Source organism: Musca vetustissima, unplaced genomic scaffold, assembly GCF_032173495.1.
Source record: "Musca vetustissima isolate MV318-11 ecotype Yass unplaced genomic scaffold, APGP_CSIRO_Mvet_v1 utg865, whole genome shotgun sequence".
Lineage (NCBI taxonomy): Eukaryota > Metazoa > Arthropoda > Insecta > Diptera > Muscidae > Musca > Musca vetustissima.
The window spans coordinates 24007-168185 of record NW_026877629.1 but is presented as its reverse complement, the minus strand read 5'-3'; the positions used below and the strand labels follow the sequence as shown (position 1 = coordinate 168185).

The 144179-nt window shown below is 33.4% G+C and overlaps 9 protein-coding genes across 9 annotated transcripts; 3 read left to right on the top strand and 6 right to left on the bottom strand.

Moving 5' to 3' along the window:
- Positions 1–17579: 17579 nt before the first annotated feature.
- LOC133322285 (titin-like) lies at positions 17580–24896 on the bottom strand. The gene is made up of 3 exons (XM_061531297.1): positions 24885–24896; positions 17976–19466; positions 17580–17909 (listed from the first exon to the last, which is right to left on the bottom strand). Exons 1-3 carry the CDS (start codon positions 24894–24896, stop codon positions 17580–17582), a joined length of 1833 nt encoding a protein of 610 aa, XP_061387281.1.
- Positions 24897–33616: 8720 nt separating this feature from the next.
- Positions 33617–47760, bottom strand: LOC133322288 (uncharacterized). The gene is made up of 6 exons (XM_061531300.1): positions 47605–47760; positions 47429–47534; positions 35828–36123; positions 35226–35762; positions 33915–34127; positions 33617–33841 (listed from the first exon to the last, which is right to left on the bottom strand). Exons 1-6 carry the CDS (start codon positions 47758–47760, stop codon positions 33617–33619), a joined length of 1533 nt encoding a protein of 510 aa, XP_061387284.1.
- An 11486-nt stretch (positions 47761–59246) lies between these two features.
- Positions 59247–62479, bottom strand: LOC133322284 (SWI/SNF-related matrix-associated actin-dependent regulator of chromatin subfamily A containing DEAD/H box 1 homolog). Its single transcript, XM_061531296.1, has 6 exons — positions 62297–62479; positions 61272–62206; positions 60935–61202; positions 60705–60851; positions 60020–60319; positions 59247–59950 (listed from the first exon to the last, which is right to left on the bottom strand). The coding sequence occupies exons 1-6, from the start codon at positions 62477–62479 to the stop codon at positions 59324–59326; spliced, it is 2460 nt and encodes an 819-aa protein (XP_061387280.1). The 3' UTR covers positions 59247–59323.
- A 60-nt stretch (positions 62480–62539) lies between these two features.
- Positions 62540–74965, top strand: LOC133322283 (3-ketoacyl-CoA thiolase, mitochondrial). Its single transcript, XM_061531295.1, has 6 exons — positions 62540–62599; positions 67038–67232; positions 73767–74339; positions 74408–74608; positions 74664–74818; positions 74881–74965. The coding sequence occupies exons 1-6, from the start codon at positions 62540–62542 to the stop codon at positions 74960–74962; spliced, it is 1266 nt and encodes a 421-aa protein (XP_061387279.1). The 3' UTR covers positions 74963–74965.
- An 18985-nt stretch (positions 74966–93950) lies between these two features.
- LOC133322291 (translocon-associated protein subunit gamma) lies at positions 93951–94620 on the bottom strand. The gene is made up of 2 exons (XM_061531302.1): positions 94449–94620; positions 93951–94387 (listed from the first exon to the last, which is right to left on the bottom strand). The coding sequence occupies exons 1-2, from the start codon at positions 94600–94602 to the stop codon at positions 93963–93965; spliced, it is 579 nt and encodes a 192-aa protein (XP_061387286.1). The 5' UTR covers positions 94603–94620; the 3' UTR covers positions 93951–93962.
- A 6595-nt stretch (positions 94621–101215) lies between these two features.
- On the top strand, positions 101216–102126 carry LOC133322292 (enoyl-CoA delta isomerase 1, mitochondrial). The gene is made up of 3 exons (XM_061531303.1): positions 101216–101398; positions 101462–101608; positions 101662–102126. The coding sequence occupies exons 1-3, from the start codon at positions 101228–101230 to the stop codon at positions 102124–102126; spliced, it is 783 nt and encodes a 260-aa protein (XP_061387287.1). The 5' UTR covers positions 101216–101227.
- A 92-nt stretch (positions 102127–102218) lies between these two features.
- Positions 102219–108343, bottom strand: LOC133322282 (dynein regulatory complex subunit 3). The gene is made up of 6 exons (XM_061531294.1): positions 108127–108343; positions 107780–108063; positions 106067–106245; positions 105300–105876; positions 104693–105027; positions 102219–102342 (listed from the first exon to the last, which is right to left on the bottom strand). Exons 1-6 carry the CDS (start codon positions 108341–108343, stop codon positions 102219–102221), a joined length of 1716 nt encoding a protein of 571 aa, XP_061387278.1.
- Positions 108344–125013: 16670 nt separating this feature from the next.
- Positions 125014–136037, top strand: LOC133322281 (uncharacterized). Its single transcript, XM_061531292.1, has 7 exons — positions 125014–125182; positions 125246–125413; positions 126009–126175; positions 127368–127539; positions 127594–128864; positions 132904–133134; positions 135906–136037. Exons 1-7 carry the CDS (start codon positions 125027–125029, stop codon positions 136033–136035), a joined length of 2295 nt encoding a protein of 764 aa, XP_061387276.1. The 5' UTR covers positions 125014–125026; the 3' UTR covers positions 136036–136037.
- A 516-nt stretch (positions 136038–136553) lies between these two features.
- Positions 136554–137056, bottom strand: LOC133322293 (cuticle protein 7). Its single transcript, XM_061531305.1, has 2 exons — positions 136985–137056; positions 136554–136901 (listed from the first exon to the last, which is right to left on the bottom strand). The coding sequence occupies exons 1-2, from the start codon at positions 136994–136996 to the stop codon at positions 136560–136562; spliced, it is 354 nt and encodes a 117-aa protein (XP_061387289.1). The 5' UTR covers positions 136997–137056; the 3' UTR covers positions 136554–136559.
- Positions 137057–144179: the final 7123 nt, after the last annotated feature.

Here is a 144179-nt window from a genome sequence, read left to right as displayed (position 1 = left end):
GCTATTTGCGATAAGATGAGAAGTAGGAACAAGGTCCTCAAGTCGCTTGCCGGCAGCTCTTGGCGTGCTGACCTCTTACAAAGCAATAGGTCGGTCGGTGGTAAGCTATGCGGCGCCAGTGTGGTATGCGAATGTAAGCGATACGCAGTGGAAGAACATACAAACCTGCCAGAATGCCGCCCTGAGAACTGCGACAGGGTGCCTCCTTATGACGCCAGTGGACCATTTACATGAGGAGGCAATGGTCTTACCCGTACATCGGCACAACAGGATGTTGTCGATGCAGTACCTGCTTGGGTGTTATCGCAGGAATCATCCATGCCATAATCTTATGGATAGAATTCCCCCACCCAGGCACGTAAGGAGAGACCTACATGATCTAGAGAGAGAGGTCCAACGGTATAAAAGAGAACCCCTAGATCGTGAGGCTTATCGAGCAGGAATTACCAACATTCATACGGAAGCAGTGACCCTGGCAATGGACCAATACCACCTATAGCAGCAGAAGAACGTGAGCTGGCTAGACAAACGAGAGTGGTTTTAGCCCAACTAAGATCAGGATGGTGCAGCCGCCTCAATTCGTATTGGGCCCGAATTGACAGCACGGTTCCAAACACATGCTGCATCTCTTTAACTGCCCTGCTAAACCCACTCATCTGTCCCCGGAATCTCTTTGGACGCAGCCGTTACAGGTTGCAACCTTCCTGAACCTGGAAACAGAGGAATCAGAACCGGATTAATTTAATACAACAAACATGTAGATAGTTGCTACAACAACATGTGCTTTGAAAAGGACTGTTTTTTGATTGAAGAAAATTCTTAAACCTTGACTGAGAAATAATAAAGTTTCATTATCTAATTTGTACGTTTCTTGACATTTTCGTTCGTTCTCCAATATACCTACATCTAGAATTATATCTTTAATGTCCTTCAAAATATGCAAAAGTTTCAAAATCTGTTTTTTTTTTTAACCGAAATGGAAATACTGACCTGGATTTACAGTTCGAATTGTTATTGGCGGTTTAGGCACACTTATAATGTATATAACATTCCTCAGAATGTAACACATTTTTGGAAGTGACTGATCTATTTAATTAGTTCTAAATAATTCTTTTAGAAGCCATTATTATAATAATGGCTATATTAGGGTCGGACCTAAATTCATGCGTATACGTACGATTTTATTCACCTCAAAAATTCAATAAATGTTACCCGAAAACGCATTCCAGTAATTGAAAAAATTGTGTTTCTATAAATCTAAACATTTTTTCGATCAATAAAAAAATGTATTCATTCATTTTCGCCGTTTTCAATTGACACAGATGTAGAAAAAGTCCTTACGTATTTGGGTATAGCAAAGACATAGAAACCGTAAAGACTCGTCAAAATGCATTTTGGCAAAATAGTTTATAAAAAATATCCAGGGGGAATCAGGTATAACAGAGGCATGTTAATAATAAAAACGCCAATACGCGATAATGTTTTTATAAAATGTAAATAAAATCAGAGATCTGCACTCAAAATATATTTTTTTATTTAATAATCTTAAGATATAGCATTAAAAACGTTTAATATTGTTCTTTCTTTTGTTATGATATCGTAACAACAGAGGAAAAGCCATCTGTTGGAAATTGCCCTATCATTATACTTTTGTGTCTTCGATTCGAATAGACAGAAAAATCATGAATTATGCTCCTAAATTTTCCAAAAATTCACACAGCAGAATCACTGAACAAAATAAAAAAAAAATTATACATATTCATGGCATAATTATAGGCTTCCATTTTTTTCATAAATTTGCCTTTGACAGTATTCAGCTTTCAAAATTTAAATGAAAATATCTTCCTTCGAAATGTACGCATATAATGTGTTGAGTGGCAAGAATAGCGAAACCATTTATATATTTATAAATATTTTGAAGTTCCCTGTTGTAACAACCATGTTTAAATCTTGAGTGCAATATTCAGCTTTAGAAAATCAGCCCAATCGCCAAAATGTGGGAGAAATTCTATTCCCACGGAAAGCATTTCTCTCGAGAGAAAAATCCTTCAATCGTGGAAAATATAGGAGTAAAATTTTTGGAATATGGCATCTCTTTTTAATCAACTTTGGGTATTTTTCATACTTTGTGTACCCTTACTTTGTTTGCGCAAATTTAATGGTCGTACCCATGGCACAATGAATAGGTAGTCCATTTAGCGCAGCTGAGATCTTGATTAACTGTCAAAGTGGGTAATTTCTACTTGAATTCGATGTGCAGTGTTGCCAACCATTTGAAATATTATATGGAAAATTTTGACAGATAATCGAGACAAAAACAAAGGTTTTTGTTGGTATACATCACCTTATTATTGCATCATGGTCGTACCTAAATTCATGCGTATTCGTACGATTTTATTCACCTCAAAAGTTAAATACATGTATTGCAATGAATGTTACCCAAATACGCATTGCGTATAAAAATATAAAGTTGAAAATTTTCAACATTGACAATGCGCATTTTCGATTTTTTGTTTTTCTATATTTGTAAACATTTTTTGGTTAATTGAGAAAATGTTTTCATCCATTTTCGCCGTTTTCAACTGGCACAGATGCAAATAAAGTCTTTGCGTATTTGGGTAATACGGACGTCTATCAAACCCTAAAAAGGTGAGAAGGTAAGTATTTTTGTACGGATCGCAATAAATTAGATACGACCCTAACAACATTACCTAAAATCCGACGGGGCGTACAAAAATATTCCACTTTCCCACTATGGCAAAATGTTGTGTATATGTCGAATCCATATCTTCAAATAATACAAACCGCAAAACAAAATTGCAGATTTATTAAATTAATCCACTTATTTTTAGTTTCCATTCGAAATTTCAAATTTCCAGAATGTTTTGTTTTTGTTTTCAACAAAAGAAAAAATGAAAAATACGTTCTGTCAAAGTTGAAATTGTTCAACTTGAAATTTTGTACGTTCAACGTATTTCGGTAACATTCATAAAAAACACGTGTTCTACTTTTGTGGTGAAAAACGAACGAGCTAGTTGAATTTTAGGTAAGCCTGTAAAGTGTTAGTGTTGTACGAAATAATTAAAAAGAAATAAAGAATTGAGACCAAAAAAGAATATTATTATACTTAGAGCATATTTAGAGGATGTTGCTACTTCAAGGGAGCAAAAATCGTGAATGTCTGTTGTGCTTTGCATAATACATGCATACATTACAATGTTGAGAAAAATGTTATAACAACACCAGAAGAAGAAACGTCCCCATGTACCCCAACTCCTAACCAATATCTTGAGGCCGCCCAAAACCAGAGAGAGGAAATTGGACACGATTTGCATAACTTATACCAGAACACAACCCACAACTCGGGCCCGACAAACGTTGTCTTGCCTAGCAATATAGTTGATGTATAATATTCGTCATTTTAGGTTGGTTTTTATACCCACCACAGATCGCGTGTACGTGATATACTTCTCAATTATTTTTTTTTATTCTCACAAAAGAAAGTTTGAATACATTGTCAATCCAATTAAAAAAAAATAAAATATTTTGAAAATTTTCAATAATTGACAAATAAAGGCTTATAGGATTGATTCGCTACCAATTCTAGCCCAAAATATCTCAAAAAGCAACTACGACGTGGTGCAATCAAAATAGCTTGATACAAAATTCGTGGAAATGCAAATATGCTTCATAATAATTTTTCTTTGAAAAATTTCCGCGGTTTTTAAACATTTCAAGATCAGATAAATTCGTTCATCCGTTCCCGAGTTTTAGCGAGACTAACGAACAACAATTCATTATATTGGGATCGCATTCTTATATTGGGATCGGTCTTGTAGTTTATCGGAATGAATTCATTTATTATATTTCATGAAGTATACAGTAATTACAACTAATATGATACATTGTGGTAAATAATATTAACAGGGTAATTTATACTTAAAACTATTGTACAACATCTTCATTTTTATAAAAAGAAAGTAAATGTAAAACAAAAACGTCGTATTTTTTTGTTTTCATTTTTAATTCACTTTATTTTAAATTTTATAAAAACAAAATTATCAATTTACTTAAATATACACATGCACAAATATATATATATATATATATATATTAAAATAAAAATATATGATATACATGGTTTTAGTTTTAATAAGAAGTTAATATTATTATATTATTATTTACATTTCTTATAACATTGAATAAAATATACAATACATATGAATATATAAACATATTATTTAAAGATGTACCTTCCTACTTTTAGAAAAAAAAATTCTAATATTTTGTCAATATTTACATCGGTCTGAAGTGTTTAAAGTTCTCATTTCGAAAAAGATCAAAATCCGTATGAGGTCATTTTATGAAGCAGAAATGATCCACAGAAAACGCAAATAAATCCGCGATATTTTCAAAAAAAATTTGCCAAATTTTGTGTTTTTGGAAGGCCAGTTCCCGCCATTCTAGTAGATGGATTTTCACGAAAAAGATGTTATATCATCCGGAACGTAAAAAACCTTATTGATTGCGGGTACCAATATCATTCAGTTGACATATCTAAAGATATGCCCCGAAAAATAGAATTTTTGAAATTTGATCGCACAAAATTTTCAACATCTGATGAGTATTACTCTGAAGCTGTGCATACTACATACACAAAATACATATCAAATTACGTAGATTCGCGACTACAATAATCTTATAATCGATATTTAGAAGTTCCTGTTTGCGTATTAAAGCTAGAAGTAAAATTAGAAAAAACATTCAAAATCGAGCTTCAAAATGTCAGCATCATTTAAAGGTAGATGCAGTTAAAATTTTGAAAAATTATATATAAGGGGCGTAGTCCCCATTTTGTTGGCTTCTAGTTTTACTTTGAAACGAAGACCGTGAAATGAGTGGCTTAGTTACAAATCGATAGAGAACATAAAAAACTGGTTCGCCTCAACCTGTTTTTACACATTTTATTACATTAAACAGCTTCCACCAAAATAAAGTTTGGAGCTCAATATAATGAACAGTTTGCAACGACAGACCAATTAACCCAAAACTAATCACTTTTTTCATATACTTAAGTAATTCCCGAGTTATAAAGGGGTGAACCTCCGCTTCAGCTATGTTAAAAAATTGGCAATATTGCCCATATATATTTGGAAAAAGATTATTATTACATTCAATTATTGCTTCAAGAGCATTTGATGGTTTTATATCTTTTCTCTTCCACATAGTGATCCACAATTCAATTTCGGCTAAGATCTCACGTTTAGAATTTTTTAAGTCCTTTTCATAAAATTAAATAATTTCTTCAAAATCATTAGGAGTATTGTTGACTATTTCAGCAGGTATAGTATAAAAAAACGATTTCAGCAAAGTTTCACTATCCAAAAATCTATTACTTAAATTGGAAATTAATTCATCTAAATAAGAAATAAAAGTTGCTGCTCAATAATACTCCTCTGGATCTGAGTAAGATATATTGATCCTATTTCTTTGCGACCCTACTCTTCTTGGAAGAGTGATTTCGACTCCAAATTTCTCTGTGATAAGTTTTGCATCTACGAATATTCAGTGGAATTCTTCATCACAGTTGGACCTAATACCATGCAAATTTTCAATTACTACGTTTATGTGTTCATCAGCGCAGACGATGTCCAAGTTTATAGTTTGAAGAAACAGGGACAAATGGATTGTTAAGTCAAGCAATCGGAAACTCATCAAAACACCCAACAAAAAATTAAACATGCATATCCTACTATGGTAATTCAATGCATCACTACAACCTATAAATATAAAAAATATGTGCATAAAAATCAAGATATCAATATAACATTGAATGGTGAGCATTCATAAATAAATTTTACCTTCTTCCCCAATTTCTTCAAGAGCTTCCACAATTTCTTCGATGGCTTCGTTAAAAATCTGCACCGAGTCGTGACGTTCACAATAGGATGGTAGACTTTTTGATGATTTTCCATGCTTTTCAAATATTTTATTTAAAGCCGTTTATCTTTTTGGTGACCTTCGAAAATTTTATAATTGATTGCACTCATTTGTTGCTGCCTGACATATTAGATGCCCCGTCATAGCTTTGACCTCTCAGAAAATTAGGATCTAAATCCAGTTGTGTCATCTTATTGAGGATAGTGTTAGATATATCTACTCCTTTCAAACCCTCAATTTCAATGTAACACATAAATCACTACTTTACCTTATGACTTTCTTTATCATAAAATCTTAAACTTATTAATAATTGTTCTTTTCCACATATGTCCGTTGTTTCGTCTGCAATTATCGAATAGTACACAGCTTCTTTCACTTCCGTTACTATGCTACTTTGTATATATGATCCAATTATATCAATTAGTTCATTTTGTGTTTGAGGGCTTATATAAGTAGCATTTTTGGCGTATTTTCTAAACTTTTTTTAAGTTTATCGTCACCATTAGCACGATATCTTAAAAGAGCTCTTAAATTTCCTTCGCCTAGACCTTTGTTGTCTAAAGACAGTGTACCGGAATCATTAGCTCCCCTCATTTCAAGCTCCTCTTTTCCACATAAAAGAATAGTTTCTATAACTACTCTTAATTTGTATATTTGGTCCTTCATATCATCCGATGCTTGCTTGTCTAAAACGTTGGATATTTTTTTAGAAGCATCATTCATTGTAGATATACAACTTTGAGCCTTTATTGTTGCCTCTTTATGATTCATTCAATTGCATCCTTCCACTTTACAAACGGAAGAGATATTAATAGTTTTGGAGCTTCGTGGTTTCCTTTGCCACAAGTTTCTTTGTTAAAAAACAAAATGCACACCTTGCAGAAGGCTACTTTGCATACATCTGAATATGACAACCATGTGTATCTTTGCATCCAATTAATTTGAAATGTTCTTCTCTTTCCATTATTGCTTATTTGTGGCACAAATTTATAATTGCAATTTAAAGTCCATGTATTAACGATGTTGAGGTTCCACCGATTATGTCATCGATAAGCCTATTAATCGGTACCTCAACTATTACATATCGTCATCAAAGAAGAACGAACCCTAAGGAAGAAGAAGCTAAAATACTTTGCCGCAAACACAATAAAGAATTGTTGTTTAAATAAAGAAAACATAATTCAGACCGCCAGCGTCTAAATATTTAAATAAGTGTTTTATTTTTACAAACCACCACCAGTTCCTAATTAGCAACACGTAAGTATCGCCTGTATACTTCTTGTGTTGTCTAATATTAATATTTATTGTTGTTCGTCTTTGTGCAACAAATACTTTCGGCTCTAAAGCTACTCTGTAGATTTAGAACCCCTACAAGTCCATAGGCCTGTATCGGAACTTGTACATGGTTCTTCGAGCCTTTATAAAAATAATCGGCTGATTTGCCAAAAGAAATCTCAATACAATTCACTTTTTATTGTGAAATTGGCGGCTTTTATTTTGTTCTTGTAGTCACATACAACAATTCGATAAAGCCACAGAGCATATGTATGTGTGTATATTTGTGTAACAAAAAAATCACTCTCACTTTGCTGCATCAGTTTTTGTTATATTTGTTTTGTTAGATTTGTTTGCCACATTTGCTTTGTTACATTTGTTTTGTTTATGATTTACAACAAACACAAAATAACATTTTTCATATGTTTCGTTGTTGTGTATGATCGATCTGTCACCAGTCATTGGTTGTTATACGGACTATCGATCAGCTGGTGTGGCCATAAGTTAGTAAAAAGATTTATAACGTAACAAAGTATAGTACACACTTTGAATACCATTATAAAAATAATATAATAAATAAAATAACCAAAAAATAATAAAATTAAAAGAAATCTCAATACAATTCACTTTTTATTGTGAAATTGGCGGCTTTTATTTTGTTCTTGTAGTCACATACAACAATTCGATAAAGCCACAGAGCATATTTTTGTGTGTATATTTGTGTAACACAGTGAAATCCACACAAACATTATCATCATTTATTAATAAAAACTAAGGGTGAGGCTGGCAGAATTGTAGATCGTTACCCATTATCAGATCAAAACTTTTCCTTGGCATGGGAAGCTTTGAAGATTCGATATGAACATTTAAGAGTTTTAGTGGACAACCAGTTAAATATTCTTTTTAACCTTTCGACAGCAAATGCAGAAAATAGTGAAGAAATCAAAAGAATACAATCAACAGTTATCGACTGTCTAGCTATTTTAAAAGCTCATAATGTAAAAGTAGACCAATGGGGTCCAATTTTAATTTATTTGTGTTCAACTAAACTTTCGGTTGAGACATTAACATTATGGGAACAATCGCTCGAATCCCATCCAGAGCTCCCAAAATGGTCAAAAATGGAATAATTTTTAAGAAAAAGACATCACGTTCTACAGCGAATTGATGCCATTAGGCCACAACCTTTATTTACTGTGCATCAAAATGCACAAACGACACACACAAATGGATGTTATGTGTGTTAAAAACCATATTCTCAAGAATTGTCCGAAATTTAACAATATGGCAGTGAATCAGAGAATTGAATTTGCTCGTGAAAATATGTTGTGTAATAATTGTTTGAAGAGTGGACATAATTAAAGAGAATGTTTCAGTGAGCTTATATCTTTATACTGTACAAAAAAAAAACATCACACTAAGCTCCATATTGAAAATACATACATTACCTACAAGTACAGACTCAGCAAGAATTGGTTTACAAAGTCCTCCGTCAGGAGCAAATATACAAACAATGTCGCGTGTCATGACAGATGACATGCCAAGTACATCCAATGCTGCAGTCCAAATGTCGAGTGTAGAGTCAAATCTATCAATGTGTGACGATGATGTGTTGTTACCAACGGCACTTGTAAAAATCAAGTGTAATGAAAAAACTTTCACAGCGAGAGCTTTATTAGATACAGGATCTAAAAGATCATTTATAACCAGCAAAATGGTAAACCGACTAGGTATGACAACAAGTAAAACAAATGTCAACGTTAGTGGACTTAGTGGGTCAGTAGTTGCACACACTAATAAAACGTGCAAAATCACTTTGTGTGGAAATTCAAATAAGATGATAAATGTAAATGCTTTAGTAATACAAAGCCTAACAAGTAAAAATCCCACTGAATCTATTCCAATATATGACCGAAATGATCCTGGATTCCTAAAATCAAATGATGTTGATATATTAATCGATGGTGATTTATTACCATCCATCATACTAAACGGGACTAGAAAAAATGTTTTTGGGAGCATGATAGCTCAAAATTCCATCTTTGGCTGGTATATTTATGGTCCTGTAATAACAAATAATAGATATATGGGAAATTACAAAAATCTTTTAAATTCCTTGAAGCTGAGGTTTGCAAGGTTATAACTCGCGAAATATGAACATATTGCATATAATTTAAATTCATTTCTATAAAATGAAGTGTTCTTGTCAAAATCTTAAAATATTGGTAATAAATAATAAGTTTGGTGGAAGCTGTGATGGTGGTAATGTAAAAAAATGGGTGAAAATGTGTCGAAGCCAACGAGTTTTTTGTGTTCCTTCCTGATTTGTGGATAAACTACACAACGCACGCACATGTGATCCGTGACTAAGTTGCAGAATACCCCATGGACAATATGGTTCTAATATATGATTTTTCGATATAATCAATGGATCCACCCAAAATGGATGCTAACATTTTGAAGCCGGATTTTCGGTGTTTTTTGAATTTTTCTTATAATTGGATGCGTATCCAGATAATGGACTAAACTAATTATAGGATTGTAGAACTCGTGATTTTGCTTCGTTTAGTGTATATCTCGTGAATGTGCTCACCGTAGCTTCGTTGCAATTGGGTCCCAAAGACGAAAATTTGGTGCGTAAATTTTTATAAAAAAAATATTTTTTGAGTCTAAAATTAAGAAAGTCCATTCAAATTCCGTGGAACCCCGCGTGATTTTAGTTTTTTTTTTTTAGCATTTTTCTTCGAATTGGGTCCCAAAGACGAAAATTTTATGCGTAAATTTTTATAAAAAAATATTTTTTGAGTCTAAAATTAAGAAAGTCCATTCAAATTCCGTGGAACCCCGCGTGATTTTAGTTTTTTTTTTAGCATTTTTCTTCGAATTGGTTTCACATACATTCATTCTTGTGTTATCATACTCGCGATTTTGTGTGAAAATAGGTCAAAATTTTATCGATACGCGAATAATATGCGTATTTTATCCAAAATCGATTGTGGTGGCACATCCGCGGTTCTTAACCGATCCTTTTAAAATAGGTGTCCTTTTGTGTATTTTCATAGGAGATTACTGAAATCGGATGCGCATAAAAATCGTAAGCACGTTACGTGATTTTTAGCCATTTTTAGGGATTTTGCATAGTAAAGTGCATCGAGGTGCACACTTCGGCCGCTAAACGAAACCTCGAAAAATTCATAATTATTGGAAGAGATTGATTCGGTTTATCCGAAAAACGCATGCGCATCAACTGATTTCAACGAATACGCGAATTGCATCCTTTTTAATGTTGATCATTTTCATATACTGTAACTGCAATATATTTGGTCGTTTTTAAAGTCAAAACTGTTAACAATAGAATCTACCGATATTTAACAATCATTTAAAAGAATTTGCAGAAGAAAGCGTGGTATAGTTTAGAATATTAAGGAAAAACGTACCATACTAAAAAAATCGAAAATTCAAAAAACCTTTTTATTTTAATTCAAAAAATAATTTTTTTTATTTTCCGATATCTTCATGCTTCTATTTGTTTTTCGCGACCATTATACCGTATTTCAATGTGATTTGACAAGTATGCAAAGAAAACAAATGTGTTTATCCATTTGTGAAGAAATTCGCGAATTACAACAAATATGAATTCATTTAATTTATATTTGAAATACAAGAGTTAAAATCGGTATAAATTTTGTGCGCAGCATCCGAATTAGTGAACGCGAACTGATTTCGAATCAGCATATTTTTCTTAACCTATGTACTAAAAATCATGAATGTGCTCAAAAAAAAAAATTTTTTCAAAATGTTTTTAATGGAATTTTAAAAGAATTTTGTAATTTCCCATATAGACAAGAAGACAGTATTAAAAAAAACAGAAAACATTAAAGTGCCACACCATCAATAATATAATAAATTGAATGAGCAAATGTGAGATGTGAAATACAAGTCCTTTCGGAATTGGTACTTGGAAACATGTTTGTAATCTTAAAATGTTGTATTTGGCGATTGCACAAGTATGTGTAATGGATATATTGTAAGAATTGAAAGAAATGTTGATGAAATTTATTGAGAAAAAACATTGTGTCGCAGACACATTTACTGGTGGTGATGTAATCGCAAATCAACCGCTTGGAAGAGCTTGTTGTGCGCTTTGAAGTCAAAAGTCACTTGAGTTGACAACAATATGATAAAAGATAATCATTTGAAAATGTTTGATGAAATTGGATTTCTTAATTTCACTAAAAAGAAGTTTTCCACTTGAGGTGGAAGATTATAGTAAAAAATATGTATAAACACTGGAGGTGGCTAAAGAGATGATCAAGTTTAATAACATAGATTCCTTGAAGAATGAAATTTGTTTAAAAGATGAAATTCACTTGAGGTGATAAGAAATATGTAAAAAGTCCTCTAGAGGTGGCTACGAAGCTGATCATAATTTTTATAACTGATCCCTTCAATATAATTAGTTTTTAATTTCTACTAGAGGTGGTCGTTTGTCACTAGAGGCGACTAAAGGAAAAAAACAATAAAAGAGAAATAATTTATATAAATATAAAGTAACTTTACTAATGCCATATTGAGTATGGTGTGCATTTTCTTCTTTAAAGTATTCTTTGCAGAGAGTTGAGTGATTTATTGTTTGAAATTGAGAGAATGGTAATTATATATTTGTTGCACTATACTACTATACTATATTGTTGCACCCGTGCAAGGGGCCCGGCATGTTGAGGATCCACCGATTATGTCATCGATAAGCCTATTAATCGGTACCTCAACTATTACATATCGTCATCAAAGAAGAACGAACCGTAAGGAAGAAGAAGCTAAAATACTTTGCCGCAAACACAAAAAAGAATTGTTGTTTAAATAAAGAAAACATAATTCAGACCTCCAGCGTCTAAATATTTAAATAATTGTTTTATTTTTACAAACCACCACCAGTTCCTAATTAGCAACACGTAAGTATCGCCTGTATACTTGTTGTGTTGTTTAATATTCATATTTATTGTTGTTCGTCTTTGTGCAACAAATACTTTCGGCTCTAAAACTACTCTGTTGATTTAGAACCCCTACAAGTCCATACGCTTGTATCGGAACTTGTACAAACGTACAAATTTCGTTTTAAGTCATTATCAATGTTTTTGTTTACATACTGACCTATGTCGAAAATGTTAGAATGTCAGAATCATTTTCGTTTTTGTCAGTGTAACCAATATTCAAAACATTACTGGAAGATGTAGAGTTCCAACACATGTTTACTTGAATAGACCGTTTTGTGTTTTTTATGAAATGTATACATACAAAATTCTACAAAAAAATGTTACAACATTTTGGTATACAGTGCCTGAAAATTATAGAAACAAACTTAACATTTAAATAATAAGAATATTTTTTATGTCAAAAAATTATTTTTTATCACTAAAACCGCCGCAGAAAACAATTCTGTTAAAGAAATTAGAAATTGAAGTAAATAATACATGGAATTATAAAATCCTAATGCTAATTATAAAAATCCATCTTTCAATTCCGCCAAAAAAGACATTCAAAATACCATGTTAAGCTTATTTCAATTATTTGTTCAACCACTGTAGGTATAATCCGTTTAAAAAATATAAAAAAACATGATACCCTACAAATTGTTTCTGAATAGAAATTTAATCTAGGATCATAATTAAAATTTTTTATATTTTCCGAAATTTAACTAAATAAAAAGTACAATGCTGATATGTTGAATATTAGGAAAACTTCACTTTATTGAATTTGGTAATTTTGTCCTACATAACGCTAATTGGCAACATTGTTTTCTATTTAAGAAGAGAAGAATCACAGAATTGTGGCATTAAAAACCTTTACTAGTACTCGTTGCCAGTATTGCCGTTTTGGCACTTCAGAACCCTTACGCATGAAAAAAACAAATATATTTTCAATTTGGTCTAATTAATCGTCATTTGGTCCGTTTTAATACTAATGAAAAGGTAGATTTTGGTCGATTTTTAGGGTCATTTTGTTTGCGCTGATAATTTTTTTGGAACGGCAACACGGATCATATTCTCATGGGAGGGAGAGAGAATTTTTAAAGCAAGTGAAAGGTGAATTTAACACATAATCGGAGAACGAGGTGAATATACCCTGCAGCTAAAATAAAAACTAGTCACGATTTGAAACAGTCATACTACTAGTTCACTGTAGCTAAAATGAAAACTAGTTAAGTATTGAAATAGTCCAGGCATGCTCGGCCATATACGCTACCGTAACTGAGGGCCAATGGGTAAACACATTTTCTCTTTCTTTCTCTTTACGTCAGTCGTTTTTAATGGTGAATACTCAGTTACGCTCGCACACACTTGCTCTCAATTTAATTTTGCCCAACACTGAAATAGTCATACTACTAGTTGCAATGAGACAGTTTAGTTGCTCGTGTTAGTCAAAGTGAAATAGAGACTGACTACACTGCTCTCTCATAAGTAAATTACTCTCTTTTGTCTTACAAAGAGCTGCAGTGAGCGATGCTCTCCCACTCATTGTCATTTTCCCGTTAATTTGTGCTTCGATTACAGGGTTGACAAATTATGTTTTTCGGCAAATCTTAATGTTTGGTCAGGCTTGCAATATAAAATATCATGCGAAAATGGTATATTGACGTATTTTGGCAACCCTTTTTTTAAATGAATCAAAGCTGTACTGTTTGTAGATCATTCAGTCTGTGGTTTTGTGTAAAGTGGATGTGCTGTGCTTTCTCTGTGAAAAAAAAACTATTCAACTCGGAAAGTAAAATGATTAAAAGAAATAAAAGAAATAAACAACGTGAAGTATACATTAATATATTAAGAAATAGTTCTAATGTAGATACAAAAAACATAAATATAAACTAAATATATAAATAACTTTCTTTAAGGAAATATAAAAATTTCTATAAAGCTTTAATTGGTAATTAGAATATTTTAACGTAAAATTTTAATAATTGAACAATTTATTAAAAATTTTCCAGACTCCATCGAAACTCTACCATCCCTAGGGGAAAAAGGTGCGGAATAGCTACTACGCCAGGCAATGCAATTATGCAAAAAAAAAAAAAAACAATTTAGAAATAATTATTAAAACAAAAAGATCGATCTAGCGTCAGCGGAAAATATTGATGTAAATTAAATTGTAGTATTAATTTTTACGTGAATTATTTTTTATTTTACTTTACCAACTTACTTTAAATGTGGATATGGATTTTTATTTTAATTTAATTTTAAACGTGAATATAAATTTATGTTACTTTTTAAAAAATAAAATAACTAAAAAACGATAAAATTAACCCGTATTTAACTATACATAACCAACTAGTGTGAAACTGGTACAGTAGATATCGGATATAAGAAACTCAAAAAAGCCGGAGATTTCTTTCTTATATACGTTTTTTTTCTTATATGGAATTATAGGATATGCGATTATTTCTTATATATCCGATATCTACTATATTGATGGATTATTATACAACTAGGAAGGATATGAGTAGCATAAAACTACTATACTATGAAGCATACTAGAGTATGCACTAGTTCACATAAAACTAGTCCAAACACAGTAGTTTACAGTACTACATAACAACTAGTATGTAATTAACTAGTATAGGATCTAGTACTTTAATTGTATAAAAATGAACTGGATATGCGTATATGAAACCCTATGTTAAAATCGACAGTTCGTTATATGGAAAAAGGAGAGATATGTTACTAGTTTTAAGAAAAAGCAACTAGTATATTTCTAACTACATACTAGTTATTTTGGTGTTTTTTTGTGGTTTTGCATTTGTGTTTTTCAACGGTTTTTTGGTTGCTTAAGTGGTATGCGGGACTGCGATATTTGCGAAATCGTTGAAAAAAAGAACAACAGCAAAGAAGAATATTTATTTTACAAATATGCAACGGATAATTGGTTGTAAAAAATTTATTTTACAAATATGCAACGGATAGTTCATTGTAAAATAGTAACATAGAACAAAGGAATCATGTTCAAATAAATATACCTACCGCAGGTTTTTTTGTAAAATAATTGTCAAGTGAGGTTTTTAGTGTTCTTTTCATGGTTTTATTTTTGCACCAGATACTGTTGTCAAAAAAGCACTCGCGTTGTTCCTGGGGGGGGACCGGGCTGGCTACGTCGGTGACCCCTCTGTGCTTTACTGTTTTCCGAGCCACACCAAACAGCATCCATCCGACCCAAATATGTTAAATTTCGGTTCGTCCGAGAAAATAACTTTTTCCCAGAACTCATTTGTCTTGTTTTTATAATCATTTGCAAAATCGACACGCTTCTTTCTGTTTGTTTTGTTAACAAGTGGTTTTTGCGGGCAGTGCGAGCATTGAATCCACACTTCTTGATGCACCTACGTACCGTGTCTGCTGGTAAATGGATCTTTTTTAATAATATATTCAATTTTTCGTTATTCTCTGATGTTGAGCTTCCTGGGACGGCCTGATCGCCGTTTATTTTTAATTATATTTTCTTTTTTGTATCGATTAACCACTTTTTGGACTGCTGATTTGGTTCTGTTTATCATTTAACCTATTTCGGAATAGGATTTTCCTATTTGATGGTTATTAATTATTATTTTCTCTCTCTTCAATAGTCAGTTCTTTTCTAGGCATTTTAAAAAATACTTGCTTTCACTTGTTGCACTAAGCAAATGCTTATGAAAATGTGGAAAGTATCGTTATTGTTTTAAAAGAGAATTTGACAAAACTCTAAATAGTTGCCACCAATTTACTAAACGATTTTATCTCATACATTATGTGTAATATCAGCTCTGACCAGGAGTACAATGACTTATGCTGCGCAAAAATTTGGAGTTGACACGATCTCGATTTTTTTATGGTTTGTTGGAACAAATAAATGAAATATTTCTTTCCATTGTTGCAGTATAGGAGCGAATACATAAAATAAAAATAATTATTTTAAATTTTGTAAATTATTTTTTTAGTAATTACTGAATATTTTTTATTTGTATGGGGTATCATGACTTTTGCTGCTCACTGTATGTTATTTTCATCATTAATCGTTTCTTCATCTTCTATAATTTCATTTCCGGAAGTATTTTGGATTGGTTTAAGACTAGAAAAACGTGTTGTTCATTTCTCCTGTATACAACTCTATCACTATTCCTTACACAGAAAGATCTTGATTCTTCATAATTTTGAACAATTTGACCACTCGTCCATAATGCATCTGGAGATTTTTTAAATAATACATTGTCGCCAGGAAGTTTTATTGTCTAGGATTGTTTCGAATTGTTGTGTACTGAAACCAGTTAACCGTAGGGTCAATTAACCGAAAAATACTGTATATATAATGACATCTCTTGAATGCTGTAATAAGTTGTTAGGGTGTATTTTCATTTGTTTTGTTATAAAACCATTGGAATAATTATCAAAATTGTAATATATTTTTTATACATGGTCCAAATATCAGGTCATCCAGAAGGCGAATTTCGGGAAATACACAACTCTGTATCTACATTTTCTGCCAAAACTTGTTGTTGTGGCAAAAAAAAAAATTTAACAATTTTGCAGCCTTACCTAAAATTCAACTAGCACGTTCGACGTTTTTCACCACAAAAGTAGAACACATGTATATATATGAATGTAACCGAAATACGTCGACGTACGAATTTTCAAAGTTGAAAAAGTTCAACTATTACAGAACGTTGTTTTGTTTTTTCTTTTGTTGAAAAAAAAACAAAACATAAAGAAATATAATTGTTTACAATAAGAATATAAAATATTTGTACACTTTTTATAATTTTTTAATTTTTTCGCAATTTTGTTTAGTACGCTTATAGAAATGGATTCGACGTATTTGGGTAATACGGCCGTACAAAACATTTTACCATAGTGGGAAGTTGAATATTTTTGTACGCTTCATTGAATTTTAGGTAACGTTGTTGGACTTTTTGAACTCGCACAAGGTCTATATAATAGGAGACCAACTGATATCTAAATTTTTTGTCAAAATATATTGAATTAAAAAAATAACCATATTTAGCTTTTACAAAAAATATTTATCAAATGTGGTGGTATTTTCAAATTGTTGTTTTATAAAAACGACAAACAAAACGCCAAAATACTACTGAATACACTTTCTTACCTCCTTAGAATTGAATCTGCAATTTTCTCATATCAAATAATATAAAATATTTATGTCTGTGTACATATGTATGTATATACATATCAAAATAATCGTCGTTTTTTATTGGCAATTCTCTTTCAAAAATTGTTAAATTGAATTAAACTATAATAATATGGTTTTAAAGTAAACTTATTGTCTAAACTATTCATAAACTAAACGCATCATTTCTTTGTGTGTGTGAGTGGGTGCGTGTTCACTCATTTCTTGTTTGGGGTCAATGAGAAGCCCAAGGGCTGTTGAAACGGCACGTGGTGGTATTGGAGGAAATGGAATGGTAAGGCGATTTGTTGAATGCGAGTCACCATTTGCAGTGAATTTGTCGAAGCTTCTGTTTGCATATCCGAGGCTGGCGATTGATTGGCCGTCTGTTGGACGTCTTCAACGTTTATGCGGAATTTGGGATTTGTCTTGGGCGGTATGGAGACTTCGATGTTTTGACTTTCTTGAGTGGTTGGCTCCTGAGGGTGTTGCTGACTTTGAATTTGTTGTTGGTACTGATTCTGTTGTTGGTATTGATGTTGTTGTTGCTGTTGGAATTGGGTTTGTTGTTGTTGCTGATATTGATTCTGTTGCTGATGCTGCTGTTGACGTACAAGTTCTGATCGAATTGCCTGAGCCTGCCTTGTTTGTTGTTGTGTTTCCTGTGACTCTTCCGCTTGCAATTTACTTAATCTCGGCTTATGGTTGGAGGGGAAAACGGACAAATCATGCGAATGTTGGTTAAACGATTCAATTTCTTGGCTATGCTGTTCCAGGCCTTTGTGTTCATGGTCTATGAAGTCGTCGTCGTTGTTCTTCGTGTGATCAGTGAGTTTGGATCGCTCAAATTTATAGGGCTCCTTTGAGTGTATGTAAACTGGCACTTTTTTCTCGACCTCTACTCGATATGGAGCCGGCACGTATTTTTCCACTTCGTAAGGTACTGGTTTTTCCACATGTATAGGCACTTTTACTTCAACTGGATAAGGAACGGGTTTGACAACAGCATATGGCTTCGGCACTGCTACAAGCTTGTTAACGATTTTCTCAACGGGATAGGGTTTGGGAACGTGAACAATTTTCTCCACCACCTTTTCCACAGGAACGTGCACAATCTTTTCGACGGGATAGGGAACCTTCTTTTCCACGACCTTCTCTACCGGCACATGAACGATTTTCTCTACGATCCTCTCCACGGGATATGGTTTTGGTATGTGGATTATTTTTTCCACAATCTTTTCGACCGGCACGTGAACAATTTTTTCGAAAATTTTTTCCACAGGGTATGGTACCTTTTTCTCTACAATTTTCTCCACGGCGTACGGTTTTGGAACATGAACCAACTTTTCCACCGGTACTTTCACTATTTTCTCTACAGGATACGGTTTTGGAACATGTACCACCTTCTCGACTAATTTTTCTACGGGTACGTGGACAATTTTTTCCACTGGATACGGTTCCGGTATTTTCTTGATAATCTCTTTGATGTGATTGTGATGATGGTGGTGGTGATGATGTTTAACCTTAATTTTCTTGTGCTTCTCGTGTTTCTCCTCCTCGGAATGGAAGTGTTGGGTCTCTTGGGTTATTGGATCGGAAAACTGTTGTTCTGCCTGAATTTCAAGTTGTTCGGTAGCCTCCGGGGTCTGGCTATCAACTTGTGGCACAGATTGGGGTTCTTCGTCCTTTTCGATGATATGCTCATGTGTTTCTTCATATGTATGGAAGACCTTGACATCATCTTGTTGGATATTTTGTTGAGCTGGCTGGGAGTTGCGAATAGGCTTTTTATGCCTTGGCTGGACCTTCAGCAGGATGTGTTTCTTGCGACGGTTGACTGGCTTTAGTATGGCAGTAAGTCCATGTTTGTGAGAGCCCCTCTTGCCCCGTTCTATATTGCTATTGGGATCGGGATGGACTTTAAATTCTACCTTACCCGATTCCTGAGCATGTAGATCGGCACTGGTTGTTTCTGATTGTTGTTCTTCGTAGTTGTGCTGATGGATGGTGTATTGATTTTCTTCCACATCATCTGTTCTTCGGGTTCTAGCAAACGCAATGCTTCCGGATAACAGTAAAACCAGCAGTACCGGAATACCTAATTGCTGCAAATATTTACAATTATGGAAATGATAGTCAGTTAGGTAACCAGTTAACTAAGTATTATAGTCGAACTGGCCGACCTTGTAATACTCTAAAGAACAATTTGTGTTACTTTAACCTTAAGGTTCTGACCCCGAACCCCTAAACTTTGTAAAATCTCAAGCAATTCGGATGGAAGGGCGATTAGAAAGAAGACAAAAACAAGCTGTTAGTCCATTTCATCCAAAATACGAACGGGTAACATAGCTAACACGTTGGAATAAGACAAGGTCAACGGAGAATAAGTCCGGCCTAAGACACTTGTGTTTAAGAATGAATGTAGTGTAGTGCACAGCATGCAGTTGCACTATTATGTTAAGATTCAAAGTAGGCTAGTACATACATAATATTGATGTTAGGTTTAAGCTATTTACCCTGATATGTAATTTAAGTTTTGATTAAATAAAATGGCCTAGCCATAAAAGGGAAAGCCGTCGAGTTTGTTACTGCCGCATTAAATTTTTGTTAACCAAATAATACGTTTATATTTTGTTTCAGCTGCTGTCATTTTTTGAAAACTGTTTTGAATTTAAACCTGCATCTACAAGCTACAGGACAGTTGAAGACAATTGATGCATTAATTGTCAAAAATTAAAAATTGAATTTATGGCGATAAATTCTTTATCAAACGAGCATTCGCCAAAGAATGTTCGCACACACATAACAAACGAGTGAGAGCACACAACAACGTTCGTTTCGTTTGGTGGTTGAAATTCTTTCTGACATTCTCTCACGAATGAAAACAAACATTCCCGAATTCTCGAGAATGCTCAAAACGGCAACAACAATAACAACAAACGTTCGTGAAAGAAAACAACCACCGATCAGTCTCGTTTCAGCTGTTGATGACGGTGGTTGTGTTATCGCTTGTTTTCATAATTTTGATCGTAGCAATGTATTATTGCAGATGAAGTTTTGTTGCCGACCGCTGTTCCACACACATTCTTTCATTGTTTGTGTGTGTTTTTATATTTTTGTTTGTTGTTGTTTTTAACAGTGCTCGCGAGAATTCGCGAACATTTGTTTTTTGAGTTTTTCAAAAGAATATTCTTCAGCAAAGAATGCTCGCGAAAGAATGAATCGACGACGCTTGCAGCGAAATTTTATCGTACAATGCGAAAATTCGCGAGAGAATGCAAATGCTTGTGTATTCATTGTAACTTTATCATTCGCGATAAATTGAAAACATTCGAATTCTCGCCCTTGAGCATTCGTGAGAAAGAGTGTATTTTAATCATTCTTCGCACCCTGGTATTAAGTTTCTTGTATATATGTATGTTCGTCCTATTAAATGTAAATGGTGCACTAAAGGCCCTATAAATCTTTCGATTTGCGCGAAATTTTGAGTCTAGAATGACGTGTGCCAACTTTCGAGAAAATCGGGTCAGATTTTTATATAGCTCCCACATATATTTTCGTCCGATATAAGGTAAATGGGACTACAAAGTTCCTACATGTATTTCGATTTACACGAAATTTGGCATGGGGTACTCAATTAGGTCCAGAATGATTTGTGCTAGGTTTCGTGAAAATCTGTTCAGATTTACATATAGCTTCTATATATACTTTCGTCCGATTTTAAATACATGGTGTACTGAAGACCCAAAGCTAGGCCGATTGACACAACGTACTAAAACTAATATAACTTAATATCTAGCAAGTTTCCTTGAAATTGGTACAGATTTAGATATAGTAAAGCTTCCATATATAATTTCGACCTATATTTGTTGAATGTACACCCAATTATCAATGTATGCCAAATAGCGTGTGTAAAGTTGGCATATGTTGGGATAGATGTTAGTCGGTTTACTTACAGATAAAGATCGCATATTTAACTTCGTTCAATTTCATGTCAATGTTCGTTCGAAAAGGCGACCTCTGTAGAATATACCCAAAGTGGTGAAGGGTTACTGGTTTTATGTTTAATCCATTTCAGTAAAATTTTCCATTATTTGAAATTGTGTTTTGCAATATTATTTGAAAATGTCAAAAATTGCCCATATTTAGTGTTAATGAAAAATTCAAGAAAGTCTTTAGACAATTGGCAAAAATTTAAATGTATGGATAAAATTGGTTTGTATCTTTGCTATTGCTACACAAAAAATTGTTTGTAGTGCAATTCTGTATTTTTTTTTTTCAATGTTACCGACAAATATCAGTAAAATTAAAACACATATTTTTTATATATAAAAAAAAATATATTTGTGATAACTGTCGGTACGACTACTTTATTTTTTCGTTAATTAGGCAAATGAAAAATTGCAGTTATCGACAATCGCCGGCAATTCTGTCGTTAAATAGTTACAGAATAGCACTACAGGTAACATTTTTGAGTTTTGTTTTTTTTTTTTGAAAAGTTAAAAAAACGATACCTTTTCAATTCCATGTATTTGGCATTGGCATTTATTTCAAATTTCAATAAGAATTTATCCTCTTCATGAGAAAAATGCATATAAACATGTGTCGATTTAAACATATTTAATTCTCACCAGATTTTTTTCAGTGTTTTTTTTTTTTTTAATCGAGTCAGCGACAGTCGTTTGCCGTGTGTTTCTTATAGAGTCTAAACGCAACCATAGAGTCTAGAGTCAGCGACAGTCGTTTGCCGTGTGTTTCTTATTGGCAACGGGAAATCGCGACGGCTGACGTTCGCGTCTAGCGGCATGACGCTAGAATAGATTTTATTCATTTTTGCTCAGCGTCATACTCAAAATTTCTCTCTTGCTCTCAATTGAGTTGCCATATTTTAGGTAAAAATCAACAGTGCCTCCAAATTTCAATGAGAATTTATATCAAAACATATGGCAGTGCTGTTAAAAAACAAATATTTTCAAGGATTGTGGACGTTTTTTAACGAATTAATAATAAAATGGAAGAAAAATAATTTTTCAATAATTTTATCCAAGTTCCTTGACATTATTGTTTATTAAATAATAAATTGGTTTTGGTTTGCACAACGTAAAATTTTCTGTCAGAAAATGAAAACAAATAATTGACATTTTGTGCCGCTAACGCCAACTCTTTCGTTTGGTTTTCACGCCGGCGAAAAAGTATGACACTGACTCGTGACTCTCTGGTTGTGTTTAGACTCATAGGCAACGGGAAATCGCGACGGCTGACGTTCGCGACTAGCGGCTTGACGCTGGAATAGATTTAGAGTCTAAACGCAACCATAGAGTCTACAGTCAGCGACAGTCGTTTGCCGTGTGTTTCTTATAGGCAACGGGAAATCGCGGCGGCTGACGTTCGCGTCTAGCGGCATGACGCTAGAATAGATTTTAGAGTCTAAACGCAACCATAGAGTCTAGAGTCAGCGACAGTCGTTTGCCGTGTGTTTCTTATAGGCAACGGGAAATCGCGACGGCTGACGTTCGCGTCTAGCGGCATGACGCTAGAATAGATTTTATTAATTTTTGCTCAGCGTCATACTCAAAATTTCTCTCTTGCTCTCAATTGAGTTGCCATATTTTAGGTAAAAATCAACAGTGCTACCAAATTTCAATGAGAATTTATATCAAAACATATGGCAGTACTGTTAAAAAAACAAATATTTTCAAAGATTGTGGATGTTTTTTAATGAATTATTAATAAAATGGAAGAAAAATATTTTTTTCAATAATTTTATCCAAATTTGTTGACATTATTGTTTATTAAATAATAAATTGATTTTGGTTTGCGCAACGTAAAATTTTCTGTCAGAAAATCTAAACAAATAATTGACATTTTGTGCCGCTAACGCCAACTCTTCCGTTTGGTTTTCACGCCGGCGAAAACGTATGACGCTGACTCGTGACTCTCTGGTTGCGTTTAGAGTCTAAACGCAACCATAGAGTCTAGAGTCAGCGACAGCCCTTTGCCGTGTGTTTCTTATATGCAACGGGAAATCGCGACGGCTGACGTTCTCGTCTAGCGGCTTGACGCTAGAATAGATTTTATTCATTTTTGCTCAGCGTCATACTCAAATGTTCTCTCTTGCTCTCAGTTGAGTTGCCATATTTTAGGTAAAAATGAACAGTGCTACCAAATTTCAATGAGAATCTATATCAAAACATATGGCAGTGCTGTTAAAAAAACAAATATTTTCAAAGATTGTGGACGTTTTTTGAACGAATTAATAATAAAATGGAAGAAAAATAATTTTTTCAATAATTTTATCCAAGTTCCTTGACATTATTGTCTATTAAACAATAAATTGAATTTTGTTTGCACAACGTAAAATTTTCTGTCAGAAAATAAAAACATATAATTGACATTTTGTGCCGCTAACGCCAACTCTTTCGTTTGGTTTTCACGCCGGCGAAAAAGTATGACGCTGACTCGTGACTCTCTGGTTGCGTTTAGACTCTTAGACTCTTATTCATTTTTGCTCAGCGTCATACTCAAAATTTCTCTCTTGCTCTCAATTGAGTTGCCATATTTTAGGTAAAAATCAACAGTGCTACCAAATTTCAATGAGAATTTATATCAAAACATATGGCAGTACTGTTAAAAAAACAAATATTTTCAAAGATTGTGGATGTTTTTTAATGAATTATTAATAAAATGGAAGAAAAATAATTTTTTCAATAATTTTATCCAAATTTCTTGACATTATTGTTTATTAAATAATAAATTGATTTATTAGGCCATTTTCCCCAAAAAACGACTTTAAAAATTGTTGAGTTTTTTGTTTTGAGTCACTTGACCACGCATTTTTTGAGTATTTCGTCGTCTATATCTTCATTAGTCTATGGCAGTGATGCACACGGTGAGAGGATGGCAATTTGTAAATGTATGTGTGAGACTAGCACACAAATTTAAAGCGCGCCACACACGTCAAACATGTGCTTATGTCAAAAATTTCGACTTTGTTTACGTTTTCATAATGGGAGTCAATTCACAATAATGTATTTTGACAGTAAACTTGAGTGGCGCAGATATCCAGCTGGTCTCCCTGGGTGACCTTATTTATAGGCCATGATTAGATCCATGATGATATAATAAGGTGATGTATCAAAATATTCCTTATAATATTTCACATGGTTGGCAATATTGCACGTCGGATTCAAGTAGAAATTACACACTTTGACAGTCTTTAACAATTGGATGGTTTTAATTTGACGGCCACAGAATGAATTCACAACAAACTGCGATTATCCATTCTAATCGTTGTGTAGCTTTCAGCAATAATTTAAACAGAACGCTTTCAGACAAGTGAAAATTGAAAACCAGGCGTTACGTTTAACCTTTCAAAAACTTGAACTATATACATGTAGTGCCCATGGTTTTCAATATAAAATTCGATTTAATATATATAATAAATATGCACTAATTTGATTTTGTCACGGCGACTAGACACACATATGCTTAACACATTCAATTTGCAATTTTAAACAGCTCACCAGTTGTGTCATGGTATCCTTGTTTCGATTTAGATACTATAATGACGTTCTAAAACTGAATCTGTATTCCGCGTAAAGTAATCCTTTATTGTGCCTTCCAAATACACTAAATTTTAAAGGTGTTTAGTTTAGACTGACGTTGTGCATGAAACCGACTCCATATTTATAACTATTGCATTTTTTTGCGGTTTCCTCCTTTTCGCTTCACATGTTTTTTAACTCTCATTTTTTAACGCTTCCACGCATCGAGAGGTACCGTTTTGCGCCGATCCAAGCAAATAGGAGTATGTTGTGGCATAAATGTAGAACAATTAATTTTTCCTCAATTTCGTTTTTTTTTTCTTTGAATTTCATTCATATTAAGGCATTGCTACCGCTGCCCTGACGTTGCAGCCCAGACATATTTGTTGCTTTAATTAATTACTGCAACTATTGCTTTTCTTTCAGTTGAGATCAAGAGCAAGGTAAGCCAATTCGTTTGGAGTTTGTATTGCTTGGGTGCAAGCCGATAATAACATCGCGTGCCGTAGCATGTAGCAAACACAAGAAGCCCCCACTCGTCCCTCATAAATTTTTGTATGAATGTATTAAAGCAGATGCAATAAAGTATTGTAATTATGAAAATATCCATAAAAATGCTAACAAATTTAATATAAAACTAAAAAGTTGCATAATATCGAACTAGTGATTGCGAGGCAGTAGTTTATTTATTTATACAAGGCCGGACAAATTAAGGGGAAAATAAAAATAAAAACACAACTCTGTAGTATTGTTTCAGATATTGTTACAGATACTGAATGGCAACGTGCATATCTTCTTCTATATATATATATATATATATATTTGGATGTATGTCCGGGTTTATTTTTCGGTTATTATGTATTTAGTTATGGATTTTGAATCTAAAATAAGAAATAAGCAACTAAATATCATGGTACCATAATACGAGGTAGGACAGCTTGAGGTGAAAAAAACACTATAGTTCCGTTTCAGAACCTAAAAGAATCTACTCATTTTACATGTTTTGCAACTTTTTACTGAATCAAATTTAAGAGAGCACAAAACAAAATGGCGTTCTCTTTGAAAACATTTTACTCGAGAAATTTGGCCGAGTAAAAATGGTAAACAGGAATGCCTTCTTCTGATTGGCTGTTATGTTGATTTTGAAGTATTGCCATCTAATTTTGGCATATTTACTAGATTTGTGTTCCCGAACTTTTCAAATTATTTTGTACTCTGAGAGCAATTTTGAAATTTTTCATTTTTACTAGATTTACTATTAAAAAAGTACTGGAACAGGCCATATGTAGGTAGTGGCTTCTTCTTTCAAACTTTTTTAACATACATATATGTTCCGTTCCAGAACCTAAAATAATCTACTAATTTTACAAGTTTTGCAACTTTTTACTCGAAAACCGTTCCCCAACCAACAAAACTAGCAAACCTTTGAACCAAATTTAAGAGAACACAAAACAAAATGGCGTTCTCTTTGTAAACTTTTTACTCGAGAAATTTGAACGAGTAAAAATGGTAAACAGGAATAACAACTTCTGATTGGCTGTTATGTTGATTTTGAAGTATTGCCATCTAATTTTGACATATTTACTAGGTTTGCGTTCCGAAATTTTCAAATTATTTTGTACTCTGAGAGCGATTTTGAAATGTTTCCCTTTTACTAGCTTTACTATTAAAAAAGTACTGGAGCAGACCAATAACTATAAAACGAGAAAATTATAAAAGTTTATTGTTTGTTCCCAAAATCCAGTAGTCATGAAATATTTGTTTCATCCATTAACAAGAATTAACTTCCAGACGAACGCTTTAAAAATCATTTTCATTTCAATTAAATTTGAATATATTTCAAATTAATTTTTACACAAATATATATTTTGAACAACACTGCCGTTTTCAACAAATCGATTTTTTAGGTCTGTTTTTTTTTCGTGTCGAGCTTAATGATCGAAGTTTTGAAATGAAAAGGAAAGCCAGAAGAAGAACCTACGCACCCACCATTATGCGACGCTTTTCGCCGTTGGTTAAGCGGCTGATCATGCATATTTGGATATGTGCATATAAAGCCATGGCTTTACAAAGTCGTATGTTGATAACTTATATTTATGATGCAGTTGATGCGAAATTGCAGCTGCAAATTAAATTCAAATTTGTCAAAGTTCGACATTTGTCTTCACTCTAGAAACAGTCAGTTTCAAAGCAGTTTTTTGTTGTAGCGATGGATAATTAATCCATACATCTACAATTGCTTCCACAGTAAACACATGCTTTTGTGCAACCTTTCGGAAGTATGTTGATGGCTCAACACAACATATCGCCGTGCTCCACCTTTTTTATATTCGACCAACATCAATGAGTTTTGGTACATAGACATGGAAAAAGTTCCCGACTTTGAATCTCTTAGCGATCAAAATGTTGCTATATTTAATTTGCATGTGTATAATAAATTGTCTGAATCGGCATCTCTATCTGACATATGATGGGAAAATTCAATACCAAACTATGCCCATCCCGGCAACTTATGCTTGAATGAATCTGCTGCTTCCTCTACAACACCGATGAATTTATTTGGCACTAGTGTTCGTATCCACCAATTTAGCGGCATCAGATGTGTTTGAGTCGATGAAATTAAATTAGCACAACACGTACAACAGCTCTAATCGGCACATACATATGTAGTGGCATTTGCTGGTGTGTGTTGTTAGATTTTTTTTTCGTTTTTGTTCCGTTCGCAATTAATTCATTAATGCGTTTAGTTTCCTGATGATCGAATCAGTACGATTTTTAGTTGATGGTAGTTTTGCGTTTACATTGGTCTAGTTTGTTTTATGAATGTGCTATATATTTTCATCAATTGCATTTGTCTGATTAGCCTAACAATTGCATTTACTCGATTTAGTGGTATTATTATTAAGGAAGTCCCAGCTAAATTAGATCAATAATATCTAAAATTTCCTTCATATTAAGTAGTCTGGTTATTATATTGTAGCGATAGAAAAATTGAAATGCTTTCGAATTTATATTTTTAAAGTTTGGTCCGAATGGCAATGTGCATATCTTTTTCTTCTATATATATATATGGAACTTTCGTTCCATAAGCCGAGCTTAAAAAAGATTTCCAGGCGCGTCGGCCTTTTGCGCAGTTTTTTTTTTTTTGAAAGACCCATCTTATTCGTGGACTTCCCCTTCTGAACCATTAAAATTGCCTTTGAAAAAAAAGTTTGTCATCCCCAGTGCGGTTGCGCTCTCAAATTTCCTCCATTCGGATTATCTACGTCTAACAGCAGTATTCCAGACTCTTTAGTTCGTCTCAAGGTGATGTATTCTTTGAAAAAAGGCATTCGGATACCCAAATTTTTAAGTGCCGAATACTGCTGTATGTACCCTATGAGTTGTCAAAGATTACTCACCATATTTTTTTACGTAGAAATGTGGAGATATGTCTATTAATGCCGCGACAGATCATCTGAATTAATTACTAAGACTTATTGTTGAATATTTAGAAATGTATTTGTTTTAATATAATAAACAAATTCCCGTAATATTGATCCTAAAATATTATTTTTTCCAACATATATCCGTGTAAATATATTCAATATAAATATGGCAATTTATACGAATTGTAATGGAATTAAAACATTTCTATTGCAAAACTATTTTTTTTAAGAAAAACATGAAATAGTGAGCTAATATGTGCCGCGAGTTCACCCATAAGAACTATAAAAAATGGGTAGAGGCGTTGGGTTAGTTGCTCACACTCGGAAAACCCAACCTACTATGAAAAAGCAAAGAAAAAGAAAACCAAACCCACCTAATGTTCAAAGACCACAGACCAAAGACACATTTTACGAGCGCCTAGAAACAGCATATGACCGTTGCCCTGGCCATGACATTAAAATTCTGCTAGGAGTTTTTAATGCAAAAATCGGAATAGAAAATATCTTTGGGGCCACCGTCGGAAAATTCAGCCTCTATGAAGAAACATCAGACAACGGCATGAGGTTGATTGACTTCGCGACCGTAAAAAACATGGTAGTTAGCAGCACCAGATTCAAGCATCTCGATATACACAAGGCCACTTGGATTTCACCCGATCGAATAACGAGAAATCAAATCGATCATGTTGTGATAGACGGAAGGCATTCATCCAGTGTTTTAGACGCCCGATCGATCCGTGGAGCGAATATCGATTCGGAACATTACCTTGTGGCAGCCAAGGTACGCACCCGTCTTAATGTAGAGCAAAGGTGCGATCTAATGTAACACGGAAATTTGACGTCGAAAAGCTGCAAACACAACTGATAGCAGAAGCCTACTCCGCTCAACTTACCCAACTGCTTGACGAAAGCACCCCTTGTCCCGATAATAATATAGAGGCTCAGTGGCACAGAATTGTCCACTCCCTACAAACTGCAGCAAAAGCAACACTTGGGTACCAAAGACCACCATCAAGAAATCCGTGATTCGATCAGGAGTGTCGTAATGCTACTGATATGAAAAACACAGCGTATAGGGCAACCCTGCGGACAGTAGCAACATGTAATGCGATGGAGAACTGTCGGGAGAAAAGGAGAGAGGAGAACCGTTTTTTCAGGAAAAAGAAGAAAGAACAAGAAAAACGTGAGCGTGAGCAAATCGAGAAAAAAACAGCGTATAGGACAAGCCTGCGGACAGTAGCAACATGTAATGCGATGGAGAACTGTCGGGAGAAAAGGAGAGAGGAGAACCGTTTTTTCAGGAAAAAGAAGAAAGAACAAGAAAAACGTGAGCGTGAGCAAATCGAGATGTACAGGCGTCAGAATGAAGTCTGAAAATTGTACCAAAGGCTTTGGTGCAGGCACATCCTCCTGTAGAGATGAAGAAGGAAACCTGGTGACAGATACAGACAGTGTGCTGAAGATCTGGAAGGAGCATTTTGAAAAACTTCTGGTATCAAATGGCAGCTGTGAAGAAGATACCCCAGAACCATTAATAGATGACAGTATAGTGTATACCACCTATCCAAGATGAAGTCAAAATACCAATCAATCGGCTGAAGAATAATAAAGCAGCAGGTGGCGATGGGTACAAGCCGAACTATTCAAGACAGGTGGTCAGATGCTGGTCAGGAACATGCACCAGCTGATTAGTACAATTTGACTAGAAAAATGCATGCCCATCCTGTGTCCCGTGCACAAAAAAGGAAACAAGACAATATGTGCCAACTGTAGAAGAATAAGTCTCCTTCCCATCGCATATAAAGTGCTATCCAGCATACTGTGTGAACGACTGAAGCCAATGGTTAATGACATTATTGGACCATTCCAATGCGGCTTCAGAACTGGCAAATTCACCATTGACCAGATTTTCACTCTGCACCAAATCCTGGAAAACCCCCACGAAAAACACCTCGACACATTCCACCCATTCGTCGACTATAAAGCCGCATTCGACAGCCCTATCCGTTCAGAGGTGTATAAAGCCATGTCTGCGTTTGGCATGCTTGCAACATTAATACGGCTATGCAGGATAACTTTAACTGGCACAATATCAGCAGTTAAAATCGGAAAGGACCTCTCGGAGCCCTTTAATACCCAACGAGGATTCAGACAAGGTGACAGTTTGTCGTGTTACCTTTTTAACATCCTGTTAAAAAAGGTCATACGAGAGGCAAAAGTGAACAGAAATGACACTCTGTACACCAAACAACACATGTTACTCGCCTACGCCGATGACATCGACATAATGGGTCGAACACTGAGAGCGGTAACAGCTACCTTTGAACAAATTGAAAAGGAGTCTGCCAACGTGGGTCTGGCAGTAAACGCCGAGAAGACCAAGCTGATGGTATCAACACGCAAGACGTCCAGTAGACTCGGACCAACTGTGGAACTTGAGAACTACAGCTTCGAGGTAGTCAAAGACGTTATATACCTTGGTACCGCCATAAACAAAACAAATGTCATCAGTTTTGAAATTCGAAGAAGGATAGTGATGGCCAACAGATGCTACTATGGTCTGAGCAAACAACTCAAAAGCAAGGCCACCTCCCGCCAGACCAAACTCACACTCTACAAGACGCTGATACTACCCGTGCTGTTATATGGATCTGAAGCATGGGTACTTGCGCAAGGAGATGAGGCAGCTCTTGGAGTGTTTGAGAGAAAAATTCTCCGAAAGATCTATGGGCCGATCTGCGTTGACGGTGAATATCGCCGTCGAATGAACCAAGAGTTGTACCAGCTATTCTCGGACATCGATATTATTAGACGTATTGGGCTGCAGCGACTACGTTGGCTCGATCATTTTGTGAGAATGGATAAAGATGCCCCAGCCCAGAAGGCATATAAAAGCGAACCAGCTAACGGTTCACGCAGAAGGGGAAGGCGAAGAATAAGATGGAAAGACCAAGTGGAAGACAAAATTATGGTCTTTCAAATTGGAATATGAATATGGTCTTTCAAATTGGAAAAACTGCGCAAAAGACCGACGCGCCTGGAAATCTTTTTTAAGCTTGGCTTATGGAACGAAAGTTCTGTCACAAGCCAGCTGTGTAAGTAAGTATATATATATATATTATATATATATATTGTATATATATATATATATTGTATATATATATATACAGTGGTGGCCACAGAATTAAAACATTTACTGTGGTAAACATTTTTTGATCAGCCCTCGATTCGTTTGAAGTATTTTTGAAAATTTTTTAATTCAGAACACTTCGATATACTGAAAGAGATTTATGTGGAAATGGAAAATTATTTCATGCAATTTTTCCATAAATAACGGTTTTTATGAAAATACATCACTTTGAAGTGGCCATATAATTAAAACATTGGTAATTTTTTACTTTACTGCATTTTTTTTTTAATATTTTTTAAAAAAGCTCTTTAATTTAGTTAAATTATGTAAACTAAGCACCGATAAAATCATTTACTGATAAAAATTTTTGAAAAAAATCTGTAAAATCTATCAAAATTGCCAACAATTTGTACATTCAGAAAATCACCTTTATTATAGAAAATAAAGGTCCGAATGCACCAGAAATTGCTAGAATTAGTAAAAAACAATAAATAATTCTCAAAATAAATAAATATTTGAAATAAAAACTCAAAAAATGGGAATTAACCTAAAGGAACGATTCAATTTCAATTTTACTGAAGAAGGCTTTCAAATTGGAAATCGATTGTTCGAGTAGTACAGAATATATTTAATCAAAAAATTTATCAGTCACAACAGAACGAACAGAGATATGGACGAGAAAACTTTCAAATTGGAAAAGCAGCATGTTTGATGGTTAACTCTTGACCCTTCAAATCTAATGACAATATTTTTCCAAAATAATATTTTTTGCGCCTGGAAAATTTTTACAATTTGACAAATATTTAAAGTCTTGTGTTATCAAAAATGCTGCTGTGTGGCGGAGTTGATCTCTGTTCTTTCTGTTGTGACTGGTAATTTTTTGATAAAATATATTCCAGCTGTGTGTAATAAATGCCAATATCAGTATATATATATATTATATATATATATATTGTATATATATATTTTGTATATATATATATATATTTTATATATATATACTATATATATATAGTAAAGGTCACTTTCACTTTAAAGAGCTTTTTTAAAAAATATTAAAAAAAAAATGCATAAAGTAAAAAATTACACAATGTTTTAATTATATGGCCACTTCATGCTATTTATGGGTTTTCCATTTCCACACTAAATCTCTTAAATGCAGTATATCGAGTGTTCTGAATTAAAAAATTTTCAAAAATACTAAACGAATAGGGCTGATTTTTACCACAGTAAATGTTTTAATTCTGTGGCCACCACTTATATTGTATATATATATATACTATATATATATAGTAAAGGTCACTTTCACTTTGTGCATTTACGAGGAATGCTAAAGGGTATCCGCTTAAGAATCTATAGATTTTTTACTTACATTTTTTGCTGTTGTTTTATTAAAACTAAGGTTTTTGTAGTTTTATAATTGTTATATTTAAAAATCAGTTTTATTTAAAAATATATTTGTTGACTAGTATTAGATTGTTTTTTATAGATTATTATAATAATTATATTTAATGTAATTTGGATTAATATGTTCCGTATGTGTGTATGTATGTATGTTTTTTCTTTCTTCATTGTTTCATCTTTTCTCTACAAAATGTTGTGAACAAAACAGTTTTGAGCTCAAAAATGCTTCAATGCTTTCAAGGGGGGGGACTGCATTCGCGTTTGCCTCAAACAGGATAATAATGGGTTTTTAATATAAATATGTTGGTATATATCATATTAAGATACTATATTAATTTCGTAAACTCGATCATAGCATAATAATTATGTGGCCATTTGAATTATGCCCGGGTATTCTTGTTACTCGTAGTATTTGGTTAGTAAATTGAGAAGCAAAAAATAATAAACATTAATAACTTATTATTGCATGTATGTACGTAATTATATATGCATGGATGTGTTAGTTATGAATATGCACTCTTTCATATCATCATTACAATGACGGACAATTGCTCCGAAAATGTTTAATCAATCATCGTATATATGTAAATGCAGTATATCATTACTTTTATTATATGTATGTGTGAGGGTAAGTATTGTAACTGTAAATGTAGATGTGTGTGTGAGTGGGGGCGTATATAGTCTACAATAACAAATAACATATTTCAGTAATGTGTTCGTGTAAACGCTGTCCAGGATGCAGGGGCATCCTATTTTGTCGATGGGTAATAATAAAGCACCGTATTACCGGGCAATTGCCAATGTGATGCCTGCAGCTCAATCAATTGCAACAGGGTTCGTCGAATAGCTGGAGCAGAATCACTAGCATTCAAGAACGCATCCCGTATCATCGATAGCAATAATTCCAGTTGTTGTGGCAATTGCATTTCCAAATCTTGACCAATGCAAGTCAAAACATAGAACAGGCATTCAATCTGAAATTGAAGGAAATCAATGACGATTATAAAACTAAAACATTAAGATAAGAGAGTGCAAAACACCAATTACCTCCGATAAAGATCTAACAGGTGGCTTAACGCAATCTTCACAACATTTCGACAAGAGAGTCAGCAGCACCAATGGTGGTGGTGCTCCTTCACATTGTGTGCTCAGCTGTAGTTGGCGGCGCTTTAATTGGCAAAACATTTCCGTTAGAAATGCCATGAAAGCAGTGAAGCGAGCTCGTGATGGCGACTTCATTCCTTGGATAGTGAATAGAAGCTATAAAATTAAAACAAAAAATTAAGTTGATTAGCTTATTATTGAAGAATAAGAGTCCTAAAATTATAATGTAAGAAAAAATAATAAAAAGAACGATCCGGATATGTTTTAAAACAAGTTAATGTCGGTTTTAGACATAAATTTTGACCATGATTAAAGAACCACTCAGGGTTTATATTCTCAAGGGAACCATCCCCATTCTGAATTTGAAATTTCGGTGATTTTCAAATGGCCGGCATAGTGAGTTTTTGACCACAAACGACGTTAGAAAATAAGGAAGATCTTGACCGATTCCATTTATCCCAATTCATACGATAGTTATATAGGGGAGACTGGGGCACCTTCGGCAATCGCGTCTTGTATTTTTACAGATGTTTTTGTAATATTTCCATTCCATTTCGTAAGTATTTCGTGTATAAAACTTTTAAAATTTTAAGACGATATTAATTAAAAGTGGTTAATTACGATGTGTATTATTATAAAAATATTTAAAAATATAATGTTTTTACAAGTCAGATAGAAAAAAATGAAAAAACTATAAAAAGTACATTCGGCATTTTAAAGTGGGGCACATTCGGCCATATGTAGATAGTGCAATATTATTTCCTTAAAATGTTTTTTGTTTGTCTTTAAAAATAATCCTTTAATATGGTTTGAAATTACATATATAAGACTAAATATATTGGCGAAAATGCGAAAGAAAAAACCTATTTCTGATGGTGTGTGCGACCTTGAGATTTCAACGTCCGCCGTTAGAAAATATAGCCCTAAAATTCAAACATTGTGTCGCGTATTAAAACCAAATAGAGCCTTTAGAGGATCTGAATTTCAACCAGACTGATAGCGATGATAATTACCAGACTATGGTGCCGAATGTACCCCATCATATGCCGAAGCTACCCCGGGTTGGGGCACATTCGGCAAATTTGACTTTTTTTACAAAACTGTAAAAAATTTTAACTAATACTAATTTTTCTTTTTGGCACTAGTTTTTATAATTAAGTGCTGAATTTGCCATGATTTATCATACAAATCATCTTACGAGACGGTTTACTTCAATCCATGGATGAACTCATGATTCAAAAAAAATATACATACCTTCTCCCTCTCCTGATACCATTGACGACAAGTGTTGAGCAATGCTTCCAAGAATGTCTCCTTCTGTTCTTTAGCGATAATGTTAAGGCAAAGTCGAGCAATGGGCAATGCAAAGCGACGACCCTCCACAGCCCTCTTAATGAAGTGTGATGTCAACTCCATCAGGCTACGTGAATTCAACTTGTTTGGATCCTCCAGAGCTGTATCGATGAGTGCTTGAATTTCTGGTGGGAATGGACCAATATCGGTAACCTCATTGCCCAAGCCCAAACCGAGACCAGCAATGCCGCGTGTCAAAGCATCAGCCGATGATAATGATTTCGAGCGTTGTAATGGTGAAATGTTCATAGTAACATAGGGATCCATGGATCCGTTCGACATTTGATTGTTACCCATAATGTAGGGTGTCATGGGATTCACTTGTTGCTTGTAACCTTGGTTGATATTGTTGTTCATCTGAACCATATTCATTTGTCCCTTGCTATGGTGCATTTTCTGGGGTTCAGGTGCAAATTTTACTCGATTCGCCGTTGCTTGCTGAAATATGCAGGTAGGTATATGACATGTGATTTGGTAATCTGAAACTACACATTCTTACTTACATGTAGTATATTACCACTGGATGGGGAATTGATCAGTGGCACCTGTTGTGGCATGTGACTCATTTGCATGGGGTGAGAGTGAGTCACCAGAATTGGACGATGACCTGCTGTGGCCATTGGATGTCCTTTGGGATTCATTGTGCCTAGCGGCATACTTCCCACAGATAGACCAGCTTGACGCCTATTGACCATGACATTATTGGCTGCCACGTATTGCATTTGTTGTTGCAAACCGGTCGGGGAATTCGGAAAGACCATTGATGAACTGGAAGAATGTTGCAGATTATAATTGAGTTCTGTAAATTAAGAAAAGAAAATCGTTAAAAAAATAAAAACAAATATAACATTGATTGCAGGGTGCACAAAATTCGCTCACCAATGATTCAAAATACGCTCTTTCCGTTTGGGCTCATTTTACGAATGAATTTATCGCGACGAATTTAGAATTGTAGTTTTGTTTTATATGAAATACTAAACTGAGTATCAATCAATTTTGAGTGGGTTTTTAGAATACAACGGTTGTTTTTGTGGAATATAACGGTTGTGAGGCTTAATACCAAAATGTATTTTAAGAAAATGAATTTCCGTCCCTATTTTATTGAATTTATAAACATTTTAAATTAATTTAAATTAAATATAATGCTTTAAATAAAAATCTTAACATTAATAATAACTAGACCTCGGATTTTTGCATATTTTTTATGCTTTATCCGATTGGACTCAAATTTTGTATTTAGGCGTTTCATGCTCCAATTGATCGATATTTGAGGTCATGTTAAAAATATGCAAAATATATGCAAAAAAATATGCAAAATATATGCAAAAAATATGCAAAATATGCAAAATATCCAAAAAATATGCAAAAAATATGCACGATATGCTAGGTCGATATGCAATAAATATTTGCATAAAATATGCAAAATATAGGCAAAAATATGCAAAATATGCAAGGTATGCTAGGTCGATATGCAATAAATATTTGCATAAAATATGCAAATCATGCAAAAATATTGAAAATATAGGCAAAAATATGCAAAACTATGCAAAATATAGGCAAAAATATGCACGGTATGCTAGGTCGCAATATTAAAGATAGAACTTTGAAATTTTACACATATATTATTATTACTTCTAGGATGTTTGGTATTGGAAATGGGATATATCGGTCAACGTTTTAGTATATCCCATATAACGGTTCATATATGTTTGCATGTTTTATACATATATTTAGAAAATGTTTCATAATGCCCCAAATATCTAACAGTTGAACCATGAAACGCATGCATACAAAATTTGATTTCTATAGCTTAAAAATAAAGAAAGCACACAAATTCGAGGTCTATTTTATAAAAATTTAAAAAATTGCCATGAAAAATCAATTTTTTTTTTGATTAAAATGATTGCATATGTGAAATATGTTGCTCATATTTTGCATATTTTAGCCTATATTTTTGCATATTTTGTCTATATTTGGCATATTTTATGCATATATTTTGCATATTCTGCATATTTTGCATATTTTTGAATATTTTGCATATTCTGCATATTTTTGCATATTCTGCATATTTTTGCATATTCTGCATATTTTTCCATATTTTGCATATTTTTGCCTATATTTTGCATATTTTATGCAAATATTTATTGCATATCGACCTAGCATACCGTGCATATATTTTGCATATTGTGCATATATTTTGCACATTTTTTGCATATTTTACATATTTTTGCATATATTGCCTTGAAGCGGATCAACTTTATTTTTATTCAATTTTCATTACAATAGTGTAAACACGTTTTATTGATCTTATGATTTCCATATTTAAATGCAACTCTGTTTTAAACATTTGAAATTAACGGTTAACTATGTAAATACTTTGTAAATAGTACCAAAAACTACATCACTGATATCACTACCTTTTTACACAACCAATACTAGATAAGAATCTTGCTTCTCATAATTAGTACCTAAGCTCAATCAAATTTCAATAAAATCGCTACACTCCGAGTCCTGGACCACCCGGCTCTAATTCGTTTAGCGAACACTGAAGGCTTAAGATCATTACCCACGCTTGCCCAAGTTGATGGACTAGATCATAAGCGGGAAGTAGTTCCTAAACAAGGAGTAACCATCATTATTGTAACTCTTGTTGTTTCGAGTTTCTTTATTGGCGCCCAACGTGGGGCCAGCCTCATTGAAACCCAAGGAGCTTGTTTTATTGGCGCCCAACGTGGGGCCATGTACTACGACCTATAAGTAAAAGCCGAGGACAACACCAACAAATCAGACGGCCTTCTTTATAGATGCCCAACGAAGTGGCCACGAACAACGACACAAACATTGAAACCAAAGCAGATAACGACGAGTACGTGTCAGGCGAAGAAGAAGATATGACGCAGTTTACTGAGAGCCAATTCAAACAACTGATCCAGGCAATGGCGAACAACAACCGGACGGGTTCGTTTCGCATTGTACTTGCGTTTTCGGGGGCAGAGAGATGCCGCCTAGTTGAAGAATTTGTGACATCCAGAAACATCGAGTCCATCTCAGACGCCGACGTAGTAAACGGGTTGCAGCTGCTATTGGAAGATTATGTAGTTCCGAGTTTGCAGTTCTGTTCTAGGGGGAGAAGGAGTATACCTGACGTACCAACTCCCAGAAAGATATGATGACTACGAGAACGCCATCTTCATTGCTGAATCAACACTCCACCTCTACTTATCATCTATCAGATTCCACAACCCTTTATTGCTGATGCATCATCGGGACGATTTCAGCATCAGAGGGGGAGACTGAAGCGGATCAACTTTATTTTTATTCAATTTTCATTACAATAGTGTAAACACGTTTTATTGATCTTATGATTTCCATATTTAAATGCAACTCTGTTTTAAACATTTGAAATTAACGGTTAACTATGTAAATACTTTGTAAATAGTACCAAAAACTACATCACTGATATCACTACCTTTTTACACAACCAATACTAGATAAGAATCTTGCTTCTCATAATTAGTACCTAAGCTCAATCAAATTTCAATAAAATCGCTACACTCCGAGTCCTGGACCACCCGGCTCTAATTCGTTTAGCGAACACTGAAGGCTTAAGATCATTACCCACGCTTGCCCAAGTTGATGGACTAGATCATAAGCGGGAAGTAGTTCCTAAACAAGGAGTAGCCATCATTATTGTAACTCTTGTTGTTTCGAGTTTCTTTATTGGCGCCCAACGTGGGGCCAGCCTCATTGAAACCCAAGGAGCTTGTTTTAGCCTATATTTTGAATATTGTATGCAAATATTTATTGCATATCGACCTAGCATACCGTGCATATATTTTGCATATCTCGTGCATATGCAAAAAATTAAAAAAATATGAACCCTTCAAATAATTCTAAATCCTTTGAAACGAATTTGTGTCCAATCAGAATTTCGATATCTTCATTATTAAAAAATATGCAAAATCCGAGGTCTAATAATAACAAAAGATAAAAATAAAATAAAGTAATTCATATTAAATATGTGTTAGTTTAAATGAAATTTCAAAACATCTATTATTTTAAATATCTTATCCTCCTATCGGTTTCATGTATGTGAATCTTTGATCGACTTATACCATTAGGTGGAAAGTATGTTAAATTTGTCATTCTGGTTGCAATACCTCGAATTCTATTAGATGTTTTGTTTAAATTAGAAATTAATTATATATATATATATATTTAGGCAAGTTCCAGAAAGAGGGCGATGTATTGATGTAGGAAGCTTAAGGGAACCCCCCCCATTCTCGATTGTAATTTTTCAAGATTTTAAATGGGCTGGTAAATCAATACTAGTGCTTGTGGAGGTTTGTAACTTTGCACATATATAATTGAAGATTTAAAAGAGAAGAAAAATAATTTACAAAAAAATTTTGTTATTGTTTTGTTGTTGTTTTTTGTAATTAAAGAAAAGTCCTTATTTTTGATGGCGGGCATGATAACTCCTCACTGGAACATCGGAATCCGAAAATTCCAACGGTGTTAGAAAGAGTACATGTCTGGCTCTCGTATGAACTAGGATTATAGACTTCGCTCTAAAATTAACAAAATGGTGGACCTTTGAAAAAATATTTTTGGAAAATCGCCGATTTTTTACCAAAAACCAAGTTAAAAAATAAGGAAGATCTTCACCGATTGGCTTTATCCTAGTTCATACGAGAGCTATACACTCCCAGAGAAGCCTTGCAAAATTTGGAACCGATTGGATTATTAGTTTTTGAGTTATCGTGCCCGCCATTCGCAAAAAAATGTTTAGAGAAAAACTCGTTTAAAGTTTAAGAAGCCCTTCAGTCGTCACTTGATGTTGACACAATAAATCGGATATATCTTCAAGAGTTCTTGAGATTTTCACTTGAAATTTTGTGGGGACATTGTTTAATTAGTGTAGATTCGAATTATATCAACAACAATTTTGACCCCGAGAATGGGGGGGGTCCCCTTAAATGTTCCCGCTGAACATACCAAATCAAATTTTCTTTTATTGTTCATTTTATTTTAATATTAAATTAATACAAATAATTGTGTTTGTCCTTTGTTTGTTTATTTTGGCGCAAATCAAAGTTTTCTTGAATCAGCTGTTTATTTGCTAAATCTTACTAAATGTAGTCTGTTTACTTTTCTCAGTATTAAAAAAAAAATGTAAACACACTGATCATATGTGTTTACGATAAAATTGTTTTTGTTGTAAAATTATAACGGTAAAATCTACAGCTACCAAATTTCAAGAGATGATTATCGAGAACTATTGATCTATCGAATAAAACGAAAATCGATTATGGTGAGGGTTACGTTTATTTGGCGAATATGGCTCGACATGCTCAACACTTTCTGCTACACACACATTCATTCGGTGTGTGTGTTTACTTTTTTATGATATTTTTGTTTGTTGTTGTTTTTAACAGCATTCGCAAACATTTGTTTTTTTTTTCAAATGAATGCTTTTCACAACGAATGCTTGTTCATTCATTGTAACTTTATCATTCGCAATTAATTAAAAGCAATCCAATTCTCGCCGTGAGCATTTGTGAGAAAGATCGTATTTTAATAGTTCGCGTACCCTGATTGATTGCCAATATACGATTTATATCCTACACCGGAGAAGTTGAGAGGATGGCTGATCTTTAAATTGATAGCAATCGGGTGTGGGTGTTATACTGAAATATTTACAAACTTTCAAACATCGCGACTATCGTTACGAAATACCTATAATTTTCAGTACATCAATTGAGAACGATTTGGCTCAAATTTTCTATCAGTTTTCTGTAATTGAGAGCATTCACGTAACTTCTGGGGCAAGTGCTAGGATGCTATACATGGGATTCCAATTTGGAGACGCATATCCGAGATTTATTTAAGTTATGATATAATAATATATTTTGGTCGTGACAATTTTTTCAAATAAGCAAGTAAAAACGTCAATAAATTTGGTCGAGCTGTACTTTCTATACCCTCCACCATGAGGTTGACATTCAAAATATCTATAATAGATCGGGGCTTCCAGCAAAAACCAAGTCCCGTATTTCGTTTTTCTCAGCAAGACTCGGTTATACGGTCAGATTGTACTATGACCCTGAACATACATACTATTACAATACGGGATATTGATAGTTTTTGACAGTGAGATTTGACACTCAATGAGAATCCGAAATATAAAATATATAGTTTAAAATTACAATTTTGCTGAAAAACTCCCCAAAACACCTAAAATTTAAAAGACGAAACTTGAATAATGAGAACAATACCAAATTATAGCACTGTCAAACATCGCACAAAAATACTCATATTTCAAATGCCATAATTCCACTAAGAAATTATTTTTTTTTCAATGTTCCATTTTACATTACGTTATTAATTACGTATACATTACGTTAAACACATATATAAGTATCGTTAGCTAAAATGCTAAAAGGCGTAACTAACAAAAGCATAATTGTGTATGTTCATACAAATATGATCACTTCATAAATGATGTTCAAGTGGTTTTATGATAAGTGGCCAATGCAGTCACAAGATCTGTGGGTGTGCGCTGATGATAAAGAATCAATAGAAGTCCACACACAAAGATTTTGGTGCGCTCATTTGACGTAAACAAATGAACGCAACCACCATGTGCACTGTGAGAACTGATAGTTGTTATGTTTTTAAGATAGGATAAGTTAGATTAGTTTATGTAGTACCTAAGTCAGAATATTTCATAAATAAATTAGAGTTGAAACTACAATCGAACAAGAAGGTTGGGTTTCAATATCTCACTTTAACATTGGTCCTTCGAGCCGGATTCAAATATTTCGATATATTTGATCCTTCAAGAGAAACAAAAAGAACCAGCGGTTAAAAAGAAAATGTTTAAATTTTCAAATAAAAATTTATAATTTAAAGACCCATGCGGCAAATTAAAAAAGACTCCAGAGGCAAAATTAAAGACCCCAGCGGCAAAATAAAGACCCAAGTGGCAAATTTAAAAAAGACCCCAGCGGCAAAATTATAGATCCCAGCGGCAAATTAAAGACGCCTGCGACATGCGTGCCATTTCTCGAGACAATTATGCTGAAGATGATGTTTCCCCGATCAGGTGAATATATATGCTACCATTACAGGTCCTGGAAACTTGCAAACGGAACAAATGCCACCTGTAGACGACATAGTAGGGGGCGGAGTAGTTTCACCACAAAAGGTAGTCGAAAAGTAGAAGGCTTAACAACACGTCAACAATTAATTATCCCACAATCAACGGCTGGAGGTGGTCCTCCAAAATGGAATGGTATTAATACTTGGCAACAATTATCACATTCACCGCCGGGTCTCTACGACAACACAAGCAGCAGCGATCTAGCAACATTAAGACGTCTCCTGAAGCAAAACGGTAGATGGAAGAAAGTGAAGATGAAGACAGCCTGATGATGAACCAGAGGCTGGGGAAATTGTTGGAGGGGCAGAAGAAAGACAATCAGCAACGGGTAATGCTGCTGAATGTACTCCAGAACAAATCGATCAACAAAGCCGAGAGACGCCACTTATTACTTATAATATCCATATGTTCAATGTTAAATTAATATTTAAGAAATCACTTCCCACGAGCACAACATATTAAAAATAGATTATTTGCCGCCCGGGAGAATGTTCATAAAATATGAACATGATATTTGGTTGTATTAGTTAGGATGTTTTAGGCATTTACATATGTCGTAAATAATAGATAAACAGTCCTAAATTCTATATGTGTGGGCATGTATGCGCATAAGGGATGATAACACTCAACGCTGCTGAAGATGCATAGCTAATAAAGGATATCTCCATTCACATGTGCTCAGCGGGTGAGTAAATAGAGATCACTTCAATGTGGGTTTCTGTGTGTGTGAGCTGATCATGAAGAATTAATAACAGCCCACACACAAGGATATTGGTGCGCTCATTTAGTAATGTAAACAAATGAGCATATGTTATCTCTTATGTGTATTAGGCTAAGTTAGAATAGTTTAGGTAGTTCTTAAGGAATAATTTTAAATGATAAAATCAGATTTGAAATGACATTCGACCTTACAAGTCCTCTGTATTTTCCTATGTTTAAATTATACAAATAAAATTATTATTTAAAGATCCATGCGGCAAATTAAAAAAGACCCCAGCAGCAAATTTAAAGACCGCAGCGGCAAATTTAAAGACCCCTGTGGCAAATTTAAATACCCCAGTGGCACATTAAAGACCCCAGTGGAAAATTAAAGACCCCTGCGGCAAAATTAAAGGCACCAGTGGCAAACTAAAGACCCCAGCGGCAAATTAAAAAAAGACCCCAGAGGCATATAGAAAAATAAAAAAAGACCCCAGCGGCAAATTAAAAAAGACCCGAGAGGCAAAACTAAGTAAAGAAAAAAATAATATTTGTAGAAAAGACCCTTTGGGCAACATAAAATAAAAAAATATAATAATATTAATGGAAAAGACCCTTTGAGCAAAAAACGAAGAGTGTCGCATAAAGAAGGATGACAATGCAGGAACAAGAAAGAGCCCTCATATCCCGATTCAGGAAAAAGGCTTCCAAACTCGCCGATGCCCTTGAAAGTGATTTCTTTGGAAAACCTAGCAAGGTTTTGGAGTATTGGAAGGTATCGTGGGAGAGACAGAGGAATGTCTTAGAGAAACTATATTTCGAACTCCCAACCGTGCATTTAATGGAAGAGGTAGAGGAGAAATTTGATTAAGTTGATGCCAAGTTTGACACCAAAATCCTGGAGTTAGTAAGCATAATAGGTATAGTAAAGGAATTCGAATGGCTGAATGATTGCGGGCACTTCATCCCGCCGGAAGCTCCTCACATTGGAGGAATAGGAAAAGCGGCAAGTAATGAAATTAGAATTTCGAAGGACAATAATCAACAGCAGCAGCTACTACAGGAGCCTGTTTCCATGACAAAAGGGTCTACGATCCAAGACGACCCAAAAGCAATAGGGCTGCTACAACAACAACAGGAGGTTGTTTCCACGACAGAGAGGTTTACGATCCGTAGCGTTCTCAAGTGCACTCGAGCGTCATTATCACAGCCTCCAGAAAATGGCTTCACTAATGTCTTGGCCGACATTAAAATGGAAGATGTGAAGCATGAAAACAAGCATGAAGCATCATACACAAACATCACAAACGAAAAAGAAGAAGTCGAACAATTTAGGAGCTTCCAAAAACAAATGCAAGCCATGCAGGAACAAATTCAGCAATTGCAAAAAATACTAAAAGAGAAAAGACTACAGGAACATTACGAAATGAATGCTACTTTTGATGTATCGCAAACAAGTTCATGTGATTATTCCATGTCACAGTTCAAAAAGGACGAACCGGTATTTGTGGCCAAAGAGGAGGCAAGCTATAATTAGAAGGAAGATTCTCATGAAATGGAACGAGACACATCACAGGAACAAAACTATGATGACAATAATGAGGATAGGTCATTGGCAGCACGTAAATCCAAACAACACCATCACCAACATCAAGAAAACAACGACGAGAATGAAGAAGATTGCGAAGAAATACCGCTAGCCAAGCGTAAAATCAGAGCCGAAGAAGATAATGAAGAAGGTGAACGCAGTGCGATTCTGGAACGTGAGAAAGGCTTACGAGAACGTTAATATCTTGGACGACGCCGAGAAATGAGCCCATCAGAATATTCCAGTTCCAGTGATAGTCGCATGCGTGCCGATCTCCGAGACGAAGATGATCGAGGACGAGCTTACGAGACAGCCCTCATTGAGGAAGGACGAGAGGTTGGTGGCGGTCATGAACCATGGCTATTGGAACCAGAAGGACGTGCACGTGATTATGTCAGACGTGAATGTCCCAATGATGAACCAGAACCATCGTCGCATGCCTCTGATGCAGAAGAGGTCCAAAATGAGGTTTCCGGAAATCCTGAATCCGGCCAGAAGCCTGGTGGGAACGCGACAAACGTGATGTACCGGAAGTACTCGAAAAATTAGCAACTGGTAGTAGACCATCTAGGCCACCTAGCTACTTACGGGATCCACCTGGCTTCATGATACATCACATTTTACATGGTGAACGTGCGCCAGGAATTCACGGCGTCAGAGCACATCATCCACCAGCTCTATTGAATTTGCACAACCCGGAGGTGGTGACTTCCATGAAGGTTCTCCTCGATTCCTCAATAAAAGTATGACCTACACTATTCCAAATATGTTGAAGAAACAACAGGCTCACCTGGCTGCTGCCAACACGACAATGGCAGCGGAAAAAGCTGCTGCCCACAGTGCTGCTAGAGGTACCACAAATCCAAGCCTTATAGGACAAGCTGCAGGAACCGATCGACCTAGTCAAACCACATATGATAAACCGAAAGCTGGGGAGATAGTTGAAAAGGCAGAAGAAAGGCAAACAACAACCGATAATGATAGCGGTAACGGTACAGTCCACTACAAAACAACTCATCGCTTAAATTTTATGAATTTTATATTTCATAGCATATTTTACTTATAACAATATCTATATTTTCCATATTCAATTCATATTCAAAAAAGAACTGTTTAGATGAAGAATCATCTCCATTTAAGCAATAAGTTTCCACGGGCACAATATATCTAGAATAATATTTGCCGGCCGGGAGAATGTTCATAAAAATATGAACATGTTCGGCTTCATTCTTTTTATTTTATGATCACTTCATATTTATGCATTTCATAAATGAAGTTCAAGTGGTTTTATGATAAGTGGCCAATGCAGTCACAAGATCTGTGGGTGTGCGCTGATAATAAAGAATCAATAGAAGTCCACACACAAAGATTTTGGTGCGCTCATTTGACGTAAACAAATGAACGCAACCACCATATGCACTGTGAGAACTGATAGTTGTTATGTGTTTAAGATAGGCTAAGTTAGATTAGTTTATATAGTACCTAAGTCAGAATATTTCATAAATAAATTAGAGTTGAAACTACAATCGAACAAAAAGGTTGGGTTTCAATATCTCACTTTAACAGTGTAGGAGAAGCAAAAAACTGTTTTGAATGAAAACTATAAACGTGTCATGTGAAATGAAAAAATATGCCCGGCAGGGTGATATTGCATATGACGAATAATAGACTATAATTTTTTTAACAAATTTAATTATTTAGTTTAATGGCAGTCATAACAATTAAGTAAAAAAATTTAATTTTTTGTTAGTTACGCTTTTTTGCATTTATCAAATAAACCCACTTGTAGTTACGTCTTTTTGTTTTCCGTTAATAGAAACTCCTTTTTTGACCGCAGACGTGTAAAACTTTGTCAACACATGTCATTTATTGACATTAACAATATTCATTCAAAAAGTCAATTTTCAGTTTTTTGTTAGTTACGCCTTTTTGCATTTTAGCTGACGGTATGTTTATGCACTGGTTGAGTTCGGCCTAAAAAAATTTAAAATTCTTATATTTTTTTCTTTAAAACCATGAAATATGGTATACCTAACTATATTGCTGATAATTTCCGATTTTTGCTTTCTAACAGAAATTCTCAAATTCTTTTTGAACGCTTTGTGGAACCCTGGATTGAAACATTTCTCAATCTCACCACATAATTTTAAAAATATACATTACGGTATAGGGAATTTTCAGTTTGTAATTTTATATATAAGATACTTTATTATACGCCTTCTATCAATTTGAAACCCAATGAGAAGTTGTTTGATTAATAAATATACATTACGGTATAGGAAATTTTCAGTTTGTAATTTTATATATAAGATACTTTATTATACGCCTTCTATCAATTTGAAACCCAATGAGAAGTTGTTTGATTAATAAATTGAATTGAAAAAATACTTTTTTTAATTTTCATATAGATTTAATAACTTTGAATTTTAGAGGCAGTTGGCTCTTAATGAGTTAAACATTCCGATCTATATCGTGATTTCATAGATGGGCATTCCTAAATCGACATAGAACTTTATTCTGTTCAATAAAATATAGGATCTTCGGCGATTATTTCGAGGTGGAGGTTGTAAAAACAGTAAAACATGGGAAGAACGTAGAGATTAAGCGGCTACATCATAATATAAAATTGAAATGAAATTGTATAATACTTACTTGGTGGCCTGTAAATGTCCATTGTTGGTTTGCCTCTCAATTGTCCACCCTGAGTGGTACTTCCACTCTGAATATTAAATGCCAGGCTACGCCTTTTGTTTGCATTCTGTAATAACGATTAAGAGTATGTCCATAAGGCTATTTCGAGAATCCAAACAAAAAAATCAAATTCTTACTTGCTGGCTGGATGTTCGAACGAAACTTCTTTCTCGGGTTATGCTGGCCGGTACAATGACCTGTTGTTGAGGTTGGAATTCGGGAGATTTGCGAATTTTCCGTCCCTCATTGTGAGCACTATTCATTTGCTGTGATTGTTCAACTTTTTCAGCCATTTTGATCAATGCAGTTCTTTGGTTATACTAATAATGCGCAGAGGTGTGTGTGTGTGGTTTATGAATATATGTGGATAAGAATTGTCCTCTTGTTTTAAATGGATGTACAATTGTAATTTCAAATATCACATTCAATGTTTCATAATAGAACTAAACAAATAATATTCCGTTTTCCGCTTGTACGTTTATATACACAGTATATGATTTTTTTCTTATCTTTTTTTCTTTTCTTGCGTTGAGATAGTTTTCAAATTGTTTGTTCTGAATTTCGTTTATATATTTCGAAGAGTATTTAAAGTTATCCTATATGAATAGAAGAAACAAAATACATGGTCAATTATTATTGGTTGTTATTTGTAAAAAAAAAATTCAAAATGAATATTTTGTATAAAAAGTTTATCAAATCCGATGGCGATTTTTATTAGCGAAAGTGGGAAACTTGTGTAGTGTGGTTATTTAAATTGGGCAACAGTCAAACGGATATCTTATCCGCAATGTTTAAAATGCTATGTATTTAGAGACATTTCAATCTATATTCTATGTTCTCTTCTTTTTTAAACGTTTTTAGAAGTGTTTTTATATTCGAAAGTAATGAACGTATCAGTTCAAGATTTGCCTTTTAATTAATTTTAGCATTTAATTGGAATTTATTTTTAATACTATGTAAGGAATATACCCTCATCCTATGGTTTGCGGAGGAGGTCATCGGAGTTATACAGAGGTCTTATTATTTGTATTATTAAAAATATTGAAAATGTTGACTATTTGTGTGGGAGGTACCACAAGGGGTGGACCAATTGGTCCCCTGATGTAGTCTTGGTAAGGGTAATAGATTGTGCAAAATATGGTTCAAATCGGACATATTATTCGCCTGATATTGGATTTAAAAAATTGATAATTTGACACTTTGGGGGGACCCATTCACCTGATGTTGGATTTATATATATTGAAAATTTGGACCCTTTGGAAGGTACCAGAAAGTGTGGACCAATGGGTCCCATTTTCAAACTTGACCTAGGCTTAGTAAAGATAATGGATTGTGCAAAGTTTGGTTCAAATCGACATTCCATTCGTCTAATATTGGATTTATAATATTGAAAATGTTGACCCTCTGTGGGGGTCCCATCTTCCTGCTTGATCTAGGCTGAAATCGATTATTGCCTTCGAAAGTTATGGTGCGCACCAGCCAGACGGACGACGGATTTGGTCCAAAGAAATATGGGGTCTAAAACCAATATTTCGATGATTCACATTTTCACCCCATTAGCCATAAGGCTGAGCGTATAAAAACACAAAATCAAAAAATTAGGTATGTTATGCGACAAAATGTGAATTAACATTTGGTCGCAAAATATAGGTCGCATTTATTATCCCAATTGGATGAACGGTCCCTATTGAAATCGGTCAAGAATAGCTTCCGATATTAGAATAATGCACGTGTTCAAAATACTTTGAACAGAATTTTATGTTACAGAAGATTTGATCGTTGGAGTGTTTTAAGATAAGAGTCTAAAATCCCACATGCAACGCTGATAAGACTGTTGTTGTAGGTGTTGAGATTTTATGACGCACACGATGGGAAAACTCTCCACAGATCAAATTCTATTATTAGAACAAATAGTTTTTGATAAGTATTTTGTGTTTGAGATTAGGCTAAGCAAGTGTTGTTTAAGTAGAACCTTAGGATAAATATTTTACAATAAAATCAGTACCTTAAAATCACTCAACATAGAACGGTCGGGAGCATTGTGTCTTAGTTTATTTACAGTACAGACGAGCTGCGGCTGTCTGTCCGCGCCGTGTCCGCGCCGTGTCTTTTTTATACAGACGAGCTGCGGCTGTTTGTATAATTTAACAGCACGAAAGTCACAATGTTTGTCAGATTGAGACGAAAGTTTGATTGAAATCGGTGAACATTTATGGCTCCCTAATATATATTTTCGTCCGATTCGATTGATGCGAAAGGACCGTCCAATTAGAAACAAACTTTACACAACCAATTATCTTACCAAGCCTTGATCAAGTTCGAAGATGGGACCCATTGGTCCACTCTTTCTGGTACCTCCCCCAAAAGAGTCTATATTATGTAAACTTGTAAATTTTATTTGAAGTGTATTTGATCAACATTAAACCCGAAACCTCTTTCATAAGAACATACCTATACCTTATATAAACCGAATAATAAAACCTGTTTGTAACTCCGAAGACGTCGGCATACCATAGGCTGAGGAAATATATTTATCGGCAACACCGACTGACACTTTTTTTACTTGTTTTTTAGAAATTGAGATTTTGATACAGACATGGTCAATAAGTAAAAAGACATCGATTTAATAAAAAAAAATCTAAAATTATGTTATTTTTAGTTGTTGTTTTGTAGTGATGATTAAAGGCGCTAAGCCCAATTTATCACATGTCGCTTTCTGTTTTTTATCTCTTCTGTGAAATTTTAAAATATGGACTCATTGTCTTTACATATTAAGCCAGCTATATGATGACGATATTTTAGATGCAATATTCAATCCGATACTAACTTCATATACATAACCTGATATAAACCAAACCTTTAATCAAGGTGTATTTAATAAGGTGTATGCATCAGCTACAACAACTAACATTTTACAAAAACAACATTGCTGTTATAAAAATTAAATTGTCATGTTGACAATTAGTTTTTGGTAGAAATAAAAAAAAAACATATTTCCATTTATGTTCATTAATTTTTGTCAAGAACAATTCTTTGATGAATAATTAATGAATTTGTATATTCTTGGAATATTGGCAATTTGAGGTTAGCGAATGAAGTTTAAGACCCGGTCACGAATTTTTTTTTAAATTTTTCCAACGTGTAGCCGTTGGTTCCTCCAAATTTCGCCTCTTTAGAAAGTTTGGTGAGCATAAATCCCCGGCCAAAGACTAAATCAAGGAAATTGTGTTGCCCTTGTGCAATCTGTCTATAGGAGTATATCAAGGACTTTCACCTTTGGATTGATTCTTGGAGATACCAATAGGCAGATTCCAATATAGGCTACGTATGTGTAGGTAGGATTTATGAACAGATTTCAACACGGGATACAAAACATAAAATATTTGGATCAAATCAGCGAACGGTTTTAAAACTGATTTAAGCCTAGGTTTCCTTTTCGTCCATCTCTATGAATATATTTCTTATCAAAATCCTAAATTTAAAGACAATTTTGTAAATCGTAATTAATTGTTGAAAATGTTTTTGACAATTTACTTTACAAACAATAGAGAAAAAAGTTTAAAACCATATGATTGTCACTTACACCTTATTTAATACACCTTGCCTTTAATGAAAATCCAACGATAACTTCTGAAGAAATATTGTGGATAAATTGTTTCCAGTGCACACTGACATATTCGAATGTTAATAAATTTTTAACGTTTTTCTGTGTAATAAAAGTTGATGATCTATTATTTCCAAAATTGTTTTTTTTTCTAATATTTAAACATAAGTAATATATATGAAACGTTACTTTCCGTCGTTGTGGAGCAATAAATATGAATTTATAGCTGGTGAAATGTTAATAAGCCCAATATTCTTGATATGATATTGTATGTTGGTACATAGGGGAGAGGGGGGCACCTTTGAACGTGGGGCAGCTTTGAACAGCGCTCATAAAATCTTGGTTTAAAATTTTTCCGACCAGCAACCAAATTTTTTTATGTGCCAATCGTGTTCTTCATCTGCGTAAACCACTTTTGCTAGCTTTTTCAGTTGTCGACAAATTGTATATGGGTGACCATGTTTTCACAGTGTAATTGTAAACTTTTTTTCATTTGTTTGTAAGGGCGCAGGAAGAATTTTGTGAAAGTTTTCTTTCGTTAAACAATTTTTTTGCATTCCAATAATCATTTCAAACATATCTAATGTATTTTCTTTCATATATATATTTATTACAAAAAAAGTTATTATAAATTTCCGTAAAATACCACAGGTGGGGCACCTTTGAACATACCAGTAAACTCCAGTAAAAAAAGGAGTTTTTAACTTTTGGCTTCGATCTCTCAAAAATTTCAAATGGGCTAATAAGATTACGAAATAAGCTGTATTTTTCACCATATACATTTTTGTTTTTAAGTAATTTTATGCTTTAATAAATTTTGATCAGAATTTTTTAATTTTCGAATATTTTTGTATATATTTTTTAATAAATAAATGCATTTCTGATATATATGAATACAGTACATATATATTTGAACATAAACACTGTAAAAAACCATGCCGTTCAAAAATACCAAGCTTTGTTCAAAGGTGCCCCCCTAGGGGGGCAGTTTTGAACACTTTGACTTTTTCCATTAAAACAGTAATAAAATATGTATATCAAGCTTAAAGTATGTCATATGTATATTCATTTTAAAGGTTACATATGTACCTATTAGTTAAAACTTATAAAAAACCAAAAATTATAACATGAGCATTTTTATGAGGCTTGACAGAAAAAAGTGTTCAAAGGTGCCCCCCTCTCCCCTACATATGTGTTCTAATATTGGGCCTCAATAAATCTAAAACGTATACATAATATTATTTTTGAAAAAAAACAAATACGTATACGCCCAAACACTCGTCCTATTGAATTGGCATGAACTTATCATTTGCTGAATATAAGGTGTATTAAAAAGAGGCATACAAACTATTCATAACAATGTGTGTATGTACGACTATTAATAATACAAATATAGCTTACAAATAAATATGTATGTATGTTCATTTTAAATACCAACCAACAGCAGTCGTGGAATAAATAATAGATCTAATTACCTTTTTTGTGAGGATATGTGATGTTCAGCGTTTCTTCCGGCTATGTGTATGTGGTTGGGATTTATGATGCCTTTTTCTCGTTGTTGTTGTTATAGTTTCTATACAGCTCTTGACTGATAGGTGATTTCTTTTGGGATGATGCTAATCCGTCGATTGCTACGGTCGTTTAGTCGTCTTAGTCGAGTTGTATTTATATTTGCTCAACTACACATTTGCTCAGAGAAACGTTTGGATTTAAATTAATAGCGTTTTAAACGTTATTTAAGTTCGTACGCGCTGTATGAATAAGCTTGTTTTTGTTTGTGTTGAATCGTTGTTTTCTATAATTAATTATGTTTCGTTTGCTTTGATTCGATTGGAGAGAAAAACTCTGTTCTTCCTTCGTGCCGGTTGACGACGAGTGGTTGGATTCGGAATTCGAAGTTGGACAATGCACCAACATATATTTGCTCAAGTCACCGATATCGTGCACTGTAATTGCAGTAACAACAATGATGCAACAATTTTTCCGAGAGTTCCCGCGCTAATTAATTACAAAATGTCAATCGCTGTTTGCGGGGGTGCAATATGCCAACTTTGTTTTGTTGTGACAGGTGGTAGTCGATAGACAACAATAATGGATTTACCACTCTGCTCTGCTAGCGTCGTAATAGGGCGTCGTAGATGTTTGGTTTGAAATATATATATATATATATATATATTTTGTTTTTGCTTGATTTTCTTTAAAATTCTGCGAGTTTTTTGTTTGTTTGTTAAGTTAGTACTTCGTTCGTATTGATCGCTCAGTGAATATTGCCGAAATTGTTTTTGCTCTTGTTGTTTTACTGATTCGTTCGATTAATTATTGGTTTTGTTTTGCAGTTTAATTAATTTTGTTTTTGTTTTTTTTCGGGGGGTATGCACAATTATGGCGAATTTTCCTCGGCACTCTTGTTCTGCTCTGTTCTGTTCCGATCCGTTCTCTTCTTTTTTCTTTAGGGCTATTATTATGTGTACTATAAATGTGCAAAGAGTCCGATTTATTAATATCGCTCTTCGATGATGGCTGTACTGTATGTAGGCGGACCAGTGGTAGTAGGCAACTCGCTATCTAGCGGTGGTGGTACTCTGCTGTGTCTGCTGTGGGGCAAATAAATACCTGCTGCTCGATTCGGAAGATTGGATAGTTTCTCTCTTTGTGTTTCTATATCTATTTATTTTCTTTTTGCTTTGCTCTTTTTTGTTTGGTTTAGTTTAGTTTATTTTTTTCTTATTGTTTCTATATGTATGAAATATTTACGTATATGTCACTTTGGATCTTCGACAGATCTGCCTGTTAAAGAATAACAAAAATAGATATTTTGATTTGTTGTAGTGGTGAGTGATGGTGTCTTAGCTTTGCCGTATTCCATCTATTGGCGATAATTATGTTGAGGATCGGTGGCAATCGTTGTGTCTATTGTTGATCATTATTGTTTCTTCCGCTTTTCCTTCCGTTGTTTTGGGTTTCTTTTCGGCTGATGACACCACGATGACGTATTTAGCAAGTCATTTCACATTTTTATTACAATCATATACAGATGTATGTACGTACATATGCGTGTATTTATATATATATATATATATATGGATATCATCTATGTACGTAATATATTATTTTTCCTATTGCTTTCGTTTGTTATTGTTGTTGTTATTATTACTAAATATGAGAGAGAACTTTTACGATTTATAGAAAATATGGTACAGAGCCAACAAACTGAATGTGTACATATATATATATATACATTAATATTTTCGTAGTACACTTATGTATAGAATTATGGACATTTAGACATCCATATATGTATTTATAGGCATGTAAGTAAATCTTACAAAACATATGTACGAACATACGCAATTATTACAAATTTTAATTTGAAAATAAATTATCCGTTATTGGTTGCGATGACTAAGTTTTCTTTTTTCAATCAATTTCCAAATAAAATCATCATATTAGTTATGGATTTCAAATGCACTGAACACAAGCATTCAATCATCATTAATATCGATAACAATAATTATATACATATGTATATAAATATATATGTGTGAACATTTATATATATATATATAAATATATTTATACACATAGACCGCAAATGTGTGCATACATATGTATATTACGAAGGCTCGTTAAGTTCTTTGCATTTATTTTTAGTTCATATTTTTTTGCAATTTCTTTCTTTCTTTTCCGATGAGTTATCACTAATGATATTCACGTTTTCAAATCGCTTGCCTACCGCTTATTTCGGTTTTAACCATTTGTATTTGTTAACACCATCGAGAAAAAAAAAACAAACAAGCAAATAACAATTTGACGTAATTCGTTTCGTAAAGTTTCTATGTTCGTTTATTTATTTGATCTTTCAAAAATAAATATTTTTTGCGCTGCGTCTTTTCTGTTCTTCTGTGAAGGCGATTCAGAAAAGTTTGACTAATTGAATGAATTTTCCGCTTGAGAACAAAATGCTTCGTACTTAAAAATATTTAAATTTAATCATTGGGCGATCAGAGATAGACTGAATTCGAAATTTTGTCAATTGTTTCGCACTGCTTCGACAACAGCACAGCCAAAAATTTGTCTTCCAACATTTTGCTCATTTCGTTTGCATTTCTCTTTGGCTGGTTCCCCTAAAGCGCTCGCAAAGAGCACCAGCTATTATTAATTATAAGTTTGTATGTTGTTTGTATTGCAATTTATGTTTATCCATTCGTTCGCTCAGCTAAAAATTCACTGTGACGTATAAATATATATTTATTTTGTTTTATTCTTTATTACAACAACATGCATTTGTTGTAATGTCCTCAACGAGTTGTCGGTTTTTTTTCTAGTACACTTCGTTACTGTCATATTTCTCAAGTAGCAAACAGTTTAGCTAGTATTTTAATTAGTTTTGTTGTTGGTCTAGCATTTTTAATAATAATTCATATGAATGAAGTAATCGCTTTCATGAGTAATTCGCGTTTTTAGCCCGCTTTGTTGTTGTCGCTCTCTGCAATCATCGACGTTCTTATGAAGAAGCACACACTCATCGCACAGCAATGTTCTCAGACATTACCAGCTAGCGATCGCATCCAATGTATGTATGTTTGTATGTTCGTGCACGAGTATGTCGATTCTCTTCTCAACCAAGTCCAATTACATTTCAAACATTTGCTACATCTCTCTCTCTTCTCTTTATTTCCGCCATTGTGTTTGTTGCAAAAAAGGCAACAACCAATTTCAATACTCTGTATTTCGTTCGCTTAATTGAACTAGCTGTTCTACGGTCATCATCATCATCTTAGTGGTCGCCTAAAGAGAGTGCGTATATACATTAAGGTCAGACCGATTTGAAACTGCCCTCCCCCAGTGAACTTTTTAATTCAGCAGCGTCGAGGGATAAATATTAATGTGGTATCTGTCAAGTTCAAATAACGTGCCAATGGCATATTATTTATTGAACATGGTTTTGTGTTATTGAAAAAATGTTGCAAATTCTCGGAAGCCTTGGCCACCACCATACTTGTATAAACACATGGTATATTTTGTATATGGGTAGGTAATGAAATAACTACATAACTGGCCTATCCATAAAACCAATAGTCGTAACGGGAAGCACATAGCACTACAACTTAAAATAGGATTCTTACATTACTCATGTATTAGATTTAATTGTGATATGTTGTTAGTCATATCGAATTCGAATTATAAACCAATCTTATGCATATGGTGTACTATTGCGGATTCTTAGATAAAAGATTTGTATTTCTCTTTAATTAATGATTTTTTTTTTAAATAAATTACAAAATTGTACTAATTTTTGCATATTCAATCCACTTTTTAGTTTAGCCTCTTTATAACGGTAACACTTAATTATGGGTGTTTTTAGAATTACAGACAAGTTTTTCAACCAAATTTTTTCTAATATGATTTTTATATTTTACAAAAACAATTATTATATATATTATTGTATTTTTCAGATTTGAGAACCTTCTTAGATTAAATGACTTTTGACGCTATGTATTTTTATATAGAAAATAATTTTAACTAATAAGAGATGCTTGTAGGATCTGAAACCATAAGAAAATAAGTAAACTTTCCTAGATGATATCGTATATATATTATATAAATTTACTAAAAATATATATCAAGATTTAAAAAATATAGATTATAGCTTGTAGAAATAGATGACACCTTATATTTTGGATTCTCATTGGGTTGCAAATTTTCCCACCATAAAATATAAAATTCTGGCCATGTTTTAGTATAGTCCCCGTATAATGGTACCCCTCAATTTCCGTATGATATCTATGTAGAAAATTTTCAATGTAGGTCCACTGGGTATGGATGAATTTTTACTTAATATAAGCATTTAATTTCTTTTTATTTATGAGAATTTTTGAAAAATAAATTTTTAGTAATAATTAAATGGAATAAACATTATTTTGTTCATTAATAGCGAAAAGTTCCAAAAAATGCATAACTCTGTGGTCCACGTTTTGTCTCTACAAAGGTTTACATCTGTTACATTATTGTTTGCAAACTGATTTTTTCACCTTATTTTCCAAAAATCTGTATATTTTTCTGATGCTCAAATATTTGAATATTTATATTAAAGGTTATTGCTGAAGTGTTTATTTTGGTTGCTGTGGATGTTGGAAACTAGGATTCGCTATTTTTACAGTTGTCCACGCCAGTAGTACTTAGTTCATCTAATGTGCAAAACAAATTTTAAAATTTGTGGAGTAGAAAAAAATGTTGAAAAAATTCAGGCACCAAAGAACTTCTCATTGAGATGGTATCGCAGGTATCGTAAGTACTTCGATTTGTTAAAAGAGAGATTTAGGTATGAAAGGGTTTTTGTAAAGAAGCTATAAATAGCTTCTGGGGAGAATATCCCAACAAAAAACTAAGGGAACTTATGAGCATCAGTTGCGAGATCCGAAACTATAGTCTTCCCTGCCTTATCTATCCCTCGGCGGACAATGCCATACATTCCCCACTAAAACAACAAACTGGGATACAGCCTGACTATTTTGGAAAAACAAAATACAAATGGAATTCCAAATAACCCGCCAACACTACTGAAAAAAATTATTTCATGGCAATGGATGTGTAAAGTTCAGTGCATTACATTTGAAGTGACTTTTAATAGATGCTATCGAACCATGTCACCAAATAACTAGGAACAACCCGAAAATTTGATAGAGCCGAGTAAAATGATTTTATTTAGTATTTTGTATTAGAGCACGTTTAGACTACGAAATCCACTCGATCTCAAATGTCAATTCCATAGCGTATACGTCATCTTATCATGTTCCAATTAATTGTACGTATACGCTATGGAATTGTCATTTAAAATCAAGGGGATTTCGTAAATCTAACTGTACTTTTACAATCTGACCTTCTTTATTATTGAACAGCCGTAAATAAAGGACCGAAATTATAACATGGAAGATACTCAATTTTACATTTCGGAAGAAAAACATGTTTATACTTCAGATGTATGTTCTCAAAACCTGATAAAAATTTCAAAAAAGACACTTTGGGGAAATTTCGTTGATCTGAATGAAAGGGAGATAACAATTTCTGCGATATTTTTTATGAAAAATACAAATGGTTTTGTTATTATATAACAATATAGGGTAACATCAAGTGTTGTACAACAAGAAATTTGCTGTTGTAAGCTAAAGCATAAGCACAATGGATCCCTTGCGGCATCTGTCGTATTATTTGTTATCGATAACACAACAACCAAAATGGACCGAAACTATCAACGCTTGAAGTTGATGTCTGATGGTGATTCTTTTCTTCGGAGCTAAATATATTTTAATTTGTTGTGTGCAATAATCGATGGTACCCACATCCTCGTTTTCGAATTCCGACGATTCAACTTATGATGAACTTATCTTTGAGACTTGTGACTTTGCATACAAGTATTTGAATACTTAATCTGAAACCAAAAATTGCCTATTTTCAATTTCAAACCAAGATAGAAATTCCGTCGATGTATACTGTCACTGTAAACCGGCTACATATCCAGGAGTTAAATTAAATGTTCACTATAAAATTTAAATACACAGTCTTGTATAGCATCAAAGCTAACGTTGTCAAAAGTGACAACACAAACAACAAAATATTGAATAGGCGCGATATGTAATATCAAAATTGAAATTCACCGAATTTCAATAAGCATTCGCGACATACTAAAAAGCTTCACATACATATGTAGAAAATAAACGATTTTTACCAAATGCTAGCAAATGTTCTAGCTGGGATTGTATATACAACAAATAATTAACATACATGTGAACTAGCCATATACAAAATCATGACAATTGTTGTCATCTATATTTAGGTAATCTTTATTTATAGTAAATGTTGATCTTAATAAAGTATTGGAATTGGGTAATTCTTACAGCATAATATCTTTTGTTTAACATGAAAATATTGTAATATTGATGAATATTCACTTTTTAGCTGTTTCTATGTAGCTTACAGGGAAATAGGTATTTAAATATTATCAAAAAAGTTTTACATTAAATTATAAATAGGGATATGGTTGATTTTAAATTTCATAGAAACAAACAGAACGGAAATTATTCGCAAATATATGTTTAAGTAAATAGTACAATAATAACATTGATGTAAATCATTTCTAATAAAAAATGTGGTGTAATAGCAGCGAGCAAATATTTGTACCAATAAATTAAAAATATATTAAACAATTGAAATTTAGCAACATTATAGCAATAGATTACGATTATGGTTCGGTTTTACTTGGAAGGCGATGATAAGGAGCTGTTTATAGATTTATTCAACCGTTCTTCTTCTTCTTTATCCAAACCAAGCGCCATTGTTAATAGCCTCACAACGCATTTTGTTTCTTGGACCTCGCCTTTATCATTTGATGTTATATCCTTTTCTAACTTTAATTTTTCCTCTGCCACCATCAACATGCCCTCCTCGATAGTTCCCTCTGAAATTAAACGGTAAATGCTAACTGGTCTTGTTTGACCCATCCGATGACAACGATCTTCAGCTTGTTTATCATTATACGGATTAAAATCGATGTCATGGATAATACACGTGTCTGCAGCTGTTAAATTTATACCGACACCGCCAGCCTTTGTAGATAGTAGAAAAATGAAAATCTCGGAATCCGCATTGAAGTCATTAATCATATCCTGTCGTTCTTCCACGGCGGTGGAACCATCCAAGCGACAGTAGCCGTGTTTGCGAATTTCCAGATATCGTTCAACAATATCAAGCATCATAGTAAATTGACTGAATATTAGAACTCGATGACCCTCTTCTTTTAATTTCGGTAATAGGCTATCCAAATGCTTAAATTTGCCGGAATCACAAATAAGTCTATCAGGTATAATTACATCATCGAGTTCCTATAAAATAAATTAAAATATAGCTATTTTACCTCGGAAATCAATGAATAGAAAAAGTATTTTACTTACATGTTTGTTGCATAACTGCCACACTTGAAAATCGGACATAACAGCCATCTCCTCGAATATATATTGGGGGTTAGTTTTCTTGTATGTAGATACTGTGGCTAAACGTTTAGAAAACTCGCGCAATTTTTCATCACTGAAATAATATCGGCCTAAAAGCGGGTGATTGGCAAGTTTCCTCATTTCAATCATAATCGAGACACCAGCACGATCTCCGCTATAAATTTCTCCCCGATTATTTGAGTAGTAGTCGACCAAATCGTTGTAGTAACGTTTTTGGGAATCTGTCATAGCAACTTTGTTCTAAAATTAATAATTGTGAGAAAACATTTTACATGGCATTATTGAAATGTATTTTAATGTGGGATATTTGCCTAAAATCAATCAACAATATAAATATAAATTTTTGAATAGTGCCACTTTTTGCATTTAAACTTTGGACCAAAAATTTTGGGTAACACATGTTGTTGCTCTCATGTCATTTATGTATTTTCATCAATTCTTTATATCAGACTGTGATTTAAATAATATTGAGTGAATATTAAAAAAATATATATATTAAATAAATTAAAAGCAGATAATAGTATAAAGATTTTATTTTTACATATATGGCTATGTGCGATAATATATACAACTTTTTCGAATAATAAAATATATTTTTCTTTAGGCTAATGTATTTGGTACTTACAATGTATGTATACTTTTTCGGTAGATGACTAAGTACATCTTTCTTTAAACGCCTTAAAACAAAAGGTTTCATAATGCGTTTAGCTCTCTCGACCTGAGTCTCCTGAAATTGTGATAATTCTTCGTTGCCATTTTCCACTTTGCTTTTCTAAAAATATGTACAAACATTATCGCCGTAAGTTCTGTCATATTTTATACACGAATGTTGGTTGTTAGTACAACGACACTTACCTTGGCAAACAAACTCTTTATGTCTTCCACATTTTTACCAAAGAATTTTGGCATGACGAAACAGAGCAGTGACATCAATTCTAAGAGATTATTTTGTAGTGGTGTACCAGTAAGTAAAATACGCATTTCGGCATTGATCGTAATAAGATTGGCATATCGCTGCGTAGTCATGTTCTTCAACATATGCGCCTCGTCGAAGATCACATAATGAAGCTTACTAACGCGGAACATCTTTCTTTCTTCGGGTGTACTGGATACAATGTGATAACTTAAAAAAAGAGAAATTAAGTATTAATGATGTTCGAAATACGAATAGGTAAGATGAAACATTACATACGTTGTCAATAGTATATCAAAGCCAGTAAACCCCTCCTTGGCAAACCGAATTCGCATTCGCCTTCTTTCTTCTTGGGAGCCATGATATTTTTCAACAACCAAACTAGGGCACCATCTGGCTATTTCACTAGCCCAATTGTCGAGAGTGGATGAGGGTACAACGATCAAATGAGCCGCTTTAGATAGATTATTTTCTTTGAGGTATGCCAAGAAAGCTATTACTTGAATGGTCTTTCCCAAACCCATCTCGTCGGCCAGAATACCATTCATTTCCTGTTTGTTCATAACTGTTAGCCAATTTAAACCAATAAGCTGATAGTCGGCCAGTTTAAATTTTTCGTTGAGTATTTTGGGTTGTTCAACAATACCAGCGCCTGCCTCTATTGCAGATTCGAGCCTTTGAACCAGTTTGTTACACTTTGCCAATATATTTGCCACATTGTTTTGTTTGTTGATCAATTCTTGGGCATTATTTAAAAGATCGGCGGACAACGCTTTATTTGAGACCAACTTCTGTCGCAAGTCGTTCCAATCCTTGAAGGGCCTCAATTCAACAATCAAACTGGCTTTCTTTTCGGACAATGTCTTTACTGTTTGCAGTTCAATCAAAGAGGCAGTGTTCATAAATTCAAAGACTTTTTTACGCTGACCGGTCATTTCCTTTGAGCCTTCCGTATCACTATCATCGCTGTCGTATACCTGACTTTTAGAATACTGTTCATCCCCAGAATCATCCACTTCTGAATCCGAATGATCCGGTTTTTTAGACTTTGATGAGTGTTTGGAATTGCCATTGGTAACACTGGACTGTTTAGGTGTGGATGTGGCAGCCATATGAGCTCCCGAGCCTTTATTCTTCGGTGTGCACTTTTCTTTAAGGTAAACTAAAGCCTCAGATACTACCCAGTTACTGCGAACCAAGGCATCTTGAATATCCTATACACACATACACATACATATTGAATATTGTAAATTACTACGCTGTATACATGATATGACAGCATGTAATCGCGGCAAATGACTTACCATTGTATCATATTCCGTTGATATTTTAGCCGTAGCAAGAAAACGTTCTTCCTTTTCTTTTACCGTCAATTCTACTTTAGCCTTTTTTGGCGAATTGCCGTCTGCACCGTCGCTGTCACTGTCCGCCATAACCTGTATCCGTTTCTTTCCAGGAACGCGTTCTGCATTTTCAAATAAAAACATTTCAATATTCAATTAAAATTTTCTACTTTTTTGCACATCTTACCCGTCTTTGTCTGTCCAATGGCGGCATTGGGCTTGCTGATGCGAAACTGTCGCAAATCGCTTATGCTAGACTTGGCTGTTGGTTTTGCTACGGCTGCATCGGATTCCGACATTTTTATGTTCAATTATAGGAAACGAAGTACTCGAAGCGGGATTCACAAAATAGGTATTGCATTTACTAAGGACACGAAAAACCTACACGGAATTTATCATTTAATTCTTCACTGAGGCAATTTCTTTACCGTATTTAAATTTAATTTTGGTTTTTGACTGATTTGACTCGATTGATGCGAATATGCCCGAAGATGCCGAGTGAATGCTTTTTTGTCCGACTGCTTTTTTGCTTCTTCACCGACTGCAGACATATTGAAAAACGTTCCACCTGTTACGAATGGGATGGGATAAGACAAAATGCCCGATAAAGAAGAAGTCAAAGTGGAGAACCGACAGTTACGAATGAGGTGGGATGGAGACTAAATGGGAGCTGAATTGTTTACGAATGATGTGGGATGGAAGTCTGAGAACCGATTTCCAATTAATCGATAAACAGGGTATAAACAGTGACTTCGATTACTTGAAAGCAGGGAATATTTAATAACGTAGCTACATCTGTACAGCTGTTGGTACCATTAGCTGTCAACTTACAAATTAAATTTTTTTCTTGTTGTGGCTTGTTATGTCAAAATATTAAAAAATATACATTTTCAATTTAAGTCGTTTGAAAAAAGCATATTGCAAGAACCATAGGAAAGAAATTTAAAATAATCGATTTTATGAGGAAAACCTTACTTTGTAAATTAGTGATTTCGTTTTTTTTTTTTTGGTAAATATTTGTTATTAAACAATCGTGAAAAAGCGCCTTTAACACGGTTAGTCTTATATAAATTATTTGCAGCATGTTTATTAAATTTCAGTAATTTATCAAAAATAACACCTAGATATTTAGGCTATCCTTAAACTCAATTTTGTTACCATTCACAAACAAGAACAATTTTTTACTTTCGGGAACCAAGGTATATTCACATTTGCCCAAAGCTTTACGAACACATATAGCATTACTTTTAGCCACAATTATTTTGATGCCTCAAATTGTTTATTTCATTAAGATGCGTTGAGACACGCTGCAGTGCAACCAATGGAGATTCATCATGTGCAAAGAGAAGAGAATCATCGGCATAAAGTATACCCTTTGATCCATTTACTTCATGAGGGAAATCGTAAATGGAAATGTTATATAGATGGGGAGCCAATACCGAGCCTTGCGGCACCCCACATGTCATTTTGCCCATAGGTGAGAGGGTATTCCCAATCTAAACACACAAAAACTCTATCATGAAAAAGCTCTTGAATAATTTAACCATCGCAGGTTGAAACCCAATTGAAATCAATTTATACAGAATACCATTATGGTAGGCTTTGTCGAAAGCTTTTTCAATATCAAGAGACACGGTGACTGTACATCTCGCTTCCCTTAAGTTCTGTACAATGTCATTATGAAATTTCAATAATGCATGAACTGTGGAATTTCCCTTTTTGAATCCAAACTGATACTGGGATATATAAGAGTCTTGCAAACCTAAATTCATTTTTTCCTTAAAAATATATTCAAAAAGTTTTCCCATGGTATAATAATAGAAGGTAACAGCAAGTGTTGTTGCATAACAAACGATACAACAACCACATGGAAATTTGTTGTTGTAAGTTTTACTAGTGTCAACATCATTTGACAGAAACAAACAAACAAATTATCAACAAATTATATTTATTTTGAAAATGAAATATTTTCGAATACTTCGAATACTCCAAATAAAATTTAAAAAACATGAGTGAAAACCTATCAAATTTATATTTCTATCGCTTCCACATCTTTCCTATAATTGAGCCATTGCCACTTATATGTGTAACACATATGAAAATGCAGGGAATTGCGGGTTATTCCATGAAGAAAGATTTGCTTCCTCAAACTTTCCCAGAAGGCAGATCGAGTAAATTGAATTCGGGAGCACATTTAATAAAGAACAATTTCAAATTGTATGCGTTCCCAATTTTCCTGTTGGGTGATTCGTAAGAACATAATTTGTCAAATTGAAATTGACACTAGTATTATGTTGGAATCAAATCAGCTGGGATTTGCTGTTAACTTTTATAATTGTACCATGGAGTTTTCCCAAATTTGAAAGTATTATTAATAATTAATATGAGAAAAGTTGGTTCTTTTTCAACTGCATCAAGGATATGGAAAACAATTCCACAACCACATATCCACAGGCATAATAAAAAACTGATTACGAGAAAATAACTTGTTTGGTCGCAATGTCAGGCGTCTTTCGATTACCCGTAGTAACTTTCACCGCGCCGTTCAAACAAATGTCAAGAATAACGTACGTTTTCATACGAGGAACTCATTCTCAAAGTTGCTCTTTTTGGTATACTGATCACTTTGATAAATGAACAATGCAATGTAAAATCGGCCCATACGAATTTGCAAACTGTGTTGACCTAATAAAATCATTAGACGTATTTTGATAACCACCGAACTCTCAAGGTTTATATTCGGTGAAACCATATTTTCAGAATCAGTATATACACAAATTCCGATTATTAAGAATAAAGATGTCTGCTATTACCAAAGGTCAGTATGCAAACTAATTATGTATATATAATAATATTATTATTATTTGTTTTTTTTTTTAATATTTTATCTGTGTTGTTGATGAATTATGATACTGTCTGTTTGTACTTTGGACTTCTATTGTTGACGTTATGTTTTTTTCACTTTCGTTCGAATTGGTTATGCCGGCTGAATTGTACTTTGGACGTCATATGAGTGTTGAACACAGACATAGTTACAATGACTGATAATAAATCGGGCGATTGTAATATATTCATAATCTCATTAGAAATATTGAAAAAAAAAATTAGATAAACCTTTATAATGAACAATTTCTAAATAGGACAATTACAAGCATTTAAAATTTTATGATGGTGTATTTTTGGTAATTTATATTATGCATTCCTTCATATGGAGTAAAAACATTGTACTATATTGCAATTATATACAATATTACGTATATATATATACATTTTTTCTTAAAATCTGATGTGCCAAAGATACTTTATTGTATATATATTTATATTATGTATACATACATATCGGGAAATTTTTAAAATAATATTTGCTGATAATAACTTCTACAACAACAAATATGAGTGATATCTGCGCTTAAATTGCAAAAATTCGCATAACACATTTTTAATTGTAATGTAGCGAAAGTAAATAAGACTATTTTTACAATTTATTTAAAAAAAAAACCAGCATATGCGGGTAATGTAGACCAGTAAGTCAAAAACCAGTTGTGGATCGACTGTGTTAAAATTTAATTTATTTCAATCTGGGGTAACAATGCCCCCATTTAAGGGCGTCGCCCCATTTTCGGTATTTTAATAGTCCTAGCTTCATTATTCAACCGAAGCTATTGCAGTTTCGCATATCGAGTTTTCAGAGGGTAGAATACTTCCTCGCAGACATGTTTCGAACTAATCCCCATGAAAATGTCGTGATTTATAATGGTCCACATTCACAGACCTTGAATGTTTTTTTTTTAATTAATTAATTTTTGGCTTAAAAATAATAAAAAATTAAAACTCTCCGATTGTAATTACAGCTAAACGTACATTTTTGTTCTCTATATTTGATAAAAATAGATTGTTTGACTGCTGTGTTCAAAAGTTTTCAATCAGAGCTTAACTAAATTGTCAATATTGCAATTATGTATTCAATAATACATATAATAATATAATTTACGATGTTCATTGCGTACTATAAGATTATCATCGTGGCATATTTTATTTGGTATATTTCCATATCAATCTCAATTTATTTTTTGTTTCTTCTTTGAAGAAAGAATTAATTTCTTTGTAAAAAAATGAGAAATATAGCATTGTGTCACTTTTGTATTTGAAAGAGTGTTTTTTAAATTATCTTTATTTCAATTACCTTTGAAACAACTTATTTTGAATTACCATACGAGTTTTTTTTTACTAAATTCTTATGATTTAGCATCCATATAACTCTTATCAATGTGAATTTAGTACTCAAGTTTATCTTCATATTATGCAAATTCATTTACTTCCTTTTGTTCTTTTATCTTGGTTTATAATAACATATTTACATATTTAGAATAATGCAAGGTAGGGTATAATGAGGTGAACAACAAAATGAAATTCACTATATAGTGGCTTGAGATTTTAACATTAACGAATCGTATAAGACAATGACACTTTCTTAAAGACACTTTGCAGACAATAATTTGATATCGTTGCATGACAATCTGAGCAACGGCGTAACTGAATATTGAAAACCACAATCTTGTACGCAGTCGTTGATGACTGTCATTTAATTTTAATATAACAAAAAATATTTAATATACTTAATATTATACAATATAAATATCTATATAAATATATCATAAACCATATATATATTTTGTACGAATACGGATTATACCCTATTCAGGTCCAACTAACTATTTATTTTTTTATAGGTGTTTACATTGTGGCCGCAAAGCGTACTGCTTTCGGAACGTTCGGAGGAGCTTTTAAGAACATCAATCAGACACAATTACAGACAGCAGCTGCCAAGGCTGCTATTGCTGCCTCCGGCGTAAGCCCTGACAAAATCGATACCGTTGTTATTGGTCACATTATGACGGTAAGAATAAAATAAGTACTAGAAAAACGAGTAAAATACATGATCCTTAGTCATGGATAGCTAACAGCATGGTGCAATTATACAAGATAGACGATAGCTACCTTATCATTATATTTGTTTCTTATTGTGGACCTTTTTTTAAACTAACAATTTTAACTGTCTCAATTCTCTAGTATGTACATATGTGAGAAAAATGAGGGGAATATCAAAATTTCCAGAATTGTTTTTGTCTACCGGGTGGTGAATTCATGGCTTAGTATTCTCTTGCTGTCAATATTTTAATCGCGAAATACCATCCAGAACTCAAAATATCTTTCATCTTTTTTTTTTATACTTCAAATAATAAATTTGACCGTCAATGAAAACTTCGAATTCGCCTCCCTGTTAAACTTATGAATAAACCATGGTCTCTATCTACAAATAAATACAAATAGGAAAAAAAACCATATTTGCATTGAATACAATGCAAAATTTTATATGAATTATTTTAATAATACATTTGAGTTGTGATTAAATACGTTTATTTAATACAACCTAACTTTCCAGACATCAATTTTTCTTCAATTGTTTTTAAAAATGGGTTTAACAAATATATGTTGAACTGTATGTCTCAATTTAGATTAGGCGAGGCAAGGGGAATAGAAATCGAAAAAAATTGCTCGTACCAAGCAAGGTAGATGTATTAGGTAGTCGCATCGTCCCAGTTGATTGTAACATTGAATGTCATAACAAATTGTTGTAATTTTTAATTCGCCTTAAAAATTTAATTAATTTTTGTAAATAAAATTGAAGTTTCGTGATTTTTTCTCTAATTTAACTTCGAAAGAACCAAAATATCTAAAAATGAACAGGAATTTTATATGAGGGCAACATCAAAACTGGAAAGATTTTCGTGAAAGGCGACGACAAGCTACAAGAAACAAGGCTGAACGAAAGGGCTGTGACAAATGGAATATACACTCCACTTTATGATGGAGGGAGTAAAACATTTGAAAATTGACATTATATGGAACTTCTCCACATGAACTATGAACATGAACTATATATATGGTATATGAACTATAAATATGGTCTATTACAAAAATAGAGAGAAAATAAGGATTTTGATTCATCACCATTTGTGACATCTTTGAACTTTATGCGGCCTCATAGCGATCGGCCCGATATTGGAGTGTGTGTAAATACCACTTCTGTGTACACACAATTCAAAGTTAGCGATTTTTCAAATAAAATCTATTTGACGCCCTTAATATTGAACGATTATTATTAAAACAGTTATATTAATTCGTAGACCAGATCCCCATCTCCGTAATTTCCTGGGTTTGGGTCATAATTGTGGCTTCTAAATATAAACCGGACACTAACAAAACCAATAGAAGTAGACGTATGGCAGAACCGTATATACATACAAAATTTCCAAAATTCATCAAGGGAAATTATTGAAAGATACCGACACATACTGAATCGTTTATTCAAAATAGTGTTATGTTGTGTTTTCAGAAGATAATTTTTTCAATCACCATTTGATTCGGATCATGATAATCAGATTACAAATTATAATGGACAGACAGATGATAAATGATATACAAAAATTTGAGTCTAGGAGTAGTGCAGCTACAAACTCTTGAGGCAACACATAGTTTTAGCATAGATGTGTAGGGTATTAAAAAATTGTGTTCTGATTTTGACACATTATGTTACCAAAATAATTGATTTGTTGTAGTAATTCGCCGATGCGACTACCTAATATGTGTGCCTTGGTACCAAGGTAGATATACAAGCATGGTACAATTATAAAAGGTAACAGCAAATCCCAGCTGATTTGATTCCAACGTAATACTAGTGTCATTATGAATTTGACAAATTATGTTTTTAAAAATCACCCAACAGGAAAATTGGGAACGCATACAATTTGAAATTGCTCTTTATTAAATGTGCTCCTGTATTCAATTTACTCAATCTGCAAATTAAATACAACCAATCAGAATTAAGCATTTTGAAAAAAGAAAAATATTTGTTTACTTTTTTAAAATTGAAAATTTTTAAAATAAGTTGTGTAAATATCTGATTTTATACAAGATTTAAGATTTTCTTTACGTAGTTTTGTCATGCCCTCACATGAAATTTTTGAAAACAATGTATAAAGAAGACAAAAAGGTCATATCGAACCAAATCTTTTTTTTCGATCCCAAGGTCTTATATTTGATTCCATGGTCTTCTTAAAGAAATACCATCTCCATAGCCGACCGCTATGCCTATCATTTTATACCCTTCACCACACTGTGGTACAGGGTATTATGTCTTTCTGCATATGTTTGTAACAGGGAAAAGGAAACGAGATAGACACATGGTTCCTTTTGAGAATATGCATAGAATCACTTTCTGAGTCGATTTATGCATGTCCGTCCGTCTGTAGATGTTAAATTGTAAAAACAAGAACAGGTCGCATTTATGATCCGATTTGGATGAAATTTGGCACAAGTCGCTTATTAGGCCCAAGGACGAACCCTATTGAAATTGGGAAAAATCGGTTCAGATTTATATATAGCACCATATATATTTTCGTTAGGTTTCGTTTTGCACAGAGTACTGAATTAGGTACAGAGTTATGTGTGCCAAGTTTCGAGAAAATCGGTTCAGATTTGGATATAGCTCCCATATATCGCTTCGTCCGATTTAAGGTAGATGGTGCACCAAAGTCCACATATATCATTCGATTTGCATGAAATTTGGCATAGAGTACTGAATTAGGTGCAGAATGATGTGTGCCTAGTTTCTAGAAAATCGGTTCCGATTTAGATATAGCTCCCATATATAATTTCGTCCTATTTAAGGTAAATGGTGCACCAAAGTCCCTATATATCATTCGATTTGCACGAAATTTGGAATAGGGTATTGAATTAGATCCAGAATGATGTGTGCTAAGTTTCGTGAAGATCGGTTCAGATTTATATATAGCTCCCACATATAGTTTTGTCCGATTTTATGTATATGGTACACCAAAGTCCCTATATACCTTTCGATTTGCATGAAATTTGGCACAGCGTGTACACTTCTGTGTACACACAATTCAAAGTTAGCGATTTTTCAAATAAAATCTATTTGACGCCCTTAATATTGAACGATTATTATTAAAACAGTTATATTAATTCGTAGACCAGATCCCCATCTCCGTAATTTCCTGGGTTTGGGTCATAATTGTGGCTTCTAAATATAAACCGGACACTAACAAAACCAATAGAAGTAGACGTATGGCAGAACCGTATATACATACAAAATTTCCAAAATTCATCAAGGGAAATTATTGAAAGATACCGACACATACTGAATCGTTTATTCAAAATAGTGTTATGTTGTGTTTTCAGAAGATAATTTTTTCAATCACCATTTGATTCGGATCATGATAATCAGATTACAAATTATAATGGACAGACAGATGATAAATGATATACAAAAATTTGAGTCTAGGAGTAGTGCAGCTACAAACTCTTGAGGCAACACATAGTTTTAGCATAGATGTGTAGGGTATTAAAAAATTGTGTTCTGATTTTGACACATTATGTTACCAAAATAATTGATTTGTTGTAGTAATTCGCCGATGCGACTACCTAATATGTGTGCCTTGGTACCAAGGTAGATATACAAGCATGGTACAATTATAAAAGGTAACAGCAAATCCCAGCTGATTTGATTCCAACGTAATACTAGTGTCATTATGAATTTGACAAATTATGTTTTTAAAAATCACCCAACAGGAAAATTGGGAACGCATACAATTTGAAATTGCTCTTTATTAAATGTGCTCCTGTATTCAATTTACTCAATCTGCAAATTAAATACAACCAATCAGAATTAAGCATTTTGAAAAAAGAAAAATATTTGTTTACTTTTTTAAAATTGAAAATTTTTAAAATATGTTGTGTAAATATCTGATTTTATACAAGATTTAAGATTTTCTTTACGTAGTTTTGTCATGCCCTCACATGAAATTTTTGAAAACAATGTATAAAGAAGACAAAAAGGTCATATCGAACCAAATCTTTTTTTCGATCCCAAGGTCTTATATTTGATTCCATGGTCTTCTTAAAGAAATACCATCTCCATAGCCGACCGCTATGCCTATCATTTTATACCCTTCACCACACTGTGGTACAGGGTATTATGTCTTTCTGCATATGTTTGTAACAGGGAAAAGGAAACGAGATAGACACATGGTTCCTTTTGAGAATATGCATAGAATCACTTTCTTAGTCGATTTATGCATGTCCGTCCGTCTGTAGATGTTAAATTGTAAAAACAAGAACAGGTCGCATTTATGATCCGATTTGGATGAAATTTGGCACAAGTCGCTTATTAGGCCCAAGGACGAACCCTATTGAAATTGGGAAAAATCGGTTCAGATTTATATATAGCACCATATATATTTTCGTTAGGTTTCGTTTTGCACAGAGTACTGAATTAGGTACAGAGTTATGTGTGCCAAGTTTCGAGAAAATCGGTTCAGATTTGGATATAGCTCCCATATATCGCTTCGTCCGATTTAAGGTAGATGGTGCACCAAAGTCCACATATATCATTCGATTTGCATGAAATTTGGCATAGAGTACTGAATTAGGTGCAGAATGATGTGTGCCTAGTTTCTAGAAAATCGGTTCCGATTTAGATATAGCTCCCATATATAATTTCGTCCTATTTAAGGTAAATGGTGCACCAAAGTCCCTATATATCATTCGATTTGCACGAAATTTGGAATAGGGTATTGAATTAGATCCAGAATGATGTGTGCTAAGTTTCGTGAGGATCGGTTCAGATTTATATATAGCTCCCACATATAGTTTTGTCCGATTTTATGTATATGGTACACCAAAGTCCCTATATACCTTTCGATTTGCATGAAATTTGGCACAGCGTACTAAATTAAGTCTAGAATGACGTGTGCTAAGTTTCGTGAAAAGCGGTCCAGATTTAGATATAACTGCCATTAAGGTAAATAGGGCACCAAAGCCCCTATATATCTTTCGATTTGCACGAAATTGGGCATAAAGTACTAAATTAGGTCACGAATGGCGTGTGCCAAGTTTCAAGAAAATCGGGTCAGATTTATATATAGCTCCAAAATATATTTTTGTCCGATTTTAGGTAAATGGGTTTCCAAAGTCCCTATATATCTTTCGATTTGTGCGAAATTTGGCATAGGGCACTGAATTGGGTCCAGAATGGTGTGTGCTAAGTTTCGTGAAAATCAGTTCAGATTTAGATAAAGCTCCAATATATATTTTCGTCCAATTTAATGTTCACTAAAGAACAAAAGATTGGACGACCCGCACACAATTTTGGAAAAGGATTGAAGTTACTATAATCATTCTTGTGTCAAGTTTTCTTGAAATTGGTTCAGATTTACATATAGTTACATATAGGAACTATATGTAACTATATATGCCCGATTTTAAGTAAATGGTGTACTAAAGACCCATAGCTAGGCCGATTGGCAAAACTTACTGAAATTAATATAAATTAATCTCGGGTAAGTTTCCTTGAAATCGGTTCAGATTAAGATATAGCATAGCTTCCATATATAATTTCGACCTATTTATGTTGATTGTAAACCAAATAATCAACGGGTGCTTGATTGATATTACATTTTAAACAGTGAACATATATATAGAGATCGCATTTTTATTTTCGTTCAATTTTGTGTCAATGTCCTTCGAAAAGACGACATTTGTAAAGATACATATGTAGAATATCCCCAAAGTGGTGAAGGGTATCATATTGTCGGCTCAGTCCGACTTTACTACTTTCCTTACTGGTTTATTCTTTAGTCCAAATTTAGATTAGGCAAGTTTACTTGCGGCAAGTCTTTGTTTGTAGGAAAGAGGGGCAAGAGGTATAGAAATGAAAAAAAATTGCTCGTACGACAATTTTCTGGCAATTCGTTTTGTGTATTTCGTATTTGTTGACATTTTATATATATTTAAATGTGAAAAAACAACAAATAAAAAAAATTTTGGAAACCGAATTGCCTTGTATAGACGCATGGAGCAAGTTCAAAAGAGAACGATAAAAATTGCCGCAAGTAAACTCGCCTAATATAAATCAGGACTTATTTTCAAATATATTTCAATTTTTAAATTTTTGTTTGGAAATGGGTTTGAAAAAAATCAAAAACAAATTGTTATGACATATAATGTTACCATCAGCTGGTTTGATACGGTTACCTTCTTAATATACCTTGGCTCGTACCGACAATTTTCTGCCAATTTGAATATTTTCGAACATAAAAAAACATGCACAAAATATCAAATATATATATATATATAGTTTTGAAATCGAAATGCCTTGTATAGACGCATGAAGCAATTTCAAAAGAGAACGATAAAAATTGCCACAAGTAAACTCGCCTAATCTAAATCAGGACTATTTTTCCTTCCCTGTTTTATTGTACCACGCGGCTATCGCCTGATTTACAACTTCAAAGCCATATGTAAAAGTGTTTGTATTTACGAAGTAAATGAAATTTATTTTACTTGACAGTCGTCTTCTACCGATGGTACATTCTTGCCCCGTCATGTCAGTCTTTCTTGTGGTGTTCCAATTGAAAAGCCCGCTCTTGGTGTCAATCGACTTTGCGGAAGCGGTTTCCAATCTATTGTTAACGGTGCTCAGGATATAATTATGGGTAGTGCTAAGATTGCACTTACTGGTGGTGTTGAAAACATGTCTCAAGCTCCCTTCATTGCGCGTAATATGCGCTTTGGAACAACTCTAGGTGCCAACTACAATCTAGAAGACGCCTTGTGGTCTGGTCTTACCGATACCTACTGCAAATTACCTATGGCCCTTACTGCTGAGAACTTAGCAGATCAGTATAAAATTTCACGTGAGCGTGTTGATGAATTCTCGTTGCGCTCGCAGAAAAATTGGGAAAAGGGACAGAAAGAAGGTGCATTCAAAGCTGAAATTACGCCTTTCAAATTAAAGGTAAAGGGTAAGGAGTTCGATTTTGCTGTCGATGAACATCCCAGACCTCAAACTACATTAGAGGGCTTGGCCAAATTGCCATCATTGTTTAAGAAGAACGGAGTTGTTACTGCTGGAACAGCTTCTGTAAGTATTTACGAGTCGTAGAAGACACTATTCATTTCCAAACTAATGTTTATTATCTGTTAATATAGGGTATCTGCGACGGCGCTTCAGCAGTAATATTGGCTTCTGAGGAAGCTCTCAAGGAATACAACTTAAAACCGTTGGCTCGTTTGGTTGCTTATTCGTATGTTGGTTGTCCACCAGAAATTATGGGCATTGGTCCAGTTTCCGCTATTAACAACGTTTTAAAATTGACTGGCAAAAAAATTGATGACATCGATCTAATTGAAGTAAGAATTAGTAGTTTATTTGATGATTATTTTTAACTATGACACATGTTTACAGATCAACGAAGCTTTTGCTGCCCAAACTTTGGCTTGTGCTGATGCTCTTGGTTTGGATATGAACAAATTGAATGTTAATGGCGGCGCCATTGCATTGGGACATCCATTGGGTGCCAGTGGCAACCGTATTATGGGTCATTTGGCCCATGAGATGCAGTAAGTGTTAATTTATTTCATTATGTGCTCGAATGAGTTCTATTGTAATTTATTTTTTTCAGACGCAAAAATCTTAAATATTCGATTGGATCTGCTTGCATTGGAGGAGGTCAAGGAATTGCTCTATTAATTGAGTCTTGTTAAAAATTCCAAACACGAAATTAAGCTAATTTGTTGCATTTATTTTTACGTTAGACACGTAAAATTCACATTAGAAGACTAAGCTAAAAAATATAATGTATAATTTGTTGTAAAGTTTTATTAAAAATATATTTAATTTTTTTAACCGTGTAAATATTTTTGCAATTCTTTATTCATTAATATCACAGTATAATAATACCGTATAATACCGTTAATTCGTATCCCCGCTTATTCGTAACAAAATCACCGGATTATAAATGGGTACAGTCGAATTCGGATAAGCGAACACCGGTTTATCGAAAAAATCTGTTAATTGCAACTAAAAGTAAATAACTAAAATAAATCCTCTGAAAACAAAAGCAATGATTTTTCAGCCGAGGAATCAAAGCTTATCTTGTCTCAGTATTAAAATTGGTACAGCATTTATTGAAACTGTTAATACTATGAAAATTCTTGGAGTATATATTGATTCTTATCTTAATTTCAGTTGTCATATTAATGATATTTCTAGAAAAGTTTGTCGTATTTTAAGGAGACTTTATAGCCTTAAGGCGTATACACCACCTGTTAGGAAAAGACTTGCTTTTTCTTTATTAATGTCTTTGGTGAATTATAGAATTGAAGTTTTTTCTGTTACCTGGACATACAACTTAAATGGAATAGAACGGATTATTCGCAAAATTGTAAGATAAGTTTTTCAAATAAGTGTATATAACCACGTTCGTACATTTGAATGTATTGAAATATTTCTTGGATGCAGTTTTTATGATGCAGTTTTTATGAAATCTTTTACATTTTTATAAACTTATTAAATTCCAACAACCTAGGTTATTAGTTAATCAGTTTTCATTTATACATTCAACGCGGAACGTACAAATCGACGTGCCTTTAATTAGAACTTCCATATTTGAACATTCTTTTCTGGTGCGTGTTTACAGAGTTTGGAATTATTTTCCAAATTTCTTGAAAGTGTTTTCATATTCTTACCACACTTTTAAGAAAAAGTTGAAGGACTATTTTCGGCTGAACATTTAATTCTTAAATTTTTGTTGTAAACTTTTCCTTTTGCTACTGGACTCTAATATTTATCTCTTATACACTCATACAATTCTCAATATTCATATGGCTGGGAAGCCGTAATATTTAATTTTTCTTTTGAAACTACGCTAAATTCTATTACTTGAATTTTTGTTATATTATTTACTACCATAGTATTAGCATTTTATAATAATCTACAATACATGAATAATTGGCTAGGAAGCTTTCTGTGTATTGAATTTTTGAAATAAATAAAATTGTAAACTAATACTTCGGGTGAATTTTCAAACATTTTACTTCGCTTAAAAGGAAAAGCGGTTAATTGAAAATCTGTATAAGAGGAAGACTTTTGTGTTGCAAAAAGTGAAATATATATGAAACATGCACCGTTTAAGAGAAAAATATCACTTTTGTAAGGGCGACGAAATTCATTACAATTTTTACAGAATTATGTTGAACATTTTTCCAACCATCCAAGCAAATGTGTACGAAAAAAAGTTCCTACGCAATTCATTTTATAATATGATTTATAAATTTCACGATTTTTTCAGATATTGATTGAAAACTTTGTTTAATCGCAATGAGTTTCGCTTATCCGAAGTTCTTTTAGTTGAAAATCCAGCTTAAGAGAAAAATATTTTCTGAAATTAAGCGTTTTCGCTTAACCGAATTCGACTGTACATCATTCTTGTAATTTTATTGATTTCGCCAACAATGTGTGGAATGTGGCTCTTAAATTTTTTTTCGAGTATCAAGAATTACACCAAGATATTTTACATTATTCTTCCAAAGGATATCCTGATTGTGGAAATGTATAGGTCGTTGAGGTATAAACAGGGTTTAAACGCAGCATCAAAAATATTAGCAAACGGATAGCTTTTTTAGTTTGTATTTAGCATCCGTGCTAAGCACGTATTGCACATGCGAACATTTTTTGTTATGACTAATCGGCAGTACGACTACACCAAGGTATATTTAATAAGGTAGCCGCATCGGCCCAGCTGTTGGTGCAAATAAATGTCAAAAATGTTGTTGTAATGTTGAACCAAAAAATTAAGAAAACAAAATTATAAATGAAAATCTCCGAATTTTGAAGAGCTTGTTTGGCAATACTTTTTTTAACATTTTCTACAAGAATTTATGTAAAAAAATCTTGTCAATCTCTTTGTTTTGGCAAAATGTTTTTGACATATCAAAATACAACAAGCGATGTTTGTTGTAGAAATTCGCCGATGCGGCTACCTTGTATATCTACCTTGTACCCTACCTTGTATAATTGTACCACAATACAAAGTTTGCATATGTTTGTTTGTTGCCAACGCAGAAATTAGAAAAAGGCATCTCATTTTGTGTGTTTTTATTTAATTTAAACTTTTTAAATCATAATCAAAAACTGTCAATAATAGTACTAAACGACAAGTACATTAGAACTTTTTACAGGGGTTAACCTTCTTTATGAGGATTTATTTGACATATATTCAAAGGAATTGAAAATTGAAACCCACTGGGTTAACGAAATCCGGTTAAATGTAAACGTACTACTAAAAACAAAATAATATATTAAATTAAACTCTTTAGCAAGTATCACTAATTGTCTTTGTTCGAAAAATTTAAATTATCATAATCGCGATTTTTAATTCTCTCATATAATTTATAAAATTTCAATGGGCAACACTGAACTCGAAAAATGCTCGGGTTTTGTTTGCTAAAAATCTTGCTAAGCAGCCACAATCAAGGTGCTTAGTATTCATTGTAAGCTTTGGTTGTTAGTCTCGTTGTGAATTATGTTGTAGTTGTTCAATGCTATTTTGTAGCTGCTGACAATATCATGAAGCTTAAGTTTTGCTTGCTAATACGGCATTTACATTAAAACTTTTTACCGGGTTAACCTACTTTATGAGGATTTATTTGGCATATATTCAAAGGAATTGAAAATTTAAACCCACTGGGTTAACCAAATCTGGTTTAATGTAAACGACCTTTAACATTTCTTGTAATATGTGCTATTTGTTGCAGTTGTGCTTGGTTGTGCTGTATATTTTGAGGATGAATTTAGAGCAGTTGTGTAATTTTCGTGTTTTTGCTGTTTTATTTTAAACCATGGGTATAAAGCGTGCGCAACGTTTCCTTTTGAAATATATTATTTTAATTATTTCTATTGGAAAGTTTAGCTTAAACAGCTTGTAAATGAGGCCATTATGTGGAGGAATAATGTTGTGCCAGTCAATAAATTGAAGAATTGTTTCTTTTGTTATTTTCTCATACAGTTTACTTAGGGAAGAAAGTAAGCTAATTGGTCTAAAATCCGAAGTCGAATCTCCAGGTTTCTTTGCATTTTGTATTGTTATAATTTTCGAAAATTTTCATATATTAGGAAAATAACATAGGCTTAAGCAGGAATTAAGGATGAGTGATAGATATTTTACTCCGTTAAGAGGGAGGTCATGGCATAATTACACAAGGTAGTCTCATGCAGACATATTATTCCATTTTTTTCATAATTTTACTTTTGACAACTTTCAGCTTTCAAAATTTGTATGTCGAAATGTACGCACATATGTGTTAGACATATAAGTGGCAATGGCTCAATTATAGGAAAGAATAGAAATATAAATTTTATCGATTTTATTTATTTATTTTATTTATTGAAATTCATTCCTTAACACTAAAGCCTCCAAGGCCAATAAATAATGTTAACAATATATCTTATATCATCTAAGTAGAACTAAAAACTGAAAATAAAGTAATAATTAAAACAGCCATAACTAAAAAGAAAATAGTAAGTGATGACCGTGTTAAACAACAAAATACAAATTGAGCAAATCAAAAACATTCAAAGTGCAGAACATCTCATGCGATAATATATTAAAAGTATAGTATCAGATAAAACACATTTAATTATGAAAATGAAAAAAGGGTAAAAAGCAAATAAGAATTGTAACATCTCACAGTCAACAAAAGTAACACAAAAGTTTCAGCCGAAATGCATTGTTGGATTGAGAAAATTGTCTCAATTCAACTGGTAAAAAGTTCCATAACCTTGCAACGCGTATTAAAAATGACTTTTCAAATATGCTATTATAAATTCTGGGTATAAAAATCTGTGTATTCCTTGAGGACATACAAAATCTGAACATATTAGCTAATATAACAGGAATACCACTCTTAACTATCCTATAAAAAGTACATAAAATCCTGGAGGAAATAAAAACATCAAAGTCAACTGTTGGGGTTTTAACATAACCCGAAATATGGTCTCTACTTCTAATACCATAAACATAACGGACAATAGAATTTACAATACGCTTAACTCTCGATAAATTCCGATCAGTAGTGCCAGATGTAACCTCCAGACCATAATAAACATGAGGCATCAGTAGTGCATAAGCCAACCTCTTTTTAACATACCACGGTAGAAATAAATTAGTAGCGTACAATTTACGAATAACACCAAACACTTTTCTCTGAACAAAATCAATGTGGCATTCAAATGTAAGTTTATCATCAATATAAATACCCAACATTTTATGAGAGCTTACAAAAGTGATTTGATTATGATCAAGATAAATATTAAGATCATGGGTAAAAGTTCCAAATCTCATAGCCTTTGTCTTTAAAGGATTCAATCTCAATGCATTATCCAAAGACCATTGACCGAACGACGATAGACAAGAATTTATATCACTTTCAAGTGAAGAAGGGGACAGTCGATTATCAGAAAAGACGAGAAAGACATCATCAGTAAATAAAAGTGGCATACAATTGAAACTAGACAAACAATCAGTAATACTATTAACATATAACACAAAAAGCAAGGGACCAAGCACAGAACCCTGTGGCACACCACATGTAAGAGCAAGCGTCCTAGAAGAAATGCCATTATGAAAAACATATTGAGATCTATCACATAAGTAAGACAAAATAAGTTTACAAGCCGTAGGCGAAAAGTTAAAATCATTCTTCAGTTTTCTTATCAAAATAGGATGAGAAACTGAATCAAAAGCTTTGGTTAGATCCAAAGAAAGCACCACGGTATTAATATTAAGATTTAGATTATTTCTAATCATATCTGTCATATACAAAAGTAACCCTGTCGTATTATGACTCTTGCGGAAAGCAAATTGGCCATTGTAAACATATCTTCTTACATGGGACAATATTTGGATCTTCATGATCTGCTCACTAACTTTAGACAAAACAGGTACAATGGATATTGGCCTGAGATCATCAGGACTATTAACAGTTTGACATTTAGGTATCGGAACAACTCGAGCTTTTTCCATGATAAAAGAAACACAGAAGTCGTTAGTATGGAATTAATCAAATCGAGAATATAATCACCAACATAGGGAAAAATAAGTCTAACAAAGTCTACAGGTATTCCATCTACACCAATAGATTTAGACTTAAGCTTATTCAGCGCCATAAAAACATCATCAATTTGAACACAATTAAAGGAGAATCCAACATCAGATTCATGTAGAAGAAATTCGTAGTCACTAACAGTCAAATTATTACAAACAAACGAACAATTAATATCATAAACATCAATATTATAAGCCACTTCATCATTACCTAGACATCCAGACGTCCTAAGAAATCGCCACAGAGCAGTGGAACCAAATGCATTAAATTTTCTAGAATAATACCTTCTTCGCTCACGCCGAATAACAGATTTTGCTTTATTGCGATATTTACAAAAAATCTTCCAATTGTCATGCATCTTATTTAGCAGATAATTACGAAAAGCCATATCACGAAGAGATCGGGCAAGGATGATATGATTACAATTAATCCAATTTTCATCGTAAGAAATTCTCTTGCGTGCAATAGGGACAAAAGTGAACAAATCAAAAATAAGAGATGAAATAACAGAAGTGAAAATACCATTCCAGTCGATATTAACATAGTCGCGGAATTCCACAAAATCACAACAACTACTAACATGGAATTTGAGAGAGGCGAAAATAAGTGCATGATCAGATATAGCTGGGACCACCACCTGATCGGAAACGTCAATTAATGAGGAATGGGATATATCATAATGAGTATAATGAGTATTATGCACAATCGACAAATTTAACCTCGAACACGCAGATCTCATAGACAAGGCTCTATGAGAGTCAAACATATTGCAGTTAAAGTCTCCAACAATTATTGAGTGCGAGTATGACATAAACAGATCAGTATGTAGGTCCTTAAAAGCAGCGAAGTCTCCAGGTGGAGGTAAATAAACAACGCCAAATAAAATTTTAGCAGTACCAGAAATAAACTCAATAAACAGCGACTCACATTTACCTAATACAGACGTTTTAAAAACAGTTTTATACTTAATTCCACACAAGTTTATACCCAGGTATATGGACAGTACGATTAGATGTGTCAGATTTAAGCCACGTTTCAGACAAACAAATGATATTCAAACGAGAACCACATATGATAGATTTCAGCTCAGAGAACTTTTTTGAGAGTGAAGATGGCCTCATACTACGGCAATTTATATGCGCAATATTAAACATACGATCACATGATGGTAACACAGAATTTAAATAGATATTGTTGCTAACAACCGGTTCAATATTAGTATCAAAAGACATCAAAAGTACTTAAATTAGCTATAAGGGGGAACCAAATATACATAAACAATGCAATAACAAAATCTAACGCTCCGTAATGCAATAAAACAATACTAACTGCAACGCAGCTGATCAAAAATAAAAAGATAAAAATGAGATCAAATTTCATGAGATCGATACGTGATTGGAAGACTCAATTATGTCCCGACTCTGCACCCGAAGTAATTCATCACATTGATTAGCATTATACATTCCATCCTTGCCATCACCAAAAGTCAACAATGCTCGCAACTTATCAGTATTTAAAATCTTAAATTTTTTCACCACATTCAAATGACGAAGCCTTTTGCAAACATAGCTCAGGTGGGCAGCAGCAGGAGAATAGTGATCATTAAGGTAAACTAGTTTTGAATTACTCCTTCATTATACCATCACGTTTAGAGACTTTATTAAATTTGACTAATATTTGCTTTTTCCGGTTAATGTAGCACACATGGTTTATGTCAAGGCTATTTATTTGTACTCCATAAAAAGCCCCCAAAGCAATAATTGGTGATACTAAATCATCCAGGCCATCAGGAATACCTCAAGTGACTTAACAGTCTTCAAAACTGAAAGATGCTTATCATCAATATTAGCACATGAAGAATGTATGTATGCAAATGTTGCATTTAAAAACTTTTGAAGCCGGCATATTAATTGTCAAAGAATGCAACAACAATTTGCGTGTAAAGACAACCGCAAAAAACAACAACTCAGCAAAAACACCAACTCAACAAGAACAGCAACTTATGCAACAGCAGCAATTTGGATAAACAGCTCTCCAAGAAGAATTCCACAAAATTTTATTATAATCCGTCAATTCCAAAATTAACAAATTCAAAGGTACCAGTAATTCACGGTTTAAATGAAATTTAACAGCAGAATAAATAAAAATAAAAAGATCAGCAGCGATAACAAAATACGTCTACTCAGACATAGGGTTCTATAGTTTAATGTTTTCATGTTTTTCAATTTTATTTTGAGGATTCGAAAATATTACATTTTCAAAGTAAATATAATTTGTTTGTTTGAGGATTCGAAAATATAAAATTTTCTAAATAAATATAATTTGTTTGTTTACATTTTTCTGTCAAGTGACGATGACACTAGTATAACTTACAACAACAAATTCCCATGTGGTTGTTGTATCGTTTGTTGTACAACAACACTTGCTGTTACCTTTTATAATTGTACCATGATGTATCTGATGCATACACATTAGGTGTGTCTGGTTACTTTTAACAACATAACATTTACTCAGTAAGTTCTAGTTCAGAGAGTAAGCCGTTTTCACTCTCTTTTGCGATAATACTGAGAATAATAACTAATTCTATGCAGTATGTAAACTCTGCAGAAAGTAAGTTCTTTCCGTACTGCTATACTGCACCGCTCACAAGTTTTTATCTATTTTATTGGAAACGGATAAACAAAAATCACATCATTCTCTTATATTTGGTTCGATTGATTTTTTGCATCTCCTCAAAAGATACACGTTGAGTATCGTGATTACAACAACTTTGATTGGGATACATGGCACAATTATTAAAGGTAACAGCAAATCCCAGCTGATTTGATACCAACGTAATACTAGTGTCAATATGAATTTGACAAATTATGTTTTTAAAAATCACCCAACAGGAAAATTGGGAACGCATACAATTTGAAATTGTTCTTTATTAAATGTGCTCTTGTATTCAATTTACTCAATCTGCCTGCTGGGAAATTTGAGGAAGCAAATCTTTCTTCAAGGAATAACTCGCTATTCCCAGCATTTTCATATGTGTTACTCATATATATGGCAATGGCTCAATTATAGGAAAGATGTGGAAGCGATAGAAATATAAATTTGATACATTTTCATTCATGTTTTTCAATTTTTATTTTGAGGATTCGAAAATATTTCATTTTCAAAATAAAAATAATTTTGTGATAATTTGTTTGTTTGTTTACATTTTTCTGTCAAATGAGTTGACACTAGTAGAACTTACAACAACAAATTTCCATGTGGTTGTTGTATCGTTTTTTGTACAACAACACTTGCTGTTACCTTCTATTATTATACCATGATTGGGATAGCTTCTTTGGTTATTTAGCGAGTGTTTCCATTGATATATTTTTCTTGTCGGCTGATGTTAATTCCCAAATTAATACTCTCAATATTATAACAACTTTATACTCCGTCGGATGCATCAATCCTACCGTCGGATGCATCAATTGTGGCTCAAATCTAGGGAAATTTTTCATGCGCGATTAATACGTGATATAGCTTACGGCGAGTACCTATTCTACAGTTTTTTTGCTCTATTTCTAGAGTTTTAAAAAATGAGTGAATAAAGTTCTATGTTCGCATGGTTGATAAGTCAGGATAGCTCTCAAATCTGGAAGAAATTAAGAGGTAGTGGTTGTGTAGATGAGTACTGTTCCTAATACATCTTCGATGAATGTTGATGATCTCAATGATTTTTTTATTCAACCTGCTTCCACCCTGGAAGCCTTTAACGTGCATCCGATTTCGGTGTGCACCATAAAAAACTACATCGATCTATACCTATTTCAATGCGGTCCATTAAAAATCATGGATGACCCAGCTCACTCTATTTTTGAGATAAATTTGGTACATCTCTCTTTCGGCGGAAGTTTTCAAAAGTTTTGTTTTCGCAAAAGTTCAAAATCCGTATAAGGTCATTTATTGAAACGGAAATGATACACAAAAAATGCAAATAAATCCGCGATATTTTCAAAAACATTTTTTTTGCCAAATTTCGTGTTTTTGGAAGGGCAGTTCCCGCCATTCTAGTAGATGGATTTTCACGAAGAAGATTTTATATCATCCGAAACATAAAAGATCTTACTGATCGCGGGTACCCATATCATTCAATTGACAGATCTAAAAATTGGGCCCGAAAAATAATTTTTTTTTAGAAATTTTCACCTTCGGATTAGTATTACTCTGAAGCTACACACACAAAATATATATCAAATTACTCAGATTCGCGACCACAATAATCTTATAATCGATTTTCAGAAAATTGTGATTGCGCATTGAAACTAGAAGTAAAATTCAAAAAACACTCAAAATCGAGCTGCATATAAAATTTTGAAAAATGATACATAAGAGACGTAGTCCTCATGAAATGAGTGGCTTAGTCACAAATCGATAAAGAACATAAAAAACTGGTTCGCTTCAACCTGTTTTTACACATTTTTTCACATTAAAGTAGGCACAGCTTCGACCCAAATAAAGTTTGGAGGTCAATATCATGAAAAGTTTGCAATGACAGATCAATAAACACAAAACTAGTCACTTCTTTTCATATACTTGTGTAATTTCCGAGTTATAAAGGGGTGAACCTCGGCTTCAGCTATGTTAAAAAATTGGCAATGTTGTCCATATATATATATATAATTCTTTATTGTATATTGCAACATTGTTAGTTAGTATATTGTAATGTAAAATTGTTTGGCTGTATTCAGTTTATGCGTTACTATCTATAAAATAAGTGAAATGAAAACATTGAAGTTAATAATGAAACTCTTTCCTCCATACAATTCAAGTATAATTTCAAATAATAATATAATTGAAGTCATCGCTTTTTAAATATTCTGTGGATGTTTTAGTAAGGCGAGAACAAATGCTATGAAAATTCTACAAAGTGATAGGGTGGAGTTGTGTGCCAATAATAGTTATATATATATATATGGAGCAAGAAAAATGTATGCCTTTGTACATCAATTGAGAACGGCTGGACCGATGTGACTCAAAATTTCTTTCATTTGTCGTAATATTTGTGTTATATTATTCTGTAAAAATCTTAATAAATAATTGTATTTTTAGTATTTCCCTGAAGATAACTGTTGAAGACAGTCGAAATATTGGAAAATAAAAATAAAAAAGCAGAAAACAAGATACTGAATTTTATTTAACCTTAAGCCGAAACAAATCCAAAGAAGAAAAATAATACATCACAGGTTAACAAAAACAATAAACATCACGGGGGCACTCCGAAATTCATAAAAAAAGTAAAATATTAAAAATGCATTTATACAAAGAAATAAGGAAAAAATATAACTCAGACACAATAAAAAAAAACAAAACAGTACTCAAAATGCAGCAGACAAACAACAGCTTTGACAACATCCACAACCTTTTTAATAAAATGCAGAAATATGGGTATCATACCAAACTTCATATTAAACACAACAAAAAAACTTACAATATATTCAAAACTAATGACAAAATACCGCCGAATTTATTAGCGTCACTAAAGGGACACAACAACAAGTTTCACCTTAAACTACTTAAAATTTTAATACAACAAAAACATAAAGAATTGAAGAAAAACAAAAATATTCTCTCACAGACAAAAGAGATACTTCAACAAACAATGGACGAGAAAGACTTTTACCTTTTTATGGAGAGCGAAAGCATTCTCCAAAATAACAATAACAACAAAAGTAAAATGAAGCACATCAACAAATATCAAACATTAATCCAAAAGCAACAAGAAGAACTTAACGTAAAGCAAAACAACGATTGGTTTTGTAATAATACTAACACACACATACCTGAGGATGTTCAGTGGCTACTCTCGTTGGGGCCAAAATATGCACTCCCAACAACAAAAGCAACATTCCCTTTACTTAATGTAATAGCAGAGAGCGAGGAGTGCGTGTAAACATTAAACAACAAAGAATAACAAGAAAACGCGAGAATGATTCTAGTCTCTCTTATAGACGACCACTTACAACAGACGAAACTAAGTATAAGAGATAATTATTGACACAGTGGGTAAAACAAAACAATTTTTAAATCAAAATAAGGGCATTTTAATATTAAACGCGGATAAAGGGGGAAAGACGGTTGTCATGTATAAAAATGACTACAAAACAAAAATGAAAAATATTTTACGGAATATGTGCATGTATGGAAGATTAAAGCGGGACCCAACATCTAATCTTCAAAACAAAAACAACAAACTGACGGAGAAATTGTACAACATGAATATCATAAATTTGCAGGAAATGTATAAAATGGCGACTTACACATCAATTGCACCAAGAATATACGGATTGCCAAAAATACACAAAGAAAGAATGCCCCTCAGGCCCATATGTTCATCTATTAATTCCCCAACGTATGAACTTTCAAAATATATGGTACACATTTTAAAAAACTTAACAAAGAATTCATGTTACAACATTAAAGACGCCATGGAAATGAGAAGAAGAATTAATGATATATCAATAGAAGAAGACGAGAATTTACTATCATTTGACTGTATTTCACTATTCCTCAGTATACCTATAAATTTAGCACTGAAGACTATTACCGAAAAATGGGACATAATAAAAGAATATACAAATATACAAAACGACCTCTTCATAGAAATACTAACTCTTTGTATAAAAGATTCAAGATATTTCGTTTATGATGATTGTAAAAAGAACGGAAATAGACAACACTTTAAACATCCTCAACTCATTTGATAAACATGTACAATTTACACACAAAATAGAAGAAAACCATAAATTACCATATCTCGACGCAATGATAATTCGACTAGGACAAAAATTAACAATAGATTGGTACCAAAAACCCACCGCATCTGGACGATTAATAAATTTCTATTCTAAACATCCCAGACGCATAAAAATAAATACGGCCACAAACTTTATAAACAGAGTATTAAACATAAACGACGAACAATTTCATCAAGCAAATGAGGAAAAGAAACATATAAAAAGAAAAGAAACATATAAATGAAAAATTATTACCCATTGAAAACAATTGACGAACTACTAAAATCCTGCAAATCGAAAAATAGAACCAATATTGAAAAAGAAGAAAAATCGTATAAGCCAATGACATATATACCAGGACTTTCCGAGAGATTGAGCAATTCAAATATTTATGACAAACACAATTATCAACTAGCCCTAAAATCTAAAAATAGTATCAATAGCCTATGCAGCAAGACAAAATCGAAAATAAATATAAGATAAAATGTAACGGGGACAAAACCAACTTATGCCAAAAGGTATAAGTCAGATCAAAATAAGGACAAGCCATTAGAACAAAAGACGGCTCTTGCAGCACATTGCACAATGACTGGGCATACGCCAAATTTCAAATTTTGACACAAGAAAACAATTATAAACGACGATTTACTTTAGAAATGCTCAATATAATAAATGTACCACAAGAGAAGAGAATGATTTACAAGACTGATACGGACCACTGTGCACATATGTATAGAAATTTAGTTCATAAGCACAGACGAATTAGAGTTTAGTTTAGCATAGACGGTGTAAGAAATCTGTAGCTTCTCTCACAACGTAATATTTGTGTTATATTATTCTGTAGAAATCTTATTAAATAATTGTATTTTTAGTATTTCCCTGAAGATGACTGTCGAGGACAGTCGAAATATTGGAAAATAAAAATAAAAAAGCAGAAAACAAGATACTGAATTTTATTTAAACTTAAGCCGAAACAAAACCAAAGAAGAAAAATAATACATCACAGGTTAACAAAAACAATAAAAATCCGCGAAGATGTTGCAAAATATATTTTGAAAGATATTGGCATTTCCACACATTTTATATCGAACCTTTATGGTTTCATCTCTTCGTAGTTCTTTTTGGACATATTTTGGGCGAAAATGGACAGCGTATATCTTTAAGTAATTGTTAATTATGGAAAATTCTCAAAATATGTTAATTTTCTACAATTAATTGGATTGTCATTACCTTGAAAAAACTATTGCATATGAAAATAAATTTATATTTTCATTATCATTATTTGCTCACATTTTCCATAAAATCAAGATTTATTTAGTTTGAAAATATAAGTTATGTTATGTGAAGAAATTTGCATGGTATATATAGGTTGTAAAAATTTTCTCAAATAAAATACAGTAAGACATTAATGGTATTCCACAAGGTTCCGTATTAGGTCCTCTACTGTTTATACTGTATGTAAATGACTTACACGAGTATGTGGAGTCGGAAACTTGCAAAACATTCCAGTTTGCCGATGATATATTTCTGATATGTTACGTGCCGGCCAGCTCATCCGGCTTCTTCTCAGGGTATGGGTCCATCCCATGTCAACCCACGGCAGTTACAATTACAAAACAGAAAACAAACTTGAAAACACACAATAATGGAAACACACATAGAAGAGGGTGGAGGTGGACCACCAGTCGCCCATCCCAGCCATGGTCACTTTGATCCTTCTACGATGTTGATGTGACTCCCATAAAGTTGCCCACACCTAACCACTTACCCTTTCATTTTGCCTTTGTTCCCCTTAATTTATTTACCAACACATAATAACATTCATTTCATTCTATAACTAAAAACATGTTTATTGTACTATAATACTTAAACCTAAAATTAACTCTATTTATTATATTCCATTTTTTATAGGCTCTTGGCCGAAACGAACCCGGCTTTCCGGATTGGATTTTACTCAAGGATGCTGGTGTACAAAAATTTTGTCTTTATAATAAACTATTACTAATATAGAAATTGTATCCAATTTAAAGTTATGTTCAATAAAAGTTAAAAAAAAAAATTGTAAAAAAACAAGAGCATTAAAAATTTAACAATAAATAAAAATATAGATTTAGATTTACACGGAAATCATGCCTTTTATAAAAAAAAAAAAAAAAGGTTTGCACCATTAGGGCACTGCTGGTTTGCCCTTTTTATTTGTAGACTCGCTGTCAGTGGAAACTGTGCTCAACAAAAGACCTAAAGGAGATCCCTGAAATCTTACTCTATGCCTGTCTCAAACACTAAACAGCCTAACCACTATAAAGGACAATAACTCTACAGCCCTGTGCTATTTATTAATCATTGACAAAAAGGATGATTTCTGTTTACACAACACAATTAGATATCTAAATTATCTTAAAATTAATGACACTAAAAACATAGAACAGATAATCTTTTAACCACTTCTAGGAGGATCTTTGTTTTTTAAGTTGTGATGTCGCTCTTTGGCAAACAAAATAGATTATATATTGTGGGCCAGAATACTCTTAATGTACTATTGATTCTGATGCCCGTCTGGCTCCACTCGAGGAGTAAGAATTCGCAGGGAATTTTCTTAAAACAATTCCTCGTCGCTGGACAACAAATAAATATATTGGTTGGAGGTTACCTGGGGTCCGGAATACATCTTCCTCTGCAGTGGAATAATAATAATCCGTGTCTATGCAGAGTTTGCAAACAATGGTCAGATTTTTTCTTCTCAATATGTAGTTAAAGTTGCGCTGCGTATACCCCCTTACGCCATACGCCCAATCAAAATTGCCACACCTACGCGAAGCTCCACGCAATTTTTTTTTTCCTCCATGGGCGAATCTGCGGGTATGGAGCGCCCGCAACAGATATTTACTGGGTACAATGATAATATATTATATTTTGAGAATGCAATAAATGCATGTCTTCAGCAATTTTTGTGTTAGGCATCTATAAATTGTCTCACAGTAAACTCGTCTAAAACAAAAGCAATGATGTTTGGCATGTTTAAAAACGTTGTGTTAGTTACATTGTTTATAACTCAAGAACTCTACGCCGATTTTGACGATTCAAAGGACTTATAAATCGTATGTGGTCAGAATAGGAAAATATGAAAACTAATTGTGAGATTCCGCCAAAACAAATATATTAAGTAATATTTACAATTCCCCAATTTTGGTATCGAGCTTTAATGTTTAAATAAATTGTTGTTTTTTAAGACATATGGTTTTTTGATTTAGATAGATCAAAACTTCTAATTTCTTAAAATATGTGTATGTTATAATACTAATAATGCGATCGTTAACATCGACAAAAATAATGGTAATGATAGCATTATTAGCATTCCCGTCAGATATTTGAAGTTTTGTCTTATTTTCTTTAGAGACAAAGCTGTTGGATATGAAATCTCATTTTCTTATTTGTCAAAAAAGTGTATTATTTTTTCGACAATGTTTCTTTTTTGGCCGACAACTTGAAGTTTGGATGTGAACCTATGTAAGGTTAAACAACAACTTATTCAAATGTTAAATTAAAAAATGTGAGGATATAACAAATCCGATTACAACATTTCAGACCAACAGGCCAAACTTTTCAACTTAACTATCAAAAACTATATATAGAATATATAGCAAACATATACATATCTATAACGGCAATCTGAAAACAACTTAACAATTTGTTTAAAAATGAAATATATCTATAACTGAGCGGAAATCACTAAACTTCGATGCCAAATCTAAAATTTTTCGTGTTATAAACTGACTTCAATATAAAAATCAAAAGGTCAGTTGGACGTGAACAAAATGATATTGTAATTAGAATCCTTAAAGAAGGGACAAATAAGATAATGTAAAAACGTTGGAGCAATAACAAAATACGATCTTCTATTGAAAAAAAAAACATTTGGTGAAATAAGTTCTACCAAAATATAAACTGTTATGTTCTTGGGCCTGCATTGGGTACCAGTTAATACTTTTTATTGACATAAACTTAGTGGCAAATGTTTTTACCAATCTTATATTGATGCAATATTGATAAGGCAAAACAACGTTTGCCGGGTCAGCTAGTTTTTTATAAAATATTTTAATATTTTGTTAGTGTATCAGTTGTGCAATAAGCTAAATCTCCTGCAATATGAACTATTGTTTGGCGCAATTTTATTTTCATCCCGTAATGTAAATAATATATTTGTATAAAAATTGGCATAATTTTTTTACTTATTGAAAAAAGTAACATGCGAGTGATGAGTGTTCGATAGAGATAGAAAACAAATTATGCTTTATTTGGGTTTGTCATCTCAAAATCCACACATAACACTATTATCCGAAAAAATCCTTATATTAGAGCCTGTATTGAAAAATATATTATATTTTCGTACATTATTTATCTGCACTTATCACGGGATCACGTTGCTATATATGTAGATTTATATATATGTAATTCTTAGTAAGACATTACCCACCACGCAAAAGTGAGACAATAGAAAGAACAATTACCGGTATCATGCCAACTTCAACTAAAAATATGTTATCCGGATGGCAAAGAATAATTCCTATATAATTTTCTCTTTTTACAATTTGATTTTTCACCTATGTGGTCGACGTTTTTGTGGAATTCGTGATATGTCTTTTATATGTACAATACAAAATATAGTGTAGCGTATTTTTAGGTGTTAAAATTGTTTACACTTAACAAAATCGGAGAACAATTTGAAAATAAAAAAATATTTCTGTAGAACATTGAAGCCTAATTTAAGTCCCAATTTAGATTAGACGAGTTTATTTGCGGCAAGTCTTTGTTTGTAGGAGAGAGGGGCAAGGGGAATAGGAAAAAAATTGCTCGTACCGACAATTTTCTGGCAATTCGTTTTGTGTATTTCGTATTTGTTGACATTTTATATATATTTAAATGTGAAAAAACAACAAATAAAAAAATATTTTGGAAACCGAATTGCCTTGTATAGGCGCATGAAGCAAGTTCAAAAGAGGACGATAAAAAGTGCCGCAAGTAAACTCGCCTAATATAAATCAGGACTAACATTCGACTATAAGGGATTTTTTGTATGGATAGTGCTGTTGATGGCGCAAAGAATGTGAATGGAAAATGCTGATGGTGGACACGAGATGAGATTAAACTAATTTTCTATATACATATGTTGAGAACGACTGGGCCGATATAACTCAAATTGTCTTTCGATTGTTTGTAATTGTAGTGAGAAGGTGGGGAAATAAAAAAATCCTAATGGAAAACTCATAAAAATTTAAATGTTATCTTCTGATTTGATTTTGGTGAGAATTATGTATTTTAGTTTATGTGAATGCGTTATATTTGGGGGCGACACAAACAAATTTAATTCAAGGAACATTTCGGTGAAAATGAGATTTTACCATTAGGGTAAAAATATCCGACGGATTAGAAAACACTTTCTCAAATATGGCGAGACCATTGCATTACTGATAAAACCAGTAATTCAAAGCATTCGAATTTTGAAATTCATAAATTTCCATTAATCCAGTACAATGTAAGTGGTTTCCAGGTGGAAAATTGCTCCAGCCAAATTTTCTTTAACCTGCTTCGGAATGTCCGATTTGCTCTAAATATGCGCCGTTTTGTTGTATGATTTGTTGTCATTTTAAAAGTATCTTTATAATGCCTCTCTCATAGAAGTCATGCTCTCTATTTGCAAAATAACTCTAGTAGCCAATTTTCACAACCCTTCCTAGATACTAATTTTTTATCATTGAAGAAATTTTGCAATGCAAGAAAAATATGATAATTGCTTGGTGTCAAGTCCGGACTGTATGGCGGATGCATTAAAACTTCACAACCAAGCTCCAGAAGTTTCTGGCGAGTCACTGTAGATGTGTGTGGCCTAGCGTTGTCCTGGTGGAACATGACACCTCTCCTGTTGGCAAATCCTGGCCGTTTCTGGTCAATTGTAAATGGATAAAACAGTTTTATGGTCGATTTTTAGCTCCTGGGCGATGTTACAACTACTAACATGCCGGTCGACTTCGATCATTTCTGCGATTTTTCGAGAGTAAAATCGGGCCCCCTGGGCCGCCCCCCTGCGTACGTCCCTGGAGCTATGTCTAAATCTGAACCGATTTTCACGAAACTTAGCACACATCACCCTATACCCAATTCAGTACGCTATGCAAACTTTCATGCAAATCAAAAGAAATATAGGGGCTTTATTGCACATTTACACAAAATCGGGCGAAAATATGTGTGGGAGCTATGTCTAAATCTGAACCGATTTTAACAAAACACACGTCACTCCGTATTCAATTTGGCACGCTGTACAAATTTTAGTCTCAATCGGATAATTATTAGTCACTTTGTTGTACTACAATTGTGTTGTAGTTACGTCCTTTTGTTTCAGAAAATTGCAAGTCAAAAGGACGTAACTGAAATAAAACTTTTAAAAACATTGCTCCATTTTTATAGATTTTATAACGTTTTTTGCTTCTCCTGTAAAATTAGTAAAAGTGTAGTAACGTCCATAATCATATATATATATATTATTGCAGTTCCCGTCTGCATCAAACTATCTCCATAAAAAATGCACATTTGTTAATTTATTTATCAGTGTTTTTTCATTTTATTCGTGTTCTCCTTAGAAGAAATAGTTCAGTACTGTTCACTTGGTTCTTGTCATAGACAAAAACATGGAATTCTTTTTTTTATGAAAATACATGCCTCGTAATACAAAAATGAATGATTTAATAAGAAACAGTGTAAAAAAGGACCAAACATCAGCATGCTAATCTCTACGTATTAAAAATTAATCTATATGTATATTGACACGTCGTCTAATTAGTTTGCGTGCTGGTGGAGAAAAGTGCCAAGGCACCACTAGCCAAACCAATGGAGAAGAAGTAATTTACCAAGGGAGCAGAGTTTTTCAACAAGAAGAAGCTAATGAAAATGGTGATGGCCAAGAATAAAGCATTGTTGTAAAATATAGAGTAGGTGGTAGCTTCGTAGTCGGCTACTTCGTTCTTTTTCCACAAGATGCGTTCCTCCTTTTCTTTGCGAGTGACTTTCTTATCATCTCCCATTTGGCGGTTGATTTCACGAGTAACTGCGGCTTCCCGGCGTACAGCAATCTTGTGCTTCAATTGGAATTTAATGTTCTTGTAGGCCATTGCCATTAGATATGTGCTGGCGCCAGTCATTAGAACGAAGAAAATAGCACTGGACAACAGGTCCATATTGTGGACACGCCAAAAGAGCCCTATGGAAAATAAACAATGTAAATACTGCCACACCAGTCAGTCGACGTGTCATATACTTACAGATGGGGATGGCAGAGATGATGAAGGCATTGCCGTAGAAAAGGGCCGACGACTTTGTGCTCACATTACGGCTGAAATCTTGGAGTAGCAATTCTTCTTCCTTGGTGAATCCAGAGGATTGGACTTTCTGTTGCTTCTTATCGGATGAACCCATTTTATTTATAAATTAAGTAAAAAACAAACTTTTAAAACTCAACGACGGTAATCGACCAGCCCGAAGTGAAAGCGAGCGTGTTATGCAGTTGATAGTTGACAATAAACGAATGAAAATACGAAAGCAAACACTTGTCAAAAAACTGATGTGACGTGTAAGCAGTATTGCCATGTATACTTCAGAGACGAAAGTGACACCTAGTGGTAAAATTTATCTGTCAATACGACATTTGTGACATTCAAGGCGATTCTTAAAGAGCGACGTAAACTAGTAGTAGCGAGGTATATCATGCTGTCATATGTTTCCAATTTTGCATAATTATACTTTTGGCAGCATTCACAGCCTGTTTCTCTAATAGCGCATTTACATACTCATATTACATGATGTGGATTTACGAAATCCTGAAAAAAATTAAGGCTATTACACTGGCATTGAGATCATTTCAAATGACTGTCAGCTGGTATTTGTTTACGTAAACACATTCACTCTTGTTCACAAATAGAAAAATAATTATACATACCATGGAATATTTATTCAAGGCAGGGTAGCTTTTGTCAGCAAGGAGAAAATACACCTCTACCTTGTGGGCTATAATGTCAGAATAAATGAAAACAATGCAACAAGTCGTTCTGTTCATTTGACATATTTTAACATTTTACCAAAAACGCGAAAAATGAATGGAATATCATGTTTTCTTTTCAAAATCGAGTTGAGGATAAGATAAACATATGGATTCATTCACATATCATACATTTCTTATAAATGTTGTGAAATCAAACTTCAAACAAATCGATTTTCGAATATATTTTGTTATATTTTTCAAAACATTAAACGGCATACATATTAGAACATTTTCATTTAAGTGAAACCGAGATACGTACTTGAGGAAATAAACAAAGTTAATAATATCAAATTCCAATAAAAATTTTAGTCAAAAACTTATTTTTTATTTTAAAATTCGTGGCAACATTTTTTTTTTATTTGTAAACAATTAGAACAATGTGCAGCTTTAGTAAATATAAATTTTAAATTTATTGAAAATACCATCATAAAACCATGGCATAATTATACAAGGTAGTCTCATGCAGTCATATGTTTCCAATTTTTTCATAAATTTCCCTTTGACAGTATTCAGCTTTCAAAATTTAAATGAAAATATCTTCCTTCGAAATGTATGCATATCATATGTTCAGTGGCAAAAATTGCTAAATAATTAATATTTATAAATATTTTGATGTTCTCTGCTTTTAAAACTTATAAATATAAGATGTAACAACTATGGTTAAATCTTGAGAGTAATGCATGGTACAATTATAAAAGGTAACAGCAAATCCCAGCTGATTTGATTCCAACGTAATACTAGTGTCAATATGAATTTGACAAATTATGTTTTTAAAAATCACCCAACAGGAAAATTGGGAACGCATACAATTTGAAATTGTTCTTTATTAAATGAGCTCCCGTTTTCAATTTACTCAATCTGCCTGCTGGGAAAGTTTCAGGAAGCAAATCTTTCTTCAAGGAATAACTCGCTATTCCCAGCATTTTCATATGTGTTATACATATATGTGGCAATTGCACAATTAAAGGAAAGATGTGGACGCGATAGAAATATAAATTTGAAAGATTTTCATTCATGTTTTTCAATTTTTATTTTGAGGATTCGAAAATATTTCATTTTCAAAATAAAAATAATTTGATGATAATTTGTTTGTTTGTTTACATTTTTCTGTCAAATGAGTTGACACTAGTAGAACTTACAACAACAAATTTCCATGTGGTTGTTGTATCGTTTTTTGTACAACAACACTTGCTGTTACCTTCTATTATTATACCATGAGAGTAATGTTAAGCATTAGAAAATATATTTTGTTTAATTTATTGGAAATATGCCAATCGACATACATAAAATTTTATGGAATTTATTTTTCATATTATTTAAAGTTGATGATTTCATGGTACAATAATACAAGGTAGGGCAGCTTGAGTTGAATAACAAAAAATCAAATATGTAGCTCGTGGGGTCTTCTGCCAAATATAAAATAAATATACGCAAAAAGTGGTTGTGTTTATTTGATATTTTTTCAACACAAAATTAAAAACGCGACAAATTAATGAAAGGTTATGATTTCATTCCAAAATCCATCCATAACAAGAAATATTTGTTTCATCCATAACAAAGTAATTACTTCCAGACGGACGCATTAAAAACATAATTTTCATTTCAATTAAATTTGAATATATTTCAATTTATTTTGAACAAGAAATATTTGTTTCATCCATAACAAAGTAATTACTTCCAGACGGACGCATTAAAAACATAATTTTCATTTCAATTAAATTTGAATATATTTCAATTTATTTTGAATTTATTTGACATAGTATTCAAAACAATATACACACATACACAAAATATGTATTTTGATTTGATGGAACAAGCCATGGCACAATGAATAGGTAGTCCATTTAGTGCAGCTGATGTCTCGATTAACTGTCAATGTGGATAATTTCTACATGAATTAGATGTGCAGTGTTGCCAACCATTTGAAATATTATAAGGAAATTTTTGACAGATAATCGAGACAAAACCTAAAACCTTAGTTTTGATACATCACCTTATAATTGCATCATGGAACAAGCCACCTTGAGAAAAAATTGTAATCAGTTGGTAGCTGTGCACTACCTTGTAATAATAATACCCATGGTACAATTATAAAAGGTAACAGCAAATCCCAGCTGATTTGATTCCAACGTAATACTAGTGTCAATATGAATTTGACAAATTATGTTTTTAAAAATCACCCAACAGGAAAATTGGGAGCGCATACAATTTGAAATTATTCTTTATTAAATGTGCTCCCGTATTCAATTTACTCAATATGCCTGCTGGGAAAGTTTGAGGAAGCAAATCTTTCTTCAAGGAATAACTCGCTATTCCCAGCATTTTCATATGTGTTACACATATAAGTGCAAATAGCTCAATTATAGGAAAAATGTGGAAGCGATAGAAATATAAATTTGATAGATTTTCATTCATGTTTTTCAATTTTTATTTTGAGGATTCCAAAAATTTCATTTTCAAAATAAAAATAATTTGATGATAATTTGTTTGTTTGTTTACATTTTTCTGTCAAATGAGTTGACACTAGTAGAACTTACAACAACAAATTTCCATGTTGTTGTTGTATCGTTTTTTGTACAACAACACTTGCTGTTACCTTCTATTATTATACCATGAATAATACCATGGATGAGTTCCAAATTAAAAAGGGTTGCCATCATAAAATTCCCAAATGATACTACCTTCTGTAATTATGCCACGACAATGATATATATTTGAGATATTTTTGAAGTAGTTGATATGATCAAATTGACACTTTATTTCCCAGAGTCGTATCTATTCTGCTTAAACTTACCATGTATTATTGATATCTTTAATTACATATGACGTTGAAGATATATCTGGTACTAGTTAATTGTGAATAAATAAAATTCTACGACTTGTTAATATTCGCACACTTCGAACTATGTTACGGAATTTCATCTTAGTATTTTGTAAATGCACGACTTATGGTATTTTTTATACATTAGTACAAAATGGGATTCCACAGATGCTTCACACAATGTGCAAATTGCCCTTCCTCACTTTATACGCTTATGCTACTTTATTGTATCTTCGTCAATATTTTAAATTTTTTACTTCTCATTTAATATGAAGTAGAATGTTAGAATTTTTTTTGCTCACGTTATCAAAAATCCAATGTTCATTGTCTGGGCCAAGTTACATTTTATAAATATATTTTTTATTTTCTCATTTAATATGAATTACAATACTATAATTTTTTAAATTTTAGACTACTCGACTACTACTCGATTTCAAATGTACAGTGGATTCTATTTGACATATAAGCTATGGAATTGACATTTGATCGAGTGGATTTCGCAAATCTAAGTCTTGATTTAGATTAGGCGAATTTACTTGCGGCAATTCTTATCGTTCTCTTTTGAACTTGCTTCATGCGTCTATACAAGGCAATTCGGTTTAAAAATTTTTTTTATTTGTTTCAAATAGTTTTTTTTCAGATTTAAATAAATATAAAATGTCAAAAAATACGATATACACATAACGAATTGCCAGAGCAATTTTTTTCCATTTCTATTCCCCTTGCCCCTCTCTCCTACAAACAAAGACTTGCCGCAAATAAACTCGCCTAATCTTCTTCAGCAATTTATTACAAAAACAACTGTTAGTCTGCTTTTCCACTGGCAAATTTTTATTTGGCAAATACTGAGTTTGTAGGCCGTACACGCAAATTCTGCTTTGCTCTGTTCGTTGAAAACAAATTTTGTTAACATTTCCTATTGAACCTATTCGCTTTACTGACACATAGCCGGCTTTTGTTTACAAACCTGTTGCTTTAATTTGTGCAAGTGAAATTTAATTTTTAATTTTTGCAATTTATATAATAAAATATATAAAAAATAAATAAAATATTAAAAAAAAATCTTTAAAATGCAAACACTTTTGACTTTTATTTTCTTTCTTTTGTATTTTGATTCGCAAATTTGGCAAAGAAAAATTTGCTAATGGAAAAGCAAGCGAAAATTTCAAAAGAGAAAACAAAAAATTTGCCAAATAAAAATCTGTCTGTGGAAAAGCAGACTTATAGTACAATGATATGTCAAAAATATATTGCGATAATAAACCGGTTTATAAGATTTTTTTTTACACAAATTCATTCAGAAAATATTAAAAAATGTATTGTCCAAAAAAAAAATCGAAGATTTTCATTCATAATTCTGTTTTTAAAATTTTTAGTATTAAATTTAATTACAAAAATATTTTTGACATTTATTTGTACCAACAGCTGTGCTGATGCACTTACTAGGGTCCTTCACATAACAGATATTGTCGAACGATTTTTGATCTTCGGTTGTTGCCAGTGTTGCCGTTCAAAAATTTTTTCCGCCCCAAAATTTCCCATAAAAAGTGCCCAAAATCAACAATTTATGCCCATGGTACAATTATAAAAGGTAACAGCAAGTCCCAGCTGATTTGATTCCAACGTAATACTAGTGTCAATATGAATTTGACAAATTATGTTTTTAAAAATCACCCAACAGGAAAATTGGGAACGCATACAATTTGTAATTGTTCTGTATTAAATGTGCTCCCGTATTCAATTTACTCAATCTGCCTGCTGGGAAAGTTTGAGGAAGCAAATCTTTCTTCAAGGAACAACTCGCTATTCCCTGCATTTGTATATGTGTTACACATATATATGGCAATGGCTCAGTTGGAAGAAAGATGTGGAAGCGATAGAAATATAAATTTGATAGATTTTCATTCATGTTTTTCAATTTTTATTTTGAGGATTCGAAAATATTTCATTTTCAAAATAAAAATAATTAGATGATAATTTGTTTGTTTGTTTACATTTTTCTGTCAAATGAGTTGACACTAGTAGAACTTGCAACAACAAATTTCCATGTGGTTGTTGTATCGTTTTTTTGTACAACAACACTTGCTGCTACCTTCTATTATTATACCATGTTTATGCCCTAATTCAGACAATTCTGGATGGCTGTATAGGGCGTATAGATTTGATCCAAACTTTACAAATCCTATGTTTTTTCCAAACATAAATAAAATCCACTCATTTTGGTACCTCCTCCACAACAATTTTGGTGAACATACATTTTTAAGCTTTGTAAAACATGCTATTTTAAACAAGCTTGTATAATATTGGAATATGGTCCACTACGGTCCACACTTCTTTACATATTTTGAAAACTGAAGTGGGCGGAATATGTTTTTATCCAAACTTAGTCCATCGTAATACTGTCCAAACTTAGTCCCACACAAACTGTCAAAATTTAATAAAAAAATCCACCTCTATTAAAAATTATCCACCTCGAGAGTGATTCCGTAGACCTCCCCAAACCATAGAATGAGTGTATATCTCTTCGGAAACACAAACTGGCATTTTTTACTGGTTTACCCAAAATAGAACAAGTGATCGGGGCAGAATAGTCTGATGGGCCATGTGGTTCCCTACACAAATAACACAGGATTAAAATTTTCAGTGTGCCTCAAATAATAATGACAATGTATAATAAAGGCTTGCTTATTCGTTTATTTTATACAAATCCGAGTATATACATCATAATTTGTAGTATATATCTTTGATATAGTGTCACCTTCCAGGTTCTTCGTTTTGCGGAGAATTTTTCATACAAAAGTCTTGGACAATTGGACCCGCCAAATATTGACCGATATTCATGAGAACACCTATGCTTAATTCCAAAGCAGATTGTGATCTCTCTCTCTAGAAAGAAAAAAAATCGATATGATAGAAAAAAATGACCAAAATTCACCCAAGTAATAAATTTTAATTTTTTTATGCCCGCTTTCGGCAACTCTGGTTGTTGCCTATTTTTTGATTGCCGAAACTTTCCTATTGTATAACACTTCCTAGTGTATAACACTTCACTTCAACATATTATTATTCTCCTTTAGCTGGTCAAAGTCCATTGGAATTGCATTTTGTAAAAGATGATGCTGACAACTGTAAGGAATTCACTAACGCGATGTGCCTTAACAAGGAGCAATTTTTACCGGTGCATGTCTACCGGCAAATTAACCACTGTGGATGTTAATGATAAAAGTGGTGTTGCTGTTTTGACCATGAACCGTCCGCCCGTAAATGGTTTGAATCTGGAACTGCTGCGGGACATTCATAATGCCATAGATGAAATAGAGAGTAACAAATGCCGCGGCTTAATTTTGACATCAGTAATGTGTTTGTTCATAACGTATCGTAGACAATTAACGATTTGTTTTGTAAATATTTTGTAGGCTTCCAACTCAGTGTTTTCTGCCGGCTTAGATATTATGGAAATGTACAAACCCAATCAAGAGAGGCTTAAGGAATTTTGGATTTCATTGCAGAATACATGGCTCGCCTTGTATGGATCTAGTGTTCCAACAGCAGCGGCAATAAATGTAGGGAGTGATTTCGAATTTGTAGTAAAAAATACATACCTGTTTTATTGTAGGGTCACTCACCTGCCGGCGGTTGTCTTCTTGCAAGCAGTTGTGAATATCGCGTAATGCTGCCCAATTTTACGATTGGTTTGAATGAGACCAAATTGGGCATTGTTGCGCCCAAATGGTTTATGGCAACTTTTTGTAACGTCCTACCACGACATGTAGCAGAAATGGCCCTTACACAAGGTAAAATGTTTAGCAGTGATGAAGCTCTTAAAGTCGGTTTAGTTGATGAACTGGCACAAACAAAGGAAGAGGCCTTAGAAAAATGTGAAAAATTCTTTGCCACGTTTGCCAAAACAAATCCCTTCGCGCGGGCTATGACCAAACAGCAATTTAGGTCGAAGGACCTACAACAATTGGAAGACGAAAGATCACAAGACCTCGAGGCATTTTTGTTTTTTGTTAATCAACCCAGTGTCCAAAAGGGATTGGGCATTTACTTAGAGGGTTTAAAAGCTAAATCAAAGTAATTAGAGACGGTCGGAAAATTTGTTGAGTTTTTTTATTTGTGTTGCATTTAGAATGTATGTATATTCGAAATAAATATAAGAAGAATTTACAATTAATTTTCAATGTTTTGAATCTCATCTCGAACTTCTTGCTGAAGATTTTGTAAATTTTCGGTTACAAGGTCCAAAAATGTGTTGATTTCCAAAATTTTTGCTCGATTCCTTTCCAGCTCATCTCTGAAAATATATTTATAACTTAATATAATATTGTGCAGTATTCGAAGTGCAAAAAATGTTCTAGTCTATATTTTCCGAGTATTTTAATTATGCAAATGCAGTTCGTGGAATTTCATTTGAAAACTATTCTTCAGGCGGATATAGGGTAAGTGCACAAATAGTCGGTACTTTAAGGATTTTCGCATTTTAAACGTTTCACCACCTTGAGAGCATTTTTTTCACTATATTGTGTTTAGGTACATATTTTTCCGAATTTTGTTTACTCCCCGATGAAATAAAAATTTATTTAATTTGTATTAAAGTATATTAAATTTATATTTAGGTAAAATAGTGCCTTTGTGCCAATAGTCGGCAGTTTTTTCCAATTCCCGGCATCTCATGTTCCAATAGTCGGCATGTGGTATTTTAGTTAAACAAAAGTTATCTACATTTTCTGCTATTTTCATCAATAAATTTTTATTATCAGATGATTAGATCAGCGTTGTATTAAAAAAATTATATAAAATAATATATATTAAAATATTACAATTATAAAACATAGTGCCGACTTCAGGAACCTTTTATCCAATTTTCGGCATGGTTAAATAAGGCATTTCAGAGGTTAAAACAATTAAGATTGAAACTAAGTCTTCCATTATGTAAAACCACTTAAAACTGATTTTTTATAAATTAATCGCCAAAATGATCGAAAAGGTGCTTATTATTCACCCATATGGCGACTATAGGAAAACCTTACAAATTTGTGGTCCTAAGGGTGGCATCGATAAAAATATCATAATTTTAAATTCTAAAGTATTCCCCTCTATGTTCTTTACAATTACGAAGAAAATTCTTGTAAAAAATATATAATTTTAATATAGTTGCAAGCCTTTTGAAATCGACATGCCCACAATTTTTTTCTTAAGAAACATAAATTATCAATGTGGTTGGCAAACCTCATTGACAAAATGCCAAATTTTAACTAACTAAATGTACTTAGCTCGATGAAATTTTACACAGAGATAGGTTGCAGTGTTATTGAAGATTATTTAAGATATTTTTCATATTTAGTTATAGGATTTTTTGTTATTTGAAGTTATATAAAACAGATGCCGATTATTGGTACATGCCGGAATTAGGTGCGTTTACCCGCTTGTATCAACAAATATCCCGACATTATTGAAATATATTGGTTTATTACTGTAAGCCAATTCTGTAACTTTTAACAACTATCGATACTGTTTAATTTTTTTGTTATTGCAAAAAAAAAAAAAAACAACGAACAAAAAATAAAATTGTTGGAAAATAAAGTTTTTAAATAGTTACAGAATAGACCTACTGCTTTATGTAGCAGTTGGAAGAAAACTAATAAGAAATGACGTATTAAAGTGTCATCTAAGGCTCAAACTCAATCAACGGCAGAAATTCTGGCTTTGTAATATTGCTGGCTTAATTAAAATATTCTCCGAACTTTCAAGGCCCATATCTTAGTAGATGTCTTGTTTATGAACGAGTCTGGCATAAATTGGAAAGTTCTAATACAAGATATACGATATGATATAAATTATTTGTTCCATTGTTGTGTTATGTTAATGCGTGGCCAAATTTTACATAAAAAATTAACTGTGGTAAAAATTTTTTGATCATCCCTCGATTTGTTTGAAGTATTCTTGAAATTTTTTAATTCAGAACACTTAGATATACTGCACTTAAGAGATTTAGTATAAAAATAGAAAATTATTGCATGTAATTTTTCCATAAATAACGGTTTTTATAAAAAACATCGACTTTGAAGTGACCATATAAATAAAACATTGTGCCATTTTTTACTTTACTCATTTTTATTTAAAAAAAAAAACACCTTAAATTTCTTAAATAAAGTAAACTAAGCACCGATTAAATCATGTACAGATAAAAAAATCTAAAATCTGTAAAATCTATCAAAAATTTGTACCGTACATCTAACATTCAGAAAATAGTCCTTATTATCGAAAAATTGGTCCGAATGTACCAGGAATTGCTAGAATGAGTAGAAAATAAAATAAAAACTCAAAAGGAACGATTCGATGTTGAAAACCTTTATTGAATAATATATTGGCATTTATTATATCAAATTGATTGTTCGAGTAGTACAGAATATATTTGATCAAAAATTATATCAGTCACAGCATAATGAACATACACGCCTTTGTTGACCAGTAACAGTTTCTGGCGCACAACAGCATTTTGATCATTTGGCGAGTAGATACTATTCCGACAAATATAAACAACATTACTCGTACACATATATATATATATATATATATATAGTACGGTGTAATGAGGCTTGTGTTTCGTCTAAATCCAATATATAATAAAAACTATTACTTACCTATTCAACTTACTAATCATGTTGTCAATGAATTGTTTGCTTCTTTGAATTAGACGATCTTCCCGCTCATCAATTTTTTGGGTGTGCACATCTTTCATTCCAGCGACTAAATTACCAATCGCTTCCCTATCTTCGATACATATTCTAAGTGGCTCTGGAATACTATCAATATCATGCATTGCCAATTTTGTTGATATAAAGCGTGATACAATTTCATTTAAATTTTCGGAAAAATGCACTGCAACATCTCGCAATTGACCAAAATAAGTTTGCGCTTGCTCTACGAATTTTGCTATCGTTTCTTGCATTTTTCGTTGAAAATGTATGGTAGTTTCCTGAAAATGTTGTGTTTAAAAATTAAAAACTATAATAAACAAAAGGAAATGTTTTAAAATAAAAAATAAGCAATGTTGTTAAAAAGTTAAGTAATATGACCAGTGATGAGCTCTTAATTTTTTGCTTGGAGTGTGAATTAACATATATGAATCCTTTGTTTATGCATCCAATTAGTGTTATATCGTATTTGATATATTAAACGTAAGTAATATTATATTTTTTGTTAAATAATAACAAAATAAATTATGTAAATTTTAATCTATAAACTTACTTCAGTAGCCTCGTGCAGGTGTAATTCTTGACTCATCAGTTGTTGCCACACACTGTTGACGGCGTCGTCGAATTGCATGGTTAAGCGGTCCAATCTATCTTTCTGCATGATAACCTCCTCACTTTCGTCATCATCGCCACGCGCCTGTCGTGCTTCAATGTATTTATGGCATGAAATTGCATCTTCAAATAAATTGTCTTTATACAGTAAAAATTCTTCAAGTATTTTATGGCCCGTTTGTTGGACTTCGAGATGGCCTTGTTTGATACTTGACTGAAATTGTTCTAATTCCCGTTGTCGCTCCTCATACTTTTCTAATCCAAGCTTGTAGATTTGCTGAGTTAACTCAAACATATCGTTGTCATATTCTTCTGCCAAATCTATAGCAGCTTCGCCGGCCATCATTAAGATTCGTCCGTCTTCATCGCCATTCCATAACGATTGGTATAATTGGTGCCCGTTTAAATGTTCGACGAAGCTCAGTGATAATCGCTTGGCATCTTCTTCTTCTTTTAGTTTTTGTGAACGGGCTTGCAATTCCATTTCTTCATTGGTTTCTATTTCACGGAGTTCGCGACTACAAATTGTACCAAATATTAAATCCATTTGTACAATTTCATATATTATTGACACTCGATTATCAACGTTTTACGTCCACGTTTAAAGATTATTACAGTTTTAATATTACCCCTTTACAATATATTATGAAATGATTGTAAAGGGGTAGCGGATAATTGGGGTGTAACTATTATATCATCTTTACTTACTAAAAACGTTCCCTTGCACTTTCTCTTTGCTCCTCCTTAATGATCATATATTCATAATACTTAAGATTTGGTAGTACAGCAGCTACATAGTCGCTCAAAGAGAAGTCTGATTCTTGGGAAACGGGATTACCTTCCAGATTTAGAACCTTTAAATTAGGTAAGAAGCGAAAGCGTTCTATCTAAAATGAAACAAGCAATTATGGCCCAAATAAGGGGTTCAAGAACGTGTTTTGGTTTATATCTCAAATTCCTATTTTTTGTCCTCAAAAATTCTCTCAACCTTAAGTCTATACCAAGAAAAATCCCATTCGAGGTTCCATAACATGTAACAAATAGATAGAAAATCTAGTCATATTTTCCCTAAGGTTAAATATATTATTTGTATAAGATTTAGAAACTTTGTATAGTTCGCATATAACGGTATCTCCTAATAGGTTAAAACTTTCTCACAGGTAGGCTCAATAACTTCCCCTAATATAACATTATCGTCCGATTTGTATTATTTTGAAGGACCTATCAACAATTGGATGACATTTGAAGCATTTAAATACTTTTTAAAAGACCGGTTCACAGGTATTTTCCATTTATAGTATAAACCAATATAGAAATCTGTAAGGAAAGTTCAAAAGTCGGACGGGGCCGACTATATGATACCCTTAATATCTACAATATCCTGTAAATAGAACAGACATAGAATCTTTGGAGGACCATTGAGATGGAATCGATCGAAATTAAGTGTGCTATCTAGATAGATATTTGAACCAATTGAAAAAAAAACCAATTGGGAGTTATATATAAACACATGGACCTATATAAACACATGGACCAAATCGAGCAAACATAGGCCCTTCGAGAAAAAAATATATATAAGACCTATATCGAAATCTGAACCGATTTCAACAAACCTTATCACACATCATTTTTCCCTCAATTGCATTCGCTATGCAAAATTTTGCTCAATCGGACAAATAATAGGAGTTTGGTGTATCATTCACATAAAATCGGACGAAACTATATATGGGAGCTATATCTAAATCTGAACCGATTTTTACAAAACTGTGCAGACATCCGTCTGGACCTAATTGGGAGTTTGGTGTATCATTCAGAAAAAATCGGACGAAACTATATATGGGAGCTATATCTAAATATGAACCGTTCTTCTCAAAAAAAAAAAAAAAAAAAAAAACAGCCCTTTAGAAATTAAAACTGCTTTACATGCTCACTGCTTATGGGATTAACATTGTGAACTGCAAAATGCCATACCTCTTTTTGAATAAGCCATTTATAAAAATGTACGGATCCTAACGAAGTCCATCTGTATGCTTGTTGCAATCTGGATAGACCACATAATATTTATGATAGATCTTAGGATGATTGATTAAAAAAATGAATTAGATCGATCCACATTTTTGAAAAGGTATCATATATCATAATATTTCGTTTCGTTTTGAAGATGTGTATTCCTCGATGATACAATGTTACCCTGTCCATTAGCTTTCACCTCATGACTTTCAGTAAAGCCAAGTGATTTTTACAGTTGTTTCACTTATGCGAACTATATTGGGCGCTTAACCTAAAAATGTAATGGTGTAGGAGATCTATTTTATTTTACAGTTAAGCGATTTACAGTAAATCGGAGTCGACTATAGGCCACTGTTGTATAAAAACCCCCGGCAAACAATTTACAATGTAGTTCAATGATTATCTACTTACCCCATCCGTTGAACGAATTAGGTTATTACCAATACTAAGTATAACCAATTTTTCTAGGTTATCCAGATTTTCTATTCTTACTATCTGATTGCTGAACAGAGACAATACTTCGAGATTAACCAGCTTGTCCAAATTTTCGATGCGCTCAATATAGTTGAAACTCAAGTCGAGTTCCTTTAAATTCACAAGCATGTCCAAATGTTCAATTGTTTCGATTTTATTACAATTTAAAGCTAATTTTGTCAGGTTGGGCAGCATCCATAAATGATCAATGCGAAGTATATCTGGAAAAAGAATGATACATTCTACAATATACTTCTATATATACTTTTACCATATTCCGTTACTTTTAAAATCCAATCGTAATGATGTTATGCGATCGTATACAACGGGCTCAATACGATGTAGTCTTAGTTCTTCGCCTTTATGACCCTCCTCCAAGTAGGCAGCTTCTATCATTTCCTTACTTATAATTCCAGGTTCTATTTCGGGATATACAACTACTTCCAATGGGTTGTGACTTGGGTCATGTTTTTTGTCGTTGGCATTGTCATTTTGATTCATTCTGTAATATAAAGAAAAGATCAATATGTAGGTTTTATTTATTTTTTATTTATGTTCAGTATGTCGAGGACGATGACCCTGAATATTGAATAATTCCTCGTATTTCCACATAAAATACAATGTAAAAGTTGCCCACGTTCGAAAAAAAAAAAAAATGCTGAAAAGCGATCATTAATTATACCTAAAAATAATTATCTACACGTTTGTACGGATGCTTGACGATGTTTAGGTTGAAATGTAAAGGACGTAGTAATTCCGATCTAAAATTGAAAAACTTATAACAACATATTTCTTCTTTTCTAATGACATTTGCAAAAAAAAAAAAAAACAAAATTAACGACTATCGAATACTTGTTATGTGTTTTTGAACCGGTGAAAGGTTTCCATGGATACTGTGGACAACATTCACCCCAAATTAGTTGGACATTGTGACGTTCGCTAACGGCTGCTTAGTTTAACGAATGTGTCTCTTCTATTTACCATAAAACCGGTTAAACGAGCAGGTGCATTCTTATACCCTTTAAGATTCGATAATTTGTATTAAATATTTGAGCCAGTCGGCGGAAGGGCGGACGCAAGGGTTTCGCTGATGGTCCGGCAAGTGGCACGCACGAACTCTACACAGCTTTATAGAGTTTGTTCGTTTGTTTGGAGTATTCTTTCCGTCTGTGTGGTGTTTCACGCTTAAATGACGGTGTATGTCTGCGTTAATGGTGTGCGTGTGTGTGTGAGTTTCAAAGAAATTTTGTTCTAATGGCTAGATCCGTTGAAAAAGTCTTGGCAACGTTTTTGCTGGTACTAGTAACAGTTGCCGTTGTTGTGGTATCGGTGTTTTACGTTCTTCTCCTCGAGGAAAATTGTTTTCAAGAACGAATTCATCATCATAAATTGAAAAATGTACAAATTCGAAATAAAATACATTTTTAATAAAAGCCATTGTTTAACAAAAAATATATAGATAAAAAATATTGTATTTATATTAAACGTGCACATATTTTACATACACAATTGAAATAGAACAAGCAAACGATTACAAATTCAATCAATAATTTCACCAATTATAATCCCGACGAAAAAAAATCTACAATACACACAAACATACGTATATAACGAGTGAAAAGTACAAATAAGTATTCCAAGTGGTTGTTAGTTCGGTGTGTGGCTAACCTCCTTTCAAGTGTAAGTGAAATGGTGTCGTCTTTGTCATATATTTAATTACTGTTATTTACGAATGGTGTTTTTATTTTATTTCCAAAATCAGAAACAAGGGCAGCATTAATAAGTCGAAATATAATTTGTTTTATTCCGATTAATTTTGATTTTGTATTAAATTGAAAAGATATGGCTTACCGAAATATTTGTTTCCGACACCAAGTTTCATTGGACCAAATCCGTTTTAGACAATTTGGGGCCGATTTACAAATGTCCGTCTGTTCACCCGTCACGATAACTTTCGAAGAGAGTTACTAAACCTTCCAAACATAAATCAGGATCGAAGTTTGGGAATATCGGTGTATTTCTTCTGGTATGTCCCCTACGAAAATATAGCTGAAAATTAATTTTAAGACATGAATTCAAACCGATTTGAATCAAACTTTGCAAAACCTAATATTTTTACGAATCTTGTATGCTGTTTGATGATTGAGCTTATCGGTTCCTTGCTTCTTCCTTCCTTGTAGTATCCGATAAAAATTGTATCAAATCGGAATATAAGACCCATCGGCTTTACTCTTCAGGTACCTCCCCCACAAAATGTTAAAAAAGTGGCAAATTTGTAAATCTATCCGAGTTGTCCGAGTTGATTTAAACTTTGCATATAGTACACAATTTATGAAACCTACATTAAATCCGAAGATCGGCCTATGGGACAACTTCTTGTGACATCTTTCCACAGATATTCAACTTTGTATTTATACCCTAGACAACTTTGTTGTCAGGGTGTTATAGCTTTTTGTGGCCCCAAGAATTTTTACATTAAATCCGAAGATCGGCCTATGGGACAACTTCTTGTGACATCTTCCCACAGATATTCAACTTTGTATTTATACCCTAGACAACTTTGTTGTCAGGGTGTTATAGCTTTTTGTGGCCCCAAGAATTTGTAGCACAGTATACCGATCCTCATATCTTGACTAACCGAGTCGATCTAGACGTGTGTGTCCATCCGCCTGTCCATTATAATTTGTAAACTCGATACAGTAATGGATAATCGTTACGAAATCTTGCATGTAGGTCGGCCTGTGACCAAAGAAGGCCTCTTTTTGGTAATGATCGGTTAATATTTAGGACATAAAGTGGCTCAAAAACTTTATTTTTGTCTGTTTTTCTGGCCGCTCCAGAGTCTATAATTATGACACGAACACCACGATATTTTACACGAGAAAAGGAATCAAGAGCATACATAACTATTTTGATGAAAATGACCTACCGATTTAGTTAGTTAGTTTTGGTTAGTTTACATATTGTCGGAATCGGATTCGATTTAGATATATTTACCTCCTTTTGAATGTTGTTGAAATCTTTTCCGTTTTGTATATATCTCCCAAATTGAGCAATTTTGTGTAAATCGGTTGAGATGTAAACATAGCTGCCCTATATTTTCATGCAAATTGTTCACCAAATACCCAAGACATGTGCGATTGACATGAAATTTTACATATCGCGATGATGAGTATCGGCTCATATTTAAATAAAGATTCTATAGTATAGTATCGTTGGGTTTAATGTAAATGACGAACAAAAAACTTTCCGTGTGTTAAATTTTATTTAAATTTATAAATATTGCACTCATATATATATATATATATATATATACTAGCGGGCCCGGCAAACGTTGTCTTGCCTAGCAATTTTGTTGGTGTATAATGTTCGGCATTTAAGATTTGTTTTTTTTAACCTTATGGTGTAGGTTAAAAAAAAATGTACAGTGTACAGCTCAGAGCACGCATAAAGTAACTTTAAAGTAGTAAATATCTACAACTTTATGTTTATGAGCGAGTCTTGCTGCCATTTTTGAAAAAAATTAAATTCAATAAATTTAAATGCACATATAAGTTTGACTTTAGGATTTCATTCATTACCCTTCCCAATATATTAATATTGGCCCATGTTTCGGGATTCCGCCCATGGTAGCCCTCAATATTAGGTATTTTGAAGATCTTAAACACAATCTTTAACAGAATTCTTCTAATTTAATATAAGCAATACTTATTGAGCAGAAAATATCGCTACTTGAAATTATCAATATTGGTCCAAGTATCTGTATCTGGCTGTAATTTTATATTTTGGATGATCATCGAGTAGAAAATGTTCGAAGCAAAATTTGCCCAAGCTTTCAAGAAGCCTCCTTCGGGGATTTAGGCACGTTTTCAACCTAATCAGCTGTAGTTGGTTGTTTTATTTGGTAGCAGGAATCCTACTAAAAATTATTAATATTGGTCCATCTTTGTGGGGTTGCACATAACAGTACCTACAATATTCAGTATTTTGGGAGTTTGGTCACTTATTTCAACCAAATAGGCTGTAATTTTATATTTTAGATGATCATTGAATACAAAATCTCCTTACAAAAAATTATAAATATTTGCCCAAGTTTCCGGGTACGAAAAACGAATATATCTTCATTCCCATTGTAGTAGCTGTAATATGTCTTTGCGGTATATTGGGGATTAAGACACATTTTTGCGAAAAATTCTCTATTTATGTCCAAGTTTTGATAAGTTTCTAATTGAGCTTACTGATACACATTTTTGGTATCGGATATATGCGAGGTGTTCTGTTTATAAGTTCAAAGATATTAACAAACGATTAGACATATAACCACAATATAATTATAAAATTTAATTATAAAATTTTCAATTCTTGTTTGTATTCTCACACAAAAAAAAATTTAATACAATGTCAATAGAATTGAAAAAATTAAATATTTTGAAAAATTTCAATAATTGGCAAATGTAGGATTAAAGGAATGATACGCTAGTAATTTTCGCCGAAAATATTTCAAAATAACAACTACGATGTGGTGCTACCAAAATACCTTGATACTTAATTCGTGGAAATGCAAATACGCTTCATAATATTTTTTTTGCAAATTTTTCGTGGTTTTCGATTTTTTCTCACCTTTTAAACCTTCCCCGAAGCTCCACGAACATTTCAAGACTAAGATAAGAAATATCCAATCAGCCGTTCTCGAGTTTTAGCGAGACTAACAAACATCAATTCATTTTTCAAGGCAATGACAATCCAATTAATTGTAGAAAATTAACATACATACATATGTATGTATGTACATATTTTGAGAATTTTCCATAATTGACAATTTCTTAAAGATATACGCTGCTCATTTTCGCCCAAAAAGAACTTCGAAGAGATGAAACCATGTGGAAATACTAATATATTTTAAAATATATTTTGCAACATTTTCGCGGATTTTTCTCAAAATGTTCTTTCACTAAAATCTTTCCACTTCAATTACTGACTGCTAACAGAAACTTTAAGTCAAATCGGTCCAGCCGTTTCTTTAAAATAATAACCTTCCCACTATAATTACCGACAACTTCAAGAAATTTTGAGTCAAATCGGTCCAGCCGTTCTCAATTGATGCGTTAGTATACATTTTTCTTGCTCCATTTTTATATATATAGATATAAGATATATATGCGGGTACAATAGATGACGACCGGTATACTAAAATATAGTTCTAGGACCTATATTTCGTGACGTTATAAACTTTTGGGACCACACAAACTTGTAATACCTTTACAAAATAGTTGTGTAGGGTATAAATATTAACAAATGTTTTAAAACAAAATTCATTATAGAACCATGGATAATGACCTTCATTGGTTTTATTTATGAATAGTTGAACTGTTTCATATTTGAAGGGCACGACATTAGCCAGCATTGTTAATTATGTGATACATTTTTGGGCCATTGTACCATTCGGTAATGTATGTATGTACGTTTACACAGAAGGCTAAACTACACATACATATGCCAAGTGTGGTGAAGCAACAATTACAGTTATGGACAAATGTATGGAATTGTAGAGAAATATTCTAAAAATTCAATTTTCCTATTAGTGGCTATATATTTGAAAAGCCGACACATATATTAAGTATCTATAAATCAAAATAACTTTGTAAATATAAGAAACTTTCTTGCAATAAAACGGAAATTACTTTAGGACTTTTTACCGGGTTAACCTACTTTATGAGGATTTATTTGACATATATACAATGGAATTGACAATTGAAACCCGGTACAATGTAAACGTATTATAAGTTTAAAATAATAAAACGGTAATTATTTTGTCAACAGTTCTGTATTTTACGTTTGTTCCCTAGGAGTCCTAGGCAAAAAGTCATTTTTTCAATTTTGGAAAATAAAATCTTTTTTGATGGCATTAAAAAGAAAACATGCCAAATTTTATGAATCTGTAAGATTTTTTGCGTAAACTAAACTTTGAAAATAAAATTAAAGAAATAAAAAATTAAGGCGTATTTTAAAACGTTTAAGGGGACCCCCCCATTCTGGGGGTCAAAATTTTTGTTGATATAATTCGAATCAACTCTGATTAAAGAATGTCTCTACAAAATTTCAAGTGGGTCAAAATGTGGGTCAAAATGGGGGTCAAAATGGGGGTCAAAATTTTTGTTGATATAATTCGAATCAACACTGATTAAAGAATGTCTCTACAAAATTTCAAGTGAAAATCTCAAGAACTCTTGAAGATATAGCCGATTTATTGTGTCAGCATCAAGTGACGGCTGAAGGGCTTCTCAAACTTTAAACGCGTTTTTCTCTAAACATTTTTTTGCGAATGGCGGGCACGATAACTCAAAAACTAATAATCCAATCGGTTCCAAATTTTGCAACGTTTCTCTGGGAGTGTATAGCTCTCGCATGAACTAGGATAAAGCCTTATTTTTTAACTTGGTTTTTGGTAAAAAATCAAAGGTCCACCATTTTGTTGATTTTAGAGTGAAGTCAATAATCCTAGTTCATACGAGAGCCAGACATGTACTCTTTCTAACACCGTTGGAATTTTCGGATTCCGATGTTCCAGTGAGGAGTTATCATGCCCGCCATCAAAAATAAGAACTTTTCTTTAATTACAAAAAAAAAAAAACACAAAACAATAACAAACGTTTTTTGTTAATTATTTTTCTTCTCTTTTAAATCTTCAGTTATATATGTGCAAAGTTACACGCCTTAACAAGCATTGGTATTGATTTACCAGCCCATTGAAAATCTTGAAAAATTAAAACCAAAAAGGGGGGGGGGGGGTTCCCTTAAAACCGCTAAATTCAAAGCATAAACATAAAAATTAAACATGGAGAGTATTAACGGTGGTGTATGCTGTTTATTTAATATATAATATTTGTTAATACATTTATGTAGCGATTCAAAATTTACATAGTTGACTATAATAAAAGAAATGGGTTTATTTTTTACACATAAGTCATTTTATATAGACTTTTACTAAAATGTTTATATTTGTCTGATCTTTTGACAACTGAAATATATTAATGAAAGCCTTCTGGGTGGCGTAGGGGATGATAGATACCAAGCAACGGCTTTGATTGGCTTTAACATGGCGAAGCCCAGGCTTATCTTGGTCCCTCTTTCATCTCAATTGTGGACACTGACCTCCCCGCGGTGCCACCTGGGGAGCTATTCTCATCACCCGATGAAATAGTGAGCTAATATGTGCCGCGAGTTCACCCATAAGAACTATAAAAAAATGGGTTGAGTCGGAAATCCAAACCTACTATGAAAAAGCAAAGAAAAAGAAAACCAAACCCCCTAATGTTGACGACCCCCGCAAACGTATAAAGGACCACGATCTGCGAATCTGCACTTGGAATGTGCGCACGTTGTACAGAACAGGGGCAGTGTTCGCTTTGGCGGATATACTTAAGAAGTACAAAGCCGATATTATTGCCTTACAGGAAATGCGATGGAAAGGGACAGGCGTAAGTAAATCAGACGATTACGCCCTGTATTATAGCTGCCATGAAACGAGACATGAATTTGGCTGCGGATTTATGGTTAACAGGAGAATAAAAGACCTTGTCTCCAGATTCACTCCAGTAGATGAGCGAATTGCTATAATCCGTATAAAAGCGAAGTTCTTTTACATCAGTCTAATTTGCGCCCATGCTCCGACCGAAGATAAAGATGAACAGACCAAAGATATATTTTATGAGCGCCTAGAAACAGCATATGACCGTTGCCCTGGCCATGACATTAAAATTCTGCTAGGAGATTTTAATGCAAAAATCGGAAGGGAAAATATCTTTGGCCCCACCGTCGGAAAATTCAGCCTTCATGAAGAAACTTCCGACAACGGCATGAGGTTGATTGACTTCGCGGCAGCAAAAAAAATGGTAGTTAGCAGCACCAGATTCAAGCATCTCGATATACACAAGGCCACCTGGATTTCTCCTGATCAAGTAACGAGAAATCAAATTGATCATGTTGTGATAGACGGAAGGCATGCATCCAGTGTGTTAGACGTCCGATCGATCTGAGGAGCGAATATCGATTCGGACCATTACCTTGTGGCAGCCAAGGTACGCACCCGTCTAAATGTTGCAGCAAAGGTGCGATCTAATACAACACGGAAACTCGACGTCGAAAAGCTGCAAACACAACAGGTAGCCGAGGCCTACTCCGCTCAACTTACCCATCTGCTTGAAGAAAGCACTTCTTGTCCCGATAAAAGTATAGAAACACAATGGCAAAGAATTGCCCACTCCCTACAAACTGCAGCAAAAAGAACAATTGGGTACCAAAAACCACCACCAAGAAACCCATGGTACGATCAGGAGTGTCGTAATGCTACTGATGTGAAAAACGCAGCGTATAGGGCAACCCTGCAGACAGTAGCAACACGTAACGTGATGGAGAATTATCGGGAGAAAATGAGAGAGGAGAAACGTGTTTTCAGAAAAAAGAAGAAAGAACAAGAAAAACGTGAGCGTGAGCAAATCGAGATGTACAGGAGTCAGAATGAAGTCCGGAAATTTTACCAACGAGTAAAACACCAAACCGAAGGCTTTGGTGCAGGCACATCCTCCTGTAGAGATGAAGAAGGAAACCTGGTGACAGATACAGACAGCGTGTTGAGGATCTGGAAGGAGCATTTCGAAAAGCTACTAGTATCAAATAGTGGCGATGAAGAAGATACCCCAGAACCAATAGGAGATGATGGTATAGAGTGTATACCACCTAGCCAAGATGAGGTCATAAAAGCAATTAATCGGCTCAAGAACAACAAAGCAGCAGGAGCCGATGGGTTACCAGCCGAACTATTCAAGACTGGTGGCCAGATGCTGGTCAGGAGCATGCACCAGCTGATTAACACAATTTGGCTAGATGAATGCATGCCCAATGATTGGAACCTCAGCATCCTGTGTCCCGTGCACAAAAAAGGAGACAAGACGATATGTGCCAACTATAGAGGAATAAGTCTCCTTCCCATCGCATATAAAGTGCTATCCAGTGTGCTGTGTGAACGATTGAAGCCAATGGTCAATGACATCATCGGACCATACCAATGCGGCTTCAGACCTGGCAAATCGACCATTGACCAGATTTTCACTCTGCGCCAAATCCTGGAAAAGACCCACGAAAAACACATCGACACATATCACCTATTTGTCGACTATAAAGCCGCATTCGACAGCCCTATCCGTTCAGAGGTGTTTAAAGCCATGTCTGCGTTCGGCATTCCTGCAAAATTAATACGGCTATGCAGGATAACTTTAAGTGGCACAAGGTCAGCCGTTAAAGTAGGAAAGGACCTATCGGAGCCCTTCAATACCGAACGAGGATTCAGACAAGGTGACAGTTTGTCGTGTGATCTTTTTAACATCCTACTGGAAAAGGTCATACGAGACGCAAAGGTGAACAGAAATGGCACTCTGTACACCAAACAACACCAGTTACTCGCCTACGCCGATGACATCGATATAATGGGTCGAACATTGCGAGCGGTAACAGCCACCTTTGAACAAATTGAAAAGGAGTCTGCTAAAGTGGGTCTGGCAGTAAACGGCGAGAAGACCAAGCTGATGGTATCAACGCGCAAGACGTCCAGTAGACTCGGACCAACTGTGGAACTTGAGAACTACAGCTTCGAGGTAGTTAAAGACTTTATATACCTTGGTACCGCCATAAATAAAACGAATGATATCAGTTTTGAAATTCGGAGAAGGATTGTGATGGCCAACAGATGCTACTATGGTCTAAGTAAGCAGTTTAGAAACAAGGCCACCTCTCGCCAGACCAAACTCACACTTTACAAGACGCTGATACTACCCGTGCTATTATATGGATCAGAAGCATGGGTACTTGCGCAAGCAGATGAGGCAGCGCTTGGGGTGTTTGAGAGAAAAATTCTCCGAAAGATCTACGGGCCGATCTGCGTCGACGGTGAATATCGGCGTCGAATGAACCACGAGCTCTACAATTTATACACAGACATCGACATAGTCAGTCGTATTGAGCTGCAGCGACTACGGTGGCTAGGCCATGTTGTGCGGATGAATGAAGATGCCCCAGCTCAAAAGGCATATAAAAATGAGCCTACGGATGGTTCCCGTAGAAGGGGAAGGCCACGAATTAGATGGAAAGACCAAGTAGAAAACAACATCTTGGAACGTGGTCTTCCAAATTGGTGGACTTGCGCACAAGACCGACGCGCTTGGAAATCTTTTTTAAGCTCGGCTTATGGAACAACCGTTCTGTAACAAGCCAGCTAAGTAAGTAAGTAAGCCTTCTAACTTGATTCCAATAAGTCTCCAATTGCGATTTTTTGCGTTTTTCATGATATATCTGTTTTTTTTGTAGGGAACTTCAGAATAAAAAACAATAAAATTTTCGATATTTGGTTTGATGAAAGAAATAAAAGCAAAGAAACATATTGTTGTTTAGTACGTTCCCGCAAGTAAAGTTGGCAATAACAACAATATGGACGAAAGATACGTCAACTTAAAAAAGGAAATTAGGATTTTGCATGCATTTATCAAGATGGATCAAATGTCATAGGAAGATAGAACTTTTCCGCGAAAAAATACGCTTGAATTTTTATTACAAAATAGATAACATGACTCGTAAACCGCCAATAGGTTGTCGAAGGAAAGATTATGAGAACAAATCTAAAAAGAGGAGAAGAGGAAATGGCGGGATTGAGTTCCCCTTAAGGTATAAACTATCAAAAAAAATACTTTTTTCAGCATTGATTAAAAATAAAAAAGTGACATATGAAAAAAATGTTGTTCATTACATCCAGTGTTTACTATAATTGTGTTCGCCTGTAATAAACATGGTTCTATCGCACTTTTACCTATTAACAATTTTAAAGAGTATACATGTGTACTAAATTAATCGTTATTAATGCATTTTGTAAAAAAAATACAACATTGTAATAATTGTTCCTTCAAAAATCTAATTGCCGGGTCGAAATTTTTATAACTTACTACCCTAATCGTTTTCAACCGTTTGTTAAGGGCCCCATACACTATACATCATGCCGTACAGCATTTGTCATAGTATGTGTTATTTTTTGAAAGTTTATTTATATATGTGTGACACACACAATGCATGAAGAAAATCAAAATAGTTTTGATTTTGAAAATGAACCCCTATCAATCTGGTGAATAATATTCATTTTGAAAGTTGTCAGTAAATAATTTTGTGTACAAAAATAATAGATTTGTGACGAATAAAAAAAACAACTGAATTTAGGACTCAAAATGCAATTTTTGGGACAAAAAACGATTTTTTGGAATAGTGATTGAAGAGGTTGCCATACACTAGTCAATCTCACATATACAAAAAGGGGTTCATCGGCATGACGGCATGATTTATAGTGTATGGGGCCCTTTATGTTGAAGAAAACTAATGGGAATATCTGAGAAAGAATTAGCTTAGTTCGTTATATGTGTAGTTTCTTATAACCGTTGTTCGTTATATCCGGTTTCTACTGTGGAAATAGGCGTTTTCTCTTTCTTGTACATATAAATCATTTAAAAAGTCAAAAATCGTATAAAACCGCTGTTATTAATTTTTGCTTCAAAAACAGGGCAAATTAACTATAGTGCCATGGAGCAATTATAAAAGGTAACAGCAAGTCCCATCTGATTTGATTCCAACGTAATGCTAGTGTCAATATGAATTTGACATATTATGTTTTTGAAAATCACCCAACAGGAAAATTGGGAACGCATACAATTCGAAATTGTTCTTTATTAAATGTCCTCCCGTATTCATTTTACTCAATCTGCCTGTTGGGAAAGTATGAGGAAGCAAATCTTTCTTCACTGAATAACTCGCAATTCCCTGCATTTGCATATGTGTTACACATATAAGTGGCAATAGCTCAATTATAGGAAAGATGTGGAAGCGATAGAAATATAAATTTTATAGATTTTCATTCATGTTTTTTAAATTTTATTTTGAGGATTCGAAAATATTTTATTTTCAAAATAAATATAATTTATTTGTTTGTTTACATTTTTCTGTCAAATGACGTTGACACTAGTATAACTTACAAAACAAATTTACATGTGGTTGTTGTATCGTTTGTTGTGCTGTTACCATGATGCAATAACAAGGTGACGTATCAAAACAAAAACCTTTGTTTTTGTCTCGATTATCTGTCAAATTTTTCCATATAATATTTAACATGGTTGGCAACATTCGATGTGCAATGTACAAGTAGAAATTACTTACTTTGACAGTTAATCAAGACATCAGCTGGTCTAAATAGACTACCCAGTCATTGTGCCATGGCTGTTACCTTCTATTATTATACCATGCTATACACCCTAGTTTAAAGGATTGATAAATACCAATAAAGATATAATGGTGATGTTCGAGCAATGTATAGATCGGACTACATTTAGAACTTACAATCGCGAAATTGTTGGGTTTCCGTACCTTTAGAACCCACACAATCATGTTATGAGGTCATTAAAATTATGTTTTGACCATAACTGTATGTTTGTATCAGCAGGTCGAGGGCCATTAATTGTTTCTTTGTCCCATTGCTTCATATTTTAATTTGAAGGACTGTTGAATAAAAATAAAAAGTTTTTGGTGAAGTGTGGACAAAAGTATTTATAAGATTATACTTAGAAGTTGCAATTATGAAATCGTTTGTAAAGAGATTATAGTGACTCCTCATCCTCATATAATATACCATGCTTCATACCATACACAACTATATTTTGAATGGTGTAAAATAACATAAGTTCCGTTCCAGAACCTAAAAGAATCTACTCATTTTACATCTTTTGCAACTTTTTATTCGAAAACCGTTCCTCAACCCAACTCTGAGCAATTCTGAAATGTTTCCCTTTTACTACATTTACTATTAAAAAAGTACTGGAACAGACTAATAGTTTGACCTTTTCTACTTGAGATGCAAAGGATTTTGTTATAAATTACTGCAACATATGTTTCCTTCATAATAGAAACAAATGCATTAAATGCGTCATAAATCCCAGGTCACAACCCAATACTCGACTATATATTTTGAATCACTATAATGGATAGATTCCAATACATCATGCATTCATGTGTTTAAAATTTTTGTCATGCTGTACCTTCATTGTCAAACATTAAAATTTTTATATCCACCTTACTGTTCGAACCTAGTGGCGCTTTTATACCAATATGTTTGGAATCAAGCATGAATAAGAATAAGATGTCCATCTGACCATGAATTATTATTTGGTTGACATGAAAACAATCACACGATTTCCATATCCACCATCAAATATGGGCTCATATTTTGTATTATTAACATATACAACAACTGGTTTTATCGTTGATAAACGACTTTCAATGTGCTGCCTTGAGATTTTCTCATTGAAAATTTCACTAAGGACAGAGGATAGTAAAAATATAAGAAATTATTATATAGTATTGCAATTTATGTCATTATTTTCAAATATGCCATTTGTCGAACGTAAATGGTTACGGTCTCAAATTAAAAATGAAAATAAAAATGGTTGTCATCATCGATTTAGCAAATGGGACTACCCATGGCACTATGAATAGGTAGTCCATTTAATTGTAATTTCAACTTGTCTTCGATGTGCAGTGTTGCCAATAATTTGAAATATTATATGGAAAATTTTGACAGATAATCGAGACAAAAACAAAGATTTTTGTTTTGATACATCACCTTATTATTGCATCATGGGACTACCAATGGTATACAAGTGGTTGTGTTTATTTGCCATTTTTTAACACACAACTGAAAACACGAAAAATGAATGAAAGATTACGATTTCTTTCCAAAATCCAGTAGGGAATACCATGAAATATTTGTTTCATCCATAACAAAGCAATTACTTCCAGCCGGACGCGTTAAAAACATCATTTTCATTTTAATTAAATTTGAGTATTTTCAATTTATTTCACGTAGTATTCAAAAAATACACACTCATACAGAAAATATGTATTTTGATTTGATGGAACAAGTCACCTTGAGAAAAAATTGTAATCAGTTGATAGCTGTGCCCTACCTTGTAATAATTATACATACCATGGGACTACCTTCAATAACACTGTGCGACACGAAAATTATTCAGGGGTTATAAGAGTAGAATTTTTCCTTTCAAACGAGATATATATTTGGCAAATCGATTGAGGATTGGTTGGGTTGCGGTGGTTGAAATGTGAAAAATACGCATAAAAAGAAAATTAATTTTTCTTCGGCCTGTACGATAAAATTATGATATCAAGCCGTATAAGTTTTATTATATTGCGGGGAAAAAATTAAATAAGCTTTCGAAAATAAGTTAAAATGGATGATAATAATTTGCCTTTGATCCACATTTTAGTACACCCATGCGATAAGCTGTCCCGATCTATATATATATATATATATAAAAATGAATTGGTTCGTTAGTCTCGTTAAACTCGAGAACGGCTATACGGATTTTTCTGATCGCACTACGCCATAGTTGTCATTTTGATATATTTTGGGCGAAAATTGGTAGCGCATCATTCCTTTATGCCTTCATTTGTCAATTATTGAAAATTTTCAATTTTTTTTATTTGTATTTACTTGTTCTCAATTAGATTGACATTATATTGAAACTATTTTATGTGAGAATACAAAAAATGTAATGGACACGCGATCATTGTATGTACAAGTTTTTCATAGAATACACGAACATTTTGGGACAAATGAAAGGATGGATAATCAGAAGACATTTTGAATCGGGTTTGTGTCCATTCATTGAACTTTTATTCTAAGATCCATGCCCCATAGGAACATGCTGTCTCTTAAAGTACCTAATAGTTGGTCAATAGCTTTGAAATTATAAACACAAAACCTCGCATATATCCGATACCAAAATGTGTATCGCAGAGAAAACTGATATAAGAAGACATTTTAAATCGAAATTTATCTATGACTTTCCTTTTATTGCAAAATTCGACTATTAAACTCGAATGAGAACTACAAACTATAAACTAACAATGTAAAAAACATATAGAGCTTTGAAATTTCTCACATATATTGCTATTATTCCCAAGATGTTTGGTACTGAAATAATAGTAATATCTAATGTGAAGGATAACAAGTAAAGCCGTAGACAAGTTCGACCGGGCCAAAATTTAAGCCAGTAGCCGTTTGAAATTTGGGGCACCACTATGTGAGGCTATCCTAAAAAAGTAGACCGAAAGTCACAAACACTAATGGTGATACCGTTATATGGAGATATCTTACACATTGAACCAATATTAATAAGATTTACTATCATATAAAAAATCAAAATACTGAATTATAGCCGAATAGCCAAAAAGACCCCAAAATGCGGAATAATGGGGACTACCGTTAAATTGGAGCTATCATACAATGTGGGAGATTTGTTACTCAATTGGAAACTCAATGTACCAAATTACAGGCAATTCGGTTGAAAACGCGCACTACTACCCAAAAAAGTCGAATATTACACAAAAATACCGTTGTATGTGGGGCTACCCCGAAACATGGGTCAATGTTAAACATTTTTGTAAGAATGTTCGCTATACATTGAAAACCCAAAATACCAATTCGGTTGAAAAACGTGCCAAACATCCCAAAAATATCCCATTTTCATTACCAAACTTCCAATCAAACACCTATCTTAAATATTGAGATCAGTATCGTGATTTCATTATTTTCATATTCTGATTAGTAATGTTATAAACATATACCTTCTGAGGTCTCCTGTGTTGCAAGAGAATAGCAAATTTAATATACCCTTCACATTATGGTGAATGTTATAAAAAGCTTACTTGAAATTGGGCTACCGTTATATGGAAGTCGTATAAACATATTTGGAAATAAACTAAATCCGAATGACGAAAATTTGGCTCTAAATTATATGACTTTATTTTCTATTAATTCAATTATTACAAACATTATATCTATGGAAATTTTAGAAGGGGAAACTTCGTTTTCCCGTTCGACAATTGTACCGCTTATCACCCAAGAACAAAAATCCTAAAATATCCCAGAACATTTTTCAATTACAAATTTTCTATCGCAACAAATAGTAGGTACTCAGCACAGTAATGTTACTTTATGTGATTGTCAGGGAATGTGTTTCACACCCAACCCAAGTTAAACTCGAAAAATTGTTTACACAAGTATGAATAGAAACTGAAAATAAATATGAAACAATATTGGCAAGGCAAAACAACGTTTGCCGGGCCCACTAGTATATATATATATATATAAATGAAAAAAAAAAACACCTTTGATTTAAACATAAACATTATATCCAAATCCTTCAAAAATATACAAATTTTATCACATTAGCAATTTTAACAAGAATCCCATTCCCGTACACCAAAAACTAGTGAAGCTTTCAGTCAGAATTAGTTAAATCTATAACCACCGACGATCGTAAGATACTAGAAAAGCCGACAAATAATATGGTCCATTTTATTCCCTACACGTTCGTCGAGCATCACTGAAAAGTACTGATGTGTTTTTTCACACCCGGAACCCCATACATACCCCATAACTACGGCCGATTACATCTTATAATGAGTATGTAAATGTCGGCTTTCAATTGTGGCCTATAGATCGACTCGAAAAACACGCAAAAAATAAGTTTTCGGTTCACTTCATCCCAATATTATTATCTGATCATCACCAAAAATTATACGCTTTGTCCTTGACCATACCTGGATCCTCATGTGGTAAAAAATAAAGTTTTTGGTCCATTTCACCCCCTAAATATTTACCGATCATTACCAAAAACAAGTCTTGATTGGGCAGAACCCATCCTACATGCAAAATTTCGTGAAGATTGATACATAACTGTGGCCTGTATCGTGTTTACAAATTATAATGGACAGACGGACGGATATACATGTCTAGATCGCCTCAGCTAGTCGAGATATGAGGATCGGTATATTTAAAGGTGGGAATACGGCCAATATTTCGCGGCGTTACAAACTTTTGGGGCTGTACAAAGCTATAATATCCTGACAACATAGTTGTGTAGGGTATAAAAAACTGTTTTTATTGAGTGATTGCATTACTTCCCAAATGAAATGTTTTTTTTTCTGCACAGATTACATTGCGATGGTCTGTTTTCTTCTCAAATTATTTGCTAAGTCATTTCTTGGTATTTCTACAATTCCAGAATTTATTGATGCACAATGAATCGATATATAACATTGACCCAATTGGGTGATGGTACTTACGGCACAGTAGTATTGGGCCAACGGAAGGATACCGGCGAAAAAGTGGCCATTAAGCGCATGAAACGAAAATACTATTCCTGGGAGGAAGCGATGAATTTGCGAGAAGTTAAGGTACGTAGCCGAAGAGTACAATTGATTATCATCTGATTGAAATATTCAAATTGAATTTTACAGTCCCTGAAGAAGTTGTCACACCCGAATATCGTCAAACTAAAAGAAGTGATACGTGAAAATGACACATTGTATTTTGTGTTCGAATATATGAAGGAGAATCTGTACCAGATGATAAAAGATCGTGAAACTCATCTGCCTGAACCGACCCTTAAGAGTATATTGTTTCAGGTATATTATGGACTATGTGTTAAAAACAATTGCCGGCTGCATGCTTAAGTGTTTCCAATGTCAATATGGACTTTCGGCGATATTTTTAAATTTTTAATCAATTATAAACGATATCAACATTGTTTTCAAATTCAGAAGTTAATCGTTGACCAAAAAACAACACTCTTTTGTGTCAACAATCCATGTAATACATTAAATATCTGGAGCATAAATGTTTTTTCCATGATATCGAAAAAATAGTAAAAATTTAGGGATTATTGCAGTGTGGAAACATGGGATTTGTTTATAGGATTTATTATGAAAAAAATCTGAAATTGTCTTTTAAAAATATTACATAATTTGTCTGTTCCAGAACCTGCAAAAATGTACAATTTTTTTCTACGATAACAATTTTCATTTATATATGGACAATTTTTAAAAATTAGTATTCTTATATCAGTATGGGAACAGACCAATGTCTTCTGAATTATACCCTCAAATTCAAAAACCTAAAAAGTAAACATCAAACTTTTTTTTTCGAAACAGCAAAATGTAACACTTAAGCATTTCACCGGGAATATCTAAATCTTTGCTCCACATATGGTTTTTTATTTAGGTTTTAACAGGTTTGGCTTTTATGCATCGGCATGGCTTTTTTCATCGCGATCTCAAGCCCGAAAATTTGCTTTGCTCTGGACCGGAGTTAATAAAAATTGCTGATTTCGGTTTGGCACGAGAAATTCGATCGAGACCACCATTCACCGATTATGTTTCTACCCGATGGTGAGTATATAGATTTGATAATTATTAGGATTGGGAGTAATTGTAAAAATTGAGTTTCAATCGGGGTTTTTTACAAACAATTTCTATATAAATAAGTCAAAATTTTGAAATATACCAAAAAAAAAAAACTTCCGCTAAGTTTTCTGTATTTTTATGGATTTAGCCGAATATTACCACTGAGGTGGCTGTATTTTGACATTCCAGGTTATTGAAGCTTTTATATATTCCCTGTATTAAGTGTTTTTTTTTTTTTGAGGAATTTCCCCCCATTTCTGGTTCTCGCGAAAAAACATTTTCACATAATTTGTCCGATGTGGACCTACATGTTTTGACATATCCGATCCTCGATATTGTCTCACTCATGGTATAATTATTACAAGGTAGGGCACATCTATCAACTGATTACAATTTTTTCTCAATGTGGCTTGTTCCATCAAATCAAAATACATACTTTGTGTATGTGTGATAAAATAAAAATAAATTGAAATATATTCAAATTTAATTAAAATGAAAATTATATTTTTATCGCGCCCGTCTGGAAGTAATTACTTTTTTATGAATGAAACAAATATTTCATGGTATTCCCTACTAGATTTTGGAAAGAAATCATAACCTTTCATTAATTTTTCGCGATTTTAGTTATGTGTTGAAAAAAGTCTGACTAACACAACCACTTGTTGCGTATATTTATTTATTTGACAGAAAAAGCCACCACCTACAGAGTGGGTCTACGATCCGAAACGACCCGAGTATTTTTCGGCCAACGTCCGTCACCTCAGCCCATTGTGTAAAAGCAATAGTGGATTTATTTTGTTATTCAACACAAACTGCCCTACCTTGTATTAATGTACCATGGTCCCAATGAATTTTTCGTACGATTAAATTCCTAGCCCAGCATTCCTAACCAGAGTGTCTGTAATTTTGTTTAGCAGTTAGCTTTCAATGAATTTTTGAATGCAAAACTTTATCAGTGAGTGATTAACAGTGAGGAATTAAGATTCAGTTAGAAAGGTACATCTGGAGAATTTTCTCTATGGTTTATGACGAAATTTATCCAGATTATCGGAATATAAGATCAGGCTAAAAAAGCGATTATAATTACATCCCAGCGTATTGCTCGCCAGCCATACGTTTTAGGCAATATGACAGATCCACAATGACTTAACGCTTTTATTTATTTTTATTATTCCAGGTATAGAGCTCCAGAGGTTTTATTACATTCAACCAATTATGGAAGCTCCATAGATATGTGGGCCATGGGTTGCATCATGGCCGAGCTGTATACATTTCGTCCGTTATTTCCCGGCAGTAGTGAAGTTGACCAACTCTTTAAGATATGTTCTGTTTTAGGAACTCCAGACAAGGTATTAAAAGCTGAGCGCGCTTAAACCGACACTAATAGTTTAATTTAATTTCAGAACGACTGGCCGGATGGATATCGGTTAGCTGCAACTATACACTTTCGGTATCCAGACTGTGTAAGGGTACCATTAAACTCAATTGTTACACGCTGCAGCCAACCAGGATTGGATCTGCTCGAAGATTTGCTTCTCTACGATCCGGATAAAAGGCCTACAGCCCAACAAAGTCTAAAATATCCATATTTCAATGCCCTGAAACGTATATCGCCTGCGGCGGCCACAAAGGCCAATATCAAGTTGAATTCAAAGTATGCCAATAATGCGGGAGTGACACAGCAATTGTCCAGCAATATGCTTCCTGTGCAAGAAAAACTTCAGACCCTAACGGACATGATACATCGTAGCAACAACAACAATAACAACAAAAACGTTACAAACAATAACCTAAATCGGAACGATATAACAGAGGCCAATTTGCTGAATAACTCGAAAAATGGACACATTGTCGTCCAGCAAGCCAAAAACGTCAGCCATGTACAAATACCTAAAATAAGCTTTCTAGCGATGAACACGAATGACCTAATGAACCCCGCCCCTCCATCGATGAGAGTAATGACGAAACAGACAAAGCCAATGGACGAAGGCTCATCGGTGAAAAGTGAAACGATTCGTTACAACACGATTTTGGCACCCTCTAGTAACATTTACCTCAGCAGCGGCAATCTGAATCAGAGCACAGACAATTTGGCCCGCACAGAGTCCATAAACGATATATTCTTAAATCGCAACATATCACACCTTTTCGGAATAAGCCAACAGCCAGCCCCGGTCGCCAGTCAACAACACCATCCGAATGTATCATTTCACAGTGGGAAACAGCAAATGGTGGGCGGAACCAACAATAACAATCGCGGCAACAGCACCATCTACATGAATGGGACACGCAACTACGCCCTGTATGAGACCGCTGCAAAAAATGCCAAAAATTCTGCCAAAATTGGCGGCTACTATGTGTACGCCAGACCCACACAGGATTCCTTCCCCTACGAACCCAATAAAGTGTACAATATGTTTTCGAAGGTAGCCGTGAGTAAACAGAATGGTCCATCGGAGTTGATATTGAACAATTCGTATGGACGGCCCAATCTAATGGGCAGTAAAGTCTATACGAATAACGATGGCTATTCGGCGCGATCGCATTCTAAAGATATGGAGTTTGCCACAACTAATTTCACAGATCGAACAGTAAATATGCCAAACAAACATTTAGAATCGGATGTGACCGAGAAAGGTGTCGATAATGGTGATGAATTGGATACAATATTGGGGTGAGACGAGATAAGATAATATCTAAGAGGTTATAGACACTTATTGGGCACAAACAAGCTATTTTGTAATGAATTTTTTAAAGGATATGTATCAAATTTTTTTAGAAGGTTCATTTTTATCTGAAAGAATAAAATTTGTCCGACTACTGAAGCAGTTAGGGGTACCAAATTTAAAATTGGAAAGACTTCCCCAAAAATCCGTCAAAAAAAAAAAAAAAAAAAATGATGTCTGTTATAATCCCTCAAAACAATATGATGATCGGACACAGAATTCTCGCGAATGCTCAAAACGGCAACAAGAATAACAACAAACGTCCGTGAACTCAATAGTTGTTGGGCATGTGTTTTGTTATTCCACACATGCACAGCACACATTCATTCGCTGCGTGTGTGTTTACTTTTTATATTTATACCCTACACAACTATGTTGTCAGGGTATTATAGCTCTGTGCAGACCCAAGAGTTTGTAACGCCGTACAGTATACAGTATTTTTCGGTTAATTGCACATCAAACAAATTGCACAAATTTTCGTTCAATTAACCGAGGAACCAATTATCAGAACCCGCTTAATTGAATAGTTTGTTCAATTACAGTAATCACGTATAATTGGAACTACTAATGATTTAAAAAAATCCAATGTCAAATACAAATTACGTCTTCTCGAAGTTTTTCCTTACTAATAAACATATGTTTTGAATTAGTAGAGATGCCACTTAGTATTTTTCACAAATGATGTCAAATATGTATGTAAAAAATGGCAGATTATTTTTCAATTATTATTATGCAATTAACCAGTGAAAAGTAAAAGGAAATTTATTTTTGATGACATGAATTTTGAACCAATTAAGCGGGAAAATCAATAAACAGGGTTTAATTATCCGAAAAAATTACATTTATTTTCCTATGAAATATTGTTTGCCTCATCATGTGGTTCAATTAAGCGTGGAAACCAATTAACCGTAGGGTCAATTAACCGAAAAATACTGTATTGGTCCTAGACCCACCTTTAAGTATACCGATCGTCATATCTCGACTAGCTGAATCGATCTAGACATGTGTGTGCGTCCGTCCGTCTGTTTATAATTTATAAACACGATACAGGCCACAGTTATGGACCAATCTTCACGAAATTTTGCATGTAGGATGGGTTCTGCCCAATGATCGGTAAAGATTTAGAGGTAAATATCGGTGAAGATTTAGAGGATGAAATGGACCAAATACTTAAATTTTGTTGGTTTTTCTGGTCGCTCCAGAGGCCGCAATTATGATCCAAGCATTTTTACATGGAGAAGGGGATTGGGCCCAAGAATAACCATGCCTGTTTTGATAAAGATCGGTCAATATTTAGCGGGTCAAATGGACCCCGACTTTTGTGTGAAAAATTACAAAATTTTTATTCTATAGGGAATATATTTACTCCTGTTGTGTTGTGTTGTGTGCTCTCATTCGTTTGTTATGTGTGTGCGAACATTCGTTTTTCGAAACTAAATACATATATATTGGAGATTGAAATTAGTTACTACAGATGGTATAGGGGATTAATCAAAACCCATAATAGAATGTAACAGCAAGTGCTGTTGTACAAAAAACGATACAAAAACCACATGTAAATTTGTTGTTGTAAGTTCTTCTAGTGTCAACTCATTTGACAGAAAAATTTAAACAAACAAACAAATTATCATCAAATTATTTTTATTTTGAAAATGAAATATTTTCGAATCCTCAAAATAAAAATTGAAAAACATGAATGAAAATCTATTAAATTTATATTTCTATCGCTTCCACATCTTTCCTATAATTGAGCCATTGCCATATAGGGGAGACTGGGGCACCTTCGGCAATTGCGTTTTCGATATGAAGCTCTCACCGTACATCACTAGTTTCGGTATATAGGTATCGAGTAGCGAAATAAATAACTGACACAAAGCTTGAAATTTCTAGCTAATAAACTTATTTAGATACATGGGTTTTTGTATTTTTATAGATGTTTCTGTAATATTTCAATTCCATTTTGTAAGTCGTCAGCTAAAATGCAAAAAGGCGTAACTAACAAAAAAAATTGATTTACAATAAACTACATGTGTTGACAAAGTTTTACACGTCTGCGGTCAGGAGGAGCTTCTATTAACAAGGAGCTTCTATTAACAAGAAACAAAAAGACGTAACTACAAGTGGATTTATTTGATAAATGCAAAAAGGCGTAACTAACAAAAAATTCACGTTTTTACTTAATTGTTATGACTGCCATTAAACTAAATAACTACATTTGTTAAAAAAATATAGTCTATTATTCGTCATATGCAATATCACCCTGCCGGGCACACTTTTTCATTTCACATGACATGTTTATAGTTTTCATTTAAAACAGTTTTTTGCTTCTCCTACACAATTATGTTTTTGTTAGTTACGCCTTTTTGCATTTTAGCTAACGAAGTATTTCGTGTATTTAAATTTTTAAGACAATATTATTAAAAAGTGGTTAACTACGATGTGTATTATTATAGAAATATTTAAAAATATAATGTTTTTACATAACTGATCGAAGAAAATGAAAAAAAACTATAAAAAGTACATTCGGGGTACATTCGGCATTTTAAAGTGGGGCACATTCGGCCATATACAGATTGTGCAATATTAATCCTTAAAATGTTTTGGAGTTTGTCTTTAAAACTATTCCTTTAATATGGTTCGAAATTGCATATATAACATCAAACGTGCTTGTATTGACGAAAATGCAATAGAAAACCCCTATTTCTGATGGTGTGTGCGACCTTGAGATGTAAACGTCCGCCGCTAGAAAATCAAGTCCTATAATTCAAACATTGTGTGACGTATTAATGCCAAATAGAGCCTTTAGAGGACCAGAATTTCAACCAGACTGATAGCGATGACAATTACACGGCTATGACTATGGTGCCGAATGTGCCCCATCAAATGCCGAAGCTACCCCGGGTTGGCGCACATTCAGCGAATTTGACTTTTTTTACAAAACTGTAAAATTTTTTAACTAATACTATTTTTTATATCTTTTTGGTATTATTTTCTATAATTAAGTGTAAGAGGACAATAATCAGCCATAAAGTTGTTATATATGTTGAATAAGTACTGAGATATAGAGCTCTAAAAAAAGTGCCCAGTTTCCCCTATATGTGTAACAAATATGAAAATGCTGGGAATAGCGAGTTATTCGTTGAAGAAAGATTTGCTTCCTCAAACTTTCATACATATTTTTGGAGATTGAAATTAGTTACCACTGTTGGTATAGGGGATTAATCAAAACCTTGGAACAAATATAGCAACAATTGACAAAGTTAACAAGGCCAGGAAAATTTTTTATATATGAAATAAAACATACGATTATAAAAATTGGGTTTTACAATACATAGGGAATCAGAAAAAAATAGAACACCATTTTGTGAAATGTTTGGCATTTATCTTTGCTATATTTCCTATATTCTGAGTATTCCAATTATGTATATAAATTTAAAAGGGTACCATTCGCGGGTTACCAGTTATAAATTTTCAAATCCAAGAAATCGCAACAGAAGTTCGTTGACTTTGGTTTACAATTTACTTCAATTTCCTAATGGGAAGATTTGATGCAGCGAATTGCTTTGCAATGAAAAATTGAAATTTTCAACGCTATTTTTAGCGTTTTGGTATGAGTTACCTCTACATATGACAATAACTCAATTGGAGTAAAATTTTGGAAGCGATAAAATTAGAAATTTGCAAGATTTTAATTCATGGTTTTCAATTTTATTCTGAAAATTCAAAAATAACATATTTTGAAAATAAATAAAAATTATTGATATTTTTTTGATATTTTAAAATATTTTTGTTTACATTTTTCGACATATCAAACTGACACTAGAGTTACATACAATAACAATTTGCTAAGTGGTTGTTGTTGAATTTTATTTGTTGTAGTTTTGCAGTAGCATGTCGTAAACTATTTCATTAAAGATTCAAATCGAACATGCATTCAGTAGACTATTATTGTCGACATTATTCTGAAGTAGGAAATTGTATTTACAGAAAGAAATTGAAAAGTTCTGCCAAAAAACAACGATCATCCAAGTCAAATATTTTGTTAGAGGATCTCTTTGGTCATTTGTCTATGGACTCGGATTTGAGTGATTCAAAGTTTGCGGAACAAAACATAACGGACCGGACGTCAGCTGCTCTGGCCGTTGGAAAGCACTCGAACGTTCTAAGCAGCATCGAAGCGAACGACGGCAGCCGGACAGAGTCATTTGCTACAAATCCGTAAGTATTGATAGTACCCATCAGCTATATAACTGTGTTGTTGTGTATTTAGCGATAATTCTAGATGTTATTTTGGCACTTGTTCCATTCAATCATTCATTGCATCATAATTCATTTCATAAAAAAAAACAAATCATCATCTATATGTGTGTGTATGTATTTCATGTTGGTGTGCCTGTGTCTGTGCCTGTTCGTCATTGTATTCATCCATCCCATTATCATCATGTCCAATGTGGTAAAGTGATCTCTCGCCATCAAGACAACCGAACGAAATGGGCACGTTCGATGAAGACGATTGTCAATTCTGGCCCATAAGGTATGGTAATTCAATTAATTGTTATAAACAAATATTGCTATAGGTATTTTATCTTATTTATAAATACTTGGTTGTTATTTACACATTGGGTTCCACATTAAAATCAACTAGTCTATATGAAATAGTTTCATTAGAAGTTGGATCTGACTGGAGCTAGAATTCACAAAATTTTGCATGTAAATTTTTTTTTGTTTAATACGTACTAAAAGATATTAAATATTATATAACGGGGGAAAATAGAATAGTGAAACTCGCAAATATTTTTCGGCTATAAATATTTAATATTGTATATATCTGCAATTTGGGTTTTATCTTTAACTACAACAATAACAAAGTTATACACTAATACTTTTTGGAAATTAAGAAAAAAATGCTGAACCACGGTGGAATGGGAAGCCTGATGTAGTTCTAAATAAGAATACTAATATGACAATTTTGAAAAAGCACAAAAAGGATTATTTATTGCAGCAGGCAGACATAAAAACTGAAATTGATTTCATAACAAGCAATCAAGTCATTAAGTTCGGATGGGCCGAATTTTTTATAACCTCTACCGTGCGGTTTGCATTCGAAACAACAATACACGACCTCTATATGCAATAACTTTCTATAAAATCGAATCAGTGCTGAGACTATTAATACATTTTGCATTGAGAGGTTTACCTTGAAATTGTGATTTTGTATTGACTTCTTACACTTGAAGTTTAAAATTAATTAGATTGCCTACATTAAAAAGTAGACGAATTATATGTAAATACTCTCAGATTTCCTAATATCATCTATTGGAATAAATGTTCATTTTCGAGCAGTTATCAACTCTTATTAGTATGGGGAAAAAGAATTCCATTATTTTTACGAGTATATGAACAATAGGTCTTTATTTAACATGCTTCGGAATGTCCGGTTTGGTCCAAATTCAGTTGTATGATTTGTTGCCATTTTAAAGGTATGCCTCTCTTATAGAATTCGTGCTCTCTATTTGCAAAAAAAAACAAAAAAAACTCTAGTAGTCGATTTTCACAATCCTCCCTAGATACCAATTTTTTATCATTAAAGAAATTTTGCAATGCAAGAAATGATAGTCGCTTGGTGCCAAATCTGGACTGTATGGCGGATGTATCAAAACTTGGCCTAGCGTTGTCCTGGTTCACCCCTCCTTTTGGCAAATTCTGGCCGTTTCTGGTCAATTGTAAATAGTTTGAAACAGTTTTATGGTCGATTTTTAACTACTGGGCGATGTTACGAATGCTAACATGCCAGTCAACTTCTATCATTTATCCGATTGTATGTTCTATGAAATCTAGTTTTGCAACAGAATTTTTTTAATTCCACTAGAGTGCTCCAAATTTCTATATACACAAGAGTAATGTAACAAAATCCCAGATGAAATCATAGAAAAAAAATTGGTGGAGAATTGTGGATAAAATATTAACAATCGCTTAATAATTTGATCTTTTTCTTCTACGTGGAAATGTGTTCAATTTCAGTGGTTTTTCATTTTAATTATAACTGGTTCGGCCCGGCTTTCTTATATTGGATATTCAGATTTGGCTAAAGGTGCGTTTTGTAAAGTTGGTATCTTTTTTAAAAATAAAGGGTGCGGAAGGGGTAACCACCAAGTGCCAAAATTCTTCTGTCGGACCCTCTAAAGTGGCCATTGAGACAATATCATTGTGTGGAAGGGAAGACATCGCCTGTCGTTAGACGTAAACTTAGAAAATATTTGGATAGTACACCCAAAAACGCAACATATCTTAGTCCTCGAATATAGAACAGGTTAATAGATGTAATTGGAGATTACATCCATCACTTTATATGACAATGCTCTCCGTTTGTGTGGACGCACAAGATGAAAGGAGTGGGGTTTAGATTTCTTTAAATATGTATTTTGAACTAAATTTGGCATAAATATGAAATGCGGATTTTTTTGTTCAAATCATGCACTTTCTTCGTTTTATATTAGATGCGTATAGGAACGTTTTTTATTTGAAATTTGCGATCTTAGAAAATACTTTAAATTTAAAAAAAAAAAATATTACTATTATTGGACCAAATCGGTTAGACGTGTGTTATGAAAAAGAGAGAAAATATAGTGTTGCCTATAAGCAGGATTCCCAGCTAAAATTCAGAAACAAAAATCTTTATTTGAAACGAAAATTTAATGTTCAATGATTATAATAGTTCATCCGTTTAGTCCAATATTTTTGGCATACTCGTTGTAACATTTCGGAAACTACATAATGGGAGTCATGCTCTTGCAGTTTGGACAAAAAGGTCATTCTTGAAGAAGTATGGTCCAATACGGGCTTTTGAATACGTTCCTCGATATGTCCTTATAAACGATTTCGACAGCAATTGTTTTCTGATATTGAAATCGCTTTTAATGCCCAATAACAGTAATATGCTCCCTCTTTTTGTATAATTTATTAAATATTTTTTTTTACACGCTTTGCAGGGTCAATGCACAATCGGACACAAAAAACAAAACATTTCCCTGGGATGAAACCAACAAAACGGAAGATGAAAAGCTTACGGCTTGGATGGTATCTGACAGCGCCAAACTAAAACACTCGAATAACGTTTAGGACTTGATATGCGTTCTGCCAAATAGCAGCTATCCTGAGGCCACAATGTAGCTGTGTACACTTCTCATGTACAGAATGAAGCATGGACATCATCTTGGTACCTGACAGTTTGAACCCCCCCCAATATAAAGTCACACGGCATTAGCAATGTCAAATAGCTCAACGACACACGATTAACGAGGTCCTGACATAATGAACCGAGCGGAATTCAATGTGGCGGACCTTCGATACTAGTAAAATAAGTATTGCTGTGATAAATTTAAGTTAGAACATATGAAACCATTTATGATGTATGTATGTGTGTGTGTACATTTATTGTAAGACAGACGCTGGACAAGGAGAAGACAATGATATGTAGGAGAGAGAGCGTAAATAAAAAAACGCAAACATTATTTATGAGTGTAGTTAGTATATAGAGATGTAAATAAAGATTTTATTGTTAAAGTTCGAAAATACGAAATTATTTTGATTATCTATGGGTGTTGTGATAGAGTTGCAATCGTGTGAGTGTGTGTTCAGCTAGTTTAGCGGCGATGGGCAGGTGCTGGCCACTCCTCGACCACGGGAGCAGCAGCATGTACACCGACCAATTCCCGGCGAACTTGAGCCGAGAATCCCAACAATGGATCGGAGCTATAATCCACAATACGACGTTGGCCATCGGGCTCGACAAGCGAATAACGACCAGTAACGTATTCTCCTCGGCGATGTTCGAACTGATCCTTTATGTCGCCAGTGTGGGCATCGTGCACAGCATATTGGAATTCGTAATGAGGAGGGCTGTCGGCATTTATTTCAATCGTAGGATGACCGATAAGGCCAGCATTGACAACAACCAAGCACACAGCCAACACAAATGAAATGCACTGAAATGAAAAGAAAAATAAGGATATGATTAAGTTGAGAGAGGGAGAACTTCTATCCATTAGGGAGTTTCCATTTGGCTTACAATCAGTTTCATTGTTACGCTTTAGAGGAGACAGAAGCTGGTGAGCTGATGATCGTTGCTAGTGAAACGAATGCAAGAAGTAGAATGTCATTTGGTGGCAGATGGATGGGCTTATATACCCTGCATCTAATCGAAGCCAGCCATCAAGCCAGTTAGCCAGCCAGCCAACGTTAAAGATGTGCGTCAGTTCATTCATCTCGTTCGGTGTGGCCAAATTATGCAATTGCCATAATTTTAACTGACTTCAAAGAGGAAATGATATCCAATATCGAATGATGTATTTCGGTTACAAATTGTGTTTTCCATGTCTCAGACATAGGCGACGTTGGATCGTCTAGCTGGCAGCACACAGCTCCGCGAATTCAAATGTGTGTGGAGAGTACGTTACACATTATGATGCCACAGCGGCCCTTCACACGGTAGGCTACATTGCAACAGTTGTCTAGTGACTCACATTTGTACACCGACAGACCCTACTCGAATTTCCAAGAGGACACGGTGTGCTGTGGCATTTTTCCATTGACACATTGGCGAAGATAATCGGCATACAACTGACGGTGGAAAAGTGTATAATTCACACATACACAGGCATGTACGTAGTGCATGTAGGAACATAATGCCGTGTAAATGTAATCCTTATTGGAACCAAAGTTTGCAACTTGTAGCCAATGAAAATACATATGTATATGTATGTGTATAGATTTGTGCCTTTGTACGGCCGTTGGACTAAGGTCATGGCGTAACCGCAACATATATAAATATGCTAAACTTTGCACACTTAGAGCAATTTTCAAATTCGGTCCATGATAAATATGAATGAGTAAGTTAACACTAATATCAAACTGCATTAAAAAACAACTCCTGTAAATCATGAAAAAATTTACGCCTTTCGTTTACGATAGATAGAAATTTGTCCATTATATTTTCTTGCGATTCTTGAACTGCAAGAAAATACAATCTTTGTAAAGTCCGTAGAAGTATGGACTATTAAATCTGTTTATTTGAAACGAAAATAATCATTCGAAATATGGATATACATATAGAAGAATTCCCAAAATACCATGGACAACTCATATATCTAATAACAAAGTTCTGGGAAGAATGAACAAGGACCGAGAACTCTTTATCCACATAAAACAAAGAAAAAACATCGTATCTCGGTCATATAAAGAGAAATTCTAAATATCACATACTCCGCGCGCAAGAGGGGAAGCGAGATGACTACAAATCATTCGATCTTTGATGTACTATGTACTAATTACTTAGTAGCGGACAAATTTCTATTTTTGGTTTTCTGAAGGAAATCTTTGAAAAACAAAACCGAAATAAGGAAACATTAAGCATTTGTTGCATGTACAAATAATGGGCAAACCTCCATCCAGTTATCAGACGAGGGGGAGGCGTCCTTATTCTTAAAATGGAAAACCTAATTCTTCATATGGAAAAGATTCAAATGATGCAGTTCCAGAAATTCAATAAAACCGTACAAAGAAATATAAAGAAACAAATTCTGATGCAATTCCAATGTATCTGAATTTTGCTGTGATTGGGACCAGTAGACCATTCCCATCATGGTGAAAGTGATTCATATAAGCATTTCAATTCACGCCGAAATGAAGCAAGTGAAAAGAAGAATTTCTTCTTATTCATTTACTCCCATAGAGTTTAAACGGCAAAGTGTGATTTGTAGACACTTTACTAAAAGACTGATGTCGTTGATATTAAGTCGGAAATAGATTTTTTAGTTCCAGATACTGTTGAATCGGTTAAAGTTCTCTGCAGATTTTTCAAAAAAACAAAAAAAAGGAATATATGCATTCAACGGTAAATTTTAATGTAAGGATCATCTTTTCCCAACCTAAAAGTTAAAGTTCGAATCCAGGGACCGTAACGGTTATAGGTAATATCAAATCAGTTATAAAATAACAGCTATTTGTGGCCTAAATAAAAAAATCTATTTTTTATTTTTATTATTATTTATTTTTAACGAAAAAAATAATAAAAATCATATCAGGAGTTTTAGAAAAAATAAAATAATTTGTTGGATCGCATATTCAGATTTAACAACAGGTGTTTTTTGTAAAGTCTGCATCTTATTTTAGAAGTGTGCGGAAAGAATGAAAGATATTTCAAAACGTATAGAACTAATTATGGTCAAAGATGCTTCCGATATATTGAAGGAAAGAAGTAGCAGCAGAAGCAGATTTTAGATTTTTAGACAAGTCAAAGAATGTTTCTTTTGCTACGGAAAGGATTACAAGGAAAAATAATTATCGACCGTCGTGATGGCGCGCCTATAATGTCAGGCAATGATAATGGAGTGCATGCCATTTTGAAATCAAAATTCCCCCTCGCATTTAAATAAATAGGTATGTTTAAAAGAATATATAACTATTTATATCATTATTTAAATGCATTGTTTTACTCTTAGGATGGGGCAAATAAATGGCAATTGGTGAAATATTGTAAGTAATATCTGAAAAGTGTTTCATATTCCAATGCATTTTAATTATGTCGATTCTTTACAGATGATGTTAAAATGGAGATAATCATTACGCCAAGTTTTCAGGCAATGTGCTAATTTATATTATATCACAGTGACACATTTTTCAACTTTAAAATCTTGAACTAATCGAGACCCCCAAAATCTTGAAGCTTGTGTTGGTGGAAGAAAATCCCTAGCTGGGTTTTGCATTATTAGCTAAAATTTTTTATTTACATTAATTTTTAAAATATTCTACAAGGCACACAATTTTCGAATAATACGTACTTATTATTGAGTCTATATCTCGTGAAATATTCGAAATATTGCTTTTCTCTCTTAAGCAATATTTTTCCTCTTAATTAGATCTAAAAATTTTCTCTTGAGATAAAATCAATAAAACAACACCATCATACTGAAAATAGCACAACTGCAAAAAAATTAAAATTTGACATACTTTTTCGATGCTTTTTCACACTTATTTCAAAAACTGCTACTGACTCGACCAAACAATATATGACAAGAAGATAGCCAATAGCAAATCAAACAACTCTTCTTAAACCCCCGATTTCATTGGCTGACTCCTTCACATAGTTATAGCCTCACAAATTCATCAAAATGAACCAAAGAAATTCACTCCCAATTGTATGTTTATAGAAATAAAAATTGCTATGTTTTTTTTTCAATAAATAGCATGGTACAATTATAAAAGGTAACAGCAAAAACTCAGCTGATTTGATTCCATCGTAATACTAGTGTCAATATGAATATGACAAATTATGTTTTTAAAAATCACCCAAAAGGAAAATTGGGAACGGATACAATTCGAAATTGTTCTTTATTAAATGTCCTCCCGTATTCAATTTACTCAATCTGCTGCTGGGAAAGTTTGAGGAAGCAAATCTTTCTTCATGGAATAACTCGCGAATTCCCAGCATTTTCATATAGGTTACACATATAAGTGGCAATGGCTAAATTATAGGAAAGATGTGGAAGCGATAGAAATATAAACTTGATAGATTTTCATTCATGTTTTTCAATTTTATCTTGAGGATTCGAAAATACAACATTTTCAAAATAAATAAAATTTGTTGATAAATTATTTGTTTGTTTACATTTTTCTGTTAAATGAAGTTGACACTAGTAATACTTACAACAACAAATTTCCATGTGGTTGTTGTATCGTTTGTTGTACAACAACACTTGCTGTTACCTTCTATTAATATACCATGAATAAATAGGTACAAAATTGTAGTAAAAATTAAAGTGTTTGGGCGCTTTGGTTTTTCTTCGAAGACATGTCGCAGCGATATATGCACAGGGTAAAAACAACAAACTGGGATTCAGCCTGACTATTTTGCAAAAACAAAATACAAATGGTATCCCAAATAAACCGCCAATACTACTAAATGAAAAATATGTATATATATTTTTATTTGAATTTTAAATGGGGTATGATTGACGACAAGATTGATGACAATAGGTCATACAGTCATCAACGAAGTTGTAAACGACAGGAAGTGAATCTGTCGTTAACGAAAAGTAGGACGAAGTTGTCGTCAACGACAACTTCGCTTACCCTGTCGCCCAAGTTGTCGTGCATGAATACTGCGACACTTGTATGAAAATTTCGTCAACGATTTCACATTGTTGTCTTGTTCGTACGTTCGTCTGGAAGTAATTTTATTATATATAATTATTGTACAATGGTTTATCGTATCTCAACACTTATACAAATACTAATTATTTTCAAATTTAATAATAACATATGAAATTGTACTTCTCTTTTAAGGTTGCTGTGATGTGTGACTTGAGCACACCCCACACTTGTCTCAGTATCTTCAGACTTTTAATCTGGACATGGTCAAAGCATATGATCATATACATTTAGTAGTTGATAACTTAAATGCTATACGACAAAAAAGTGGCGAGAAGTTCCACACAGTAAACAATTTTAGTTTAATTTCACAAATCCAAAGAAGTATTAATTCTATTGCGTTATGGAGTACTTTTAAGGAGATTGAAAGAGAGAGACTGAGATAGAGAGAGTTGCTTATTATTTTTAGAGCATTAAAATGACACCAATATGTATTACGGCTTAAACCTTTTTGGTGTTAAAATAAAACCAAAATATTTACATTGAATACCTAACTAGGAATTAATTTAATGCCCTGTGGAATAAGTTATACACCAAACTAAGTGTTATTTTTGTTCTTAATAAGAATTTGATTAATACTATTTAGAATGTTTTATATTCTCGGATTGGTATTATTTCAATACCCAACCAAATGAATTGTATGCTAAAAGGGTGTTGCTTTTAATATTGGCAGGTGTAAAACTAACAGCATTTCTATAAAATATATAAAATATTTAATATATATTTTATTTATAGTATATATACTATTACTATTATATTATTATATTACTATTTATATTATATATACTAATAAAAGAGTAAAGTGATTGACTGACTGACTGATTTAACGATTCATCAACGTAGAAGCTAGATTTCAGTAGAGCTAGAAATCTGAAATTTGGATTGAGGGTCACTGATGGAGTGTAGAATAGATGTAAATTCGAACTATAAGTATCGGAAAAGTACTAAATTTGGTACAATTTCGTAGCATGTGAATGGATTGAGTTAAAAACTTGAAATTTGGAATGCAAATTAAGGTTGAGAATTAGGGTCGATATGAGGAGAGTTTGGAAAGCGTGTACTAATGTGCACGAAAAGTACTATATGGAACTATATTTGGTACAAATTTGATTTGGACGTACAAATCGAGCCGGAATCCTGGAATTTGAAATTAAAATTACCGTCGGAATATAGGATTGGGATATGAACGTAGTTTTGGAAATTTGTTACTTATGTGTACGAAAAGTACTAAATCGTACTATAATCGGTACAGTTTGGATTTGGGTGATCTTATAGAGCGGGAACAATGAAATTTGGAGTCAGGATCACTGTAGGGGTGTGGGATTGGGGTCAGGATTCAATTTACGAAAATAATACTTATGGGTACAAAATTTGGTACAATTTGAATTTTAGGTGAACCAATAGAGCTAGAATCATGAAATTTGGAGCCAGGATCACTGTTGGTCTGTAAGATTGATATATGTAGGAAGTTTTAGAAATTTGTACTAATGTGTACTAAATTTGGTACAATTTGAATTGTGAGTGAACCGATAGAGTTGGAATCCTGAAACTTGGATTTGTGATCACTGTGGGGGTGTAGGTTTGGTGTAAGTAAGAGGTTTTTGGAAATTCATACTACTGTGTACTAAATTTGGTACAATTTAAATTGTGAGTGAACCTATGGAGTTGGAATCCTGAAACTTGGATTTAAAATCACTGTCGGGGTGTAGGTTTTGGGTTAAGTAGGAAGTTTTGGAAATTCTACTACTGAATTCGGTACAATTTCAATTGTGAGTGAATTAATAGAGTTGGAATCCTGAAATTTGAATTTGGAATCATTGGTTGAGGAGGATACTTATGGAAATAATGTGTGCTAGATGGAAAATTTGTTAAAATTTGGATTTGGGTGAACCTTGGTACTGGTACTCAAATGGTACTCAAATTTAATTTATGGACGATATTAATGTGTGGATTGTTTTTTCAGACATGTGCAGTATTATCTAATAATACATATAAAATAATATGTGAATACATTATTAAATATTTCCTACATTCGCTAACGAAGTTGCCGGCATATGCTAGTAATAACATAAATTAAGTAATACAATTTCTTATTGTGGTAGAACATCGGGTGTTAATAAGTATTGCTTTAAGTTAATCATATAATATTCATATGGCCCTAAAAATGCTATCTCCTGAAAACTAAGTTCCTTAAACTAAGTTCAAAAGTCGGATGGGGCCGACTATATATACCCTTCACCACTTTGCGTACATACAAGATATGTTAATATCTACAACACACATAGAATCGTTGGAGGACAATTGAGATGAAATCGAACGAAATTAAATGTGCTATCTAGATAGTTATTTGAACCAATTGAAAAAAGTCATACATATACCATTCTGAAATCAATGACAAATTGCATGTTAAACGGGCAAACTTGGATTCTTTGGTGTACCATTTGTATGAAATCGAGTAAAATTAGGCAAATCTATATTAGCTCCTATATAAATCTGAACCGATTTTCACGGCACTTGCCAGATATCACTCTAGGCTCAATTCCGTACACCATGCCAAATTTCATGCAAATCTAATGATATATAGGGCCTTTGGTGCACCATTTACATTAAATCGGACAAAACTATATATGGGAGCTATATCTAAATCTGAACCGATTTTCTTCAATTTCAATAGGGTTCGTCCTTAGGCCAAATAAGTGACTTGTGCTAAATTTCATCCAAATCGGATTATAAATGCGACCTGTACTTTGCTAACAATTCAACATCAACAGACGGACGGACATGTATAAATCGACTCAGAAAGTGATTCTATGCATATTCTCAAAAGGAACCATATGTTTATCTCGTTTCCTTTTGCTGTTACAAACAGATGCACAAAAGCACATAATACCCTGTACCACAGTGTGGTGAAGGGTATAAAAAGGAATCAAACTGATTTCTACTTACCTTCTTAAAATTTATGCTGCTGACTGTTGAAGTGGTTTCTTCAAAGCAAAACTCTGTACTGGAGTTTTGCTTTGTACTTCTGGATCAGAAATCTTAATTATGTAAAATTT

Excerpts from the sequence above, each read along its gene's own strand:
- LOC133322285 (XM_061531297.1), bottom strand. Across the intron at positions 17,910-17,975 it reads AGGCAATTCGATCAGAACTT|CAACAACAACATCAATACCA; the intron begins GTACGTCAACAG and ends CAATTCCAACAG.
- LOC133322288 (XM_061531300.1), bottom strand. The coding sequence starts at position 47,760 with ATGGCTGAAAAAGTTGAACAATCACAGCAAATGAATAGTGCTCACAAT. Across the intron at positions 35,763-35,827 it reads CCAGTGGTAATATACTACAT|CAAGCAACGGCGAATCGAGT; the intron begins GTAAGTAAGAAT and ends TGCATATTTCAG. Across the intron at positions 33,842-33,914 it reads CTGTTAGATCTTTATCGGAG|ATTGAATGCCTGTTCTATGT; the intron begins GTAATTGGTGTT and ends CTTCAATTTCAG.
- LOC133322284 (XM_061531296.1), bottom strand. The coding sequence starts at position 62,479 with ATGTTTTTATTTGAAAATGCAGAACGCGTTCCTGGAAAGAAACGGATA. Across the intron at positions 62,207-62,296 it reads CAACGGAATATGATACAATG|GATATTCAAGATGCCTTGGT; the intron begins GTAAGTCATTTG and ends ATGTGTGTATAG. Across the intron at positions 60,320-60,704 it reads CGAAAAAGTATACATACATT|AACAAAGTTGCTATGACAGA; the intron begins GTAAGTACCAAA and ends TATTAATTTTAG.
- LOC133322281 (XM_061531292.1), top strand. The coding sequence starts at position 125,027 with ATGAATCGATATATAACATTGACCCAATTGGGTGATGGTACTTACGGC. Across the intron at positions 126,176-127,367 it reads GATTATGTTTCTACCCGATG|GTATAGAGCTCCAGAGGTTT; the intron begins GTGAGTATATAG and ends TTATTATTCCAG. Across the intron at positions 127,540-127,593 it reads TTTTAGGAACTCCAGACAAG|AACGACTGGCCGGATGGATA; the intron begins GTATTAAAAGCT and ends ATTTAATTTCAG.
- LOC133322292 (XM_061531303.1), top strand. The coding sequence starts at position 101,228 with ATGTCTACCGGCAAATTAACCACTGTGGATGTTAATGATAAAAGTGGT. Across the intron at positions 101,399-101,461 it reads GCGGCTTAATTTTGACATCA|GCTTCCAACTCAGTGTTTTC; the intron begins GTAATGTGTTTG and ends AATATTTTGTAG. Across the intron at positions 101,609-101,661 it reads CAACAGCAGCGGCAATAAAT|GGTCACTCACCTGCCGGCGG; the intron begins GTAGGGAGTGAT and ends GTTTTATTGTAG.
- LOC133322282 (XM_061531294.1), bottom strand. The coding sequence starts at position 108,343 with ATGAATCAAAATGACAATGCCAACGACAAAAAACATGACCCAAGTCAC. Across the intron at positions 106,246-107,779 it reads TAATTCGTTCAACGGATGGG|ATAGAACGCTTTCGCTTCTT; the intron begins GTAAGTAGATAA and ends GTTTCATTTTAG. Across the intron at positions 102,343-104,692 it reads ATGATTAGTAAGTTGAATAG|AGATGAGCTGGAAAGGAATC; the intron begins GTAAGTAATAGT and ends ATATATTTTCAG.
- LOC133322291 (XM_061531302.1), bottom strand. The coding sequence starts at position 94,602 with ATGGGTTCATCCGATAAGAAGCAACAGAAAGTCCAATCCTCTGGATTC. Across the intron at positions 94,388-94,448 it reads CATCTCTGCCATCCCCATCT|GGCTCTTTTGGCGTGTCCAC; the intron begins GTAAGTATATGA and ends TATTTTCCATAG.
- LOC133322283 (XM_061531295.1), top strand. The coding sequence starts at position 62,540 with ATGGCGGCATTGGGCTTGCTGATGCGAAACTGTCGCAAATCGCTTATG. Across the intron at positions 62,600-67,037 it reads CGCTTATGCTAGACTTGGCT|GTCCAACTAACTATTTATTT; the intron begins GTTGGTTTTGCT and ends TACCCTATTCAG. Across the intron at positions 67,233-73,766 it reads TTATTGGTCACATTATGACG|TCGTCTTCTACCGATGGTAC; the intron begins GTAAGAATAAAA and ends TTTACTTGACAG.